The 144,179-nt window shown below is 34.5% G+C and overlaps 3 protein-coding genes and 1 long non-coding RNA gene across 6 annotated transcripts; 1 reads left to right on the top strand and 3 right to left on the bottom strand.

The window, feature by feature from the left end:
- Positions 1 to 44,871: 44,871 nt before the first annotated feature.
- Positions 44,872 to 97,784, bottom strand: LOC109611775 (uncharacterized). Its single transcript, XR_002194097.2, has 2 exons — positions 97,478 to 97,784; positions 44,872 to 45,144 (listed from the first exon to the last, which is right to left on the bottom strand). It is a non-coding gene; the product is annotated as an uncharacterized LOC109611775 (long non-coding RNA).
- Positions 88,091 to 113,926, top strand: LOC101896110 (COMM domain-containing protein 4). The gene is made up of 4 exons (XM_011292159.3): positions 88,091 to 88,225; positions 113,079 to 113,219; positions 113,276 to 113,507; positions 113,590 to 113,926. Exons 1-4 carry the CDS (start codon positions 88,223 to 88,225, stop codon positions 113,811 to 113,813), a joined length of 600 nt encoding a protein of 199 aa, XP_011290461.1. The 5' UTR covers positions 88,091 to 88,222; the 3' UTR covers positions 113,814 to 113,926.
- LOC101894080 (leucokinin) lies at positions 97,921 to 103,301 on the bottom strand. 3 transcript variants are annotated; one of them, XM_011292158.3, is made up of 2 exons: positions 103,148 to 103,301; positions 97,921 to 98,682 (listed from the first exon to the last, which is right to left on the bottom strand). In XM_011292158.3, the coding sequence occupies exon 2, from the start codon at positions 98,658 to 98,660 to the stop codon at positions 98,127 to 98,129; it is 534 nt and encodes a 177-aa protein (XP_011290460.1). In that variant the 5' UTR covers positions 98,661 to 98,682; positions 103,148 to 103,301; the 3' UTR covers positions 97,921 to 98,126. The 3 variants fall into 3 exon arrangements, with proteins under 3 accessions (XP_011290460.1, XP_019890586.1, XP_005178414.1); XM_020035027.2 differs by lacking the exon at positions 103,148 to 103,301 and adding an exon at positions 101,792 to 101,968; XM_005178357.4 differs by lacking the exon at positions 103,148 to 103,301 and adding an exon at positions 101,630 to 101,785.
- A 6,196-nt stretch (positions 113,927 to 120,122) lies between the features above and the next one.
- On the bottom strand, positions 120,123 to 121,745 carry LOC101895943 (uncharacterized). The gene has a single exon (XM_005178367.2). The coding sequence runs from the start codon at positions 121,743 to 121,745 to the stop codon at positions 120,123 to 120,125; it is 1,623 nt and encodes a 540-aa protein (XP_005178424.2).
- Positions 121,746 to 144,179: the final 22,434 nt, after the last annotated feature.

The raw sequence follows: 144,179 nt of genomic DNA, 5'->3' as shown, positions 1-144,179 counted from the left end.
CCGGTATTGCATCAAATTTCGTATATAACGGTACCTCACTACATTCGGAATTATGATGATTGTTTCAAGTTTCGTATTTGAATATCGTAATGACTTATTGCGAAAATTGGATTTACAGGTCTTCGTCTTCGTATAGCCCCAATATAACGTTACCACCCTATTTTTATGATTTTAGCAGTATTTTTCAACTGATTTTTATACCCTACACCACAAGGTGGTCAGGGTATTATGTCTTTGTGCATTTGTTTGTAACAGGCAAAAGGAAACGAGATAGACCCATAGTTACTTTTGATGATCTGCTTAGAATCACATTCTGAGTCGATTTATGCATGTCCGTCCGTCTGTCCATGTATTCTTGTAAACAAAGTACAGTTCGCAATTATTGCCCTATCCAGATGAAATTTTGCACAAATCATTTGTTTGGCCCAAGGACAAACCCTATTGAAATTGGAGATAATCGGTCAAAATTTAGATATGGCTCCCATATATATCCTCGTCCAATTTGCTTTTTATTGTGCACCAAACGTGTAATATCAGCCCGAATAGTATGGAATTTTGCACATACAACCAAATTAGGCCTGAAAATATGTATGCCAAATTTGATAGAAATCGGTTCAGATATAGCTATAGCTCCCATATATATTGTTCATCCGATTTGTTATTTTTGTCCTCCGCAGCCGTAATATGCACCCTGTAACAACAATATTTGAAGAAATATATCAAATACAGCCCAAATTTGGTGAAGATCGGCTCAGATATAGCTATACCGCTCATATACACTGTTCATCCGATTTGTTATATTTGTTACCCACAGCCGTAATATGCACTGTTCATCCGATTTGTTATATTTGTTACCTACAGCCGTAATATGCACTCCGTAACTCCGTATTCAGGGAAATATATCAAATGCAGCTCAGAAATATCTTTCCAAAATTTTATCGAGATCGGTTCCGATTTGGAATTGCTCCCATATATAACTTTATCTGATTTCAAATTAATTGTGCACCAAATGGGCAATACAAGTCCGAATTTAAAAGATACAAATGCTTCGGCATATTTAGTCCTTTGAACTTTAAATTATAATTATATTCATAGCGTGTATGATTGAATTCTCCCATAAAAACTTTTAATTGTTATGCGGAGCTCTACTAAATTAACAAAGTGGTGTAGGGTATCATAAAGTCGGCCCCGCCCGACTTTAAGACATTCTTTACTGGTTATACCCTACAACACTATGTGTTGATTTCCCACATAGGAAAGTATATATGCGTCTTCCTATCTCGCCGAGCTGAGTCGATCTAGATATGTATGTCCGTCCGTCCGTCTGTCCATGTTAATTTGTAATCACTCCACAGGTCGCAATTATGGCCCGATCTTCATGAAATTTAGAATGGAGGTCATTTGCTTTTGAAGATGATCGCATAATATTTAGGGGTTGAAATGGACCAAAAGTTTCATGATTTTCCAGCTGCTCTGTAGGTCTCAATTATAGATCACTCGAAGCGGAAATTAGCATGGGGCTAGAGCTTAGGGCTGGGCAGAAGCCTTCCAATTTTGATGGTCATCGGGTAATATTTAGTGGGTGAAATAGACCATAACATTTGTGTTATATTGAAGTCAAATTTTCTATTAAACCGCGAATATTTTTAATCCCGGTGAAATCACAAATAGAAGAACAGGTCAACTCTGACCGTTACGTAGATGCCGATAGTAAATATATCGGATGTATATAGCGAATATATATACAATGTATATCTAGAAAGGAAGGGGATGTTAGCTAGAATGCTTATATCTCAAGAATGGCTAGATCGACTTCGACAAATTTTGTGAATTCAGAATGCCCTTTGTTTTTTTGTGACATTTTTTTTATTTTTTCATATTTTTTATCGCATGCGATTTTTTTAATTTGACTTATAATATTGAATTGTACATTTTGTAATATTTTTTCTTTTTACAACACAGGTTGGGGTTATTATATACAGATTGCAATTATCCTCACGAAAAAGGGTAGGGTTAGGCTCAGAATGGCTAGGTCTATTTTTTTTAAGACGTCCGCGATATATTTAGGAATTGAAATGGACCAACAACTAAAAATGTTCCTGATTTTGCAGCCGTTATTAAGTTAACAAATTGAATCCAAAGGAAATCTCGCATGAGTTTAGGGCAGCGGGTAGAATGGACCACTACTTTTGTGTGTAAAAATACCAACATTACTTACACGCTATATCCGAAATACATAAAAGGTGAACTTCTAGCTTATTTATGCTGATTTCGTTGATGAATAAAGCCAAATATCGTAGACAAGCAAATCATATAGATGAGTTTAAATGTGGTGATACAGAGGGGCCTTTTGCTTTTGGAGTTGATCGCAAAATATTTAGTTAAACCCTAAATATTTTGCGATCAACTGAAAAAATTTCCTGCTCACACAATTGAAGAGAGTTAAGAACAGGGAAGAATGATGACTTACTATATGTTTTGTAGATGTACAGGGTGAGATGAAGAAACTGCAACCAACTTTAGACTGCTGTCATTTCTACGCCACTCGTCCGACAGCTGTTAAAATTATTCCAGTGACAGCTCATAATATTGTTTACAAGCGTACAAAAGCATTTTGGTGAGAATTTTCCAGAAAAAAAGTTATTAGTTATGGTATCCAATCGTGATAGTGTGATTTCTTTATATTTGGCGGGAAAACCACAAATGGCTATCGTTAGAGCACTACAGCATTTAAAAGCCGATGGTCGCTCTCCGCTCGTATTAATCGACCGAAATCGAAAATATTCTGGAGGGTGTATTAAAGCCTTGGACACCTAAACACTTTGGCCGCAGACCTTGGACATTCCAACAGGACTCAGCACGCGAGTTAACTTCCGTACCGCCGACAAATAAGAAAACAAGAATTATTCTGTTTTAGATGCCAAATACAACTAATGCTTTATTCAAAAAATTCTTATATTTAAGCGATTTTACAATTATTGATTTTTCTTAGAGTTAACAAAGAACAAAGGAACATAAAATCTAGAGCTATCAAGAAAAATACTTAAGCTAAAAATTTGTATTGGGTACAGTAAAAGTAAACATTTCTTTTTGGGTTATTTCCGTCATAGTTTTATTACTAGTGTTGTTATTGTGATGTTGAAGTGGAGAATTATTGCTGACGAAATAATGTCAACAATATTGGTGTTAGCTCTTTGGTGCTTATGACAATGTTGTAACTAATAATGATGTTAATAATAATGATATTAATAATAATGATGTTAATAATAATGATGTTAATAATAATGGTGTTAACAATAATGATGTTTTTAATAAATGAGGTTGTGGTTGAAAATAATGAACTTAATAATAATGTTGTTTATTGGTGGCTGTAGGTAACTCCTCCCTCTCCAGAATGAAGTGAGGGCCAAAGGGGCTTCGGATCATTTGTGGCCAGAACTTCATTATTGTTGTGGGTTATGGAGTAGATTAATTTTATAGGCTTTCTTATTACTAATATTATTGATAATATTATGATTATAGAACTAATTATACCAAATGCGGAATAAGAAATTGTTTTGTAATTGTCAGAGTCTGTTTGAAGAAATTCGATATTTGCTTTATTTTGGAATCTGTATTGATCTAGTTTGGGTAATGTTAGTTCGTCTCTTATGGAGAGTGTTGTAATATTGTTTGAGAAGCTAGTTTGGAAGGTTATTGTGCTAATGTTTTCTTGGTGAATATTCGGTTTATCTGTATACCAGACATTATTAAATAAGATTTTGCATTCATTAAAATTAATAACAGAGGAAGACTTGATTGGTAGACTCTTAGTTACGTTGTTACATACTGTGGTTATGTTTCCTATTGGAGGGTTTATAAGCACTAGGTAATTTGGTTCTGGATATATTATGTCCGTAGTTAATCCTATGTCTCTAAGGTGACATGCCACCGTTTCTTCTCTAAGCAAAATTGATTTTAGGCAATCTCTATTTCTTTCGTATTGAGTTTCATAGTTGCAGTAAAATTTTTGTTCTATTTGTTTGCATCGGTTGTCGAAAAGATAAAGGTTATCATTGTTTATTAAAGCGTATTCACCGGTTATTATTTCTAAGGTGTTATTTATGGGGGTTTTGATTATGTGTAATAATTTAAATAGTTCATTAGAAATTATAGGAATTTGTATGTCAAATATTATGTTTGTGTCGTTATAATATGCTGTCAGTTGTAGTAATTCATATATATGTTCTGGTGATATAATGTCCGTTGCATTGTTAAGTATGTTGTGTATTTCATTCAGTTCGTCAGTAGTTAATATTAATTTTGGGACGGTGTTAAGCCTTGCTAATACTACTGATTCTGCGATATCATTAAGGTGGTCGGTAAGTATATCTATGTTAAAACTGATTTGAAGTAAATTTTGCATTTGGATTATTGCATTAACCGAGGGGTTTATGGCATTTCTTGTCTGGTTTTGAATCATCATTATAGAACGTTCTATTAGGTTTTGTTCTTCATTTATGTGATTGGTAATGTTTTCGAATCTTGTTATCATTTTGTTATTTAACATCATTTGGTTTTTAAGCGTTGTTTTTATTTGGGTATTTCCTCTAGTTAAATTGTCAATGTTTTTATTTAGTTCTTCTGCATCTTTGTAGTCCATATTTCCCGTTATGAATTTGATTGCTGATCCTAAGGCATTTACAAGTCCCCGTTTTTTCCTATAATTTGGGGTTAATATATCCAATTTGGCTGAGAGATTATTCAGTTTCAGTTTCGTAGTTCTAAGTTGTGATGCTGTAAATCTTGCCTCCTCTATTCGATCCAAAGTTTGCTTTATAGTGTTAATATTGTCGTTATATGTTTTAAGGTTAATAACATGGATTAGATGTTGAAAGTCTGTGATTAATTTAGCATCGCCTAGTTGTAGTGGTATAAGTCCCTGAGTCTGCGTTATGTTTGTTATTGTGACGTCGGATTGTACAGGTACGAACCTAAAAGACAAATAGAAGTCAGTTTATGTAAGACGTTTTCTTTTAATTTTGGCTTTATGTAGTTTTTGGTTATTTGACGTTATCAGCGTCACTTTCTTGTTTTCCTTGACTACCCTCTTTGAGAAGCGAGGGGTCATTTTGTTCCTCCCTGATTCCCTTCTGTATATTGTCTGGTTTTCAGTTAAATCTTCTGGTTCTTCCCTATTTGCGTTTAGTTTTTTTATACGTTTGTCAGTGTCCATGGATAATTTATCTTTAATAATTTTGTGTAAGTCATTTTGAAATTCTTGTAGTCTATTTAAGTAGTCATGTTCAGAGTTATAGCTTAATGTCTTTTCGAAGTTATAAGTCCTACCATAGAAGAGTTCAAATGGGGTTAAATTTGTAGCACTATGGATTGCGTTGTTATAGGTAAAAATGACTTCTAATAGTATTTCGTCGTGATTTAGTGGTATTTCTGATGACTTATACTTTTCGTAAACTATTCTGTAGGTCTCGGTAATGGTTGAATGTAATCTTTCTACGGGAGAGTTTCCTGTACTTTGATGAAATGATGTATAATGTAAGGTTATCTGATGCATTTTACAAAAATCTTTTATAATGGATGCATTAAATTCAGCGCCCTGATCACAAACAATTTTCTTGGGTATGCCGTGTAGGCTTATGAAATGTTTGAAACTTTTCAGAATTGATAGGCTATTCCTAGAGTCTAAAGAGTAAGCGGCTGCAAATTTAGAAAATTTGTCTATGATGGTAAGTATATTACGCTTGTTTATACAATAGATATCTGTGTGGATAATATCCAGTGGTTTTTCGGGAATTTCAGGTTTTTGAAATTTGGGTTTTGGTGGTTTCCTGTCATATTTTAAAGTTTGGCATGTATGACAATGATTAATACAATTTTGTATTTTGTTTTTCATGAAAGGGAAGTAGTACTCTCGTTTTAAGTGTGCATATGTCTCTTGAATACCTCTATGGTTATGGTTCATATGGTATTCATTAATTATTTTGTCTTGCTCATCAATGGTTCTTATGTCTTGTAGAATGTCCATGCATCGTACTAACTTAAATAGTTTGCTGTTTGCAAAGTATTTTGAGTAGGTGCTTTGAATTAATTTAAATGTATCGTCATCTGCCATAAGCGCAGAGACTATTTGGTGTTATATAAATTTGGAAAATGTTAGTCAATGTTTGTTCGTCGTACTTTTCTCTACGTATAGTCTTGCGTATTTTATTTTTAAATATTGTTTCTAAGGTTATTGGTGAGCCACCGATTTGAGTTTGAAATATAATTTGAATATTAAATTCGTTAATTGGTCTTTCTGATATCGGTATTCCATCGTCAACATTTTCGTCGGAGGAATGGATTGTTGTTCCTTGTGTACCATGGTTTGAGATGTTATCAACTGAATTAGTGTTTATATCGACATGTTCATTTACAGATAGATTGTCTAATTTAATACGACTTAGTGCGTCTGCGTTAGTATTTAATTTTCCTTTTTTGTAGATAATTTCATAGTCATATTCTTCTAGTTTTAATCTCCAGCGGATTAATTTTGAATTTGGTTCTTTTAGACTCATGATCCATGTAAGGGGCCTATGGTCGGTAATTATTTTAAATTTCCTTCCAAAAAGGTATGGCCTGAAATATTTTGTCGCCCATACGATAGCAAGTAATTCTTTTTCTATCGTCGAGTAATTTATTTCGCTATTCGATAATGTACGACTTGCGTAACATATAGGCTTGTCACTACCTATTGGTCCTTGGGAAAGTATTGCTCCTAAAGCAAAGTCGCTAGCGTCGGTGGTTAAATTAAATGGTTTTGAAAAGTCAGGATATTGGAGCAGTGGGTCGTTCATTAAAAGATTTTTGCAAGTAGCAAATGTGTTCAAATATCTCTCGTTTAATATTATTTTTCTCCCTTTCTTAAGACATTCTGTGAGGGGTTTCGTTAATTTCGAGAAATCTTGAATAAATTTCCTGTAATAACCTAGTAGTCCTAAAAATGATTTTATTTGTTTTTGTGTTTTTGGTACGGGGAAAGCTTTTATGGCATGAATTTTATCAGGGTTGGGTTTAATACCATCAGTGGAAATAACATGTCCGAGAAAAGAACATTCTTTCTTTAGGAATTCTGATTTGTCCAGTTGTATCTTAAGATTGGCTGTACGTAATTTACCGAGTACTTTTTTCAAGTGTTGTATGTGCTCCTCTAAGGAAGTTGAATATATAACTATGTCATCTAAATATACAAGGCAGACTGTCCCGATCAAGTCATTTAATACATTGTCCATTACCCTTTGGAAAGTGGATGGAGCATTTTTTAATCCAAAAGGCATCCTTACGAATTCATAGTGACCTCTATCGACAGAAAATGCTGTTTTACCAATATCTTTTGGGTGCATTTCGATCTGGTGAAAACCGCTAGCTAAATCTAAAGTTGTGAAGTAGAGACTTCTCCCCAATTTATCTAATATGTCAGTTATGTTGGGTATGGGACATTTATCAGAAACAGTTTTCTCGTTTAATTTGCGATAATCTATAACAAGTCTCCATTTTTGTATATTGCTCGAGTCTAATTTTTTTGGTACGATCCATATAGGAGCACTCCATGGTGAAAAACTTCTTCTAATTACACCTTGTTGCAACATTTTATCGATTTGTTTGCGTATTTCCTCTTTGTGTATGTAAGGGTACCTGTATGATTTTGTAAAAATGGGTTTGTCGTCAGTTGTCCTTATTTGGTGTTTGATTTGATTCGAGAATGTCAATTGTTCTCCCTCCTTGAAAAACACATCTTCAAAGCATTTGCAAACCTTCAGCAAAGCTTGTTTTTCCTCTTTATTAAGATGATCGGTCCTTATCGAATCTAAAATGTCATGATTATCATTCATACAGTTGTGTTCTAAACTGAAGTTATTAACTTCGATGTAATTCTGGTCGTTGTATGGTGTCGTCTTTATTGGTTGTTCAATGTATGCAATTTTATCATGTCCAGAAGTATTAACTATTTCCACAAGGCTGTACCACTTTTTAGAATGATACAGTCCCTCTGAAATAAAGAGGTCGGAACCCAAAAAAGTCCTTGGGAGAAAAAAGCTACCATTTTGTGTGTCTACCGGTACATTAATAACAACTCTGGAAGAGCTTGGAATAATGAATTTCTCAGAAGTAAAATTGGGTTTGAGATGAATAGGTATGATGGCTTGACTTGTTACTAGAGTTTTGTTACCTAGGTCTATTTTAGCTTTGAGAAAATCTAATATGTCCAATCCTATTAGTCCATCGAAATAGTTGTGAAATTTGAAGACAAAAAATTCTGTATCTCCTTTTTGTTTGAATTCCGTAAATAAGGGTAGTTTAATTTTTTTGTCCAGTGAGTGTTTAGTTAAAATTGTTGTGATTGTAATTGGTTTGCAAGTCATACACTCTTCGTCATTTACAAATTCTGGGTTTATGAATGATGACGATGCTCCAGTATCTATTAAAAATTTCAGGGGTCTACCAAATGGGGAGGATATGTTAATATAGGGTAATGTGTGTCCATGTTTGTTAATATCTAAGTATCCCGTTGGTGTGGGTAGGCATTCATATGAAAATTTTCATTATCAACTATTACATTTTCGTATTCCGTTCTAATACCATTATTTTGTTGGTCTTTTAGATCGTTCATGTCATTATCATCATTTTGATGATAAGTGTAGTTTTGTTCGAAGTCATTGTCATGTGTTTGTCCGTGGTAATATCCGTCTAGATCATTATGGTAAGCTTGAGACACATTGACGTTGTTTAGGTACGATGTCTGTCTCGTTTGTGTAGTCATAGGTTTTCTTAAATGACTATAACCAGAACTAACATCCATTGGTTCTGGTGGTGGTAAGGGTTTGGTCGTAAGCTGTTGCTGCCTGAAGTTGCTGAATTTGCTCTGTCCGGACCCATTGTGAGAAAAGGTATTTCCATTAGGTGCTTGAGGTCCCTTTTGTGAAAATGCATTAGTTATTGGATTATATTGATTTCTTCCCTGAGTATTAACCGTGTTCTGGAATCTATTTATATTGTTTTGTGCGTAATGGTGAATTTGTCCGTGTGTAAATCTATGTGTGTTATTCATATTTGGTTGGTAATTACGAGCAGGGGCATAATTCCGTGTATTCTGTCTATACCTTGGTTGGTAGAATGGTTGGTTGTAAGTAAGTCTTCTTGAATATTGTATATTTTGTTCCTGAATGCAGAATGTTAATGCTTCATCTAATGAATCGGGTCTCATAGACCTAATCATTGAGCCAAGGGGTTCTCGGAGGCCTATTAAGAATGCATCTAAGCACATTTTAGCGTTAAATTCGCGCCTCGAGTTTATGACATGTTTGTTAGTTTCATGAATTGATATATTATTATTTATTGCTGCCTGTAGCTCTATAACTGAACCATAAAATTCTTGCACAGTCTGATTATTTTGTCGTAAATTGTGGAGTTCACGCACAAGGGAGGTTTCACTCCTTTTATCCGAATATTTAAGTATTAGATTCGCTTTAATTACCTCCCAAACTAACGGAGTACCGGATGAATTAAGTACTTCATTAGCTTCTCCCACTATTTTGTTTCTGATGGCTCTAAGCACTACTGTTGCTTGGTTAGAACCATCGATATTCGCTAATATTCTTAAAATCTCTTCAACGTTTTCTAAAAAATCATTTAGTTGCCTTGGATTTCCATTAAATGTTGGTAAATCTTTTACGGCATCTGGAATTTTTAATGTTTCGTATGCTTGAGAGGATTGTGACGGTTGTTGAGATTGTAGCGCCTGAGGGGCACTAATGTCATTAACGGTAGTCATTTCTTGTTGTTCCGGTATTGCAGTTAAGTATCGAATAGAATATGGTCTTGGTCTTAGTCTTCGCATTTAATATAATTACCCTTTTTATTGATTTGAGATATTTTGATTAGCCTTTTTCTTTATAATTGAAATATTTCTTTGCTTATTTCTGTTTTATATTTTATAAAGTAATATAATAGTGATAAATATTATAATTTTCTTAAAATAATTACCCTAGTATTATCATAATAAATAATTTCATTGTTGATTTCCAAGGTTTTTATCTGCTTCTTTCCTCCGATGAGACCTGTATAAGTTGCTTGTAGATATGGACTGCTTCAGGACTATTTCTTGTTCTTCACTTGTAGTTGTTGTTTGTTGTTTTAATTGTTGCTTGTTTTTTTTTTTTTTTTTTTTTTTTTTTTTTTTTTTTTTTTTTTTTTTTTTTAGTTTTTTTTTCGTTTTTGTTACGGTTGTTGTTATTGTTATATGTTATTAACTTTTTAATTGTTATTTTTAGTTGATTTTCTTTTTTTTTTTTTTGATCTTCACTGTATTGTTATTTGTTTTTGTTAGTTGGTTTTTTCCTTGTTTTATCTGATCTGATCCACTATGACCGTATTATTTGTTGATATTCCTTCAACGATTTTCATTAAATATTTATTCCAACCAAAAAGATATTCATTCTCTCCGGATGGTAATATTTGTTGATATTCCTTCAACAAAATATTATTTATGAATTTATATATATTTTTTATTTAAGATATAATTTGTTGATATTCCTTCAACAATTTTTATTAAATATTTATTCCAACCAAAAAGATATTAATTCTCTCTGGATGGTTATATTTGTTGATATTCCGTCAACAAAATATTATTTTTGATTTTAAATATATATTTTTATTTAAGAGATATTCCTTCTCTTCTTATAGTAAATTGTTGATATTCCTTCAACAAAATACTATATTGTATTGGCACTTGATTTTCTCGGTTGTACGGACGTAGGTTCTTTTTTTTTCCGATTGTTGGCGCACGATTTTTCTCCTTAAGGATTACTTGATATACCGTCAAGCCTAATTAATTTAATATATTTTTTCTTCACCAAATTTTTCTCAAAAAAATTTTTTATGTCCTTTAAAGGATAGTTCACTGTTTTTTCCACAATTAACTTGTCACTGTTTTTTTTTTTTGGTTTTTTTTTCTGTTTTAAGGATACATTTATTTAATTATATTTTTTCACTTGAGAAAGACCGCACCAACAATGGCCGTACGACTGCGCCAGTTAACTTCCGTACCGCCGACAAATAAGAAAACAAGAATTATTCTGTTTTAGATGCCAAATACAACTAATGCTTTATTCAAAAAATTCTTATATTTAAGCGATTTTACAATTATTGATTTTTCTTAGAGTTAACAAAGAACAAAGGAACATAAAATCTAGAGCTATCAAGAAAAATACTTAAGCTAAAAATTTGTATTGGGTACAGTAAAAGTAAACATTTCTTTTTGGGTTATTTCCGTCATAGTTTTATTACTAGTGTTGTTATTGTGATGTTGAAGTGGAGAATTATTGCTGACGAAATAATGTCAACAATATTGGTGTTAGCTCTTTGGTGCTTATGACAATGTTGTAACTAATAATGATGTTAATAATAATGATATTAATAATAATGATGTTAATAATAATGATGTTAATAATAATGGTGTTAACAATAATGATGTTTTTAATAAATGAGGTTGTGGTTGAAAATAATGAACTTAATAATAATGTTGTTTATTGGTGGCTGTAGGTAACTCGCGTCACCCAAGAATGGTTACAAAACGAGGTTCCTCGCTTCATTTCCAGTGCACAATGGCCATGAAAATCTCCGGATACCAATCCATTGGACTATTGGTCTAGAGTATTTTGGAAAGCAAGGTTGGCACTAAAAAATACCAAAGTGTCGATCACCTCAAGCAAGCGCTTCGCCGGGAATGAGCCAAAATACCGCAGAGCAACATTCAGGGAGCGTGTGACGGTTTCATTGGTCGTTTGAAGGCCATAATTCGTGCCAAAGGTGACCAATTCAAACAAATCTAAACTTATTCTAAAATTTTATACTATTTCCGACATTTTCTGCTTTCATTCTATAAAATTTGAAAACAAAAAATGTAAAAATTATGGCGTTTGACTTTGTTGCAGTTTTTTTTTATCTCACCCTGTATATAACATTAGATTTGCTTAAAAAGTCAACCATAAAATATTATAAGTTTTTATAAAATCACAATATAACCAAAGGAAATAAAAAAAACATATGCAAGTGTGTGATAGCAAGAATTATAAGTCAATTTTGACATACATACATAAATATGGTTAATAAAAGTCACGGCACATAGTAAAACCCTTATCGTTCCATAGCAGTTTTACTAAAACCAAAAAAATCTTTTGAAATCTCAAACTTAGGTTATACCAAAATCGACAAAACCGATTGATACTTTCTAACTTGTTGACGTGTTAATTGAACACAGTCATCTGCAGATCCTAGACTTATTAATTGAATATTCAATCGAAAACATACTTTGAAATACAATTTTGAATATTTAATTACAGAGAAAATAGTTTGGTGCTCTCCATTTTGCCACAGCGTCTAGGCTCGGTTGCCATCATTCACTTTTACAACGCTTTCTCAGGTCAACAAATAACAAGAACACTTCCCAGAAATGAACATTCATAAGAGGATGTACCAAAAGAAACTGGCTATGCGTTTTATGCTGCTGTTGTCTGCTTTTCAAACATTTTCAAGTGATCATTGACTGAAGTACTCTCCTAACATTACGATGCATGTAAAAGATGTACCATTTTTCTTTCAAGAGTGATCATGTATTGTAAGCTCTTCATTGGCATATAAGTGAGTGTGTATGTGGTCTGTTATCGTTTACCCATTCAAAATGTTTGACTGTTGCAACGAAAAAGCCGGTTAACTGCCGGTTTAACTCAACAATTGTTTCGATATTGCAGTCGGATTTCGAGAGTCTTATCGAATGAGTGAGAGAGAGCTAGAGAGGGAAATGCGCGCCACTTGATGGGGCACTGATCGCCACAAAGTATTTTTACGATATTTTCTCGGTTTTATTTTGGGCACAACATCGATAGCATCGATGCATTGTTGAGTTGCTGTAGTGGCAACCAGCACAAATTCCATTCATAGCTACTTGCATTCAAGTGGGATTCTGGTATTCCGACTGGTTGTTGGTACACATTTCCACAGCATAAACCTACGTAGATTACATGCCTACTTCTCGAGGCATGTGCATGAACGAGTGTGTAGTCTTACATATGCATTCATGAGACTGGAACAGCAGCAGCACTTCTGTTTTGAATATGATACGAGGTATGAATCTTAAGGATGTTACGAACGCTCCAAATTGTATACTATTGCATTACACTAAATAGTCTACTATTGTCTTCTTACCTTTTGATTAGGATTTACTTACTAAGTTACGGTTGACGGAGACATTTTAATCTTTTATACCAAATAACATTGCTATAGAGTGCCTGATATCGTATCGAAAGGATTAAATAAAAAAATATGTATCGGAGCCGAGTTCCGCCAAATGGAAACGTACGTCCCAAAATTCACTCCAGTTGGACTGATCTTAGACATTATTTGCAGAGTAAACCTGAAATCGGATTAAGGATATATATGTGGGAGCTATATACATTAGTCGATCTCGATAAAATTTGGTAAAGGTATATCCGAGCTCAATAAGATATCGGGTACCAAATATCATTGTTGTCGAATGCATATTTCGGGAGCTGTAGCTATATCTAAACCGATTTTAATCAAATTTGATGTGCTCAGGTCATTTGGTGTACAGTTAACATGAAATCAGTTGAAGATATACAGTATTTTTTGCTTACCTGCACAATCAAAAATTGCACGACATCTTGTGCAGCAATGCCCAAAATGCAGGTAGCTTCATTGCATTTATCTGCACAATGAAGCAGGTATCTTTAATTTTACTTACGTGCACAAAAAGTGCAGGTATCTTTAATTTTCTATTCGTGCACAACAAAGCAGCAATCTTTATTTTACTTACGTACGTATAATAGCCAGCCAAAATCAATGGGGAATCTTTTAACGTTTATAATACATTTATTAAGTGGTTCAATTACACAATTCACAACATATGTATTTGAGCATCAGTGGTGTTTTATCCAGCATAACCATCTTTTAGTGTGGGAGAGGAAGCGAGCATATGTTTTTAATGCATGCTCTTTTCTCGTGTTGTTATTGTTTTTGCGAATACAAAAACAAAAACGAAGTGGTAGTTTTTAGTGTCTTTTTTGAGTTTGCAAAAAATTTTCTTGTGCAGATAAATACAACTTTTGTAACCAAATTAAAGAAAAACAAGTAAAAAAACATTAAGTTCGGCCGGGCCAAACTTTTAATACCCTCCACCTTAGGGTAAAGGAAACATTAGAAGAAATGTGGCAAAAACCATTAAAATGCCGAATATCGGGAGGTACCGTTATATGGGGGCTCTACCAAATCGTGGACCTACACATGCAAGGTTCCGCCAACGGAGCTAGAACCCATTATGACCTACAAATACCAATTTTCAGACAAATACGTGAAAAAAGGGGCAAAAATCATCAAATTACCGAATATCGGGAGGTACCGTTATATGGGGGCTATACCAAAACGTGGACCTATAATTACAATGACTCGCCACACGAACTGGGACCCATTATGATCTACAACTACCAAATTTTCAGTGAAATTCGTGAAAAAATCAGTCAAAAATCATCAAAATACCGAATATTGGGAGCTACCGTTATATGGGGACTATACCAAAACGTGGACCTATACATACAATGTTTCGCCACACGAACTAGGACCCATTATGACTCACAAATACCAATTTTTACACAAATCAGTGAAAAAATGTTGCAAAAACCATCAAAATACCGAATATCGGGAGGTACCGTTATATGGGGGCTATACCAAATTATGGACCCATACATGCAATGTTTCGCCACCGGAGCTGGAACTCATTATGACCAACAAATACCAATTTTTAGACAAATCCGTTAAAAACTGTGGCAAAAATAATCAAAATATCGAATATCGGGAGGCACCATTATATGAAGGCTATACCAAAACGTGGACCTATATATGCTATGTTTTGCCACACATACAGGGACCTGTTATGACCTACAAATACCAATTTTCAGACAAATCCGTTAAATAATGTGGCATAAATCATCAAAATACCGAATATCGGGAGGTACCGTTATATGGGGACTATACCAGAACGTGGACCGATATATCTCATTTTCAATACCAACCATCCTAGACACAATACCAATTGCTCTGCTAAATTTTGGCGCTCTACGTCAAATAATGTGGGCTGTATCGTGATTTCAACAGACAGACAGACGGACAGACAGACAGACGGACATCGTTAAATCGACTTAGAATTTTATGCTGATTATGAATATATATACTTTATGGGGTCTACGACGAATATTTAAGGATGTTACAAACGGAATGACAAAGTTAATATACCCTCCTTTCCAAGGTGGAGGGTATAATTACCAAATTTTCGAGGCAGGAATGTCCAATGTGCAGCTATCGATTGGGCACTTAAATACAATTCAAATAAAGGGATTCAGAAAAAAATGACATAAAAAAAGTTTTTTGGTCTGCAAAGGCCAATGCGCAGCTAATGTTGATGCAGGTAAATAGAAACCACTGTATATGGGAGCTATAACCAAATATGAACCGATCTTGATAAAATTTGCAGAGGTATTTCTGGACTGTGTCTGATGTCTGATACCAACCATCACTTGCAGTGCATATTACGAATGTAGGGACTTCAAATTGTATGAAACATAAATATGGGAGCTATAGCTATAACTGAACCAATTTTCACCAAATTTGTTGTACTTGCTTCTAGACTGAATTCGGTCGGATGTGCCAAAATCCAGGACTTTTGGACAGATATTGGCCATTTGGTGCACAATTAACCCGAAATCGGTTGTATACATGGGAGCTATGCCCATATCTGAACTAATCTTGATAAAATTTGGCAGAGGTATTTCTGGACTGTATCTGTATCTGTCCGGTACCAAATATCATTCTTGTGAAGTGTATATTACTATAGCTATATCAGAACCGATTTTCACCAAATATACATTTTAGACCCCACAAAGTATATATATTCTTGATCAGCATAAGATTTTATGTCGATTTATCAATGTCCGTCTATCCATCTGTCCGTCTGTGGAAATCACTCTAGCTTCCGAACGAAATGAAGTAAGTTGGTAAATATTTACCCAAATGTGTATTATGTTTGCAGGACTTTTGGTATTGAAAATGGGCTATGTCGGTCCACGTCTTCGTATAGCCCCCATATAACGGTACCCCCCATAATCCGGTATTTTGATGATTTTAGCGACATTATTAACCGAAATTGTTTCAAATTTGGTATTTGAAGTTCGTAATGGATACTACAGCATATGACAGGAGATTGTCTGTGCAGATTCACGTCTTCGTTTTAAATTGTTGTTGTTTTAAATTTTGTATTTGAAGTTCGTAATGGATACCACAGCGTAAGACAGAAAATGAGCCATGTAGGTCCACGTCTTCGTATAGCCACCATATAACGGTACCCCCGATCTTCGGTATTTTGATGATTTTAGCGACATTATTTACCGGAATTGTTTCAAATTTTGTATATTAAGTTCGCAATGGATACCACAGCGTAAGACAGAAAATAAGCCATGTAGGTCCACGTCTTCGTATAGCCCCCATAAAACTGTACCCCCCGATATTCGGTATTTTGATGATTTTAGCGACATTATTTTCCGGAATTGTTTCAAATTTGGTATTTGAAGTTCGTAATGGATACTACAGCATATGACGGGAGATTGTCTGTGCAGATTCATGTCTTCGTATAGCCCCATATAACGGTACCCCCGATATTCGGTATTTTGGTGATTTTAGCGACATTATTTTCCAAAATTGTTTCAAATTTGGTATTTGAAGTTCGTAATGGATACTACAGCCTAAGACAGAACATCGGTTATGTAGCCCCCATATAACTGTACCCCCCGATATTCGGTAATTTGATGATTTTAGCGACATCATTTTCCGGAATTGTTTCAAATTTTGTATTTGAAGTTCGTATTGGATACTACAGCCTATGCCAGAAAATTTTCTGTGCAGGGCCACCTATTGTACCTCCCTATATTCGGTATTTTATTTACTTTAGCTACATTATATAAAATATATTTGAATATTATAATAGATTATGACAAAAGTTGCCTAAGCAGGTCCACGTCATCGTATAGGCCCTAATATACGGCTACATTCGGTATTTTTAAGATTTTAACAGAATTTTTAATGGATTTTATTTTTTTGAAAATTGCCAAATTTGTACCAAATGGTGGAGGGTATTCAAAGTTTGGCCCGGCCGAACTTACAACTTTTTTACTTGTATTGTATTAATACTTCCTTAGAGTGTTATTGTGTACACCATTTGACAGACGAACATATCAAGATTGACTTCAAATGTCCTGAAAAGGATTTCGTCCAAAGAGTAAATCCTTTTCAGAACATTTGGAGTCGATCTAGATATACATTTTTTATGTAAATACATTTAGATCGTATCAAATGATATGAAATCTATCTAGCCCTAAGGCCAAGGGTATTAAAAACTTGTTTGTCCTTTCCTAAAACGTTGCAATTTTGGTTACCACAATAGTCCTGCCTGCAAATAACATACAAGTACAATGAATTTCTTTACCTTTGTTTGCATGGTCCACAACCACTTCTAGGAAATTTTGTGTTTGCACCCTCTAGCAGACCATATTATTTAACTATATTTCAACAAAGTTTGGGTCTAGAAATTATAAACTCGAACTATCCAAGCAAGGATAACTTGCGGGTTAATTGGTAAGTTAATGCAATGCATCTGCAGCAACAGCGGAAGTGTACAAGGCAGTGGCTGATAAATACCGTTGTGAAGTCTCCACAGATTTTATAGTTTTAAACTAATTTGGGATGCTAGAGTTTGACATTGTACTGTGACCTTGTATACTTTGATACGCACGTTTCAATCGCAGCTCAATCTGGACTTTTTTGAGTACAACAACATTAATGCAGAGCCCTGAATTCAATATATCAACTCCATCCAAAATCGTTTAACTATGAGTTTCGATCACAAAACTTTTGTATCAACCCACCTTCGTGCCATGTTCACTGTCTTACAGCCAACTGCCGGCCGGTTACAAGTGAACTTCCTTAACTTTTATTTTTCAGGCAGCTGTACTGCGCGATGTGTTTGTTCAGTAGAGTAAATTTGTAAGGTCTAGTGTTGTGTGCCCCAAATGTTGTTTCGACTGGTCTTTTGCCGGTTTCTTCTATTGTGGTGTTAGTGAATGGTTTCTCCTCTATTAAAATTATTAAATTTTATGTAGGAAATTGCACATTGATGTCGATAATTTTCACAAACATTGTGATTATCTTTGTTTGCGTTGTTTTGCCATGAGTTGGGCTTTGCATAAAGCCGATTTAAATCGAATGAAAAAATATAACAAAATTTTTAAAAGAAAATTTCATTTATTTTTGTTTTCATTCTACAACAATAATTTTGCACCAGGATCACCATTACCTAATGCGAAACTTGAATAAAAATAATCGGTGAATAATGTTGCTGAATCATCAAAATACCGAATATCCCGAGGTACCGTTATGTTGGGGCTATGCAAAGACGTGGACCTGCACAGACAATTTTCTGTCATAGGCTGTAGTATCCATTACGAACTTCAAACACCAAATTTCAAACAATTCCGGTGAATAATATCGCTGAAATCGTCAAAATGCCGAATATCGGGAGGTACCGTTATATGGGGGATATACCAAAACGTGGACCTACATGACCCATTTTCAATACCCAAAGTCCTGCAGACATAATACACATTTGAGTAAAATTTTATCAATCTACTTCATTTCGTTCGGAAGCTAGAGTGATTTCCACAGACAGACAGACGGATAGACAGATGGACATCACTAAATCAACATAGAATTTAAAAAAGTATATTTCGAGGTGTCGCTAACGGAATGATAGACTTAATATACCCTCTATACTATGGTGGAGGGTATAAAAATCATTTCGGCCTGGAATTATTCGGTAGCTAATAGCACGTTTTTAAACAAAATCTCTCGATTGTGATTGGTCAATTATGAGAGTTAAACCGGGTAGAGATTTTGTCTGTAAACGCGAGTGTAAAGGTCAAACGTCTTCAGTTTGATCTATAATGTAATCATGTATCGGCTTACAAACGAGGAACGCTGACAAAAGAAAATGGGTGTTCTGTTAAGAAAGTTCGTCGAAAGCTTGTCGTGAGCTAGTGTGAAGATCAGCCAGAAGCATGGCAAAAGCGGCAAATGCATCCAGAAAAAGTTAAAGTTTGGAGCAGTTTATGGGCTAATGGTATCATTAGACCGTATTTCTTCAAAGATATTGCAAACGAAACGTAATTGTGAATGATGAGCGCTAACTGTGAATGATGAGGGCTGATATCCAACTTTTTATACCCTCCACCATACTATGGAGGGTATATTAATTTTGTCATTCATTTTGTAACTCCTCGAAATACTCATGTCAGACCCAACAAAGTATATATATTCTTGAACAGCGTAAAATTCTAAGTCGATTTAGCGATGCCCGTCTGTCTGTCTGTTGTAATCACGCTATCTTTCGAACGAATTGAGATAGAAGGCTAGAATTTTAAGTTCGTAAATGGGCTGAAAACGTGGACCTAGTTTTCATATAGCCCCCATATAAAGGTACCTCACGATATTCGGTATTTTTATGATTTTAGAGACATTATTCACCGGAATTGTTTCAAATTTGATATTTGAAATTCCAAAAGGATAGTACAGCCTAAGACAGAAAAATTACTGTGCAGGTCCACGTCTTCGTATAGCCCCCATATAACGGTACCTCCCGATATTCGGTATTTTGATGATTTTAGCGACATTATTCACCGAAATTGTTTCAAATTTGGTATTTGAAGTTCGTAATGGATACTACAGCCTATGACAGAAAATCGACTGTGCAGGTCCACGTCTTCGTATAGGCCCCATATATCAGTACCTCCCTATATTCGGTATTTTGACAATATTCGGTATTTTGTACAACCGGTATTCGGTATTTTGTACACCGATATTGTTTGAGATGTCGTATTTAAAATTCGTAGTGGATGCTACAGCCTCTGACAGAAAATTGTCCGGCTGGTCCAGGTCTTCACACAGCTCCGATATAACGGTACCTCCCTATATACGATATTTTGATGATTTTAGCTACATTATTCACCGTTTATTTCAAGTTCCGAATTGGAATTTGGTAATGACTTATGACAAACAATGCCTTTGTAGGTCCACGTCGTATAGACCCCAATTAAACGGTTATATTCGGTATTTTTATAATTTAAACAGAATTTTTTAAGGATTTTATTTTTTGAAAATTTCCAAATTCATTCCATATGGTGGAGGGTATTCAAAGTTTAGCAGAACAAAAAAAATTTAGCAGAACAATTTGTATTGTGTCTAGAATGGTTGGTATTGTTAATGAGACATGTCAGTCCACGTTTTGGTATAGCCCTCATATAACGGTATTTTGATGATTTTTGCCACATTTTTTTTTTTGGGATTTGTCTGAAAATTTGTATTTGTTGGTCATAATGGGTTCTAGCTCCGGTGGCGAAACATTGCATGTATAGGTCCAGGTTTTGTATAGCCCCATATAGCGGTACCTCCCGATATTCGGTATTGGTATATGTGACATGAACAGCGACACCAATACTAAATTTCAGATTTAAAGCACTATCTGTTTACTAAATACCAAATTGTTCCAAAAATAGAACTATTCGTCAAATCCAACTCTTAATCAAACCACGTTCCTCAAATTACCAGCTTCCACAACCATCTCTTTACCTCAACCTTATTATTACCAAATTTAGTGTATACTTAGTACATAATTTAGTACTTTTATTAGAATTTCGAAAAACTCTTTAGCTTGTCTCTCCAAATTTCAGATTTCTAGCTCTATTCCTTCCAAACACAAAAGTTAATACAATTTAGTACTTTTCGTACTTTTTTGCACGTATTTCCAAAACCACCTCCAAATCTCAACCCATCAACATTTGAGTAAAATGTTATCAACCTACTTCATTTCGTTCGGAAGCTAGAGTGATTTCCACAGACGGACCGACGGAAACCGAAGTCCGCCCCGCTAAATCGACATAGAATTTTTGTGGGGTCTAAGATGTATATTTTTAGGTGTTGCAAAGGGAATGACAAACTTAATATACCCTCCATACTATGGTTGAGGGTATAAAAATGTGTATGCAGGTCCACGTCTTCGTATAGCCCCCATATAACGATTTTAGCGACATTATTCACCAAAAATGTTTCATATCTCGTATTTGAAGTTCGTAACCGGTACTACAGCCTATGGCAAAAATTTGTCTATGCAGATCCACGTTTTCGTACAGGCTGTAGCTTCCTTTATTCGGGGTTTTTAAGAAATTAGCGACATTATTTGCCGGTATTTTTTCAAAATTTGTATTTGAAGTTCGGAGTACAGCCTATGACAAAATATTACTTATGTAGGTCCTCGTCTCCGTATAGACCCTACATAATTATTTCGTTTAAGCGGTATTTTTCGACGATTTTTTTGCTTGTGAAAATATAGCAGGAATACTAACCAAAAAGTTGAAAGGGCTTACCGCAAATCCTCGAAAGCTGGAGTATGAAAGCGAGACAACGACATTATGTGTGTACGTGTCAATTCGATGAAATGGGACTCAAGAAAACGTGCAATTTACGGTCATTAAAACCACCTTAATGGTATTTGTTTACAATGATAAAATGTCGAAACCATAAAAACGAGGATATCTGCAAGTAAACAAGGAGTTTCACGACATCTTGAGAATTCACAGAATGCATTTCAGAACCGAGTCGGTCAATCAATAATCATATCTAGGAACAATGTGTTGACACAACACTACTCCCAGTTGGTGTCTTTCAAAGAAAGCAATGCCTTGCCGTCACTCTGATCCAACCATTATCGCGCTGTGTCCGTCCATAATCAATAGCGATATGATAAAACAGTTATCGGCGATAACAATATTTAGTTATTATTCGATATGTTTGTTTAGACGCGACCTCAATTTTAAAACATTCAATAAACATTTTTGTTTTATCAATGTAATTATGGTTTGTACTTCTTCGGAGAATGGTATTGTTTAATTGCAGCAGTTTACTTCTTTCATTTCTTTTTTTTTTTTGATTTTTTTTTCATGCGGCTTCAAAGCAACGAAATTGAAAAAGTGACAAGTATTCTCCAGGGAAAAATAGAATTTTCTACAAATATACCTTCTGGCATAATATATATATATATATATAATGTATGCACTTGTTTGCAGTGGCTGGCGTTCTGGAGCGCTGCAAGATGTGCCGCTTAGCATCCTTATCAGTCGACAACACCATCACCACCGCCGCCGCCAACAGCAGCAACAACAACAACGATGCCAAGAATCAGACGACCGAGACTTTAGTGTTTCAGCATTCGAGGTGGTGGCCTGGACACGCATATGTTCATGAGTATATGCCGTGGAAAATGAGCACTTCTACTCTTTCCTCCATTTCCATGGCATGGCATGCCATTCCATTCCACTCGATTTCGATTTGTTTAAAAATAGCCACATAAACACTAATAAAAGATTGTGTCGCGATGCACAGAAATAAAAGTGAAAAAAATTGCTGGCGTTGTCATAGCAAAAACATTACACTTGGTCGAGACGTGATCGATCCATGTTATCGGTAAAAAAAAACACACACAAAAAATATAAATATAATTCCCATCATTGAAATAAGCAAAAGTTCCAATAGACAGTTTTTGCTGTTGTTGTAAATGATCTCTCCACAGTGAATTAGGGAACTACATAAATTCGATAAAAATTGCATCACATAATTCCGATGCCCAAAGGTACTTTTACAATCGCAATACCTTGGATCTATATGAACGGTTTTTTGCTAGGATGTTTCATGCATATGGGGGACGCAAGGTGGCAATTTACAGGAAATTCTTTTCAAAAATATGCCTAAAATAGTCAAAACGTTTTTAATCTGGCGGTACAGGTATATGGGGGCTGTATCAAAATGTGGACCTATATGGCCCAACAAAATTTTCGTTCAATTCATTTCATTCGGACCTTAGAGTGATTTTCACAGACGGAAATTGACATAGAATCTTAAAGCGCGTTCAGATACAACATTTTATTCGGATAAAACCACATTATCACGATTTATAGGTTAATCCGATTTTATTTAGCCAGATAAACTATAAGGAAATAAATCTTCTCCCGACCGGATTTATTTTCAAATGCCGTGCAAAATCCAATTACCAATAGTATGCAACTGTGTTTTTACCCTACACCACATAGTGGTAAGGGTTTTATGTGTTTGTACATTTGTAACATGAAGAAAAAAGCGAGATAGACCCATAGTTACTTTAGAGGACCTTCCTAAAATCTTTTCTTCACATCCGTTCGTCTGACCATGTATTCTTGTGAACAAAAGCAGGTCGCTTTTATTTGACAAATTTGGTGAAAATCGGTTCAGATATAGCTATAGATACCATATATATGTCTCATCCGATTTGGAGTTTTAAGTCTCTCACATGAGTAATATACACTATAAATGATATTTGGTACAACATAACTTGTGGAGCTCAAAAATACCTCTGATCTGATCGAGATCGGATCGGATTAAGTTTGTCTTTCCGTTTATAACACCCGAAATATACATTTTAGACCCCATAAAGTATATATATTCTTTATCGGCATAAAATTCTATGTCGATTTAGCGATGTCCGTCCATCTGTCCGTCTGTGGAAATCAATCTAGTTTCCGAACGAATTGAAGTAGATTGATAAAATTTTACTCAAATGTATATTATGTCTGCAGGACTTTTGGTATTGAAAATGGGCCATGTAGGTCCACGCTTTGGTATAGCCCCCATATTGTCTGTGCAGATCCACGTAATACTTTTAGCGACATTATTCACCGGAATTGTTTCAAATTTGGTATTTGAAGTTCGTAATGGATACTACAGCCCAAGACAGAAAATTGTCTGTGCAGGTCCACGCCTTCATATAGCCCCCATATAACGGTATTTCCCGATTTTCAGTATTTTGGTGATTTAAGCGACATTATTCACCGAAAATATATTTCCAATTTGGTATTTAAAGTTCGTAATGGATACTACATCCTATAACAGAAAATTGTCTATGCAGGTCCACGTCTTCGTATAGCTCCCATATAATGGTACCTCCCGATATGCGGCATTTTGATGATTTTAGTGAGATTATTCACCGGAATTGTTTCATATTTGGTATTTGAAGTTCGTAATGGACACTTCAGCCTAAGATAAGAAATTTTCTGTGCAGGTCCACGTCTTCGTATGGCGTCCATAAACGGTACCTTCCGATATGCGGCATTTTGATGATTTTAGCTGCATTATTCACCGATTTCTTTTAAGTTTCCCATTTGAATATTGTAATGGCTTAGGACAAAAGTTACCTATGCAGGTCGTCGTATAGACACTTATATAATAGCTACATTCGGTACTTTTAAGATTTTAACAGAATTTTTAACGGATTTTATTGTTTTTGAGAATTGCCAAATTCGTTCAAAATAGTGGAGGGTATTTAAATTCGGCCCTGTCGAACTTACAGCTTTTTTCCTTGTTCATATTCAACCAAATTTTTCCACTTAGTGGAACTTGATCCGGAGCAATAGGCATGCTCCAATGAAAATGTGGTAATATAATTCTTATCGAAGTCATATGCACATTGTAGCAATGTTCTTTGGTACTAGAGGTACGAAAGCCTCTGTGTAATTTCTTGAAAACCGATTCAGAGTTGGATATATTTCCCAAATTGTGAATATTCCAAAGCCATGATACGCATTCAAATAAGGTTCATAGTTGGTATGATCTACTTTACATAAATTCCCATTTTATTCTTTTACGGGAACTTTACTAAATACGCTCATACAGTCGTCCCCGCCCGACTTTTTACCTTTCCTTACTGGTTTTGATTTAAAAAACATCACATGTTAAGCACTACCAAAAATATCAACTATACTCCCAAAGCATTTATTTACAACGAAGAACAGAACAAAATGAATTATTAGAGAAAATGGCGAAAGAAATAGGGACAGGTAATAGTTTACTGTTTTCCATTTTCATAGGAAAAGCAACAAATTAAATGAAAACATTGGTCCGCACAAGGAAAGAAATATTGCTGTCATTGTGGGAAAAATATGTTTAAAAAAATAAGAGGCTTCCAAAAAATGCTCATATACTTGCCGAAATGGCCATACAAATGAGTCGTTAGCATAAAATATCAAAACTTTCACGAGTCATGTGGAAGCTTTATTTGAAAAAGGCGGACGTGCATTTGGGAATATCATATTCCCAAAATATTCCTTGTCTTTCCTACTTGACAATGAAATAAATATTTATTTCCACGAAAAATAGAATTCTTTATAATGGTAAACGTTATATGCCCTCCATTGCACGGTGGAGGGTATAAAAAATCAATTTCTTGCATATGTATATAATTGTGTGTGTTTGATAAAGCAATAATAGGTGTGTACTATAACGTTTTCCATAAAAATTACTTAGTAAATTGCACTAAGAGAATTTTATCTCTCAGGGACAAATATTGCAAAAAAAATATAAAAAGAAATTCAGTAAATTCCAGCAAGAAAGTAGTTAAAAAATCAAGCAATTATTGCATATATTTTTAATATTTTCAAATCGGTCATAAAACAGCTAATTTTGACAATTAAATTCCTTCTTGAATTTTTTTTTCTCTAAGTACTGTCATTGGTATGAACTGAATTCTCTGAAGAAAAACTTTAGGAAACAATGAAAATCATAATATTAAATTTAATATCACGTACTACCAACACTGTGCAAACATTTTATGTTTGCCTCCTAGCATAGACCCGACGGTGACCATATGGCCCATGTGGCTATGTTGCAGTTTTTGGCACGGGTGACGAAAGTAATGTCTGAGATTACGACAGAATTAGTGACGACTATGTTTTTGCAGTCAGTCAATTGCAAAGCAAAATAAGAAGAAAAGCCAATGAGTAGGAGGCGGGCGGTGTGCCTTCCATTACTGTTTGTATTTGCTTTTTATGATATGGTTGGAGGATTCCATCGACTATGATGATTATTGTTTATTTTTTGTCGTTTATTTATTTTTTCTTTATAATTATTATTAATTGCACAGAGAATGGAAAATTTTACAAATGAAATGTTATAATTTCTGATGGACGCAATGACGCAAGTTATCTGCCTTTTATTAGAAGTAAACCAAAGGAACTTTTTCATAAATCGATCTTTTGAAGGATTTTAAAATTTTAGCCGAAGGTTTCCGATTATTTTTCGAATAAAAAAAAAACAATTGTGGGATCGATAAAATAATAATTGGATTTATCACAGATGTTTAGATAAGTGTGCATTTCAGAAAACTAATATGAAATCCATAAAAAATGGGAGGTATAATATTAGAGTAGAGTATTTTTACTAAATCTCGTGAAAGTTATTAGTGAACAAGGTGCTGAAAAAAGTAAAACCTCAGGCTTAAATAACGGCGATCCTGATGAACTGAACAAAATGTTCATAAATATTCGAGCAATACATTCAGATCCCACATTTTATGATATTATGCGTCATCCATTTTGGTGAAGGTAATTTTGATTTTCGATGCATTAGTTATGAAGAAGTTATAAACTGTTTTAAACAAATAAAATCTAATGCCATTGGTCCAGATGGAGTGGATCCGAAGTTTATTGGTATAATCTTGCCTCGCCCATTTCCGTACCTCCACCATACATAGTATTGAGGGTATATTAAGTTCGTGATTCCGTCGATGAGTTACATCGAAATAATAATTTTAGATCCAATTTTAAGACGATTTAGACCGGTCTGTCTGTCCGTTGTAATCACTCTACAGTCAAAACGAAGTAAGACAGGAAGCTAAAATTTTGCACAGATCTGTCTTTTGTCTGCAGGCAGGTTAAGTTCGAAGATGGGCTTTATCGGTCCACGATATCGTTAGCCCCCCATATAACGGCACCCCCCGATATTCGATATTTTGAGGATTTTAGCCACATTTTTCAATTGAATGGTCTGAAATTCTACACAAGGAGTTCTTTATGAGTACTTTACCCCCTGATAGAGAATTGTAAATATAGGTTCACGATATCGTATAGCCCTCCTATAACGGTACCCAACGGTATTCGGTATTTTGATGATTTTAGCCACATTTTTTATTGGAATTGTCCGAAAATCCACACAAGAAGTTCCTTGTGAGTACTTTATACCCTGGAAAATAATTATGTATATAGGTCCACGATATCGTATAGCCCCCATATAACGGTACCTCCCGATATTCGGTATTTTGATGATTTTAGCGACATTATTCACCGGAATTGTTTCAAATTTGGCATTTGAGATTCGTAATAGATACTACAGCCTATGACAAAAAATTGTCTGTATAGGTCCAGGTCTTCGCACAGCTCCGATATAACGGTACCTCCTTATATACGGTATTTTGATGATTTTATCTTCATTATTCACCGTTTATTTCAAATTTCGAATTTGAATATGGTAATGGCTTATAACAAACAAGGCCTATGTAGGCCCTCGTCGTATAGACCCCAATATAACGGCTATATTCAGTATTTTTAAAATTTTAACAGTACTTTATTTTTTGAAAATTTCCAAATTCGTTGCAAATGGTGAGGGTATTCAAAGTTCGGCCCGGCCGAACTTACTGCTTTTTAACTTGTTAAGATTTCAACAGAATTTTTAAACGATTTCATTTTTTTGAAAATTTCCGAATTTATCCCAAATGGTGGAGGCCGAACTTACTGCGTTTTTACTTGTTTCAATTCTAATATTACTTCTAGTACATACCCCGCACTCTGGAAGAATGCAAAGATTATTCTTGTGCCCAAGCCGAATGGTGAGTTTCGTCCTATAGAGATATTGTGTTACTTCTCAAAAGTGTTTGAAAAATTTTTGCATAAATAAAAATCGGAGTATCCGCAATGAAAATCGTTACTAAGTGAAGTACAATCAGTGTTTAGAGCTGGACATAACTGTACTTCCGCGCTAATAGAGTTCATAGTGTCGATCTAAAGCATTTAACACTGTTGACCACTATAATATGTCTCTTAAGTTTAGGTGGTTCTTCAAATTGTTTACTACCTCAACAAATAGATCCCAAGGGAATACTAGTGAAGCCATTGCACAATGGGCTGTGGATCTATCCTGTCCAAAACTATTTCAACGTCTCCATAAGTAAATCTTAGAGACTTTTCGTACAATCATAGTATATATTTGAGGATTTCAACCCTATCCCTTCACCCAATACCAAATATTGTACCATTCAGTACTATTCGCATAATTATAGTTATCATTTTCAAAACGCCCCCATATGTCCAGGCTACACATGAACAGCGACACTAATATCAAATTTCAGGTATCAAGCACAATCTGTTCATCCAAAACCAAATTGTACCATATATACAGTTCTAATTACTCCCTTCAACCTAACCATTTAGCTGTACACTGTTCACATTATTCACATTATACCAAATGGTACCGAATTTCCAAGAAATCTACACAATTTACAGTAATACGCCTAAAAAGTTCCAAAAGTATTGAGGCAAATAAAACAATTTCACTATCTAGCCAATCGAAATATGCGAAAACAGAAACAGATTAAGATTTAAACTTTTGAATTATCTTTATTATGCAGTTGAGTAATCTTAACTTTAACGGTATTATCGGTTTTTAAATCGACACTATAATGGTTGAAGGTATGCTATGGACTCCTTTAAAAAGGAACAAGTTAAAATACCTGACAACCTTATACAAGCCTTTGGGCACTTATAAAAGCCCCTGTCTGTAAGATTAAAATTAAATTTAATTGTAAATGTGGTCAAAATAAGCAAAGAAATAAACGAATGGTACCGAAGTATGAAATCAAATTTATTAGGGCGACAAATGGAAGGGTATGATAGTTGGCATCGTATGTCGGTTGCTGTCATTTGTTTAAAAATAAAATCAGTTATGTAATATAGTTCATACAGTATATTGTTATACCCCACAACACTATATGTTGGGGGTATTATAAGTTATAACAGCAAGAAATCGGAATCTATAGTAATACGCTAAATATGTCAAACTGTATTGAAACAAACAAACAAATTAAATTAAAGAGGCCCTTGTCTGCAAAACCAATTGTTAACGCGGTTAAAACATGCCAAAAAAATAAATCGGAGGGTACCGAGGAAAACAAATGGGGGAGGAAAACAATGATTGTTGCATCGCACTGTGGTTGCTGTCATTAGTTTTACTTTTTTCTTTATTCTCTACAAAGTTAAAACTTTCCAGTAAAGAAAGTCTTAAAGCCGGGCGAGGCCGACTTTATGATACCCTACACCACTTTGCTAATTTAGTAGAGCTCCGCATAACAATTAAAAGTTTTTATGGGAGAATTCAATCATACACGCTATGATTTTAATTATAATTTAAAGTTCAAAGGACTAAATATGCCGAAGCATTTGTATCTTTTAAATTCGGAATTGTATTGCCCATTTGGTGCACAATTAATTTAAAATCGGATAAAAATATATATGGATAAAAATAAAAATATATATATACAAATCGGAACCGATCTCGATAAAATTTGGCAAAGATATTTCTGAGCTGTATTTCATATATTTCCCTGAATATCGTTGTTACGGAGTGCATATTACGGCTGTGGTTAACAAATATAACAAATCGGATGAACAGTATATATGGGAGCTATAGCTATATCTAAACCGATCTTCACCAAATTTGACATACCAGCTTCTAGACTCAATTCGGTGTAAGTGCCAAATTTCATCCCATTTGGGCAAATATTAGACGTTTGGTGCACAATAAAAGGTAAATCGGACGAAGTTATATATGGGAACTATATCCAAATCGGAACCGATCTCGAAAAAAATTGGCAAATGTATTTCTGAGCTATATTTGATATATTTCCCCAATTATTGTTGTTACAGAGTGCATATTATGGCTGCGGAGGGCAAAAATAACAAATCGGATGAACAATATATATAGGAGCTATAGCTATATCTGAACCGATTTCGATCAAATTTGGCATACTTATTTTCAGGTCCAATCTGATCGTACGTGCAAAATTCCATACCATTCGGACTGATATTACACGTTTGGTGCATAATAAAAGGCAACTCGGGCGAAGATATATATGGGAGCTATATATAAATTTTGACCGATTATTTCCAATTTCAATAAGGTTCGTCCTTGGGCCAAACTAATGATTTGTGCAAAATTTCATCTGGATAGGGCAATAAATGCGAACTGTACTTTGTTTAAAAAAATACATGGACAGGCGGACAGACGGACAGACAGACAGACAGACAGACGGACGGAAGGACGGACGGACATGCATAAATCGACTCAGAATGTGATTCTATGCAGATCATCAAAAGGAACTATGGGTCTATCTCGTTTCCTTTTGCCTATTACAAACAAATGCACAAAGATGTAATACCCTGGCCACCTTGTGGTGTATGGTATAAAAATATTAATAATATAGTACAATTTAACATATTTATGGCATAAGTTATTGCGTCAAATTGACTTTCAAATATGCAACAGTTGGTTTTGTTTATTTTTATTTTTTTAACAAAATTCTTTAATTGGGAAAAACCCGCGAAACAAGTATGGATTTTCGGAGTTATTCCATAAGATTGAATCTAAATTTGTAGGACAATACAGTTTTATAACAAAATTGTACAATTTGTTGCCCATTTCGACAAAAATTTGCATTTATTTGCAACCAAATTTAAAATAATTTCATAGTATTGTAGTTTTTATTCAAAACAATAGACACACATACACAAAATTTGTATATGTTTTGACAGAATTAGGGCACAGAAAGATAAAAATTGTATTTAGGGGGTAGCTTTGTTCTGTAATGTAATAAGTTTAGTACTATTTAGTACCTCTTGCACAATTAAAGCACACATTTCCAAAACAACCTACATATCTCAATTCCATATACAACAGAGACCTCAATAGTAAGTTTGAGGTTTTCAGCCCTTTTCTCTTCGCCCAATACCAAATTTAGTACCAGTTAGTACTTTTCGTACAAATATACGATACAAATCACGGCCAAAGCTCAAATACAGATAATATTGTACCAGTGAGTACTATTCACACAATTATAGTACACATTTCTGAAACTACCTCCATATGTCCAGGCTACACATGAACAGCGACCCTTACTTTAAATAGCTCTCATTTGTAGTTTTTGTACTTTTTCACTTGTAGTACTAATTTGCAGAATCAACTCTTTATCACAAATTATCCAACAACAGGGACCCCAATACAAAAGTTTATTATTTCAGTATCATCCTGAAATTTTCCAAATATACTACAATATCGCCTAAATTTTTTAAATTCCACTTGGAACTGGAGATATAGCATCACAATCAGAGGTACCTCCAAAAAAATTTAGATTTTATATGCACATATCTATTGATCGATTACAGATACAGTCTCCGAATTTGGAATGTGTAATCAAAAATAAATTTGTAAAATTATATTGAAATCGATTCAGAATTGGGCATAGCTCCCACATTGCAAGTATTTGATGCACCAAACACGCTATGTATCCCTAATTTCAATAAAATTTGGTATGTATAACGGATCAGATTTGGATATAGCTCCCATATATTTTTTTTTCTGACCGATTTCGTTTATTTGATGCACCAAACACGATATATATGTCCTATTTTAATGAAATTTGGAATGAGTGACAGGATTTGATCATGATCAGATTTGAATATATATTTTCGACCGATTTCGTTTATTTGATACCCCAAAAAATGTATGTTCGATTCCAATGTAATTTGTGATGAGTGACGGAATTTGGTACAAAAATAAATTTGTCACATTATATTGAAACCGGTTCAGATTGGAATATGATTTTATTAAGAAGCATTGACCCACAACGCTTTCGCAATCGTATTAGGCTAACATTAAAAAACTATACATCGAATTCTCTAATTGCAACGGAAATTCCACTCAACTTCAGAAGATTGCAGTTTCCTGCACGCTTGCTATGAAATTAATAAATTCGAAGGACAAACCTTTCGTGTATGTGGACTAAATTTGGAATGTTTCTGCTTTTCTCATGGTCATCTGTTCCTGTCATGTTCACACGTTGGTGGACCGAGCTATTTGTTGGCTTACGCATTAAAGTATTACAATAATTACTTTTTTCTTTAAATTTGTTTTATTTTTTAAATCAACAAATATTCGTATATAAAATGTTGAGTGTATATAAAATCAAAGGGTACCGAAGCGCACCGGGTTCAGCTATTGACAATATAGCCATACACGTACGTGCATGCATTAACGTCAAAATATTACAATGAATCATTAATGGAGTCCGAAATAACTGCCGAAAGAAACTCTACATAGGACTATCAGAAAATTTCGTATCAACAGTGAGAAATCAGAGTCCATAAAAATACGCCTAAATAGGTCAGACAGTATTGAAACAAACAGAACAATTTCACTACCCAGCCAATCGCAATATGCGAAAACAAAAAGTGCGATTGAAATCTAAACTTTTGAGATATCTTTATTATGTGTTTTATACACAGCTAAGTAGTCTTAACTTTAACGAAATTATCAGTTTTTAAATCGGCACAATAACGGCTCTTATGTTGAAAGTATGTTTTGGACTGCAATAAAAAGGAATAATTTAAAATACTTAGTAATCTTAAAAAGTCGTTTGGACCATGGTACAATGAAGACAAGGTAGGCTAACTTTGAAAAAATTGCAAGTACAGAGGTCTACCTGTTTGCCTTGTAATGTCGGAATTACTATCAAAACAATAAAAAAGCAAACAACTTGTTGCATTGATTTCGCGACAAAAACTGTAGATTTTGTCGATGCATATGTTGCAATAAGCAATTTGAAAACACCCGAATTTGAATATTTTCTGAACAATTCTTTTATTATTGAAAATAATACACACACATAAACAAATGACATATTAAGCCAGAAAAATAAAAAAATTAAAATCATATGGTAGTTCTGCTCTACCTTGAATTCATTGTACCATGGTTTGGACCTTTATTAAAAAGGCCCTGTCTGCAAAACCAATTGTAAACACAATTATTGTTGCATCACACTGTGGTTACTGCCAGTTGTTAAAAATAAAACGAGTAAAAGTCTGTTTACACACCATGTTAGAGTCAAATTTAATATTCCATTTTTTTCTTTTTCCTCTAGAAAGTTTAAACTATAAAAATAGTAATATTGTACAGTTTAACATATTTATGGTACAAATATTAGCTCTACATTGTAGAGACTCAGGGAACAAGTGTCGACAAGGCTCTCCGGATGGAGTCAGTCGTCAGGCCTACGAAATTTCGAAATTCAAAAACGAAATTTGAAACAGTTTCAGTGAATAATGTCGCTAAAAACATTAAAATATCGAATATCGGAAGCTACCGTTATATGGGCGATACACGAAAACGTGAACCTGCGTACGATTTTTTTTGTCATAGGCTGTAGTACCGGTTTCGAACTTTAAATACGAAATTTGTTGCAATTCCGATGAATAATGTTACAAAAATCATGAAAATACCGACTATCGCGAGGTAGCGTCATATGGGGCCTATATACCTATAGGTTGTAGTACCAATTAAGATCTTCTAATACCAAATTTGAAACGATTCCGGTAAATAATGTTGCTGAAATCATCAAAATACCGACTATCGGGAGGTACCGTTATATGGAGGCTATACGAAGACGTGGACCCGCATACAAAAATGTTTGTCATTACGAACTTCAAATACGAAATTTAAATTATTTCGGTAAATAATGTCGCTAAAATCATGAAAATACCGAATATCGGGAGGTACCATTATATGGGGGCTATACGAAAATGTGGACCGTGTTAACCTTCTATCTAAATTCGTTCGAAAGACAGCGTGATTACAACTAGAATTTTGCGCTGATCCTGAATATATGTACATTGTAGGGTGTGTTATGAATATTTCGAGGAGTTACAAACGGAATGACAAAGTTAATATACCCTCCATAGAATGGTGGAGGGTATAAAAATTACTTATGAAGGAACACGTCTTCGTACAGCTCCCATATAAGGGGTTTTATTTAAGAGGTATTTTTCTACGCAAATTTTTTTGCTGTTTAGGAATTCTATCAAAATATCTAAATATCAGCCAAGGTTTACGACTTTTTTGACGCATGTATGATACGTCTAAAAAGTATGTCATATACGTTATAGTTTCTGACAGGTCATCGATCATTTAGACCTTTAAAATTTATTTTTAGTATAGAAATAAAGCGTTTCCTCCTAGATTAAAAATTCTGGAGAGCGTCGAAATGTGTGCTATAAAAATGCTATAGATAATTGTGAAAAAGTAACTTTGCATAGGACTCCAACATCATGTGTAATCAAGCCTTTATGGAGCTGCATAAAATTTCTAAACCTAAATGCTAAAACCTCGTATTTAAGTCGTAAAACGACTTAAAATGTTATGCTGATTGAGAAAATGTATACTCTATAAGGTCAAAATTATGCAACCTTTGAACAGATAAAGCTTTTTTCATATTTTTTTTTTTCATTGTTGGACTGCATAGTGGTCGCTGCCATTGGCCAAAATTCAAAAAATGAAAATCAGATATTTATTGTCAAATGTGTACACATGAACTCTTAAGAGGTTAAGCTTTTTAGAAAACATAATAATCTTGCCTTCATTCTAACGGGACACTTCGAAAATAGCATCAAAAAAGAGAAAATGTAGTTAGTTGCTTTTTTCAGTGGGATCAGTGAAAAAGTGGAGTAAAAATAGATCTGTGTTACAAAGTACATTTTAAAATGACAAATCTTGGCATTATTATTGAAAAGCAAGGTATTGACTTATTTTTAGTGCAGTAATTTGTGTGTTTGGTAGTTGTGTATAATATAGACGATGTGAGTGTTCTGAGTGGCCTTTAAAATTAATTTTGAAAATGAAATTGGATTTCAGTTAAAGTTTTAATTGTTTTCCCCCCTGAATCCTCCAATGTGATTTTTTTTACGCCATTAGTAATGGTCCTAAGATTCTAGAAGTGCTAATTTAACTTTCAGATTTTGTCAAATTTGTGTGTTATGCCCAATATACTGAAGTGACTTCGCTCCAATTTTGTCAGTTCTATGGTGCTAGTGTTTTTGTTGTTTGGGATTGATAAGGATATAATTGAGGGATGTTTAATAATGTTGCCTGCATTATCCTGCATTTAAGGCCTCTGCACTGGAAACGGCTAAAGAGTTAACAAATAGAAACGGCTAAAGAGTTAAAAAATAGATATCCATGGCACTATCTTCCACCCGCAGCTAATAAAATTTTAATACATGCACCCGACATTATAAATTTGTCATTGTATCGATTGGAGAATTATAGGAGGTGGCCGTGGAGTCTAGAAACAAAGATATAAACAAGTTTCGACTAAATCATACCCTAAAAAATTCTCGTGTTTCAACAAACACAGACCTTATTAACCGCCTTCTTCTGAGCTCCGACCCTTTTATAACGGGACAGCGAACGTTAACAATCATTAAAAAATCTATATTATTAAAATCTGCATTTGATTTACTTGAATAACACTGAAATTTATAAATATCCATTGGTAACTTTGATTTAATTATATATAGAATTGTTTATTTTGTTTTGGATTGGTTTGTATAAAAAATACCTCTATTTTTGGAGGTACCTTTACAGGGGGACTCTACCTGAAGGCGGGCCGTTCTAAATAATTTTCAGTAAGACTATTTTTTAGCTCTTTAGAACGTAAAATGCAAAATAACAGAAAAATTTAGTGTAGAAATGTGACAAAATTGGGCAAATAACCCTTATTTGGGAGGTACGTTGTAAGGCGACCATGCCAAAACATGCATCGACCATATCCATTTTATCACATTTTTTATTTTTATCCCATCAAGGTACCATAACCCAAGAATCATATTGATATCTGCACTGAAAGTATTTTTGGCCGCTGTTCCCATACGACCCCGACCACTGTGGACTGGTAACACCTTAAACAGATGCTTTAACAATTGACTTGTGTGCACTCTCTTACGTTTTACTAGGTTTTCGGATACGGGAACTGTTTTCTAGCAAAAACAAGTAAAAAAACTGTAAGTTCGGCCGGGCCGAACTTTTAATACCCTCCACCATTTGTTACAAATTTGACAAATTTCCAAAAAAAAAAAAATAAACTCCGTTAAAAATTCTGTTAAAATCTTAAAATACCGAATGCCTATACGACGACGTGGACCTGCATAGGCAACTTTTGTCATAAGTTATTACAATATTTTAACGCGAAACTTGAAGAAAAATCTGTTTATAATGTAGCTAAAATCATCAAAACACCGAATATAGGGGGTATCGTTATATGGGGGCTATACGGAGACGTGGACCTGCACAGACAATTTTCTGGCATGGGTTGAAGTATCCATTTCTAACTTCACATGCGAAATTTGAAACAATCCCGGTAAGTAATGTCGCTAAAATCATCAAAATACCGAATATAGGGAGGTACCGTTATATGGGGGCTATACGAAGACGTGGACCTGCACAGACATTTGTCTGTCTTAGGGTGTAGTATCCATTTCGAACTTCAAATACCAAATTTGAAACAATTCCGGTGAATAATGTCGCTAAAATCATCAAAATACCGAATATCGGTGGGTACGGTATATGGGGGCTATACGAAGACGTGGACCTACATGGCCCATTTTCTGTTTTATGCTGCAGTATCTATTACGAACTTCAAATACAAAATTTGGAACGATTCTGTTAAATAATGTCCCTAAAATCATCAAAATACCGAATATCGGGAGGTACCGTTATATGGCGACTATATGATAACTTAGACCTACATGGCCCATTGACGAACTTAACCTGCCTACTGGCAAAATAAACATGTGTGCAAAATTTTAGCCTTCTATCTCAATTTGTTCGAAAGATAGCGTGATTACAACAGACAGACATACAGCGTGATTACAACAGACAGTCAGACAGACGGACATGGCTAAATCGTCTTAGAATTTTACGCTAATCAAGAATATATATACTTTGTTGGGTCTGACATGAGTATTTCGAGGAGTTACAAACGGAAAGACAAAATTAATTTACCCTCCATAGTATGGTGGAGGGTATAAAAAAGTTAAATCAGTACGATATAGTACTATATTGTCGATTGTGGAACACAACTAATATAAGACGACTTTACGGGGTTTCTACATTTTCCTATCAAATATATAACGACTGTAATTTTATGTGGATATTAAATCACCTTACCCAAATAAATCAACATAAGTCCTCCAACATATAACCAATTTAACAAATATTAAACAGACATGTCGAGACAAACGCAGAAGTACATGGGTTATCTTTCTGTGTAAAATTAGCTTCTGTACTTCATTACTTCAAAAATTAAAGTTCTACTCAACTAATCCAAAGTACCCGAGGAAAAATAAAATAGATTATATAGTGTAAACGCTACAATAGCTTTTTGTGCAATTTCTAAAAAAAAAACAAATCTAAAAATTTACCATATATCGGTACTACTGAAACTTTCTCCAGAAACTAAAAAAAAGGCAATTCCACTCTTTGGATATTTAGATTATTTTTCTGGATTTACCTACAGAGAGGATTAAGTAAATCCAGTACAATGTAAACGTACTATTAGCTTTAATATGTTTACTCTAGAAACCGATAAATTGGATTTAGATGAGGAATTCTGAATCACCGTGCTGCTTAGAAATTTAAACTGAAACTATGTATGCTTTATATTATGGAATATATTGGCGAATACTTCTAAATGTTACAAACGTAATTACAATGTTATATGTCCTCTATTTTATGATGGTGGTTTCTAAAAAATTGGCAATGCCTAAATTTGTCAATGAAATTAATTGGGCATCTTAATGATGGCAATGATCTTTCTATACCCTCCACCATAAAGTGTTAGTGTATTTAGGTTGTTATTTCATTTGAAACGCATTAAAATATTTGTCGGGGATGCTACAAAGTAAATATAAATAGCTCTAATTTAATATTTCGAAAACCTATTTGGCAGTTTAGCACCTAGCAAATAATATTTAATAAAGGTTTTGCCCCCATGTAACAGATGTTCCAAAGATAGCCGATAGTGGAGGATATAAAAAATTCGGTCCAGCCGAACTCAAGGTTTTTGTTTATTTCTTATGTCTACATTGGATGCATAGGTATAAGCAAATATATATACAAACATATATATATATATATACATGCGTATAATAACATAAGGTCTGTCTGGTTACCCAAAAATTTGTAACAATTGTTGCAATTTGTTACTGGAAGTCGTTTTCTACACCAAAAGATCTGTAAAAGACAGGGACTAGAGAGAAAATTTTTTTATTACTTAGAGTTTGTAAATTCTTGTCGTACAAAATTCTTCTGGCAATCATTTGTAAATCTCTTTTTCCATTTGAGTATCCGGAGATTTGTCATTGGGCGAATAATTTGTTTTGTATTTTGGAGAACAAATTTTCAAAATCGGATAGGTAGGTCTACGTTTTGGTATAGCCTCCATATAACGGTACCTCCCGATATTCGGTATTTTGGTGATTTTTGCGGCAATATTCATCGGAATTGTTTCAAATTTGGTATCTGAAGTTTGAAATGAATACTACAGCCTATGACAGAAAATGTTCTGTGCAGGTCCACGTCTCCGTATAGCCCCATATAAGGGTACATCCCGATATTCGATATTTTGAGGATTTTAGCTCCATTATTCACCGTTTTTTTTTTGTTAAGTTTCGCATTTGAATATTGTAATTGCGTATGACAAAAGTTACCTATGCAGATCCATGTCGTCGTATAGACCCTACTGTAACAGCTACATTCGGTATTTTTAAAATTTTAACAGAATTTTTAACGGATTTTATTGTTTTTGAGAATTGCCAAATTTGTTCCAAATGGTGGACGGTATTCAAAGTTCTGCCCGGCCGAACTTACAGCTTTTTTACTTGTTTATTTTAAAACAAAAAAAATTGTGTGTTTTGTTTCTTTTTATAGAGGACTTTTTTTGTTCTAACAACTCAGCTGATTCTTTGCAAATTTTTTCAGGAGTTCCGTGTTTTTACTTCTCACAGTTTTGTTGCAATAAATCATTACCCAATTTAACACCAATAATAGACTAGTCACAGTAAACATATCATGTTTTCCATATTCAAATTTTTTGTGATTTGTCAATTATCAGCGATAACCAGGATAAAGATTTCTACTAGAACGCACTTTTAATTTGCGGTGCAATTCCTTCAGGAAAAGACATAAATATTCACAATTTCACCTACACAAAGAATCACATTAGTAGAAACATTTGCATTACAATTTCAAAGTAATGTACCGTTCTGTGTGTTCTCTGCAAATAATCGTAATTTACAATTTAATTTCAAATCAACAACGCAATATTTTTTATTTGGCTCGCGCATCAAAAAAGAGTCTTGTCGTCGTCTGAATTTTGGGAGCAGACACAGCACCCAAACAACTTTTCTTTGTTACATCAGAGCGTACAAATCTCAAAACAAAAATTAATATAGACAGCATAAAACGTCGACTAAATATAAAATTAAAACATTCGATGTGAAATACGCTTGGCTAATTTTAAAAATCAAAAAACAAAAAAAGAAAAAAAAAAACGAAAACGGTTTTTTGTTTGTCAACCAATGCCAAGGACTAGCTAGCTGTATGGCGTGCGCACAGTAGATTCGTTAGTGACGAAATTTTCAAAAGATTTGAGTGATATAGTATTTTAGTGTGTGTGTGTGTGTGTGGAAAATGTATGTTGCAATACTTTTTTCAATATTATTTTTTAAGGAGACTCTTCTATAAATGTAAATACATTTACTATGCATATAGAGGGAATCTCGGACAAAAAAAAAAACGAAAATGTATATTTTTAGCATATTTGGCTTTTTTTTATATAAATTGTAGATTTTACACCGAAAAAACTTTACGCTAGCTTTATTACGAATGAAACCAATTTAATGGTGACAGACTTTCAATAAGTAGGGTAAGTGTACCAGAAGTCGGCACTTTTAGAATTTTCAATGTTTCAATCTTTCAACATTCTGAGTGAAATCTTTCAATTGCAGAAAAATAAAGTTGTTCAGATTCCAAATTTTGTTTACTTTTCGCAATAATAAACAACAATTGGCAAAATTTGCAATTTTACTGAAATAGTAGTTTTTTGCCAGTAGTCGGCACCATTTCCAATGCTCGGCATGTCTATTTGCCAGTAGTCGGCATATAGTATTTCAGTAAAAAAAAGTATTATTTTGTATTTTTTTATTTCTAATAATATAAAACAAGGCTATATTACTAATTCACAGTTCAATTAATTAATTTCGTTTTTAAATAGTGTTTTATTTAATTATCATTCTAAACCAAATATAGGTAACGTATGGATTTTCAATTAAAATAAAAATGAGATTAAATAAAAAAGAAAAAAGTACCTTTCTTATATTTGGAATTTGTGAATTGATCTAATAGCTGATTTAAAAAACCTACTTAATTTAGAAAAGTTGGTCAAAAAGCACAAATAAAAACAACTGCCGACATAAAAATATTTTTTTATTTGTGTAGTTCTTTGATAATTTTTTAATAGTTGTCTCAAGTTTTGGTGAAATTATATTTTTCTAGTAATCGTCACCCCCTGCCGACTACTGGCAAATCTATTTTTTCTGTTCCCAATGTCGGCATTAAATAATATAACAAAAAAATGCTTTATTTGTAAATTTTTTAAGTTATAAAATGATCTTTAGACTGTTATTTACTTTAATAATAAGATATATCTGATTCCAAAAGTATTAAATTCAATTTACTTAAATCGATTATTAAGTTGACACCACCACTAATTTTTTCTTTAGAAACAAGCACTATCGCATGCGTTGGAAGACACTAACTGACAAAAACCGTTTTTCTCTCGTAATAAATGATCGGAGCTCATTGTCTTTTTAAAGAAAGAGAGCAGAGAACACTGTTGACGTTTTTTTGCAATTAATGAAATTCTATTCTTATTAATGGTCAACTCTATTCATATTTATTTAAGTTTAAATTTCAAAACTGCCGACTACTGGGACATGCCGACCTTAGGCGCTCTTACCCTATAAGATAGAGATTTGAACATATTCTTTGTCGCAACGACAATAATATAACAAAATTTGTATAAGTCTGTACGTAACTTAAAAGAAATACAAAAAAAATGTTTTAAGAAGATACCCAGAAGAAATCCAAGGGACTTTTAGTCAGGGATAAAGCAAAGACAAAGAAGTTAATATATCTTATACTACTGAGTCAACATATATAGGCCAGTTCTTATATATTTTCTTTAGTTATCCCTTACTTAAGGAAAAGTTAAGGATAAAGTTAACATTATCAGGTTCTCATTATTACACCTTTCCTTTCATATATATTCATTTTCAGACAAGCTCTTTGGAAAAGTAACTGGTAGTCACAAAACGAATCTGTATTTAATTTTGTGAAATAAATTTATAATTGAGTTCTTCAATATGAAATAAACGACTTGCAATATCCATTTTGTTTGTTTGAATAGGGTAAGTGTACCAGTAGTCGTCACTTTTAGGATTTTCGCGTTTTTAATCCTCACCATTCTGAGTGGAACTTTTCAATTATTACAAAGTTAATTTATTCAGATTCGAAATTTTGTACAGTTTTTGCAATAATAAATAAAGTTTTAATAACTTTTTATTAAATTCCATAAATTTGTAGTTTTATTAAAACAATGCTTTTTTCCAGTAGTCGGCACCACTTGCTAATTGTCGGTATGGCATGTTCCAACAGTCGGCATATAATTTCTTTGTAAGAATAATTAATAATAATAATAAATTAATTCATTAAAATATAATATTTTTGTTTAGTTAAACTGATTCGACGGCTTTATTGTACTTTCCTTAAGAATATGGATTGTTGAGGACCTTCACAGACAAAAATTTAAGTTTTATTAGAATAAATCATATTTTCTTTATAACATATTTTTAATTGCTCCCCAGATTTTTATGCAATGAAAACAACGCTTTATAACAGACCTCCGAAAAACTCGATTGAATTCGAGTCAAGAGTGGAACTGGGCCGCATTAGAGCGGAAGCACTCCTGAGAGTGGAAGAAATTGAGCATTCTTTAATTCTCGATTTCGCTCGTTGTTGTGTTTGTATGTATGTGTGTTTTCTCAACCAAAAGTTACAAACGAAACAAAACCAATCACGTTGAAGAGCATTGTCGCCAATGTGTCATTTGTATACCCTCAGCCATATGGCTGCAGAGGGTATATATCATTTGATACGGCCAAAACGTGCCTCATCGAAATAACGGTTTTAGAGCCTAGGTCTCTTTGAACCAAATCCGTTTCAGAACATTTGGAGTCGATCTAGCGATGTCCGTCCGTATGTCCGTCTGTCTGGCTGGTGTGCACGAAATCTTTCGAAGGGAGTATCCGATTTGATCCATACTTGGAACAACGTAATATTATCGTTAAACTTAGATCGTGTTCGGAGATGGGCAATATCGGTCCACTCCTTCTGGTACCTCCCCCACAAAATGTCAATATTTTCAAACAAAATATAAGAGGAAGGATAATCCGATTTTGATTCAAATTTGCATATTCTAATATTTGTATCAATGCTAGGTCAGGAAAATGGACAATATCAGTCCACTTCATCAAGTACATCCCCCACAAACGGTCAAAGTTGTAAATAATTACAACTCTTATAAAACGTTATGTAAGAGTCCAATTGCCTTCAAAATTCACACATCCCAATATTTTTATTAACCCAAGATCTGGGGTTAAGATGGTATATATCGGTTCACTCCTTCTGATACCTTCCCCCACAAAAGGTCGAAATTTTCAAAAAATATTTTTTGCACAGAAAGAGAAACGATAATCCGATTTTGCTCCAACCTTGTACCAAAATGGATAATATTGGTCCACTCCATCAAGTACCTCCCCCACAAACGGTCAAAAATGTGATGTAAAAGTCCCAAAGCGAATAAACGTGGACCCGAACCGACACCACTACTTAATTCGGATTCTTCGATTAACACTTTCGTGTTGTATTGCAGAAGTTCAGATTCTAGTCAGTCCATTTTGGGAAGTTAGTTGAAACGGCTGATCGAAGCTAATTATAGTGATGCCGAAGTTAGAGGTTACGAAAATGAACACATCATTGGCTTGCTTTTTATTGCGTTCTATTATATATCTCGTTTCAGACATCGATATGACTTCGATACATTTTTCTATGTGATTCGAAATTGTCGGATTTATGTTGCAAGATTTGGATGAATGTTCTGATTTGATGAATTGGAAATGTCACTTTTCTATTGACCATTTTTATACCCTCAGCCATATGGCTATGGTAGATATCATTTTACACGACCAAAACGTGCATCATCAAAATAACGGTCTTAGACCCTTTGGATCAAATCCGTTTTAAGACATTTGGAGTCGATCCAGAAGTGCCCGTCTGTCCGTCCGTCGGTCTGACTGGCTGGTACGCACGTTAACGCTCGAAGGGAGTATCTGATTTGATCCAAACTTGGTGCATACTAATATTTTTATCTAACTTAGATCGATGGGCGAGACATCGCCCATCTCGATGTCGGTCCACTCCTGCTGGTACCTAACCCACAAAACTTCATAAATTTTATTGAACACAATTTAATATTTTTATCAGTGCTAGGACAGGTGCGAAAACTTCAAAATGCGAAATAAACCAGCGATTATCTTAAAATTTCACACATCCCAATATTTTTATCAAAACAAAATCATGCGTGTATATGGAATATATGTGGGACCGCTTATTTCGATACCTCCTCCATAACGGACCAACATTTTGAAGAACCATGTCGCTCATAAAAAGCGATAAAGCTTCCGATCACTTTCAAACTTGGCACATATTTCTTCTAACACAATATCTGCTGTGAAGATGGAGTATATCGGATCATTCTTTTTGGTATTTTCCCCAAAAACGGTGAAATTTTTTAATAATTATAACTCTTATAAAATGCGAAATAAGCATTCGATTCTCATCAATTCTCACACATCTCAATATTTTTACTAACACAAGATTTGGCGTGAAGATGGTATATATTGGTCCACTACTTTTGATACCTCCCCCACAAAGGGTCGCAAGTTTCAATATCTATATTTATCATAACATGGTGATTGTGATTCTTGATTTTTATCTCAATATGAGATTTGATCAGAACTCCATCTGGTTCCTTATTTACAAACAGCTGAAATTTTGATTAACAACTATTCGCATAAAATTATTTGCAATTTTAATAATCTAAAATGTTAGATTTTCATTAAATTTTGCATCCAATATTTTTATGAGTATTAGACGAAGTGGTCGACCGATGTAGACTATATATGGAACCGATTTAGACTACATCTGGAACTTCGATCTGGACCAATTTAGGCTATATCAGGAAACTCACGCATATGTCAACATTTTCCAAAAATTACAACATATCACACATAGAGTGAAGGAAATAGTCGATATAGTTAAAATCTGGCACATTGTAATATTTATAACTGACTTAGGTCAGATACGAAATGAAAAATATTGGTCCACTCCTTCAGTACCATCCGGGGTCAACAGTTAAATAATCATAACACAAGTCAAAATTGATTTTGATAAACGGACATTAGCTGAAGGTATTCATCTGTAGGCAAAACTGATTGATATTTTCTAACTTGTTCTCTCTCTCTCTCTCTAATTTACGAATTGGAAGATAACTAAAAAATTCTTCGCCTTTAACTCAACACAATGTTTCGGTTATTTTGACATAACATTTGCCTTTATTGATTCCCTTATACATACATGCATACATACATACGTACTTACAAACTTACGTAGCCAAACATATCTCAATCACGTTTTTCAAACAAATTCTATTTATGCTTCTTCTTAAAGTCCAAACTTCAAAACTATCAGACATTGTATTTTTCCATTGGCGCCAGGGAATCTTTTGCTCTGCTTTCATTTTTAATATATACATACATATGTATGAGTATTCAACCCCTTGATGTTGAAAATCGTATCACTCACCTGAAATGTGATTTCAGATTATTAAAATCATACCAATCATTCCCCTGTGTTCATTTAAACATATCATTTTTGCTTCGGACAATCTAAATATAGTTGTGCAAAAAAAGAGAGAAAAAATAACTTGTCATATTGTTTATGGCTAAACAAAGTTGTTTGCCATATTTTCTTTGCTATAAAAAAAACAACAACTTTTCAACCAAATATTCAAAACAATGTCTGGAAGATTGTCCAAATAATCTCGATGAACACACTTATCACACATGATTCCATAAGATTCGTCGTCGGAATAGTATCCCACACATTGATCACGCACCGATCAGGTGAACTAGGTCAGTTATGTTTGCAAATATATGCGGGGGATCTAAAAAAAGTAGCCATAAATTGTTCCGACCAAATTATCGTGAATGTTTAGAAAGATCAAATGCTACGCTACGTCAAAATTCTGTATAATCATAGGGTGTAGCATAAATAGACTGTGTGTAGTACGAGTATGTATATGGATGAACATTAGAGTATGGCGAGAGTTGAACGAAATGGGAACAGTAGAGTTATAAAAAGTAGAAGGCACATATATAGAAAAACAAATGTGACGTATGTATGGGTTATTAATTCAAGATTTATCACATGATAATATTTTCGTTGAAAAACAAAATATAAATAGTTTTTTTTTTTTTTTGGCCATTTGTACTCGATTTCTACAAATTGGAAAAATGCAATGAGAAGACATGTCGTGTAAAACTGCTTTTTCCATGAGGCTACAATATCCTTCTTAGCACATCATTGATGCATAACGAAGACTTAATCCGTAGAAATGAGACCACAGCAAAATGATTCAGATTCTTTCCGTTTGCCACCTAAAAGCGTAAACTTGGCTATTATTCTAGGGAGGGAATATTAACTATGTCATTCCGTTTGTAGCTCCTTGAAATACTCATGTTAAACCCTACAATACGTTTTACGTTTTTATATAGATCCCATATAACACTTCTGTATTCCTATGACCCTATCCACAGGTTTCGGGAGAATCGTTTAAAATTCTGTATGTAGAGTTTGTAATGGGTTATGTCTCCTGTGGTAGAAAACATCTGGAATACACCCGTTATTTCTTATATCACTCATAAGGCGATAACTCCGAATATATATTTTGGTGGTTTTTGTTCCATTTTTATACCCACCACCTTGAAATGGAGTGTATATTACTTTGTCATTCCGTTTGTAACATCCGTAAATACTTGTAAAGTATAAATCTTCAGCATCAAATTCTAAGTCGATTTAACAATGTCAGTCAGTCTGTCTGTTTAAAGCACGATATAGCCCACGTTATTGAATTTGTTGAAAATGAGATATACACGGGTTGCCCATATTCGACGGACCCATATGGCAGCGCCATAACTTTTAACAGAGATGTCACATCGCTGAATGACATACCGCGTTTGAAGCGTCAGTCCAAGCAGATTTTTACCATGAACCAATACACGCCACGTGAGTGCTCTGAAATAGTTGAAATTTACATTCAACAGAAGAAGTCAATTGTGAAAACTCAACGTGCTTTTAAAACATTAAAAAATGTGAGAAGTGCGCCTTCTAAGAACACCATTAAGCGTTTATACGAAAAATTTTCGACTGGTGAGGCTCTTTCTAATCCGAAGAGGCCATATAAAAGTCGACCAAGGCGATCGGCCGAGAATATCGCTGCCGTACGAGCCAGTGTTGAGAGGTCCCCAAGAACATCCCAAAAACGTCGTTCTCAGCAGTTGGGCATGGCTCGGTCCACTTTACAACGGATTATTCGCATTGATTTGCATTTGTTCCCGTACAAAATTCAATTGACGCAAAGAATGTCGCCTGCGGACAAGCCTCGTCGATTGGAATGGGCCCAAAAAAAAACATGGGTCCGTCGAATATGGGCAACCCTGTATCAGTCCACGTTTTGGTGTAGCCGCCGTATAACGGTACCTCCCGAGATTCGGTATTTTAATGATATTCGCTACATTTTTTTTACGGATTTGTTTAAAAATTGGTATTTGTAGGTTATAATGGGTTCAGCTCCGGTAGTGAAACATTGTATGTATCGGTCAGCCATATAACGGTACCTCCCGATATTCGGTATTTTGATGATTTTTGCCACATTTTTCCACGGATTTGTATGTAGGTCATAATGGGTTCTAGTTCGTGTGGCGAAACATCAAACAACAAAGTCAAACGCCATCATTTTTACATTGTTTTTTAAATTTTATTGAATCAAAGCAAAAAATCTCGGAAATAGCATCAAATTTTAGAATAAGTTTAGATTTGTTCGAATTGGTCACCTTTGGCACCTTCAAACGTCCAATGACCGTCACACGCTGCCCGAATGTCGTTCTACGGTATATTCCCGGAAAGCGCTGGCTTGAGGTGATCGACACTTTGGTATTTTTTAGTGCCAACCTTACTTTACAAAATACTCTAGACACAATAGTCCAACGGATTGGTATTTGGAGATTTTGGTGGCCATTGTGTGCTGGAAATGAAACGTGCTCATTTTGTAATCATTCTTGGGTGGAGCGTGCTGAGTGCGATGGTGCTGAGTCCTGTTGGAATGTCCAAAATGTTTTTCGTGCCAAAGGCTTTAATACACCCTCAAGAATATTTCGCAATAATATTCGGCATACATTCTGATGCCACGGTCGATTAATACGAGCGGAGAGCGACCATCGGCTGTTATGGCGACCCACACCATCACCATGGCCGGCGCTTGAGTTCTGGTGGCCAACCGAAGGTGTACATTTTCAGCTGACCTCTTTGGCAAGTAAACACGATCATTTTGTTTGTTTACAAACTGCTGGACAACGAATGTTTTCTCATCGGAGAAAACCAAATTTGGCAGTTCAGCACCTTCGGCCAAACAATGCAACTCTTTTGAGTATATTGCTTTTTGTTGCGGTGTAAGTTCTTGCACTTTTTAGAATTTCAATGGCTTTACCCTGAGCTCATTTTTCAATATTTGCCGAATGGAATATTGCGATAAGTTCAGCTCACGAACCATTTTCCGCCACGTGGCTTTCGTTGTACTCGCTTCTTTACATTTCGAACCATTTCTGCTGATGTTGCTGTTTTCTTGCGTTTTGAGGTCAGGCTACGCTACCAGTATCACGGTAATGAGCGATGGTACGAGACATAAAAGATTTATTCACATTTAAATGCTGGAGTGCCACTTGTGGTTTTTTAGACAAATATGAAGAAATTACACTATCACGCTTGAATACCGTCACGAATAACTTTTTTTCTGGAAAATTAAAAAATGCTTTTGAACCCTTGTAAACAATATGATGAACTGTCACTGGAATAATTTTAACAGCTGTCGGCGAGTGGCTTTGAAATGACAGTAGTCTGAAGTTTGTTGCAGTTTTTTTCATATCACCCTGTATATCCTTAATCCGATTTCGAGTTTACTGTGCAAATAATGGCTAAAATCTGTCCAAATGGAGTGAATTTCGGAAGATATGTTTCTATTTGGTCGAACTTGGCTGCGATATATATTTTTTTATAATCCTACTCGAAGTGATATGTATCCGTCAAATTTAGTGAAAATCGATTCAGAATTGGAAATGTCTCCCATACATTAGTTCCCTCTGAAACCAAATTATAACTGCTCTAACGCCAAATGTTGGTAGGTGGTATACATTATATATAAATTATTTTGTTACCGAAGCTCTACTAAATAGGTATAGTGTAGTTGGGTATCATATAGTCGTCCACGTCCGACTTTTGACTTTTATTTACGGTTTTTATATACGAATATGTCTATTGATATAAATACGCTAAAAATGTATTGGACCACTTAATAGGTAAAGGTTAAATTGTATTTTTGCGATAAGCGTTGTTCTCGCGATATATTATTATTTCCTTTAATAGTGTATAAAAGTCGGGAATTTCAAACCGTAGACAATTTGACATTTTTTGTTGTCACCGGACTCATGTAATGCGTTCAATTATAAGGATGACCTTTTCAGTTTGAAAATTGCATGTTTATGAAATATTATGAAAAAATTCTATATCATATGTTAGCATGAGATTGCCTTATATAATTTTGTCCATAGCAACAGTACTGTCAACTTTTGCGTTAATTTTACCGATATTTGACGGTAATCCAAAAAATGAGGTAGATAATCCTACTACTGAAGTAGGTTCTTATAGTTTAAACGAGAACTCACAGATTAAGTACATATCAGACTGGTTAGAATTAGATTCACGCTCATTACTTTCTTTCCGTTAATTAGCAATAGCGAGAGAATCCAGTTCCAAGGTAGACTAATGCAGCACAATTTGTATTATCGTGGGCTTTTAAAACTCATGACAATTTAGTTGTTGTATTTTTATTGAAAAGAGCAAATTCTATTAATTTAACATTTACCTCTCAATTATTTTTATACCCTCCACCATACTATGGAGGGTGTATTAATTTTGTCATTCCGTTTGTAACTCCTCGAAATACTCATGTCAGACCCAACAAAGTATATATATTCTTGATCAGCGTAAAATTCTAAGACGATTTAGCCATGTCCGTCTGTCTGTCTGTGTGTCTGTCCGTCTGTCTGTCTGTCCGTCTGTCTGTCTGTCTGTTGTAATCACGCTATCTTTCGAACAAACTGAGATAGAAGGCTAAAATTTTGCACACATGTATACTTTGCCAGTAGGCAGGTTAAGTTCGTAAATGGGCCATGTAGGTCCAAGTTCTCATATAGCCCCTATATAACGGTACCTCCCGATATTCGGTATTTTGATGATTTTACCGACATTATTCACCGGAATTGTTTCAAATTTGGCATTTGAAGTTCGTAATAGATACTAAAACCTAAGACAGAAAATTATCTGTGCAGGTCCACGCCTTCGTGTAGCCCCCATATAACGGTACCCCCCGATATTCGGTATTTTGATGATTTTAGCGACATTGTTTACTGGAATCGTTTCAAATTTGGTATTTGATGTTCGTAACGGATATTACATCCTAAGTCAAACAAGTAAAAAAGCAGTAAGTTCGGCCGGGCCGAACTTTTAATACCCTCCACCATTTGGTACAAATTTGGCAATTCCCAAAAAAAAAAAAAATAAATAAATAAATAAAATCCGTTAAAAATTCTGCTAAAATTTTAAAAATACCGAATGCTTATTCGACGAATTGGACCTGCATAGGCAACTTTTGTCATAAGTTATTACAATATTTAAATGCGAAACTTGAAAAAAATCAGTTTATAATGTAGCTAAAATCATCAAAATACCGAATATGTGGGGTACCGTTATATGGGGGCTATACGAAGACGTGGACCTGCACAGACAATTTTCTGGCATGGGCTGAAGTATCCAATACGAACTTCACATGCGAAATTTGAAACAATCCCGGTAAATAATGTCGCTAAAATCATCAAAATACCGAATATCGGGGGGTACGGTATATGGGGGCTATACGAAGACGTGGACCTACATGGCCCATTTTCTGTTTTATGCTGCAGTATCTATTACGAACTTCAAATACCAAATTTGGAACGATTCCGTTTAATAATGTCGCTAAAATCATCAAAATACCGAATATCGTGGGGTATTGTTATATGGGGGCTATATGAAGACGTGGACCTACATGGCTCATTTTTTGACTTAGGATGTAATATCCGTTACGAACATCAAATACCAAATTTGAAACGATTCCGGTAAACAATGTCGTAGGTCCACGTCTTCGTATAGCCCCCATATACCGTACCCCCGATATTCGGTATTTTGATGATTTTAGCGACATTATTTACCGGGATTATTTCAAATTTCGCATGTGAAGTTCGTATTGGATACTTCAGCCCATGCCAGAAAATTGTCTGTGCAGGTCCACGTCTTCGTATAGCCCCCATATAACGGTACCCCACATATTCGGTATTTTGATGATTTTAGCTACATTATAAACTGATTTTTCTTCAAGTTTCGCATTTAAATATTGTAATAACTTATGACAAAAGTTGCCTATGCAGGTCCACGTCGTCGTATAAGCATTCGGTATTTTTAAAATTTTAGCAGAATTTTTAACGGATTTTATTTATTTATTTTTTTTTTGGGAATTGCCAAATTTGTACCAAATGGTGGAGGGTATTAAAAGTTCGGCCCGGCCGAACTTACTGCTTTTTTACTTGTTTCGACTCACTTCTTCTTCTTTATACTTCTTCTTCTTATTCTTAATAATTTGTTATAAACTGTTAACATTTACTGTCTTCACAGTGAGGAAGACTATCGGGCATGGTAGAAGAATATAGGTAGACGCATCGACACAGCTGCTGGGACAATGAACTGTCAAACCAATTTTGGAATTGAAAATGTTGAATGAAAAATTATTTAAATTTGTAAAAATTGTTGAAAAATGCGAATTATAATAACCACCGAATGACGTCGTATAAGAAAAAATATAAAAATCTACTTATATTTGAAAAAACAATTAAATTTTTTTTGACATATCAACGCTCCCTAGCGTTGATGCATCTACCTGTAATCTTCTGCCATGCTATCGGGCCAATATGCAATTGGTAACAAAATAAAACTCTGAGTAAACGACAAGTTAGGGTGTAAGTACATAAGAAGGTTGAAATCATTGATAGGAATATTTTATTACATTTCATAAAGGGATTACAGGGCCGCACTAAAATCCTGCCGTCGTTTTTCATTATAATTTGACATTAATATGCCTAGCGATGACTTCAAGCTTTTTATGTACTTGCACCATTAGATTCGATTTCATGACTACCCCAAAAAAAGGTTGCCCAGAACGAAACATCTCACTTACAACAATGCAAACCCAATTTTGTTTTAAAAAATGTTCCGTTAAGTTTGCATTTGTGTTACTTCTGTTTTAATTTCAGCAAAATAAGTTATTTTCTGCTTCCAATAATTATTGGTACATTCGACTGGTGCATGATAAACATGTTATTTTAGCCCACTTCTTTGATATTTTTAAATCGAACTTCTTTAAACGCCACTTGTCCTAATTTGAATTTCAAATTAGGACAACCTAATGTATGCACTTAAAATTAAGTTATTTCTGACAGTTCTCTTTTACAGTTGTGTGAGATTAAATATTAGCAGCGAGTATCTCACTTTTGTAGATGTAGTAAGTTTTCGTCATATTAAGTTTATTAGTCATTGTTTACACAAATTATTTTATGACCGAACATTGAGAGATGTCTAGACAAATACACATGCAAGAACTTATGGGTTTAACAAGCTAGATCGCCTCAATTTTATCAAAAAAAAAAAAAAAAAAAAAAAAAAAAAAAACTAATCGATAACATTATCACAGCTGCTGTTTTGTTTTTCTTAAAAGTCTGGTGTCATAAATTCCCCCCAAAAGAGTTTGTCAAAACTTATCTCCGCCGGTATTGCCGATTAGATTGAGACCTCAATCGTTGCACCATTAAAAAACACGAATGTTCCTTGACATTCTGACTGCCGAAAAAATCATGTCTGTCGGTGGATTTTTTTTCATAACATACGCCCAGAATTTGCTTTTGAGAGGCAGATAAGTTATTTAAAATTAAAAATGCTTTTCATTGGCTGTGCCGAACTTTCTATACCTAACAAAATAAGGGCATAATGATTCCAATATAGCGAAACTTCTGATTGTCTTTAGAAGCGTTGGACAGTTTAATGAACTGACTATTGGTGATCAACTTTTCCTTGGTTAAGAAAAGTGTGATGTTCAGGATTTTGAGACCGGTTGCCTCGGTTTAAATCTGCAGGTTCCTTCTAGATTATTACAAAGAGAGTTACACTACTCTCTGAAAAAATTGCTGGACAATTCCTGGCGCTGGGATAAAATCATGATAGCGGTCAGCGAATATTACTCTTTGAACAACATTACTCTTTTTAATTGTTACAAATTCTATCCAGGTTAACCCTGGTAATTGATCATTTGCACTAAATTTTATGTATTTTTTCTATAGGCAAATTTATTATTATTTGTCAAATATCAGGGTAGATATATCCTATGTTAACGAACTTTTAAGCAATCATTCTTGCAGGCTGGCTTAAGTCATCGGCACGCTTCTTCGGAAATGAACAGAGGAGCATAGGACCAAAATCGAACTAAGTCAACCTAAAACTCTTTTGTTCATCTACGAAAAAGCCAGCTAAATATGCGCTTTATATATTTCCATCCTTATTCCATTTGTCGATGTCGCGATGATAAAAGTTACCCGCATCGCACTTTTTTCTGGATAAACTATCATTGTCAGGATTTATTGCTTAATCCGGATTTATTCAACTAGATTTATCATACAAAAATAGATATTCTCACGCAAATAATCTACATATTAACGGAAAGCATCCATTGTAGAATATAGGTAGATGCATCAACGCTTGGGAAAATTTATATGTCAATATTTTTAAAATGTATTTTTAAAAATAAGTATATTTTATAAGTTTTCTTTTGCGGTACCAAAAGGAGGATGTTATCTTTACAAATTTGAATAAATGAAATAGTTCATTCAAAGTTGGTTTGAAAATTCATTATGCCAGCAACTGTATCGATGCGAATACCTGATTTTTCTACCATGAAAAGCATCACTACTGCCGTACACTCCAAGGTCGCAAATATTTTAGCAAAGGCGTTCTTCACATTTTGCTAACACACTTGTTATACCCTCCACCATACTATGGAGGGTATATTAACTTTGTCATTCCGTTTGTAACTCCTCGAAATACTCATGTCAGACCCAATAAAGTATATATATTCTTGATCAGCGTAAAATTCTAAGTCGATTTAGCGATGTCCGCCTGTCTGTCTGTTGTAATCACGCTATCTTTCGAATGAATTGAGATAGATGGCTAAAATTTTCAACACATGTTTATTTTTCCAGTAGGCAGGTTAAGTTCGTAAATAGGCCATGTAGGTCCCCTTTTTCATATAGCCCCCGTATAACGGTACCTCCCAATATTCGATATTTTGATGATTTTAGCGTCATTATTCACCGGAGTAGTTTCAAGTTACGTATCCAGAGTTCGAACTACAGTCTGTGACAGAAAATTGTCTATGCAGGTCCAGTTCTTCGTATAGGCGCCATATATCAGTACCTCCCTATATTCGGTATTTTGACGATTTTAGGTACAAACTCACCGGATTGTGTGAGATGTCGTATTTGAATTTCGTAATGGAAGCTGCAGCCTGTAACAGAAAATTGTCTATGCAGGTCCAGGTCTTTGCTTACCTCAGATATGACGGTACCACCTTATACAATGTTTTTTGATTTTAGCTACATTATTCACCGTTTATTTTAAGTTTCGAATATGAATATGGTAATGGCTTATGACAAACAAAGCCTATGTAGGTCCACGTCGTAAAGTACCCAAGATAAAAGCTATATTCGGCATTTTTAAGATTTTAACAGAATTTTTAATGGATTTTATTTTTTGAAAATTTCGAAATTTGTTCCAAATGGTAACAAAATGTATTACCTATTTGCACAATTAACTTGAAATCGGATAAAGATATATATGGGAGCTATATCCAAATCGTAACCGATCTCGATAAAATTTGGCAAAGATATTTCTGAGCTGTATTTGATATATTTCCCTGAAAATCGTCGTTACGGAGTGCATATTACAGCTGTGGGTAGCAAATATAACAAATCGGATGAATAATATATATGGAAGCTATAGCTATATCTGAACCGATCTTCACCAAATTTGACATACTAGCTTCTAGACTCAATTCGGTCGTAAGTGCCAAATTCCATCCCATTTGGACAAATATTAGTTTGGTGCACAATAAAAGGTAAATCGGACGAAGTTATATCTGGGAGCTATATCCAAATCTGAACCGATCTCGATAAAATTTAACAAAGGTATTTCTGAGCTGCATTTGATATATTTCCCCAAATATTGTTGTTACAGAGTGCATATTACGGCTGCGGAGGACAAAAATAACAAATCGGATGAACAATATATATGGGAGCTATATCTGAAGCGATTTCGATAAAATTTGGCATACTTATTTTCAGGCCTAAACTGGTTGTATGTGCAAAATTCCATACCATTCGGCCTGATATTGCACGTTTGGTGCACAATAAAAGGAAAATCGGACGAAGATATATATGGGAGCTATATCTAAATTTTGACCGATTATCTCCAATTTCAATAGGGTTCCTTGGGCCAAACAAATGATTTGTGCAAAATTTCATCTGGATAGGACAATAAATGCGAACTGTACCTTGTTTACAAAAATACATGGACAGACGGACGGACGGACGGACATGCATAAATCGACCCAGAATGTGATTCTATGCAGATCATCCAAAAGAACTATAGGTCTATCTCGTTTCCTTTTGCCTGTTACAAACAAATGCACAAAGACATAATACCCTGACCACCCTGTGGTGTAGGGTAAAAAAACCAGTAAAGAAAGTCTTAAAGTCGGGCGGGGCCGACTTAATGATACCCTACACCACTTTGCTAATTAAGTAGAGCTCCACATAACAATTAAAAGTTTTTATGGGAGAATTCAATAATACACGCTTTGTTTATAATTATAATTTAAAGTTCAAAGGACTAAATATGCCGAAGCATTTGTATCTTTTAAATTCGGAATTGTATTGCCCATTTGGTGCACAATTAATTTGAAATCGAATAAAGATATATATGGGAGCAATATACAAATCTGAACCGATCTCGATAAAATTTGGCAAATATATTTCTGAGCTGTATTTGATATATTTCCCCAAATATTGTTGTTGCAGAGTGCATATTACGGAGGCGTTGGACAAAAATAACAAATCGGATGAAAAATATATATGGGAGCTATAGCTATATCTGAACCGATTTCGCAAGTTTGCATACTTATCTTCAGGCCTAATTTGGTTGTATGTACAAAATTCCATATAATTTGGGCTGATATTACACGTTTGGTGCACAATAAAAGGCAAATCGGACGAAGATATATATGGGAGCTATATCTAAATTTTGACCGAATATCTCCAATTTCAATAGGGTTCGTCCTTGGGCTGAACAAAAGATCTTTGCAAAATTTCATCTGGATGCGGCTATAAATGCGACCTGTACTTTGTTCACAAAAATACATGGACAGACGGACGGACGGACATGCATAAATCGGCTCAGAATGTGATTCTATGCAGATCATCAAAAGGAACTATGGGCCTATCTCGTTTCCTTCTGCCTGTTACAAACAAATGCACAAAGACATAATACCCTGACCACCTTGTGGTGTAGGGTATAAAAATAAAAATGGAACCAATATCTGAAAATTTTCATTATGAAATTAATATTTAAAATTTTTAAACTTGTTCACTACAGACACAGCTGGTGAAAAACTTGCTGATCAAGCTTACGAGCATTTACTGAGACATTTTCCCAAGTAAGAACTTGCAAGACTTTCAATAACCGCATCATAACTAAAATTGCACTCCCCATTTGCTCTGGCTTATTAGAAATTTTTCATTTTATTTGACGTCTTTTTACTTTTTTAGTATCCATTTCTCTTAAGCCTTTCTGCTACACATATAGACTTGCCTCAAGAAAACTTGCTCAATATAAATAAGGACCCTATTTTCAACATATTTATTTATCATATCCACATTTGCTATTTTGCCAAACAGTAGTGTTATGCTTGTGTCACGTACACACCGAATACAATTTTGGTTTGTGATAAATGCGTTGATATTCCCAAAAAAAATTCGCTATTAGCAACAAGAAGTCTGTGTTGTCTGTTATGGTCTATTTATTATTCTATGTTGATATGTATATATGAATCAGGAATGCACTAGAAAAGCATTTCGTTTTTCAAGTTCAATGATCTTCAAAAATTGAATGTATAGTATATAATTATAGTGTTGTTGTTGCGCTATTTTTATGAAAAATTTTATTGTTCTTATTTAAAGATTATTGTCGTTTAATAACGGCATTTCAACTAGGTGGTCTGGTGGGTTTTTTTTCATGATTAAATTTTTTTTTTTTTTTTTTGCAGAGATCATAAGCTGATAAGAGAGTAAATAAATTATCATTAGTAGTGAAGGTATTGTGGCAGCATTTCAACGAACGGTGAGAAAACTGATTATTTCATCATTTCAGTAACAGTGGGTTTTATAAATAGATTTTTTAATAGGGTTTAATAATATATAAATATTATCAATCACTTTTATTGATAATAACTACAATAACTTTTTTAATATGTTCACATTTATGGCATAAGGTGAAGAACCATGTCGATCCAGATAATGAATGTCCTAAAAACTATAGCATTCTAAAGACTTATCACTGTTCTGAAGTACACACCTAAAAGTTGATAATGGAAACGTCAATGTTTTGTTCAAAAATTGTTTTGGCAATTAAGGATTTCAATAAAACATTTTATATGCATGCACGTGAATTTAATCAACTTAGTAGTATCAGGGAGTTGTGTCAAGAAACAAAGAAAATAAATGTTTTTCAAAAATATTACAGGGATCACCAAGCAGAAATGTGGATCGTCGGACACTTAATAGCCATGGATTTATATGAAGTTCAGATATATATTTACAGGGTGAGATGAAAAAACTGCAACCAACTTTAGCTGTTAAAATTATTCCAGTGACAGCTCATTATATTGTTTACAAGCGTACAAAAGCATTTTTGTGAGAATTTTACAGAAAAAGTTATTCGTGATGGAATTCAAGTGCGATAGTGTGATTTCTTTATATTTGGTTGGAAAACCACAAGTGGCTATCGTAAGAGCACTCCAGCATTTAAATGTGAATAAATCTTTTGTGTCTCGTGCCGTCCCTCGTTACCGTTATACTGGTAGCGTAGCCCGACGTCAAGGAAGTGGACGGAAGAAAACAGCAACATCAGCAGAAATAGTTCGAAAAGTAAACAAGCGACTTGATTGAAACCCGCCGAAAAATGGCTCGTGAGTTGAACTTTCACAATATTCCATTTCACAAATATTAAAAAATGAGATCGGGCCATTGAAATTCCAAAAAGTGCAAGAATTTACACCGCAACAGAAAGAAAATAGACTCAAAAGAGCTAAAGATTTGCTTCGCTCGGCCGAAAGTGGTGAACTGCCCAATTCGGTTTTCTCCGATGAGAAAACATTCGTTGTCCAGCAGCTTGTAAACAAACAAAATGATCGTGTTTACTTGCCAAAGAGGTCAGCTGAAAATGTGCACCTTCGGTTGGCCACCAGAACTCAAGCGCCGGCCATGATGTGGGCCGCATTAATAGCCGATAGTCGCTCTCCGCTCGTATTAATCGACCGTGGCATCAGAATAAATGCCGAATTTTATCGCGAAAATATTCTGGAGGGTATATTAAAGCAAACATTTTGGCCGCAGACATTGAACATTCCAACAGGACTCAGCACTATCGCACTCAGCACGCGCCACCCAAAAATGGTTACAAAATGAGGTCCCTCGCTTCATTTCCAACGCACAATGGCCACCAAAATCTCCGGATACCAATCCGTTGAACTATTGTGTCTGGAGTATTTTGGAAAGAAAGGTTGGCACTAAAAAATACCAAAGTGCCGATCACCTCGAGCAAGCGCTTCGTCGGGAATGGGCCAAAATATCGCAGAGCAACATTCGGGCAGCGTGTGACGGTTTCATTGGTCGTTTGAAGGCCATAATTCGTGCCAAATGTGACCAATTCGAACAAATCTAAACTTATTCTACAATTTGATGCAATTTCCGACATTTTTTGCTTTCATTCAATAAAATTAAAAAAAAATAAAAAATTATGGCGTCTGACTGTTGCAGTTTTTTTATCTTACCATGTATATCTATAGAATATCGTGGACCTATTGTCTATGCAGTTCCAGATCTTCGCATAGCCCCGATATGAGGGAACCTCCCTATATTCAGTATTTTGATGATTTTAGCTACATTATTCACCGGATTTTTTAAGTTTCGTATTTCAATATTGTAATAGCTTATGACACAGGTCCACGTCTTCGTATAGACCCCGAAATAGAGGCTACATTCGGTATTTTTAAGATTTTAACAGATTTTATTTTTTTGAAAATTTCCAAATTCGTCCCAAATAGTGGAGGGCCCGGTCGAACTTACTGCTTTTTTACTTGTTACAATTTCGTTCATATTCTATTATTTAATTTTCTATCTGAAAAATACTTTGTGATTCCAATTGAAAACATGGCTCGCAATCAACGATCAACTTTTGGTACTTTGTAAATATTTGCGGAATTTCACACAAAACGCGCAAAATAAATTGAGATAATGTATTTTATCTGACAATTTATGATATGTGTATCTAGATAAAACAAATAACCCGTGTTGATGCATATAAACATGGCAAACGCCTAAGTATAATCATGTTCTTAGATAAATATCTATCGAAAGTGAACTTTTGGTAAACACGTTCATGGCCGCAAACATGCAATATAATTTTATTTCAATAAATTTACATAAAATTCCGTTCATATTAAGAAAGCTAGTGTGTATGTACTTTACTATAAAGTGCACTAAACTTGCTCAATGAAAAATAAAAATAAAATACAATTTAAACGCATAAAACTATAAATTGCAAAAAAAGCAGGCATGTCGATTGATGGACGGACGGACAGAAGAGAGCATTGAATGACTGCCAACTAAAAATGCGGGCTAAATGTTTAGTTGCGGTTGCAATTGTCGTTGTAGTCGTCGCAGACGTCCCTGCCGTTATTCAGCTGCTAATGATTTTTTGGCGGTGCAACTATTTTCCTCCAAATGTGAGGTCCGCGTCGTCTAAACGAATTTAATTGTGGCGAATGCATTTTGAATTCTGATGGTGCGCCGTGACGGCTTTTCGCATTTATGCAGTTTCAGTTGTGTTGATGAATCACGACAGACAGATTTCACGGTTACGATGTTGACTTCCGCCCTGCAGTTTATGTTGTAATATCGTAAGCGCAGTGCTGTTTGGTGATAAACGAACCAACAAACATACACACTAATGTGGGGGGAAGGTAGGGTCTTTGTGTGTGTTTGTGTCGGATTTTGTGATACCCCAATAGAATAGTTTTTATTTTCAATTTCTTTTCAATTAAAAATAAAGTGCAATGAACGACCGACCCAATATCGAAATGCTGGTGTAAATGAAACGAACAGCTGTCTATGGCTTTTGTATGGTATTTGTATTGATTGAATGTAGCCAAAGCGGAAACGGAAGAAGGTGCAGGTATACATGATTTGTGTGTGTGTGACAGAAAGAGATTGTTGGAAAAAATTATTGGTTTTCTAAACTCAATTGGAGAAAGTTGTTTTTGGAAGTTTTAAAGATTATATTTTTAGCTTTAAGACTGAGTAACATATAGCGTTTCTCAGCAGTAAGATATAAACATATGATATGTTAACATGTGAATAGTACGTTTATTTCACAATGTATTTAGAAAACCTAGTCGGTTTAAATTTTCCATTCCATAGCATATACCTTAAATAAATCTTCATAACGAAGGTTAATCCGGAAAAAGCTCTAACGTAAACATGCCTTTACTATTTATTAGCTATTAATAATTTTACTACCTATGAACAAGTTTTACAATAAACTCTTTTTTGTTTTGTTTTATTTTTATTTAATAGTAAGATTACCAATAATGCCAATCATTTTTCGTTGAGTGAAACATCTCTAGGTCACTGTATGTCATATTTTGCAGCGTTTGAAAATTTTTACAAAATATTTTGTAATTCAAAACCTGATGTAAATTATATGAAATTATTTAATGTAACTGTACTTTACACAATATAATATGTAATGTTTATTGGGACTGTGTAGTGCAAATGTTAAAATATATAATTTACATGGTGAGATAAAAAACTGCAACAAAGTCAAACGTCATAATTTTTATTTTTTTTTAAATTTTCTTGAATGAAAGCAAAATATCGGAAATAGCATCAAATTTTAGAATAAGTTTAGATTTGTTCGAATTGGTCAAATATGGCACGAATTATGGCCTTCAAACGGACAATAAAGCCGTCACACGCTGCCCGAATATTGCTCTGCGGTATTTTTGCCCATTCCCGGCGAAGCGCTTGCTTGAGGTGATCGACACGTTGGTATTTTTTAGTGCCAACCTTGCTTTCCAAAATACTCCAGACACAATAGTCCAACGGATTGGTATCCGAGATTTTGGTGGCCACGGAGCGCTGGAAATAAAGCGAGGAACCTCATTTTGTAACCATTCTTGGGTGGCGCGTGCGATGGTGCTGAGTCCTGTTGGAATGTCCAAGGTCTGCGGCCAAAATGTTTGTGTGCCGAGGACTTTAATATACCCTCTGGAATATTTTAGCGATAATATTCGAAATTTATTCTGATGCCACGGTCGATTAATACGAGCGGAGAGCGGCCATCGGCTGTTATGGCGGCCCACCCAATCACCATGGCCGGCGCTTGAGTTCTGGTGGTCAACCGAAGATGCACATATTCAGCTGACCTCTTTGGCAAGTAAACACGATAATTTTGTTTGTTTACAAACTGCTGGACAACGAATGTTTTCTCATCGGAGAAAATCAAATTCGGCAGATCACCACTTTCGGCCAAGCAAAGCAACTCTTTAGCTCTTTTGAGTCTATTTTCTTTCTGTTGAGGTGTAAGTTCTTGCACTTTTATACCATCCACCATACTATGGAGGGTATATTAACTTTATCATTCCGTTTGTAACTCCTCGAAATGCTCATGCCAGACCGAACAAAGTATATATATTCTTGATCATCGTAAAATTCTAAGTCGATATAGCGATGTCCGTTTGTCTGTTGTAATCACGCTATCACGAATTGAGATAGACGGCTAACATTTTGCACGCATATTTATTTTGCCAGTAGGCAGGTTAAGTTCGTAAATGAGCCATGTAGGTTTCAAAGCCCGTCCGAACTTACTGTTTTTTAACTTGTTGGAATTTTAATGGCTTTACCCCGAGCTCATTTTTCAATATTTGCCGAGTAGAATATTGCGATTGGTTCAGCTCACGAGCCATTTGTCGGGCACTGCGACGCGGATTTTGGTCAAGTTGCTTTTTTACTTTTCGAACCATTCCTTCTGATGTTGCTGTTTTCTTCCCTCCACTTCCTTGACGTCGGGTTACGCTACCAGTATCACGGTAATAAGCGATGGCACGAGACACATATTATTTATTCACATTTAAATGCTGGAGTCGTCTAACGATAGCCACTTGTGGTTTTCCAGCCAAATATAAAGAAAACACACTGCCACGCTTGAATTCCATCACGAATAACTTTTTTTTCTGGAAAATTCTCACCAAAATGCTTTTGAACTCTTGTAAACAATATAATGAGTTGTGAATGTGTGAAATATTGAAGAGAACCGGATGCTTATTTCGGATTTTATAATCGTTTTAGTTCTTCAAAACTTTGCCCCTTCGTGGGGGAGATACCAGAAGGAATGGTCCATGGTACCTACCATCGTAATAACAGATCTTGCGTTGATGGAAATATTGAGATGTACCAAGTCTGAATGGAATGGGATCTTGATTTCGCGTTTTATTAGCTTCATTGATATACAAAATTTTGATCCTTTGTGGGGGAGGTATCAGAAGGAGTGGACCGATATATCCCATTTTCACAGAAACTCTTGTATTAGTAGAAGTAATTAAATGATTGAATTATGAAGATAACCGGATGATTATTTCAAATTTTATAATCGTTTTGTTTATTCAAAACATTGACCCTTTGTGGGGGAGGTACCCGAAGGAGTGGACCGATTTATTCAATCATCACACCAGACCTAGGGTTAATAAAAATATTTTGATGTGTGTAATTTGAAGAAAATCAGACTCTAACCGCACATAATATAAGAGTTATAATTATTCAAAATGTTGACCCTTTGGTGGGAGGTAGTGGAAGGAGTGAACCCATATTGTTCATTTTCGAATATGACGTAACATTGAGGCAAATATTAGGATTTACAAAATTGGAGCAAAATCGAATCATCATTTATCTTTCTGTACAGTAAACGTTTTTTTTTTTTTTTTTTTTGAAAATCTTGACCTTTTGTGAGAGAGGTACCAGAAGGATTGAAGCGATAGTGATATTATGATGTACCAAGTTTGGACCAAATCGGATAATCTCTCCTAGGATTAACTCTGATAATTGTCCAATCACAATAAATGTGTATGTATGTTTTCTATAGTTAAATTTATTGTGATTATTCAATTGCCACGGTTAATCCAGCAGAGAGACCTCCCATTAGATCAAATGTTGGTAAAACTAAATATCAAATTTGAGACTTACAACATAACTTAAAATAGTTCACAATGAAATTAATATTTTTATTACTGACCGGAACAGTCCACGAATTGTTTCATCAGAATTTTGTATTCAACGTGGTGTGATTTTAATTCATAATAATAAAAAATAATTCATCCATTATTGGTCAGTTGCATTGCAATAAGTTCAAGATTTACAATTTACAATTATCATTTCGGTTATTTATATACACGCACACACATTCAAACAAATGCATTTTTTTATTTTTATAAGTCAATCAATCAATCGTAAGTTGTAAATGCCACCGGCGACCTATTATCACTTTCGTACAGACGGGAAAAAATGTTGACCTAATATTATTTTCCATTAATTACATCGCCATTACCACACACGGATCACACGAGCTGAGCAGATAGCATTTCCAAAAGACAAATATAAATTATGATGTGAATGGTGAAAACATAATTGAAATATTTATTGCACTTGCAATCAGTGCTTTCACTTGTGGATTTTCATATCAATGCAAATAATAACATAAATGTCATTCTTCTTTACAGGAAAATAATGAAAAAGTAAAAGTATGTGGTCTTAAAGTACGTTTACATAAAAATCTTTATCCGGGTTAACCCTGACAATTGACCAATCACAATAAATTTGACTTTGGTAAACATGGGCGATCTATTAGGTCATCTGATAAAAAAAACTGATTTCAGCTTTGCCAAAATGCATGCAATTATGAATTAATCAAATGGAACCTAAAAAAACATTAAGACACTATATAAAATTATATCTGTAGTGAATACACTAACTCATTTTTTGAGCTACCGACAAAAGTCGGTAAAATTAAAATGCTTATAATTTCGGTAATTAACAAAATGTATCGGTAAGTTAGCGACGAAATCAAAGTAGTCGCTAAGACCTACCGATAGATACCAGTGTTTTCAACCTTAACTTATTTTTTATATCAAAATTTTGGGTTTCAAAATTACCGATTTTTTCGGTAACTCAAAAAATGAGTTAGAGAATCGTACTACTGGCTTAACTGATATCAGGATTTATTATTTAATTCAGATTTATTCAATCAGCAGCTAAGTTCCATTACGAACTTGAAATACGAAATTTAAAAAAATTCTTGTGAATGTTGTCGCTAAAATCATCAAAATATCGAATAAAGTGAGAAAGCGTTATATGGGGGCTACAGGCATAATCTGTACTAGCCATTACAAAAATCGAATACGAAATTTGAAACAATTCGGGGGAATAAAGCCGATAAAATCATCAAAATACCGAATAGCGGGAAGTACCGATATATAGAGGATATACGAAAACGTGGACCGACATGTCCCATTTATGAACTTAACCTGCCTACTGCCAAAATAAACATGTGTGCAAAATTTCAGCCTTCTATCTCAATTCGTTCGAAAGATAGTGTGATTACAACAGAAGGAAGATAGACAGACGGAGAGACATAGGGACATCGCTCATCCATATTAGAATTATTCGTTGATCCAGAATTTATATACAGGGTGAGATAAAAAAAACTGTAACAAAGTCAAACGCCATAATTTTACATTTTTTAATCGAATTGAATGAAAGCAAAAAAATTTCGGAAACAGCATCAAATTTTAGAATAAGTTTAGATTTGTTTGAATTGGTCACCTTTGGCACGAATTATGGCCTTCAAACGGCCAATGAAACCGTCACACGCTGCCCTAATGTTGCTCTGCGGTATTTTGACCCATTCCCGGCGAAGCGCTTGCTTGAGGTGATCGACACTTTGGCATTTTTTACTGCCAACCTTGCTTTTCAAAATACTCCAGACACAATAGTCCAACGGATTGATATGCGGAGATTTTGGTGACCACTGTGTGCTGGAAATTAAGCGGAGAACCTCATTTTGTAACCGTGGTGGCGCTTGCTGAGTTTGATGGTGCTGAGTCCTGTTGGAATGTCCAATGTCTGTGGCCAAAATGTTTGTCTCTCCCAGACTTTAATACACCTTCCAGAATATTTTCGGGATAATATTCGGCATTTATTCTCGATTAATACGAGCGGAGAGCGACCATCGGCTGTTATGGCGGCGCACACCATCACCACGGCCGGCATTTGAGTTCTGGTGGCCAACCGAAGGTGCACATTTTCAGCTGATCTCTTTGGCAAGTAAACACGATCATTTTGTTTATTTACAAACTGCTGGACAACGAATGTTTTCTCATCGGAGAAAACCAAATTCGGCAGTTCACCACTTTCGGCCAAGCAAAGCAACTCTTTAGCTCTTTTGAGTCTATTTTCTTTCTGCGGCGGTGTAAGTTCTTTCATTTTTTGGAATTTCAATGGCTTTACCCGAGCTCATTTTTCAATATTTGCCGAATGGAAAAGTTGCGATACGTTCAGATCACGATCATTTTTTTAGCCACTGGGATGCGGGTTTCGATCAAGTCGCGAGTTTACTTTTCGAACTATTTCTTCTGATGTTGCTGTTTTCTTCCGTCCACTCCCTTGACGTCGGGTTACGCTACCAGTATCTCGGTAACGAGCCATGGTACGAGGCACAAAAGATTTATTCACATTTAAAAGCTGGAGTGCTCTAACGATAGCCACTTGTGGTTTTCCAGCCAAATATAAAGAAATCATACTATCACGCAGGAATTCCATCACGAATAACTTATTTTCTGGAAAATTCTGACCAAAATGTTTTTGTACGCTTGTAAACAATGTAATGAGCTGTCACTGGAATAATTTTAACAGCTGTCGGATGAGTGGCTTAGAAATGACAGCAATCTGAAGTTGGTTGCAGTTTTCTCATCTCACCCTGTACTTGCACATGATTTATTATACTTTATTCCTTTGATTGCCATTTTATTTTTAAATTTTATTGGATTTTTTTTATTTTAGTGAATTTGAATTGAATTTGTACCACAAATTTTGTGTTTTTTTATATTTTCTCAAAAAAAAAAAATAATAATAAAATCTTTTGATAACATTCTACTTTTCAGACGAAAGGCTGACACGATCTGATCGAAAAATTTAAGTGTGTATTTTACACATGTATTTCACCATTGAAATGGCTTTTATTTATGTATCACACGATATGTGTAACTTCTACTGGGGGAAAATTTTACATTACATGTGTAAAACATGTGCCGTCTAATAGTGCTTCTAATGTCATTTAATTCTCCACAACTTGGATTCCAGATGTGCAAATTAATTAATTGTCACATATATCCATTAAAACAGAATGCATATTTTGTTATTGTTTATCTCTTATCATATAAAATTATTTATTTTTTCGCTGTATTTATATATAAAACATCACCTGAGCACAATGCAATGTTACGCTAATTAATGGTCGATCATTTCAAAATAGACTGCAGTTTTCAGCTGTTATCAAAAATCCAAATAATTTTGTTCGCCTTCATTAAATCGTCATGGTGTTCGTCGGGTGGCATTTCTACAATGGCGACATTTTCAACTTTCTAAGCAAATTTGAATGTCAAATATTTGTCTATTTTTAAATAAACAACCACAATATTGAGAAAAAAAAACGAAAGGCCATTTATTGGCGTTTGTGGAATGAAAAAAAAAAAAAATCAAGAAACATGGGTCAATAAACATAAAAATGCATAACATTATTTCATTGATTAGATGTTTGTGACAATTATTGCGACTGGAAGTAATCTGCTTTTAATGGTCTACATGACATTGATTCAAGCGTATTTGCTTGAATTAAATGCTATTTAAACGTTACAATGACCGCTAAATAGGAATGCTAAAATTATGGGTTTAAATGGACCAACAATTCTCGAGTATGTGAATGTGCAAAACAAGATTAGGCATTTTAATTGGCGTTGTAATTTCATTAGGACATTATTGGCAAATGAGTTGTTAATACAAAGTATTTTTTTTTTCATGCTAAACATGTTCTTTAATGAGCTAGAAGTAATGTAATTGATGAAAATCATATGTAATGTGACCTTTCCTCATTTTATAGCATACATTAAGGCGCTTCACACAATTTATAGGATTAGTATAGTTTTTATACCCTACAGCTCACTGTGGCCAGGGTATTGTATCTCTGCACATTTGATAGAAGGAAGCGAGATAGACCCATAGTTCTGTTTTGATGATTTGCATAGAATCACATTCTGAGTCGATTTATGCATGTCCGTCCGTCTGTCCATGCACAAATCTTTTTTTTGGCCCAGGGACGAAACCCTACTGAAATTTGTTATGCACCAAATATAAAATATTAGTCCAATTTGGATAAAATTGACTCACACAACCAAATTCAACCTAGAAACAATTATGTCAAATTTGGTGGAAATCGGTTCAGATATAGCTATAGCAATCATGCATATGTTTCAACCGATTTTTTAAATTTGTAATATTCACTCGAATACAAGGATATTTGGAGAAATATATCAACTATAGCTCAGAAATACCTTTGCCAAATTTTATTGACATCGGTTCAGATTTGAATATAGCTCCCATATTTCATGTATTTGATGCACGTTTATTGTGTACCAAATGGTGAATATAAGCCCGAATTGAATAGATTTTGGCACATACGAACGAAGAAAGGTCCCATATATATGTTTCATCCGATTTTGTATTTTACTCCCTCACACCCGTAAAAAACTCTCCACAACAACGATATTTGGCGCCAAATATCAGAAACAGCATAGTAATACCTCTGCTAATTTTTATAAAGGTCGTTTCAGATTTGGATATAGATTCTGAATATAGCTATTTCGGCTTTAAATTATAACTGCTTTGACCATGAACATTACAGTTGGTATGTTTTGATTCCGCATATTGGCATTTTCACTGGTTTTAATATCTTATGCCGCATTAAAACCAGCCAAAAATTTCTACATTATAGATCAAGAACAAAGATAAGGACAACAAGTAAGCAAAGGCTACAGTCGAGCGGGGCCGACCGTTGAATACCCTACAACACTATAATAAACGATACAGTTTATATAGGCAAGATACTCGAAAGAATTCCACAAGATATTGTGACAAATAATAAAAGAAAACCATCAGGTTTCGTTCTCTAATTTTCGAATAATAGCAACTTAAACTAATTTGCTCATTTCCAATTTAATGGTAGATGTTCCACTTAAATGGTCTTCCTAGATCTGGAACCAATATTTCCCAAAGAGTAATAATCTCTCAGAAGTGGCAAAAGATTAACATTTATTATTAGTTTTTGACTGAAACGCATCAATATGAGATACAGACTTTTGACTATATTCTTCAACGAAATCAGCGTTAACGAAATAGTCAGAAGTGCGTCTTTCCTGCATTTATGAATTCTCCAAAAAGTCGCTGGAATAGACATTTTAGTATTTAGTCTACAAAAGTTGGTAAACTATTTCACACATTGAATATTTTTGGATGGTCATTCAAAACTGCTTGGCTTTTGCAATGTCCGGTAACCCCCATTCAAATGTGTGTGAGGATCGGGCGATAATTACGTTAGTTTTTGACTGAAACGCATCAATATGAGATACAGACTTTTGACTATATTCTTCAACGAAATCAGCGTTAACGAAATAGTCAGAAGTGCGTCTTTCCTGCATTTATGAATTCTCCAAAAAGTCGCTGGAATAGAATGACAATTTTGCAGTTTTTTGGTCCATTTCAACCCCTAAATATATGGCGATCATCTCCAAAAAGAGTAGGCTTCTATTCTGAACCTCATCTTATCCCCATGCAAAATTTCGTAAGGATCGGGCTATAAATGCGATCTGTATATGATATCCTGATATCCTAACTACTTAGTTTTGTTAGCTGTAGAAATATTACCAAATGTTTAATTCAAAATAAAAATATGCCAAAAATATGACAAAATTGAAAAAATATGAGAAAATTTTACAAAATCTATATTTTCATCTTTAGAGAGATATTTTTATGTGATTTTTTTAGACGTTTTTTCTTTCCTGCCAAGAGGCCATTCTGAATTAATGGGAACTGTCGAAATCAGTTCAGCCGTTCTCGACATATAAGAGATCTTTCAAGCATATCTTCTTTGTTAGAAATATATATCGCACATATTTCGCTATATATCCGATTTGTTGGATGTTAACATCAATGTAAAGGTCAGAAGTAACCTTGTCATGGCTTTGTGATTTCGCCGGTATTTAAAATATTCGCGGTTTAATGAAAAATTTTGAATTTGTTCAACAAAAAAGATATGGCCTATTTTACTCGCTAAATATTATCCGATGACCACCCAAATTGGTAGGCTTCTTCCCCGCCCAAAACTCTAGCTACATGAGAAATTCCGCGTCAATTGGTCTATAATTGCGATCTGTATAGCTACTGCAAAATCCGACATTTTTTCAGTATTTGGTCCAATTCAACCCCTAAATATTATGCGATCATCTCCAAAAGAAATAGGGTTCTATTCTGACCCTAGCCCCACCTCCATTCTAAATTTGGTGAAGATCGGGCCATAATTGCGACCTGTAGAGTGATTACAAATTAACATGGACAGACGGACAGACGGACGGACGGACGGACATACATAGCTAGATCGACTCAGCTTGACGAGATAGGAAGATCCATATATACTTTCCTATGTGGGAAATCAATATTTCGTGGTGTTACATAATTTTTGGCCCAATCAAACTTATAATACCCCCAACACATAGTGTTGTAGGGTATAAAAATCGTGCGGTCCGATTCGGTAAATCTATGTGATGTAGAATTTATATAAAGTCAAATATACCAATTTAATTCATAATTACGGCACATGCGCTTGAGATATATCTAAATCTCATTCGATTTCTATTAATTTTAACAAGGAATTTTTATTCTGTATGTGACTTCTTGTATCAAATATCGTTGCTAAAGGATAGTATATATGCAATGTTTGAATCATATGTAAAGCTACATTTTCTACTTTTATATTAAACATTTTTATAACATGCTTTGAGGCGCTTATAACAATTTGCCACCTGAAAGAAAAACTATAATAATTTCACACTATAATTGGAATATAAATATAGTATATGTATATTGTGTAGCATCCCTGCGGGACTTTTTTCAACCAGTTGAAGAAATCGTTAGTTATAAATGCATTATTCCACAACTAACTACAAATTGGTTGAAAAGTCATCTGGAGATCAGAAGGTAAGTAATCACAACTGGTTGATATTCAGATGACTTTTCAATCAATTTGAAGTTAGTTGTAGAATAATGCATTTACTAACTAACTTACCAGCGGGGCATTTTTCAACCAGTTGAGAAAATCGTTGCTTATAAATGCATTACTACAACTAACTTCAAATTGGTTGAAAAGTCATCTGGATATCAACCACTTCAAACACCAAAACGAAAATAAATTGCAAAAATAAAACACATATAAGTTCTCTAGAGAAAAAACAGCCATAAAAAACAAAGATGATTAGTTATATCAAACTGCTTTGCAATAATTCGCATAATACATTTCCAAAAATACTTCGATATAAATGCAACGTACAATAATACAAGCTAGTGCTGCTAACCTTAATACACAAGTACATATGCTTAGAAAAACAGTGCAGCCAGGGTATCTGAAAATAGCACTCCTCCTTCAAATAGAAAATAAAGAATTTGATTAACAAAAAAAAAAAAAAAAAAAAATAATAATAATAATAATAAATAAATAAATAAATACAAAATAAAAAAAGAACTTTTTTAACATATTTTTTAACTGACTAAAAATTGACTTAAAAGTAATTGGTTTATAGTTAGTTTAAAAGTAACTAGTTTATATTTAGTTTCAAAGTAATACAGGAATGGACAATTGTCCACTGCCTAGCTCATCCCCATGTTAAAATAGTTAGTTGGCGTAAAGGGAATAAGTCAAAAAATAGCTAGTTGTGTTTTTTTTAAACTAATTTTAAATTAGTTTTAAACCAATTTATTTCCCCGCAGGGATTGTACTGCATTTATAAAATATAGCGTTTCGTTAAGTTATTTATTTTTTTTTTTTGGGCGAGCTTGAAAGTCTGCTACAAAACTGTTTATTATAAAATGTGAAAAAAAAACACTTTGCATATGACCCTAACACGATGTGGAATCTGGTCTTAAAGAGTGCTATGAAAATCAAAAATATAGGACCTATAGCAGAATCGATCGCATAATCTAAATGTAACTTAATTAAATAAACGTAGCATTGTTGATGCATATGTTATATCAAATCCGAGTGAAATATATATGGGAGCTATACCTAAATCTGAACCGATTTGCAATTGCATACAAAAATACATGGATAGCTGCACAAGGAAACTATATTTTTTCGTTTCTTTTGTGTATTCCATGGAAAAAGTGTGCTATAAATATGCTAAATATCAAATATGAAGATAAAACATGACTCTAATTTGATGTGCTTCCTCTATTTTCTTTCTTCCTTTCCAGATTATATTTCGGTCCTGACCATAGAAGATCTGTCAAAAAATTTGACCTATATGTCGAAAAAATCATAAACCTAGGCAAGTAATTAAGTTTATTATAATTTTTAAAGACTAGATTCCATATCGTGTTAGTGTCATAGGTAAAGTGATTTTTTAAATATTTTAAGCGCAGCCAACAACGTTTAAACTTAAACCAAACGCTATACTTTTTGAAATATACACTGAACAATGTCATATAATGTACATATATTATATTGCACATATACTATGAATATATCAATACTTACTTCTCTATACAGCGGTTCATTTCAATAAACAAATTATTTGAATCGCCTTAAAGCATGTTATAACAAGTTAAAAAATTAGGGCCGAACTTTGAATACCCTCCACCATTCGGAACGAATTAGGACATTTTCAAAAAATAAAATCCTTTAAAAATTCTGTTAAAATCTCGGAAGGTGCCGATATATGAGGGGATAAACGATATTGTGGACCTATATAGACAAATCTATGTCTAGGGATAAAGTACTTACAAATAACACCTTGCATAGAATTTAAGACAATTCCGTTTAAAAATGTGGCTAAAATCATCAAAATACCGAATATCGGAGGGTACCATTATATGGGGGATATACGATATCATGGACCTATGTAGGGAACTCCCTGTCAGGGGGTAAAGTGTTCACAAAGAACCCCTTGTGTAGACTTTCAGACAATTCCATTGAAAAATGTGGCTAAAATCGTCAAAATACCGAATATCGGGGGGCACTGTCATATATGGACTATATGATATCGTGGACCTATGTAGATAATTCTCTTTCAAAGAATTAATTACTCACAAGCAACTCGTTGTGCGGATTTTCAGACCATTCCATTGGAAAATGTGGCTAAAATAAATCAAAACCCCGAATATCGGTGGATACCGTTATATGGGGTTTATACGATATTATGGACCTATATAGACAATTCCCTTTCAGGGGGTAAAGTGCCCACAAAGAACTCCTCGTGTGGATTTTCAGACTATTCTATTATAAAATGTGGCTAAAATCATCAAAATACAGAATATCGGGGGGTACCGTTATATTGGGGCTATACGCTGATTAAGAATATATATAATTTGTTGGGTCTAAAATGATTATTTCGATGAGTTACAAACGGAATGACGAACTTAATATACCCTCCACACTATGTATGGTGTAGGGTATAAAAATGGTTAACAGAAATGTAGAAAAAGTAGCTTTACATAGGGTTGTAACATTATGTGCATACTAGCCTTCATGTCCATCATTTGAGATATCGTTCTACTTTCATAAACAGCAGCCTACTAGCGCTGAAACGGCGGGGCCGCATTAGTTTGGTTCCAGGGATTAAATCTAGGGAGACAGACAATAAATACCCTTATTTTTATAAAAAGAAAAACAGTCTCAAACTCGGCTATTTTGCAAGAACAAAACACATAAAATCTTTAATAAAGGTTACAAATGCCAAGTTATAAATGATTTAATAAAGTAAATATTTTTTTATTGTTTCATATTTTTAAAGAACAAAAATCGGGTCACAGGTTTTAAGCTCTCTTATATAACTTTGCTAGATTTGGAATTTTTTTAGCAACCTAGTAAGAACGATTTATGTGGGATATTATACTTTTTCTACGTTTTATACAGGTATTAGACGTGTGTAACTTATCGACAGTCGAAAACCTAAAAAAACGAACCACCGATGTTCCTGACATCGCTGGATAGAAGTCAACTTTTGCTTGTGAAAAAGTCGACTTATTCCAAATATGTGCTTTTGTTTGAATTATACTTTCAAAGTAATAGAGCGTTTAGATAAAAAAATTTGATCCGGATTTACTCACATTTACTTACTCCGGATTTTTTCAACCAGATTTACGATACAAAAATAGATTTTCTCAGAATTTTAAATCTGGTGTGGAATCTACATACCAACGGAAAGCATCACTGCGTACAGAATTAGTGCAGCAAAAGTATTGCGGTACACTCCAAATTAGCAAATGTTTCTGCAAAGGCGTTATTTACATTATTTACATCACTTATATTTTATAACATCAATCGTCTCTATATTACACTTTTTGATACACCATTACTTGGATATTTTTTACAGTATCTGTTGATTGTGTATGTATACGTAACAAACATCAGCGGCATTTATAACGCCCAAGGAGGTCTCTATTTCTCCACATGTACATGCTTTGTCATGATAAGACACACTGTAGCAATTTGACAAGTAAATGCTTACCTATTACTCTCGTGATCCTAATTTGATCTTTGGGGGAGAGAGTTCATATGGCGAACAATGTACTTCAGCTGATTGAAAAACAACTGTTCTGTAACTGCTTCAGAAATGTTTAAAATTTCAGGAAATAATTTGAAAATTGTAATTATTAGTACAACTTTTAGATGGGTGATTTTTTTGACGTTCATTATACAGTATTTCTTTAAAAAATCAACATCTCAAATCTCGAAATCAACTTCTGTTTCAGGTAAACAAATTCTATTTTGATATGTAAATTCGTTTTAATTGAAAATTTTAAACAAACAAGTGCTTCAATCCTCGACTCTGTGGCATTTATTTTGATTCGATTTGTGATCGTTAACGATTTCATTTCTTTATTTCACTCTTATCAATTCCAATATTCAATTGACCAGTGCAAAGCAACTTTGACTGGTTTTTTATTAATTATTTTTACGACAATAAATTCAAATTTAATAGCTTCATTAGTGCCACTGTTTGTTATTATTTAATTTTTGTTATTTTGTTAAACATTCACTTCACAAACCAAACGTATAAATATGATTTATTTCAAAAAACGTTAAAAAACGGGAGACAGAAATTATTAATCAAATAGAAAGATATAATCTTCTATATCTATAAAAGAGGAAAATGTTTGTATGTTTGTTTGTTTGTAATTTATGGACTCGAAAACCGCTGAATAGATTTTCCTGAAAAATTATATATATACTGCAACATCGCCTGAAAGTAACATAGGCTATATACATTTTTGAATTTCCACTTGGAACTGGAGATATAGCATCAGAATCGGAGGTACCTCCCAAAAATTTAGATTTTATATGCACATATCTATTGATCGGTTAAAGATACAGTCTCCAAATTTGGAATGCGTAACGGAATTTGGAACAAAAATAAGTTTGCCAAATTATATTGTAATCGGTACAGATTTGGATATAGCTCCCATATATATTTTCGACGGAATTTAATGTATTTGATGCACCAAACACGCTATGTATCTCTAATTTCAATGAAATTTGGAATGTATAGCGGAAATTAAAACAAATATACATTTGTCAAAATATATTAAAATCGGTTCAGATTTGGATATAGCTCTCATATATATTTTCGACCGATTTCATGTATTTTATGCACCATACACGATATTTATGTTCGATTCAAAAGAAATTTGGAATATGTAACGGGGCTTTGATTAGAAAATAAATTAGTTAAATTATACTAAAATCGGTTCAGATTTGGATATAGCTCCCATATATATTTTCCGCCGATTTCACATATTTGATGCACAAAACACAATACGTATTTCCGATTCCAATGAATTTCGGCATGAGTGGCTAAATTTGGTAAAAAAAATAAATTTGACAAATTATATTCAAATACGCTCAGATTTGATTATAGCTCCCATATATATACTCAGCCGATTTGACAACTTGATGCACCTAAAGCGAGAGAGACGAAATCTGGCACCAGAAAAAAATTGGCAAATTATATTGAAATCAGTTGAGGTTTAGGTACAGCTAACATATATATTTCGGCCGATTTCATACATGTTATGCACCAAACATAATATGTATGACCGATACCAATGAAATTCAGAATGTGTGGCGGAATTTGGTTACAATAATAAATATGACAAATTAATTGGAAATTAGTTAAGATTTGGATATAGCTCCCATATATATATTCTCGGCCGATTTCACATATTTGACGCACCAATTTCAATGAAATATGAAAGGTTTGGCGGAATTTGGTGTAAAAGTAATTTTTTTTTTAAATTATATTTAAATCAGATTTTGATTTTAATAAGAACCATTGACCCACAACGCCTTAGGCTAACACTAAAAAACAACACAACAATTAATTTGAAATACGCTTATTACGGCGAAGTATGTTGCTATCTCGAATTCACTAATTGCAATAGAAATGCCACTCAGCTTCAAAAGATTGCAGTTTACTGCACGCTTGGTATTTGCTATTTAAAGTAGTGCAATAATTTTTTTTAATTTTTAAATTTGTTTTCTTAACCAACATATATTCGTAAATAAAATTTTGAATGCATATAAAATAAAAAGGGGTAGCGAAGCGCACCGGGTTCAGCTAGTAATTTTATAAAATCACACTGCAGCTAAGTCGATCTAAAGTGCCTGCAGAATCTGTAAAATCCTGAAATTCGGGAATAACAATAGGGGTTATACTTAACGTAGACTGAGTCATATTAAAGTAATACACGTATGTATAACAAATTTTCTAATTTTTACAGCACATTTTTAAGCAAAGAACTATAACCGTTAAAAATAAACTATATACTATACTATAGTATACTTATACTATAAATACATAAATTTATACTTTACTATAAAGCTTTACCACACATCACATAGTGGTAAGGATATTATTTCTTTGTGCATTTGTTTGTAACAGGGAGAAGGAAGCGAGATGACCCATAGCTACTTTTGAGGCTCGTCATAGAATCAATTTCTGAGACGATTTATGCATGTCTGTCTATGTATTTTTGTGAACAAACTGCAGGTCGCATTTATCATCCGATTGAGATGAAATCAGTTCAAATTTAGATTTAGCTCTCATATATATCTTCAAAACATTTCAGTTTAATTGTGCACTAAACGGCCAATATCAGTACAAATGACCTGAATTTTGGCACATCCGACCGAATTCAGTCTAGAAGCAAATACATCAAATTTTGTTCAGATAAAGCTATAGCTCCTTTATTTATGTTTCATCCGATTTGGTGTTTAAGTAATATACACTCCACAAGAAAGATATTTAGTACCACATATCTGATACAACCCAGAAATACCTTTGTCAAATGTTATCGAGTTCGGGTAAAATTATATAGCTCCCATATATACCTTTATCCGATATATGGTTTATAAATGGTCCAATAAATGGCTAATATTTGTCCCATTGAACTGAGTCCATTCAATTCCGACTAAATTTATTCTAGAAAAAAGTACTTCAAATTTGGTTAAAATCGGTTCAAATATGCTACAGCTCTCATATATATGTTTTATACGATTTGGTGTTAAGGTCCCTCACATGCGTAATATATATTTATATTTATATATTTATATTTGATATCGGGCATCAGATATAAAAAGTATTGAAAATTGTGTCAAGAAGCGGTTCGCCGATATATATCAACTTCACAACAGATCTTGTGTTAGCAAAAATGTTTGAAATTTGAAGAGATTTGGATTATTATTCCGCTTTCTTGAAGCGTTTTGTTTTTCAAAATCTTCAACCCTATGTGGGGGGTACCAGAAAAAATGATCCGATCTCTACCATCTTTATAACATATCTTGTACTAATGGAAATATTGAGATTTGCCAAGTCTGATGTTAATTTCGCATTTTATGGGCTTCATGGCTATTCCAAATTCTGACCCTTTGTGGGGGAGGTACTGGAAGGATTGGACCGATATATCCCATCTTCCCAGCAGATCGTTCGTTAGTAGAAATAATGGGATTTGAGAAATATGAAGAGAACCGGATGCTTATCTCGGACTTTATTATCGTTATTATTCAAAATGTTGAACATTTGTAGGGGAGGTACCAGAAGGAGTGGACCGACAGACCTTGGGATAATAAAAATATTGTGATGTGTGTAGTTTGAAGACAATCGGACAAAGACCTAAAATGGTAAAGACTAGACAAAATGCATTTTGAGCAAATGGTTTGTGTCTATACTATCCAGAATAACAGCTCATGGCAGGACCATTTTAATGTAAAAAACACATTTATAGAAAAAATGACAAATAAAATTTTGAAAAATACAAAGTTGGGTTTCAAAATTATATTTCATAGAACTTCCCAATTAATTGCACATTGCCTAAGCGATTTAAATCGCTTAACATTGCTAACTATGTTGTTATGATACCATAACAACAAACGTATTTTCACAGGGTTGCCATATCTTGACTCTGTTTTGTCCCATCTTTACACTTCTATGTCTTTGAATCGGACTCTTATGTCATATTTTATAAGAATTATAATTATTCAAAATTTCGACCCTTTATGGGAGAGGTACTTGATTGTGGGGACCGATATTGTCCATTTTCGAACCTAACCCAGCACTGATGCAAATATTAGGATTTGCGAAGTTGGAGCTGATTCGGATTACCCTTTCTCTCTTTCTGTGAGGTAAAATATTACCATTTGTGGGAGAGGTAGCAGAAGAAATGGACCGATATTGCCCATATCCGAACTCGATTTAAATTTGATAATAATATTACGATGCACCAAGCTTGGGCCAAAACGGATACTCCCTTCGAAAGTTATCGTGCGCACTAGCCAGGCACACGTCGACACAGCTGCTGGGACAATGAACTGTCAAAATAATTTTGGAATTGAAAATGTTGAATAAAAAATGATTTAAATTTGCAAAAATTGTTGGAAAATGCGAATTATAATAATATCCGACATACCAATGTTCCCAAGCGTTAATGCATCTACCTGTATTCTTCTACCATGGTAAACACGGTCTATAATAGCGCATTTATACCCATTGGTTTAATGTAGTTGGTTAGTCTTTAAAGACTCGAATGTGAATAAAATTTTTAAAAAAATGCTAACTGGCATAATGCATCTTTCAATGTATTGTCAAGAGCAAATAAAATTCAAAATAAAACCGGCCGTCCATTTGTTTGGTTTGGTTTTCTGGATTAAGCAGTAAATTCTGATAATGTGGGTTAATCCGATAAAATTTCGTATCTAAACGCGTTTTAAGTCTGCGTAAAAATGTTGTATGTAAACGCGCTGTAAGATTAAATGTCAAAACGCATTATTGCGATTTTAATCTTAATATGAACGGTTAGCATTGGGATGAAATAACAAATTCTTGATGGAAGAAGAAAGTAAAATAAATCATCAATTGAAAACAATTCACGTATAAAAATTTCCACATCTCCACGTCAGTGTAAACAAAAAAGATTTAAATGACAGTCAGTGTGAAAAATTCAATCAAAACAGTTTCAAATCTTAATCGAATATTAGCACCATTTGCGATTATTATGAGATAATATGGGATTGTTTTGATTTTGTTCAAAACAAATCATAGTTCAGTGATAGGGTGAGAATATAAGTGTTTCACAACACATACGAATAGAATAATAAAACAAATTTTTTTCTCTTCCTATTACACCATAACGAATAGTGCAATGTTCAAGTATTAAAGATTTTTACAGTATAAACAAGTTAAAAATCTGTAAGTTCGGCAGGGCCGAACTTTGAATACCCACCCAAAATTGGGAAATAACATCCTTAAAAAATTCTGTTAAAATTTTAAAAATACCGAATATAGCCGTTATATTGGTGTCTATACGACGTGGACCTACATAGGCATTGCTTGTGCGAAGACATGGACCCGCATAGACAATTTTCTGTCACAGGCTGTAGCAACCATTACGAACTTCAAATACCACATCTCAAACAATTTCGGTGGGTATTGTACCTAAAATCGTCAAAATACCGCATATAGGGGGGTACTGATATATGGGGCCATTACGAACTCTAAATTTGAAACAAATACGGTGAATAATGACATTAAAATCACCAAAATACGGCATATAGGGAGGTACCGTTATATGGGGGCTATACGAAGACGTGGACCTGCCCAGATAATTTTCTGTCTTAGGCTGTAGTATGCATTTCGAACTTCAAATACCAAATTTGAAACAATTGTGGTGAATAATGTCGCTGAAATCGTCAAATTACCGAATATCGGGAGGTAACGTTATATGGGGGCTATATGAAAACGTGGACCTACATGGTCCATTTACGAACTTAACCTGCCTACTGGAAAAATAAACATGTGTGCAAAATTTTAGACTTTTATCTCAATTTGTTCGAAAGATTACAACAGACAGACAGAAGGACAGACAGACAGACGGACATCGCTAAATCGACTTATAATTTTACGCTGATCAAGAATATATATACTTTGTTGGGTCTGGCATGAGTATTTCGAGGAGGGTATAATAAAGGGACATTTTTTGAGAATGGTTTGACGAAACATAAGGATTTATTATTAGTCCCCTTCTTAAAAAGTTGGGTCCAACCAAATGAAAAACAGATAAAAATGCATGTCATGCGAAAAAGAGAATGCATTAGTGCATTGGTTTTACTAAAATATTTGTTCACTTTGCTTTACTGGCCGTTTGCATAGGAGTATAATAGCAGCAATAGTTCGACAAATACGTCAACTATCATAAAAGCAAGTTCCATTTATATGAAAAATGTCCGTGTTTAAACTCCAACATTTAAAAATATATTAAACTAAAATGATACTCCTTTTCCTAACATTCGTCTAGACCATGCCCATAATAAAGGTAATTGGAAAATTACACGCTAAACAGATAATAGTTTGAAAAACAATATATTCACTATCATCAATGGGGGACACGCGTTTGCCACGCTGCATGCAAATCTGGTTCCTAGGCTCAAAATGCAGATTATAATTACCATGTTATTGTTTCACATCAAATCAAAACAAACTGAACTGAACTGTAATGTTTTGGTCAATACTAACGAAATTACAAATTCCAATTGCTATTTTCAAATAAAGTCAAAGGTTTTAAATAGTAATAAAATGTTTGTGTTGTTATGCTAAGATTATAGTGTTGGATTAAATGTCTTCGTGTCCTCCGCCGTTACATTTAAAGGGAGGAAATATAAAACAGTAGGAAGGCACACAGACTTATAGTGTGTTTACACACAATATTTTTTTCCCGGGTCAAACGAAAATTATGTTTTCCATAGTCAAAAAAAAAAAAAAAAATAAATAAATAATATATATATATATATATATATATATATATATATATATATATATATATATATATATATATATATATATATATATATATATATATATATATATATATATATATATATATATATGTATGTATATATATATATATATATATATATATATATATATATATATATATATATATATATATATATATATATGTGTGTATATATATATATATATATATATATATATATATATATATATATATATATATATAGTCAAAAAAAATATATATATATATATATTTATTTTTTTTATATTATATTTTTTTTTTTTTGACTATGGAAAACATAATTTTCGTTTGACCCGGGAAAAAATATTGTGTGTAAACACACTATAAGTCTGTGTGCCTTCCTACTGTTTTATATTTCAATATTATAATAATATTATAATAACTTGCGAATGACGTCGTATAAGAAAACATATAAAAATCTACTTATATTTGAAAAGACATTTAAAATTTTTTGACATATCAATGTTCCCAAGTGTTGATGCATCTACCTGTATTCTTCTATCATGCAAGAAATAGTAAATCCCGAATAAAATAACAGCAGCGATGTAAATCTAATCTTTAAAATAATTACCTTTGTACCAAAATAAGAAAGCACTTAAGTTCGGCCAGTTGGAAAATAACTCACGTAAAAATATATCGAAATTCCATTATTCACGGGGTCATTAAGAACATACAATTAAAATTTCAAACAATTCTATAAACAAGTTAAAAAGTATCAGTCGATTTTATGACTTAAGCCTGATATAATTATTGTGATCCTTTATTTAAGGAGTTTTACATACTTTTTGGAAAATGTTGAGTTTTTTGAGATTTGCAATAATTGCTTATTTCCAGTTTGTGGGATTAATTGGTAATCAATATATTTTATATTTTGTGGGGTTGGTACCAGGAGAAGTGGACCGACCATACTTATCAGACCATGGCTTATTAAAAATATTATGATTTTACCCTTTGTGTGGAAGTACCTGAAAGAATGGGCCGATGAGTTCCATATTCACACTAGAACTAATGTAGATGAAGAGGGCTATACGATCTCGTAAACCTATATATATATATTTCTCTTCCGGCGGTAAAGTACTCACAAGGAACTTCTTTGTGTGGAATTTCCATTGAAAACTGTGACTAAAATCATCAAAATACCGAATATAGAGGGTACCGTTATATGGGGGCTATACGAAAACGTGGACCTGCACAGACAATTATCCGGCATGGGCTGAAGTATCCATTACGAACTTCACATGCGATTGAAACAATTCCGGTAAATAATGTCGCTAAAATCATCAAAATACCGAATATCGGGGTGTACGGTATATGGGAGCTATACGAAGACGTGGATCTACATGGCCTATTTTCTATATTATGCTGCAGTATCTATTACGAACTTCAAATACCAAATTTGGAACGATTCCGTTAAATAATGTCGCTAAAATCATCAAAATACCAAATATCGTTAGGTACCGTTATATGGGGGCTATACGAAGACGTGGACCTGCACAGATAATTTTCTGTCTTAATCTGTAGTATCCATTACGAACTTTAAATGCTAAATTTGTCGGTAAAAAATGTCGCTAAAATCATCAAAATACCGAATATTGGGAGGTACCGTTATATGGGGGCTATATGATAACTTGGACCTACATGGCCCATATACGAACTTAACCTACCTACTGGCAAAATATACATATGTGCAAAATTTTAGCCTACTATCTCAATTTGTTCGAAAGATAGCGTGATTACAACAGACAGGCAGACAGACGGACAGACAGACAGGCGGACATGGCTAAATCGTCTTAGAATTTTACGCTGATCAAGAATATATATACTTTGTTGGGTCTGACATGAGTATTTCGAGGAGTTACAAACGGAATGACACAATTAATATACCCTCCATAGTATGGTGGAGGGTATAAAAATTTGACCATTTTTGTCGGAGGTACCAGAGGGATGTATTCCGTCTTTACACCAGATCATGTGTTGGTAAAAATATTGGGATATGCGAAATTTGAAGTCAATCGGACTCTTATTTTATAGTAGGTATAAATAATTCAAAATTGTTACCCTTTGTGTCGGAGGTACTTGACGGACTGGGTCTATATTATCCATCCATTTTCGCACTGACATAAATATTATGACTTGCAAAGTTTGAACACAATTGGACGATCCATTCTTGTTCTATAATGTAAATTATTTTCAATGGAAAAAAATTGTGTGGAGGTACCAGAAGGAGTTGATCGATATTGCCCATCTCCGAATTCGACCTAAGTTTGAAAAATATTACGATGTACCAAGTTTGGACCAAATCGGACACTCCCTCAGCCAGGCGGACGGACATCGCTCGATCGACTCCAAATGTCCTGAAACGGATTTTATTCAAATTTGTAAAAATAAAAAATGCATATCATAATAGCCTCTGATTGGCGTCGTATAGGAAAACATATAAAAAATCTACATTTTTTAAAAAATATTCAAAAATTGTTGACATATCCATTCATATGTGTCCAAGCGTTGATGCATCTACCTGTATTCTTCTACCATGCATGTACCCAATCATGACAGAGTTAATAGGCAATCTCATTTGTCAAATCGGTAATGGTAACCCTTTATCATATTGAAATCCATCTATCATTGTACCCTCCACCATATTATGGAGGGTATATTAAGTTTGTCATTCCGTTTGTAATACCATTTTAGACCCCACAAAATATATATATTCTTGATCAGCATAAAATTCTATGTCGATTTAGCAATGTCCGTCTGACTGTCAGTCTGTGGAAATCACTCTAGCTCCCGAACGAAATGAAGTAGGTTGATAACATTTTACTCAAATGTGTATTATGTCTTCAGGATTTTTGGTATTGAAAATGGGTGATGTAGATGCACGTTTTGGTATAGCCCCCATATAATGGTATCTCCTTTTTTTGGTATTTTGTTGGTAATGTCGCTTAACATTATTTACCGGAAATCTTTCAAATTTGGTATTTCAAGTTCTAATGGGTACTACAGCCTATAACATAAAATTGTCTGTGCAGGTCCAGGTCTTCATATAGCCCCCATATAATCTTACATTCGGTATTTTTAAGATTTTAACAGCATTTTTTTGGGAAATTGCTAAAATCGTTTGGAGGTTATTCAAAGATCGGCCCGACCAAAATTACAGCTTTTTTACTTGTTTTTAAATAATTTTAACTTATTTTCTTCTGGTTTTTCGTTTGGCTCGAGGTCAGAATTTAAAAAAAACAGACGAATTTGTTTTTTTATATATTAATTTATTTATCCGATATTTCGACTATCTTCGATAGTCATCATCAGGGATTTGAATTGGATTTTTAACTCTTCTGCTTTTAAGTTCTCTGATGCAGCTTTTCCATCCTTTCCTTTTTACTCGAATTTTCCAACTTTTATTCCATAATTATTTACGCAAGATGAATGGAACATTTCTTGGTAAAATTAAAAAATAAAGCCATCTGACGTTTGCCAATGAAATATTCTGAACACGTTAGCATCTATCAATATTGGGTTGATTAAACCTTTAATGTAAAATGTACACTTCATCTTTAGGTGGGAACTATGCCAACTATAGTTGATATATATATGTATATATATATATATATATATAGCACATTTATTACAAAACATACACGAAATTCCGTGCATATACTTTATAATAACACCAAATATATTTGAAATCAGTCACTGTGTTCAATAGTAAGGACTTATTATCACAAATCGTGTAAAGCGGATCTTAAAGAAATTGTTTACTATATCTCATTGCTAGAAAATCGTTGGAACTGCTTTGGTTGATAATACTTGGTTCACAATGCAGTAAAAACTAGAGATTAAAAATAAATAGATCCATAAATTAGCGATTGTTTTAAAAATGTTTTTTTTTTAGTCTTGTTCAAATTTGCGAACAAAGAACTTGGGAATTTCGGTATATTTTCTGTTTTTCTTATGATAAGAAGCGCCTACTTGAAGATGCCATGCCATTATTGCGACCATGGTTAGAGGGTATCAAACAGAATTTGCATGTCAAAGTAATATATTAAGGTGTTGATATTGAAAAATTTACAGTGTTCTCGAAATAATAATTTAACACAATTTGCTTTACAGTAGAATTGGTCACTTTATATCTCAGATTTTGTAACTATTGATAATTTATTTATCTTCATATGTTTGATTTACAATTTCTATGAGACAAATTTTACAATTACGATAATTTGTGGCGCAGTCGTAACAACGGCAAATATATCGGCACTCTTTTGCAAAACGTGCCTCATCGAAATAATGGTTTTAGACCCTAGATCTCTTTGGACCAAATCTGTTTCAGAGCATTTGGAGTCGATCTAGCAATGTCCGTCCTTCCGCCTGTCTGTCTGACTGGCTGGTATGCAACAAAATCTTAACATTTTGAAAGAAAATGATTTACTGCACAGAAAGAGAAAGGATAATCCGATCTTGCTCCAACTTTGCAAATCCAAATATTTGGATTAGAGTTAGATCAGGTGCCTAGGATCAAGTGCCTAGGATCAAAATTTGGAATAATTATAACTCTTGTAAAATGTTATGTAACATCACAATACTTTTATTAACCCAAGGTCTGGAGTGAAGATGGAAAATATCTGTCAACTCCTTCTGGTACGTCCCCAACAAAGGATCAAAATTTTGAATATTAATGAAGCTCATAAAACACGAAATTAAGATTCGATTCCATTCAGACTTGGTACATCTCAATGTTTCTTCAATGCAAGATCTGTTTCAAAGATGGCAGAGATCGGACCATTCCTTCTTGTACCTCCCCCACAAAAAGTCGAAACTTTGAATAACCAAAACGATCATAAAATCCGAAAAAAGCATCCGGTTCTCTTCATTGACACACAGCAATATTTATTAACCTAAGGTCTGGTGTGAAGATGGGATATATAGATATACTCCATCAAGTACCTCCTCCACAAAGGGTCCAAATTTTGAGTATCCATGGAGTTCATAAAACGAAAATAACGCCCGATTCCATTCTGACTTGATACTTCTAAATATTTCCATCAACACAATATCTGCTTTAAAGATGGTAAAGATCGCACCATTTCTTCTGGTTGCTAAATGAGGGAAGTACATTTAGCGTTCAAGATGTTGAAAAACAAAACGCTCAATGAAAGCGAAATAAGCATCCAACTCTCTTCAAATTTCACACATCCAAACATTTCTGCTGGCGCAAGGTCTGTTGTGAAGATGATATACATCTGCCAACTCTTTCTGGTACACCACCCACAAAGGGTCACAATTTATTTCTCTTAACTACAAATCTGATATGAATATGTAATTTATCGGAATTTATGATTTCGGATAAAAGTGGATATAAATGGTCAATTTCCTTCAAATTTTGCACATACATGAAATATTTCGATGGAATATATCGGTCCGCTATATGTGGTACCTCACGTATATTTCCACTTTTTCCAAAAATTTGCACACATCACATATAAAGCATAGGAAGTTGTCGATATAGTCCAAATCTGGCACGTTTTTTATATTTTTACCAGTCTTAGGTCCGATACGAATTGGTCAATATTGTGCAACTGCTTGAGAACCGTCAACATAATAGTTCAAGAATTAAATTTAAATATTGAAAATTTAAGACAAGTAAAAAAGGAGCTAAGTCCCACCATTTAGAAGAAGATTTTTCTATGTTTTCTTTTACGCAATGATATGTATTTTTCAACAATTTTTACAAATTTCAATAATATTTCATTCATTATTGTTTTGTCAGTTCATTGTCCCAGCAGCTATGTCGATGCGACTACCAGTATTCTTCTACCGTGATACAAACATACAAAAATGCAAAAAAATGTTCTGACAAGGAATTTATTCCACAACAGCTGGTCATTTGCTTCCCTTCTCCAAATAAATTATACCCGAAACTCCATTTTCTTTATGTCTCTCTTTCACTCTCTCTGTCTATTTCTCTCGGCCAAATATATTTATGTTTCCTCACAGTTTGATCAAACAATTTATTGGGAAAATATATTTTACGAATGTGAACATGTGTCAAACATGTTTCCCCATAGCACTATTTGACGCTATTTGGTGACTGTTTGAACAAACAAAATCTGTCAAATATTTGACTGTAATGTGAACATCGAATCAACTCTGTATGAATTTCACATTTGTTCAGTCAAATATGGGAAAACAAATTTCGATCAAATATTTGCCCAGTGTGACCGTACCTTAAGGCTTGAATATGGAATGGTTCAATTGTGTTTCACAATACCATATTGTGGCAGCGTTGTGTTATTTGGTATACGAAGATTCGAAATATGCTAGTAAACCTAATGGCAAAGCGCTCTACGCTTTTTCCTGACAGGTGTTGAGCACAAAGTTAAAATGTATTTAGGTCATGCAACATCGAACATGGTTCAGCATTGATGGAACAGTTTTCTTGTAGTTGTTTTATAGACGGATTACTGATGGAGGTCATGTGTCCATTGTATAATAACAATTTCAAAGTGGATCTCAAGAAAAACTGAATACGTAGTGTCGCAGACAAAAATCAAATTTTTTACAATAAATATCAGAAATTTGGAATAAAAGAAAAAAATGGGCAATTATTCTGGCCAAAATACCGAAACAAACTACAGACTACACAATCTTCTTAAAAGGTATCGCTGGAAATATTTCTAACCAAAAACAAAGGTTACACAACTCTGTACTGTTTTTTTCACAAAATTGAATCCAAGATTGAGGGACGAAATGGTTTTATTCCAAAATGTTACATTTCATTGTCCGCTAACGGGGAAATTAAGAATTTCTGTTGTTGTTGTTGTTGTGTATATGTTTTCACAGATTAGGGGCATCACAAGAAAAAATGTATTTAAAAGGTAGCTTTATTCTATCTTCTGTAATTGAGTCATGTTTCTAACAAATTAATTTCCCAATCACCAGTTTTGATTCACGATTATAAGAAAAATTATTCTTTTGATATTCTTGCCTAGTAGATATGACTTGGTTGTTCTACGCATTTTATATAATTTGGTATTTTCGTTGTTTTCAAATTTAATCTGTGTGATTCATGTGTGTAACGGATATTATGTCGATAAATCGATTTTAAAACGTTATCGATAAAACATCGATTAATCAAATATCGATTTGTTTGTTGCTATCCTCGTCAGCTGATGGTACCCACTTTTCATTCCATTTCTTTTTCTCCAAATTCGTAAACAAACTACAAAGTTGTCAAGTCGCTCATTCTGTTTCCTCTCCTTATTCGTAACATTTGGAACGGTTTTAATTCTATATTTGTTATCAATTGGTTCAACTTTACCAACCAGAATAAACATAATTAATAAAAAATGGTAAGTTTGTTAATAAAACTTCCCTTTTTGGTAGATTACATTATGTTTTCGTATCCCATGGGTTCTAATGGTTCGACTATGTACAAATGCGTGGAAAAGCTATTACTTCAAGAGAATCTTTAAGTTGTGAGAAGAATCTCGGTAAGAATAAATGAATGGAATTGCTAGAGTAATTGTCAAGTAGCTCAAAGCTAACCCCGGACATGGCGTTTAACAATGGACAGCGCTTAAATCTTGTTCATATATGAACCGAATACACCAGACCTATCTTCGTATTAGTAATTTCCATAGAACCTACATTGGCTACATTGGGAACAAAGCTTTTGAGTTTTTGTTGGGTACGAAATTCCAACTATACAGGAAATGTAATAAAAGCTAGACTAAAGTCATCGAAATAATAATTTAAAACTCTATAAAGTATATATCTATATATATGCATATTCTTGATCAGCATATAGTTCTAAGGCGATTTACAAATGTCGGTCTTGTGTTAATCACTCGTAAGTTTTGAAGGGATCTACCTAGATTATGGGATTGAATATGTAATACCTTGGTACACGTTTTGCTATAGCCATCATATTACGGTTCATCCTTTTATTTACTTCACCATAGTACATTGATTTTGTCATTCCCTTTGTAACTCCTCGAAATACTCATGGTAGACCCTACAAAGTATATATATATATTCCGGATCAGCGTAAAATTCTTAGTCGATTTACTGATGTCCGTCTATTTATCTGTTGTAATCAGGATATCTTTCGATCGAATTGGGATAGATGTGTATTTTGCTAGTAGACAGGTTAAGTTCGTAAATGGGTCATGTAGGTTCACGTTTTCAAATAGCCATCATATAATGGTACCTCCCGATATTTGTGATACAAAATTTTTATGCAGGCCCCATATGTAGTATAGGTCCCATATATCAGTTTTGACGATTTTAGGTACAATACCCATCGAAATTGTTTGAGATGTGGTATTTGAAGTTCGTAATGGATGCTACAGCCTGTGACAGATAATTGTCTATGCAGGTGCAGGTCTTCGCACAGTTCCGATATAACGGTACCTCCCTATATGCTATATTTTGACGATTTTAGCTTCATTATTCACTTTTTATTTCAATTTTCGAGTTTGAATATGGTAATGGCTTATGACAAACAATTCCTATGTAGGTCCACGTCGTATAGACACCAATAAACGGCTATATTTTATAATTTTAAAATTTTAATAGAATTTTTTTTAAGAATTTTATTCTTTGAAAATTTTAAAATTCGTTTCAAAAGGTGGAGGGTATTCAAAGTTCGGCCCGGCCGAACTTACTGCTTTTTAACTTGTTTTTTCTTTTTAATACCCTCCACCATACTATGGAGGGTATATTCATTTTGTCATTCCGTTTGTAACTCATCGAAATAACGATCTTAGACCCAACAAAGTATATATATTCTTGATCAGCGTAAAAAACGAACGAATTGAGATAGAAGGCTAAAATTTTGCACACATGTTTATTTTGCTAGTAGGCAGGTAAAATTCGTAAATGGGCCACGTTTTCATATAGCCCCCATATAACGGTACCTCCCGATATTCGGTATTTTGATGATTTTAGCGACATTATTCACCGTAACTGTTTCACATTTGGTATTTGAAGTTTGTAATGGATACTACAGCCTATGGGAAAATTTTTTGTATGCAGGTTCTCGTCTTCGTATAGCCCCCATATAACAGTGCCTCTCAATATTATGTATTTTGATGATTTAGCGACATTATAGACCGAAATTGTTTTGAATTTCGTGTTGGATCTTTCAATGGATACTTCTACGTTTGAGAGAAAAATTTTTATGCATGTTCACGTCTTTGTATGCCCAACAAATACCTTCTTGAATGTCTGTTCGAACGAAACGGGCTGCAAATTGGTGTTTTTGTTCTCAACCAAAAATGTTAATTCGAATTATTATTATCAATGTCTGCTAATTGAAAAATGCAAAAATCACTGCATGCATTAAAAAAAGTCAACAAAGATTTGGGACAAAGTACTCCTAGACATTGTTGGATAGCACCCATGGACAAATCCTAATATTCCTTTTTGAGTAATTTTCTTATAGACGATTTTAATTTGGAGAATGGATTGACAGACATTTGTTCATTTGTCATGAACAAATCTTCTTTCCGAAGAGTAGTACAAAAGTGTTTGATATGTGGTGAAAATTTCAAAATTAATTTTCTTCCAAATGGAGGAGGGTATAAAAAGTTCGGCTCAGCCTTAGCTGTTTTTTACTTGTTAAAGAGTCTTCCGGATTGTAAGTAGTTTAAAGGGTTCACTTCGTCGTAAACCTCTTATGTATAAATTACTATTTCGATTTCAAAATGATAATTTATTCATTATGAAGTCGAAATAGTAAATTGTGTATATGTGTTTAAAATGTAATTGTATCAAAATATGGTAAAACCTGATATTCGGTTTAAGCACATAATAAAGATTGTTAACAACGAAAGAATCTCTTGTAAATATTTGGAAAGAGTGGTTTTGAATTGTTGAATTAATTTCAAGCTTAGCCGAACTTAATGCCCCTCTTACCTGTCTTTGTTTCAAATGGTATAACTAGCTTGCAGAATATCAAAAGAATCTTTTTTTTTAATCGAACGCACCCAACGCCACTCATTTCACACCCGTGCCGACCGAGGGACGACCATTAATCAATTAAGCCATTAACTCATATTCCTACAGCAAAACAATAACAGATTATGTATTGAAAGCAATGTAATTCTTGTGGGAAAAATGTCCATGTTTTGAATAAAACTTGCTAATAGAACTTGGACTATCTGGTCCTTATTTTGCATATGCTTCATCCCAATAGCAGCTCAGCATGGCATGAGTACGCTCCTGGCAATTCTTTGATTAAATGTTTTCCCTGTTCAAGTGGACAAAATCATACGGATCTCTTACAAAAATAATATGTGGAAAGGATGGATAAGGCAAGTCGAATATGAATTAAGGAAATTTATGCTTGCTGCATACCATCAAATTGTCATATTATTGTTGACATTCCAATACTAGGCGAGAAATTTTTGAAAAGCGGATTAAGATGGATTCAGATTGCACATAGTTGCAAACGGGTCACTCCCCGGCACATAAAAAGATCAATACCAAATGGATTACTGATCCACTATTTTAACAAGGCTTTGTAACAAGAAAAAATTAGTTATTTTTGGCCACCTATAAATAGTTAGTCTTTGTAGTAGACCTGTTTACAATTCATTGTCAAAATGTGTATACGTAAATCCATGGTAGAAATAATGACAAATTGTTTTATGGCAAAGACATACCTACTTAATGTCCTTCCAATATTGATGGTATTTCAATTTTTAATGAGTAGTTTTGTAGATGTTCAAGGACATAATGCATTTTTTATAAATACTGTTAAGAAGAGTCGTCATGGAATATCAATCACAACGTATGTTCGTATGTGGCTGAAATAAGACCATTTTCCAATTGGCATTTTTGATACTTGTTAAAGCAATGTTCCAAACTCCAGAAAAATTATATACATCTGCAGACTTTTATATAGAGAAATGTAAACCCAATTTTTTGTTGGAAAATATTAAATTTTGTGTTTTATATTTTGTGTTTTATATTAGTTAGATAATTACTGCGTATCGCGAGAACTTTGGGCAGTATTCTTTACCCTAATATTGCTTTAGACGACATTGGATGGACGTTCAATGCAATACGTTTGTTTATCACCTACCTAATTATACCTAGTGAAGGCTACAATTATTTTAGCCCTTTATAATAGTGTTTAGTAAAGCATACAAAAACAGATTTGAACTAGAAAAATATATGATAGATAAGGATAAAATTTGTCATTTGTTTAGCTCAGAGGGGCTCCGCCGATGGGAGTAAAACGCCGAATGCGTCGAGCAGTGGACCGTAGGGGGGAAATATAAAAAGAAATAAAACAACAGAGGTTTTCCTTAATATAATATAGATCTATTTATTCTTAGTTTGGTAAGAGGTAACGATATTACCTTTGGCAACAATATGCCTCTCTATGCACAACGATATGTGCTTGCAAACGATATTGCGGGTGTTGTCTGTCCGAATGACAGCCAAATACTCCTTGATGTCTAAAGGAGGCGGCAAAACAAGTGACAAATAATTAGTAGTTAAAATGTCAAAGGCGCTAGCACAAGGTTGCAATAAACCGTAGCGCGTACATTTTAACGACTAATTAATGACCAAACCAGGGGTCAATAAATAGCAATATTTTATGCAATTCTAAATTAAACATGCCGACCCCCTTGAAACATCAAAGCATGTTTCAACACAATTAACTTAATCTATATTAGTTCCAGTAGTAGGTACGGGTTGTATAGTGCAGTGTGAGCTTTTTTTTCGAACTAAATGTAGGGAATGGAAACGCAGATGAATCGGCAGTAACAGATTCGGGATCCATCTCCGCTACAACGATAATATGAAGCCGCAGATGAATCTGCAGTAACACATTCGGACTTCAATCAAGCATATTATTACACGAAATGTAATATTTTGAAGCCGCAGATGAACCTGCAGTTACAGATTCGGACTTCAATCGAGCTACGTGTTTCCCGAAACGATATTCGAGGGGGGTTCCAATTGAGACCCTGTGCCAATGTCGGTATATACATTGCCAGTTGTCGCGAGACCGATTTTATGTGAAGGTCGCTTTACAACATTGCTTACAAATTTACGTTTTGTTGACTGATTACCTTCCGATAAATTCACTTTTATAAACTTAATAAGGTTCCTTTTGGACATTTTGTACAACGATTTCGAACGAACAAAATTAGATTTAGGATTTTCGACTCCAACCGATGTGGAGGATGTATATTTTGAGGGACGAAAAACTGGGGCTGCAGCTGACAACAACGATTTTGACGAGCTTGCCTGAGCTTTTGGAGTCAGAACCGGAAAAGAACTATTCGGTTTTAATGACTCGCGATGTAGTAACGTGTGATGACGTTGACCACATTTCCAACAACTATTTTTACTAGTACAATTTACTAGTTTATGTCCCTTTACCAAACAATTTATACAATGTTCGTGGCGCTTGACGAATGCAAACCTTTTTGCGGGAGATAATTCCTTAAATGTTGGACACAAATGAAGGCGATGGGTATACTTATGACAAAGACGACACGATTTTCCAATAGAAGGGGGAGACGAACATTTAGATTTGCACTTTCTAGCGGTGTCAAGCGAATTTGAATCCTGCAAAGGAATGGATTTCTCTCTATAATTTTCCAAACACACAAGCGTGTTTATCCGCTCTGAAAGAAATGTGTCTAAATCTTTCCACGAAGAAAGAGCCGATTTGTTTTTGATACCTTGTTCCCACAGCAGTGTCGTTTCTTCCGGTAAGCGTTGCAGGCAAAGAAAGACAAGTATCGGATCCCATTGATCCGTGGGAACGTTATAAGTCGACATGGAGGAGATACAACGATTAATTCCAACTCTAATCTCTTTCAAACCAAAGATTGTTTCCTTATCTAGAATTGGAAGACTAAATAACGAAGACAACTGACGATGTACCAACATACGAGTATTGTCATACTCATCATTTAATGCTTTCCAAGCGAAAGCGAAACCACGATTTGTTAAAGGAAATTGGGAAACTATTTCCCTTGCATCACCAGTAGTCTTTTGCAGCAAGTAATACAAGCGCTGCACATCACTCAAGCGAGAGTTATTTATAAAAATTGCACTAAACAAATCCCGAAAGGAAGGCCAAGAAGAAAAATCTCCCTCAAAAATATCAATATCAATAGGGGGCAGTGTCATATTGTGAACGATATCACAACCAGAAGAAATACTTGCGGCAATATTTTCCTGCGATTCAGGAACCAAAAGAGATTGAGCCGATTGCTCTTGATTTTTATCCTCAATTTTATTTGAATTTCTTGTTAGGCAACTATATTTTATAATTTTTCTATTAATTGTTGCCATCATACTAGAGTAAATGTTAATAGAAACGTTATATTTACTTTCTGCCAAATGGAGATATTCTTTGGTTACATTTTCCGAATTTTCTAAGCGGCGCAACGATTTATTTACCGCTTGCCATAATTTTTCTAACTTGCTCTTCCTTTCCTCTAAAAAACTAATATCTAAATTAGTATCTTCTATTGCACCGATTTGTGCACTAAATTCTGTCAGAGCGTCCAATGCTCTAAAGAAGGTTTGTAGAGGAGCGAAGGCCATAATTAAATGAAGAAATACCGAACAATTTTGGGGGAAAATGCAAAAATAAATAAAATAACTATTTTATTTTTATTTGTTTAATTTGCCAGAATTACCGTCTATAGGTTGTATTAATTTTAAAGTTTCCAAAACAACAACAAAAAATAAAATTAACTATATTATTTTATTTTAGTTTTAACTTTCCAATGTCCTATAACAAACAATGTAACTAACAAAAGTGACCGACCCACGTAGTGTAGCTACTCAACTTAAACGGACACGACAGAAAGAGGAATCAACAAAAATGTTCTTCCTTCGTTTGTTATGTTCGTTCACTGATCTAACAAAGCACAAACAACAAGTGCTGATCAGAGAACGACGACAAAGCAAGCAAGCAGCGGTGGTGGTTCAAACAGTGTTGTTGTTGTTTTGCGACAAACAAAACAGAAAATGAATTTGACTGTTGTTGCAATGAGAAAAAGAGAATAAATGTAACAACAACAATATGCAATATTAAAACGGACAGACCAAACCAAAAGAATTATATTGCAATCTTTGCTTTATGTAGTAAAGCACGCCAAACTAAGAACTAGCAACGACGATAATATTGTTGGTATCAACGAAATATTTAATGTTTTGTTGTTTTACATGAACCAAACAACAAAGCAACAATTTTATTTTTGAGTTTTGCTTTATTAATTTATTATTTTTGATTTTTGTTTTGATTATGATGCTGCCGAATGCAAGAATCCAAAATAGAAGCCAACGATTGGCGGGAAACAAAACAAAAGAAAGATGTGACGTTGTAAAACTACCTTTGGACCTGAACAAAACCGAATGTTTTGTTATTGTCGCGGCAATTTACTAACGCGAGCTCACTTTAAAACACTGCACTATACGTACCTTGCAATGCAGGATTAATGGACTGTAAATTTTGGATTCCAAATGCGTTCAAGAGGGCAATAATATCCGGTTCGATTGGACCAATGTTTAGCTCAGAGGGGCTCCGCCGATGGGAGTAAAACGCCGAATGCGTCGAGCAGTGGACCGTAGGGGGGAAATATAAAAAGAAATAAAACAACAGAGGTTTTCCTTAATATAATATAGATCTATTTATTCTTAGTTTGGTAAGAGGTAACGATATTACCTTTGGCAACAATATGCCTCTCTATGCACAACGATATGTGCTTGCAAACGATATTGCGGGTGTTGTCTGTCCGAATGACAGCCAAATACTCCTTGATGTCTAAAGGAGGCGGCAAAACAAGTGACAAATAATTAGTAGTTAAAATGTCAAAGGCGCTAGCACAAGGTTGCAATAAACCGTAGCGCGTACATTTTAACGACTAATTAATGACCAAACCAGGGGTCAATAAATAGCAATATTTTATGCAATTCTAAATTAAACATCATTAAAGAATATAGAGCTGACAATTGTGGGTGCTGCGAAAGTTCTAGTTGATATACTAATATTCTCAACCAAAAATGCAAATAACTTTTGCTTCGAATTATTATTTTCAATGCCCGTCTGTCCACGTATTCTTGTGAGCAAAATTCAGGTCGCGTTTATTATCCGATTGAAATGAAATTTTCCAAACAAACCATATTAAAATTGGTGATAATCGGATCAGATTTAGATATTGCTCCCATATATAATCAACCGGTTTCGTGTTAATTATGCAGAAAATAGCCAATATAAGTCCTAATGACCTGAATGTTGGTACATTCCACCAAATTCCGTCTAGAAGCAAGTACATCAAATTTGGTTCAGAAATAGGTATAGTTCCCATATATATGTTTAATCCGATTTGCGTAATATGCACTGCACGATTTGGTGTTTCAGTCTCTCACATTTGAATATACATTCGACTAAAATTATATTAGATGCCAGATATCATGTACAGCACAGAAATACCTCTGCAAAATTTTATCAAGATCGGTTCAAATTCGTATATTTATCCCACATATATCTTCAACCGATTTCGGGTTTATTGTGCACCAATTGGCCAATATACGACAATAATTCCTAAATGTTGGTACATCCGACCAAATTTAGTCTAAAAGCAAGTATATCAAATTTGGTGAAAATCGGTTCAGATATAGCTAAAACTTCCATATATTTATATGTTTCATCCGATTTGGCGTTTAAGTCCCTCACATTCGTAATATGCATCCGACAGCTCTTATAGAGCTCAGAAATACATTTACCAAATTTTATCGAGAACGGCAAAGATTTGGATATAGCTCCCATATATATCCTTAATCTGATTTTCTATAAATTCTTATAATATAAATAGCTAGAATCATTAGTCTAATATAATATATATCTGGATCATACATAATAATTTGTATCCCAATCTCTGTGTAAAGTTTAAAGCCTTGGGGCACATTCATAGGTTATGACTTCAATAAAAGCATTGTAGGGTTCTGATTCGAAGATAATTTTTCTATGTTTTTAGTATGTTTAATGAACCATTTGCAAAAAGTTGGGAATTTGCTGTATGTATGCATGTGCTGATGTCCTGGTTGTTTTCAACCAGGGCATGAAAGAAGAACGGTAAACTAGTGCAGCGAGTAAAATCGAGAAGAGCTGTCATATATTGACAACAGCTTGCCATATATTCGTGGTGTAAAGTGGTAAAGCCATAAAGGCAAGTCACGAATGTTTATTGGTTGCTTAGGGCTCTGTAAAGATGAAGAGGAAATAGAAGCGATCGAGCAGCGCTTATGTGGGTGTCCTAGACTCTTGGGTAGAAGGCTCTTACTTCCTGGTGTCTACGAGTTGCAATAATTGGAAATTGTTACCGGACTAGTATGAAATTTCTATTTTTGTTGGAAATTTGAGTCTGCAGATGGGTGATAGTCTTAAGCTATGATCACTGATAGATGAAATCCTCTTGAATTTTAGTTTAAATACAAAAACTTAAAAGACAAGGACAATTTGCGGCTCATTGTATTTTCTTAGATTTAATGATGAATAATCACCTGGTTTACCACCAGAAGATCTTTAAATGTTAATATTTTTATCGACAGATACTTACAATTTGTCTATTGTGCGATTGCCTTCTGCTCAGCGGATGATATAGGCCCGGAAACTTCAATGAAAATTCTAGTATATAAATATGCGTATGGATTGAGTTTGTGTTTCCGTTATCATCGATTAAATTCTCTTCTGATTCTTGAGACATTGATCATTTTGATGAAGATTTTCTAACATCGCAGAATAAATTTTAATATTACAAAGCTTTCCAAATTTACAATTGAATTGATTCATTTTTCAATACTTCTCAAATTCCAAGCCTTGTACTCGTAGTTGTCAAAATTTTATTTGAAAATTAAAATGTTCAAATATGCCGTAGTTCAAAAATCAAAGAATAGATGTCCTTACATGAGTGCCCTCAAGTAAATAAAATATGGGCGGTGCCTACTTGACTTTCTCAGTTCCCCCAAAAATAATTACATTAAATATATTTATATTGCTGCTTAATTTATATATTTATTAAAAATATTCATATAAAACAACACACAGACTTATAAGTAAAATCTATAACATTCTTTGCATTTGTACACATTATGGTAGGAATTTGAGTTTTAAGTTGTTTTTTTTTTCTTCTTCAGTGATTCAAAACCAGCCATTTTTATTCTTCGTTAGGTCACGCATATATGCAAATTGTAAATCCAGGAAACAGTTTAATATGCCATGGTAACATCATCGACATTATGTTCCATGTCCAAATCATTGGTTACAAGACCACCACTTCGTTTGCCACCCCAGGAATGGAAACGTTGCTTTTTACCCAAAACCACGGTGTTACGTTTTTCATCGCGCTGCTGTTGTTGCTGAATCAATTGCTGCTGCTGTTGTTGCTGGAACTTCAAATGGCATCTATCGATTATTGCATCACGTAAAATATTACCAAAGTCCATGTCATTGAATTGAGCCATTAACAATTTCAAGAATGTCCAAGTTTCTGCCTTCTGTTCGGTGGGTTGGTAATGACCAAGGAATGCCATTTGTGGTGGTAGGCCATTATCTGCAGCAAGAACTACACGGGGATTATAGGCATCGCAGATATCTTCGAAATTCAAAATAGCCTGAAGTAAAAATCTGCGATATTTATTCAGATGTGATTCGCATGTTTGAAGATCCCTAATCTCCGCCCGTGCGTGGCAATAGTAGAAGCATAGAAACACTACGAGAATACTGACGCGTACAAAATACATGTTTGGTCGAATTCTAGATGATCTAAAAATAGAAGACAATGAGAAAATATTTAAAAAATTATAAAGAATTATTTAAACTTGCGGATGCAATTATATATAATCCTAACCAATTTAGCAATGACAAGTAAAAAAACATTAAGTTCGGCCGGGCCAAACTTTTAATACCCTCCACCCTAGGGTAAAAGAACACTAGAAGAAATGTGGCAAAAAACATTAAAATGCCGAATATCGGGAGGTACCGTTATATAGGGGCTACACCAACACGTGCACCTATAATTACAATGTTTCGCCACACGAACTAGGACCCATTATGACCCACAAATACCAACTTTTACACAAATCAGTGAAAAAATGTGGCATAAATCATCAAAATACCGAATATCGGCAGGTACCGTTATATGGGGACTATACCAGAACGTGGACCTATACATGCAATGTTTTGCCACACGCTCAGGGACCCGTTGTGACCTACAAATACCAATTTTCAGACAAATCCGTGAAAAAATGTGGCATAAATCATCAAAATACCGAATATCGGTAGGTACCGTTATATGGGGGCTATACCAAAACGTGGACCTATACATGCAATGTTTTGCCACACGCTCAGGGACCCGTCATGACCTACAAATACCAATTTTCAGATAAATCCGTGAAAAAATGTGTTATAAATCATCAAAATACCGAATATCGGGAGGTACCGTTATATGGGGACTATACCAGAACGTGGACCGATATATCTCATTTTCAATACCAACCATCCTAGGGACAATACACACACTTGTGCCAAATTTCAAAGGTCTACGTCAAATAATGTGGGCTCTATCGTGATTTCAACAGACAGACAGACAGACGGACAGACAGACAGACAGACGGACAGACAGACAGACAGACGGACAGACAGACAGACGGACATCGCTAAATCGTCTTAGAATTTTATGCTGATTATGAATATATATACTTTATGGGGTCTACGACGAATATTTAGAGGTGTTACAAACGGAATGACAAAGTCAATATACCCTCCTACCCATGGTGGAGGGTATAAAAATGAATTAAGAAACGATTTCGGTCATATTTCTGAAAGAAAATCTAGGTTATTCTTCAATTTTTCAAGATTTTAATTTAATTTCACTGTCTAACATCTTCAATTTGGTCTATAATTTAACCATGAATTGTCTTACAAACAAACGAACCTTGAAAATCACTGAATATTATCGTCAAAATCCGAAATAAAGTTATTTCCAGAAATAAAGTTATTCGTGATGGAATTCAAGCGTGACAGTGTGATTTCTTTTTATTTGGCTGGAAAACCACAAGTGACTATCGTTAGAGCAGTCCATTATTTAAATGTGAATAAATCTTTTGGGTTTCGTGCCACCGCTCGTTACCGTGATACTGGTAGCGAAGCCCGACGTCAAGGAAGTGGACAGAAGAAAACAGCAACATCAGCAGAAATGGTTCGAAAAGTAAAGAAGCGACTTGATCGAAACCCTCGTCGCTGAGGCCGAAAAATGGCTCGTGAGCTGAACCTATCGCAATATTCCATTCGGCAAATATTGAAAAATGAGCTCGGGGTAAAACGATTGTAATTCGAAAATTCGAAAACTTACACCGCAACCTAAAGAAAATATACTCTAAAGAGCTAAAGAGTTGCTTTGCTTGGCCGAAAGTGTTGAACTGCAGAATTTGGTTTTCTCCGATAAGAAAACATTTGTTGTCCAGCAGTTTGTTCGTTGTCCAGCAAACAAAATGATCGTGTTTACTTGCCAAAGAGATCAGCTGATGGTCGCTCTCCGCCTGTATTAATCTACCGTGCCATCAAAATAAATGCCGAATGTTATCGCGGACATTCCAACAGGACTCAGCATCATCGCACTCAGCACGCGCCACCCAATACAAAACGTTTAAAAAACGCAAGCGAGTTAAATGTATTAAAATGTCTACATAATCTGGACGATGCAATATCTCTTCGGAGAAATCCGTATCCGGACATTTGGAGTCGATTTCGATGTATCTGTCCGCCTGGTACAAACAATAATTCTCGAGGGGAGAGACTGACATGGAACATCGCAATATTTCTGTCAAACGTTGATGGAGTTGAGAGGTGGGCGGTATTGACTATTTCTTCTGCTATCACAAAAATTAACATTTTGCCAAATAAAAATTTTCACGGTTAAAGCCTCCCACAATTTAATATCTAGTCAGACTTAGGTCAGGTGCGACAATGGACAATATTGCCCACTCATCACTGTACATACATTTGAAATAATAACTCCCGGAAAGTGTGAAATCAATAGACGATGTTCCTAAAACTCCGCACATCCAAAATTTTCTATCAACAAATCTTCTCCGAATGTCGTAATTCGGGTCATATGCTGATTTATCGGCAGTATCGAAAATGTAAATCTGCATAGACAATATTCTACCAGAACTCCAAACCTATTTGAACCTATTTGAACCCGAAATATAATTTTTCAAACAATTCCATTTGAAATCTTAAAAATACCGATTCCAGTAAGGAACCGTTAAGGAAAGTTCTTTGCAAGAATGTGTTTCCCCAATTTCAAGACACAAAACGTCCAGTTAACATTAAATTCCGTTGAAAAATATAAGAATGAAATATGTTACCGAACAGTACCGCATTCTGATGCTAGAGTGATATCAGCAGAATTACGGACGGACATAGCTTAGAATTTTATATTGATCTAGGACGTTTAATTCCATGAGTTACAAACGGAATGATAAACGTAATAAAAACCCCTGATGTAGGAGAGTATAAAAAACAGGACCGTTCTTCACAGAAATATGGTGGGTTTTCACGCTTTACAGTCAACACAACAGCAATAACATCAGGCAAGAAGTCCTCAAGTTCCGGCTGGTCGGCGTCAGCAGTGGCAACGTCAATGCGTGGAAAAGCCTTTGGCCGATGTTAATTTAGACACTATTACCGCCACCAAACATCATCTCACCAAATTCCTTTTCTCCAACATAGGTTTCAATTTCTCACAAGAACTCCAAATCAGCCTCCGAAATTCAGAAAAACATTGTTTAAAAAAACAACATTTCAAATTTAAATAACATAAACAAAAATCAAACAAAAATCACAAACAAAAATCAAAAAAGTTTAAAACCTTGATTTGGTCAGACAAGAAGCCTGCTTTTGACAACAATTTGACAATAAACTTAGTAGTCGGACTTTCTTTGCATTTTAAATCACACTTATGTATTGTAACAACGAACTTAGTTGTCAGATTGTTAGCCTTGTAATGTCATAACATATTCCGTAATTTTGAAAATTTTCAAATGTAATTTAAATTTATTAGTCTGTTCCAGAACTGCAGGAATATAAAAAAAAAAAAAAACAAATAGAAAAACATTAAGTTCTGCCGGGCCGAACTTTTAATACCATCCACCATTGGGCAAAAAACATTTTTATATAAAAGTAACTGAAATCAAACGTGTACTACAAATATCAGTAAGATCGTTTGGAAAATGCTGTTAAACTTTTCAAAAAACCATAAAACCATACCAAAAAATATTAAACTTCAAGGATTGTCATCTACCGAATATTCTTAAATATCAAATTTGAAATAATTTCGTAGGAGTATCAAAATACCGAATATCGGACCTTAATATTCAATGTTCTGTCACCGGACCTAGAACCCATTATGAACTACAAATACCAATTTTTAGACAAATTTGCGGAAAAATATGGCAAAAATCATCAAACTACCGAATATCGTGGACCTATAAATACAATGTTCCGTCAAATACAAATTTTTAGACAAATTCGTGAAAAATGTGGCAAAAATCATTGAAATACTACAACCCATTACGACGTACATAAATCAATTTTTAGATAAATGCGTGGAAAAATGTGGCGAAAATTATCAAAATACCGAATATCGGGAGGCACCGTTATATGGCGGCTATACCAAAACGTGGACTGATATAATATCTAATTTTTAATACCATTTTTAAGCTCTACGTCAAATAATGTGGGCTGTATTGTGATTGCAACAGAAAGACAGAAAGACGGACATCGTTAAATCGGCTTCGAATTTTATATTGATCATGAATATATATACTTTATGGGCTCTACGACGAATACTTAGGGATGTTACAAACGGAATGATAAAGTTAATATACCCTCTTTCCAAGTTGGAGGTTATAAAAACTGTAAATCTAGTAGATTCTTACAGGTTCTGGAACAGAGCATTTATATATTACATATTTCACTTATATTCTGCAATTTCAATTGCTCAATAAGAAATATAAAATCAAATCACAAATATGCAATTTTTAATTCCACTTTTTAATTTACAATAACTATTTTACGTTACAAAACACAAGTCAATTTTATATGTATCCGGATATTTTTCCTTTCACACAACGACACTACCAGCTTACACAACTTACAAATTGGGTAATTTTTTATGAAAATGCTAACACTTTTACGTAAAGAATAATTAACAATTTTAATTTACCTTTTTCGGACAAAAATAATTGAATTAACACTTAACCGAAAAAAGTTACAAAACAAATTTAAAATTGAATTTGTTGGCGGTTCTATGCAGCTGACCGTTATCTGCGAGCGACTTGTAAAACGTGTGAAATGTTGAAGTTGCAAATGAATACTGTGCTCTGAAACTTGAACATTTTCTTGTTTTATACAATTTTGAGGAGCCAAGACGGCAAATAGCCCTTCCCCCCTTCCCTCCTGCCCCCCATCCTCTCAGCTAGCACTGCTGCTGTTGGGCGTAATATTCATAAAGGATAAAGACCATTTCATATTAATCGTCAGTTTTATCCCGAACGAAGTACACTTTTAAGGCAGTTAATAAAATAATTACCAACTTTGAATGGACAGACACACAGAGAATAGACAAACGGAAATGGCACGAGTTGGGTTTCCTCCACAGGTCTTCCCCTCATTGAAACGAAAACATTTCGTCATAATAACGACTATAATTTTCACACTTCGTTAACAATTAAAAAAAAATGCGCACACATCCTATTGAGAGTTGTTGCTTGTCGCGTTTTTTTCCTCTTTGCCTTTTGATAGACTAACGTTTTGACAAATTAAAAAAATAAATAAAATTAAACGATGGAACGGATGAGTTGTATATTATTGTCCTTTTCCCCCTCCCCTATTTATGGTGTCTTTGAAGCAACAAGTTGCTTTACTAAGTGGCTTAGTTGTTGCTTTTGTTTTCGAGTGAAAATGGAGAATATAAATGCAAACATGTTTTTGCATGCAATTATTTATTTGTATGTGTATGACAAATCGCTGGCATTTAAGTAAAAATACACTTGTTAAAATAACAGATCCCATTTCGACTATTATGGAGAAATTGTAAAATATCCATAATTCGATTTAAAACAAGTCAATCAGATAGTAGATCTGGGTGCCGTAGTCTTCAAAATAACTAAAATCAGGGGGTGTCGTTATGAAGGGGCCATATCTTATAGTGGACTTACATTGAAGATTGGGAACATAACTAAAAGTGTTATGCATTCCATTTTCAATCGCGCATATAAGCTTTTCTTTATCAGTGAGGATATGGCTAAGTCGTCATGGGGGTATCCGAAGATTATTTCGGATTATTTTGTGGTTTAGGGTATAAAACAATCTAATTATTCCATTATTCGACTATTCTAAATACTGCATTCATATAAAACTATTCGGCAGAGACGGCTAATATTACCCATTAACCTGAAACGTAAAATTACAGTAATCATGGCTCAACAAGAATGGTTGCTCTACTTCAAGAAACTAGGAAAATGGAACTCTGTACTGGAGTCTTATCATGCTGAAAAGACTTTTAAATATGCAACAATCGGTTTTATTTATTTTACATTTTTTCAAAAATTCAAAATTCTTATATTGAGGAAAAGTCGCAAAACATGAATGGAATGTTGGGGTAAATGGGGTGTATAGTAAGACTATACAGTTTTATCTGAAAATTTGCAATTTGTTGTCCGTTAACGTCGAAAGTATGCATTTCTGATGCACTCGAATTAAAAATAATTTCAAATTATTTTCTTTTTTGTTCAAAACAATACACATATATACAAACTGTGTATATGACATTAAAGAATAGAGGCACCAAAAGAAAAAAATTGTATTTGGGATGTAGCTTTGTCCTATCTTTTGTAATTATGGCAAGCAGTTACTTTGGTTAAAAAATGCATCTGACACCCCTACAGAATTTGAATTCGAGAGGTATCGTTATATGGATTCAATGTCAATGTCTAGAACATACATTACGAGGTATGAGGGAGGCATTTCGAGATGTTCTAAACGGAATGATTGTAACCTGTATCGATGTTAAATACCAATTGAAAATACTTGTGGTATCAAACGAAGCGTTAGAGTTAAATTCATATATCAAAACTAATTTTCTACAAATAACTCAATGGGACCTGAAGTATAGTCCACTATGTCCACTATACTTTATGTCTTCGTCAAATTAACACACAAACAAATGGAATTCTGGAAAAATTATTTTTGTTTAAAGAACCTGCAACATAGTACTATAGGGTGAATTTTTTACGTGCTGCAGGAAACTTTTTCCAATTAAACAACGTTCCTCAAATGGTCCATCTGCTTAGGCATACTCATTCCAACATTTCAAGCGGTAACTCACGAATAAATACTTCAATCTTGTTTTCCAATGTATCAATGGAAGCGGATTCCTCTGTATAGACATTACCTCCAACACGGCTTCATAAAAACTAGTCTCGAACGTGAAAAAAATGTTCACCTCTCAACAAGCAGATTGTAATGCGTGTTGTGTGGTGTCTGTCATCATCTTGTTGAAACCACATGTTATGCAAGTCAAGCCCGAAAATTTTGGCCAAAAAAAGTTGGATATCATCTGACGGTAGCGCCTACCATTCAAAGTTACGATACGATTCGCTTCCAATAAACCGCACCAAACTGTGACCCTTTCTGGATGCATTGACAAGTGATCTAATACGTACCAAAGGCCGAAAATGAGCTTTATACCCTACAACACTATGTGTTGGGAGGATTATAAGTTCGATTGGGCCAAAAATTATGCAACACCTTGAAATATTGGTTTCCTACATAGGAAAGTATATATTGATCTTCCTATCTCACCGAGCTGAGTCGATCTAGCTATGTCCGTCCGTCCGTCCGTCTGTCCATGTTAATTTGTAATCACTCTACAGGTCGCAATTACGGCTCTATCTCAATTACGAAATTTAGAATGGAGGTGGGGTTATGGTAAGAATAGAAGCCTATTGCTTTTGGTTTTTACGGTTGAAATGGACCAAAAGCTGAACAATTTCCTGATTTGGCAGTTGCTCTAAAGGTCGCAGCCCAGTTATAGACCAATCGAGTTAGCATAGGGCTGGGCAGAAATCTTCCAATTTTGATGGTCATCGGGTAATATTTAGTGGAATAGGCCATAACATTTGTGTTAAATAAAAGTCAAATTTTAGATTAGACCGCAAATATTTTAATCCCGGCGAAATCACAAATAGACGAACAGGTAAATTCTTACGTAACTGCCGATAGTAAATATATCGGATTTATATAGCGAAATATATACAATGCGTATATGCAAAGGAAGGGGATGTTAGCTTGAATGTTTATATCTCAAAAATGGCTGGACCGATTTTGACAAATTTTGTCAATTCAGAATGCCCTCTTGGCATAAAAGTATGAGGTAATGATGCTAATATAGATTTTGTAGTATTTTGTGACCTTTGTTATTGTTTCTTATATTTTATCGCATGCGATTTTTTCAATTTGACTTATAATATTATTCTTCACATTACAACACAGTTTGATTGCAAATATCGTCCGATCCTCACGAAAATTTTCACAAGCTAGGCCTATTGTTTTCAAAGATATCCGCAATTTATTTGTTGTTGAAATGGACCAACAACTAAAAATGTTCTTGATTTTGCAGCCGTTATAATGGTCACAAATATAAATCAAAGGACACGAAATCTCGCATGATGTAAGAGTTTAGGACAGCGATTAGAATGGACCACTACTTTTGTGTGAAAAAATACCAACATTACTTACAGGCGAAATCAAAATGCACAAAAGGCGAACTTTTGGCTTTTTTATGCTGATATCGTTGACGAATATAACCAAATATCGTAGACAAGCAAATCATATAGATGAGTCCAAATTTGAAGATAAACAGGACCCTCTTGCTTTTGGAGATGGTCGCAAAATATTTAGGGGCATAATTGAACCAAAAACAGAAAAAAATTCCTGATCACACCATTGATGCCAATCGATACGCCTGAGAAGAGGGTTAAGGACAGGGAAGAATTCTAGCATTATGGGTGGCCATTGGATTGTATTTAGCTGTAAAATGGACCGCAACAACTAACAGCACGACGGAGTGCAAATGTCCCTGGTCAAAATGCTAAGGGTAATATCTGGGCAGTTCTTCATAATTTCAAAAGCGAAATATTCCAAAATGGGTTTGAGCATAACGGGGCTTCTAACATTTAATATTTCTGTTTTTGAATACATATTAAATACACAGTCTGGTAAATGTTTAAATATTTTGTCTGAAAAAACAAAATGTTTGTCTTTTAGGTTTGCCGAAATATTTGGCTACGTCGGTGAGCCAGTGAGACACTATTGACGAAAAGGCTTTCCCAAATCGAAATAATAGAGTTTATTCGGTCGGTAGTGTAATTATTTGAGGGCTATACCTAAACGGGGACTGATATACCTCTCTCAATATCAATCATTGTAAGAATAATGTATACGTCTGTGCAAAGTTTCGAACATCTATCTTAAATAATGTCAGGGATTATTAAATTCATTTCATTCATTTTTGGGATTCCCAAAGAATACTTTGATTACAACTGATGACAAAATAATTTACCCCCATCTAATGATTGTGGGCAGTCGGAAAATGTTGTTAGTTCCTTCCAAACACATAAAATATGCCGTTGTCAGAAATTAGGTGTTTATTTGTATTTAAAAAGTACTACTCATTCGGTGATCGAAACCTTAAAATTATAGAATATAGAATAAAGAAAAGGCTCATAGATCATGCATAGTGAGCCTCTTAGAGGTTCAATAGACTACATCAATTCGATATACTGCATTATTTTGTTTTTACACAGAAATGACATTAAGTTACAGCTTATACGGTTCAGACAATTGGTAATATTTGACATAAATACTTGAAATACCAGTTTGAAACATCCGTGAGGGAAAGTTTGTTCAATACTTAAATAGCCTAGAAACAATTTACTTCACTAGGAAAGGATGTATTTGTTTTCTCTTCCACAACAGGAGTTGTTAAGAATTTCTAAAGAAATGATCTTTAGACTGTTATTTACCATTATAAAATATTTCTGCTTCCAAAAGTATTAAATTTTATTTACTTAAATCGATTATTAAGTTGACGCCACCACTATTTATACCCTACACCACAAGGTGGTCAGGGTATTATGTCTTTGTGCATTTGTTTGGAACAGGCAAAAGGAAACGAGATAGACCCATAGTTCCTTTTGATGATCTGCATAGAATCACTTTCTGAGTTGATTTATGCATGTCAGTCCGTCTGTCCGTCCGTCCGTCCGTCTGTCCATGTATTCTTGTGAACAAAATGCAGGTCGCATTTATTATCCGATTGAGATGAAATTTTCCGAACAACATTTGTTTGGCCCAAGGACGAACCCTATTGAAATTGGAGTTAATCGGTAAACATTTAGATATAGCTCCCATATATATCTTCGTCCGATTTGCTTTTTATTGTGCATGTCATATCAGCCCGAATAGTATGGAATTTTGCACAACCAAACCAAATTAGGCCTGAAAATAAGTATGCCAAATATGATCGAAATCGGTTCAGATATAGCTATAGCTCCCATATATATTGTTAATCCGATTTGTTGTTTTTGTCCTCCGCAACCGTAATATGCACTCTGTAACAAAAATATTTGGGGAAATATATCAAATACAGCTCAGAAATACCTTTGCTAAATTTTATCGAGATCGGTTCAGATTTGGATATAGCGTCCATATATAACTTCGTCAGATTTATCTTTTATTGTGCACCAAACGTCTAATATTTGTCCAAATGGGATGGAATTTGGCACTTATGACGAATTGAGTCTAGAAGCTAGTATATCAAATTTGGTGAAGATCGGTTCAGATATATCTATAGCTCCGTATATACTCTTCATCCGATTTGTTGTATTTGTTACCCACAGCTGTAATATGCACTCCGTAACAACGATATTCAGGGAAATATATCAAATACAGCTCAGAAATATCTTTACTAAATTTTATCGAGATCGGTTCACATTTGGATATATCTCCCATATATATCTTTATCTGATTTCAAATTAATTTTGCACCAAATGGGCAATACAAGTCCGAATTTAAAAGATACAAATGCTTCGGCATATTTAGTCCTTTGAACTTTAAATAATAATTATAATCATAGCGTGTATGATTGAATTCTCCCATAAAAACTTTTTATTGTTATGTTGAGCTCAACTAAATTAGCAAAGTGGTGTAGGGTATCATAAAATCGGCCCCGCCCGACTTTAGGACTTTCTATACTTGTTTTTAACTTATATTTTACAATATATTCGTTTGAATGTTACAGATTTTGGCTTAACTCTAGTTTAGTAAAAACTCTTCACTTTTTACCAGTGGTAGGTATTTTTACCCTGATCCCGGGAAACTATTTTTTTCTTGGGGGTCGAACCCGGGACCCCAGATTTTTAACCCCAAAGTCCGGGTTCAACTAGTCAAATTTAGAAAATTTTTGTAATTCCAAATTTTACTGAAAACATAATTTTAATGAACTGGTTAGAATCGGGTTATGCGGATTGAAAGACCCATATTCTGGACCCGAAAAAGGTATTCGCACAAATTGTAGCATTTTGGAAAGGTAAGAGTGTCAGCTATAACTTGGCACTAATTTTGTTTACCCTCATAATGAGCCCGTTTTGAACTTTTTGGAGGTTTTATAAAAAATTCGGTTGCAAAAAATCGATAATTTGACTATAATTTCAGGGTTCCCGGGTCCGTCCCCCAAGAAAAAAATAGTTTTCAGGAATCAGGGTAAAAATGCCAACCTCTGGAAAAGATTTCGAAAAAATCGAAGAGTTTTTACTAAACTAGAGTTGTACCCGGATTTTTTTTAACGAAGTTTAAGACTTCCAGTCATATTTAATTTACAGTCATTATACATTGCCTCTCTTTTCCCTGCTAATAAAGTTGCAAAGAAATAATAAATCGACCATCTACTGTTGGTTAGTTATTTAGAATTTATTTGTTTGTTTTTTGTTCTGTATCCTTGCTATAAAACTTTTCACATTTATATATATCTCGAAGGATTTGCTCATTTGTTTACTGCAAACATTTGAGTTATTTGTTTTGTGAATGTGAGCAACATATTTCGCTGCATATTATAGGGAAAAAAAGACAAACTAAAGAAAAAGTGAATAAACAAGCATTTATTAAGTTATCGTTTGGAGAACACAAGCACTTTCATAAGAATTTTCCCACGCATTTTATATTTCAAAATGTCTGAAATGCGTTGCAGTTAATCAAATATTCTTGAGATGTGCAATTCGTTTTTTAGCTCACTATTTATTAAGTTGTAATTAATATTGGTCTCCAACATAGGAAACTAAATATGGATCTTCCTATCTCGCTTAGCTGTGTCGATCTATCTATGTATGTCCGCTCCTCCGTCTGTCCATGTTAATTTGTAACCACGCTAAAAGTCGCAATTATGGCCCGATCCTCTTGAAATTGAAAATGGAGGTGGGGAAAGGGTCGAAATATTAGCATATTGTTTTTGGAGATGATCGCAAAATATGTAGGCGTTGAAATTAAACAAAAACAGAAAATTTCCCTGAATTTGTTGTTGCTCTACAGGCCACAATTATAAACCAATCGACGCCGAATTTTGATGGATTTAGAGCGGGTAAAATAAAGTAAAGTAGCGGGTAAAATAAAGTACAACTTTTATGTCAAAAATAGGAAAATTTCCACTTAACCGCGAATATTTTTATCCCGGCGAAATGAGAAGAACACGAAGAGGACAGCTCTGATGATGTTCCAATGGGCGAAACAATTAAAATGTTCCTGATTTTGCTGTCGCTCTACAGGTGATAATTGAAAACCAATCGACACGGAATTTCGTATGAGAAGAAATTTAAGAACAGGGAAGAAGTTTAGCTGTAATATGGACTACAACCATCCTGTGAAATTGTTTTGAATGCCTAACAAGACGAGGGAGTGCGTAAATTTGGACAAATGTCCCGATCAAAAAGCTAAGTGTAACATCTGGACAGGACTCTATGACATGATATTAAAAGCGAATTTTTCCAAATTAGATTTTGACATAATGGAGCTTTCAATATATTGTACTGTTGTAGGGTATCACATGGTCGCCACGCGCTACTATAGCTTTTGCGTACTTGATTTAAAGAGTGTTTTCGTTTAAATAAAACTCATTTGGAATTTGTTCCCCATAATATTGGGGACAGATTATGGCCCAGTACAGAGTGCAGTTAAGCTATATATGGGGTTGTAAATCAACCAACATAGAGTGAAGTAACGGACGTGCTAAGATGATGAAAAAATAAATAAAAAAGATATATATTCGGCCGGGCCGAACTTTGAATACCCTCCACCATTTGGTACAAATTTGGCAATTTTCAAAAAAAGTAAAATTCGTTAAAAATTCTGTTAAAATCTTAAAAGCACCGAATGTAGCCGTATATTAGGGTCCATACGACGACGTGGCCCGGCATAAAGAACTTTGTCAAAAGCTATTACAATATTCGAAACTTGAAAAAAATCTATTTATAATGTAGCTAAAATCTTCAAAATATAGGGAGGTACCATGGGAGTTATAAAACGTGGACCTGCACAGACGATTTTCTGGCATAGGCTGTAGTATCAATTACGAACTTTAAATGCGAAATTTGAAACAATTCCGATAAATAATGTCGCTAGAAATATCAAGATACAGAATATCGGGGGTACCGTTATATGGGGGCTATTCGAAGACGTAGACCTACACTGACAATTTTCTGGCATAGACTGTAGTATCTATTACGAACTTCAAATACAAAATTTGAAATAATTCCGGCAAATTCGTTAAAAATTCTGTTAAAATCTTAAAAGCACCGAATGTAGCCGTATATTAGGGTCCATACGACGACGTGGCCCGGCATAAAGAACTTTGTCAAAAGCTATTACAATATTCGAAACTTGAAAAAAATCTATTTATAATGTAGCTAAAATCTTCAAAATATAGGGAGGTACCATGGGGGTTATAAAACGTGGACCTGCACAGACGATTTTCTGGCATAGGCTGTAGTATCAATTACGAACTTTAAATGCGAAATTTGAAACAATTCCGATAAATAATGTCGCTAGAAATATCAAGATACAGAATATCGGGGGTACCGTTATATGGGGGCTATACGAAGACGTAGACCTACACTGACAATTTTCTGGCATAGACTGTAGTATCTATTACGAACTTCAAATACAAAATTTGAAATAATTCCGGCAAATAATGTCGCTAAAATCATCAAAATACCGAATATAGGGGGGGGGGGGGTACCGTTATATGGGGCGTGGCGAAGACGTGGACCTGCACAGACAATTTTCTGTCAGAGGCTGTAGTATCCACTACGAACTTCAAATACCAAATTTGAAACAATTCCGGTAAATAATGCCGCTAAAATCATCACAATACCGAATATCGGGAGGTACCGTTATATGGGGGCTATACGAAGAAATTAATCTACACGGCCCATTTTCTGTTTTATGATGTAGTATCTATTACGAACTTCAAATACCAAATTTGAAAGAATTCCGATAAATAATGTCGCTAAAATCATCAAAATACCGAATATCGGGAGGTACCGTTATATGGGGGCTATACGGGGACGGGGCATGGCCCATTTTCAATACCAAAAGTCCTGCAGACATGATACACATTTGAGTATAATTTTATCAACCTATTTCATTTCGTTCGGAAGCTAGAGTGATTTCCACAGACGGATAGACGGACGGACATCGATAAATCGCCATAACATTTTATGCTTTTATATATACTTTGTGAGGTCTAAAATGTATATTTCGAGGTGTTACAAACGGAATGACAAACTTAATATACCCTCCATATTATGGTGGAGGGTATAAAAACACATTGCAAAAGGTCACATAAAAGTGGTTTAACTTAATGCCTAAAATTTGTCTTAAAATTATGTTAGTCATCTTTAATCATGTCCAACGCCCTCGCTCAATAATTTGTACACCAATTAAACAAAATAAACAATCTGTGCCATTTTTTAATTATAATTACGATTTCACGCACAATTAACACCAATTTCACGTTCAATATTGTTCTTTATTCTCTATTGCAGAAATTTCGCTTCTGTGGTGATGGCGATTGTCCCGACTGGGTGTTGGGAGAAATTATATCTACGCTCTCTGTATTGGAAGCGAGCAAATTGAAAACTCTGGCTGATATGGTGGCGAAAAAGATATTGGGGCAGAATTTTGATGTAACGTTAATTATCATTTGTCATTTTTCATAAATTACCGATTAAAAAATTTGCAGGAAGACGAAGTAAAGGCATTGACGTCATCCGTCTCTGCTGATGGAAAGACAGCAGTAGCCTGTATACATTTCTTGCTGAATAATGCTGCCCGTCACAACGCCAGCGAACTGGTGTTCAATGAAGAAATCCAACAATTGGGTCTGCCTAAGGAACATGCAGCCGCAATGTGTTCCGTACTAACCGAACATGCCACAGCAATACGTCAACGTTTGATTGATAAGTCTTTTAAAAGTAAGCTACTAATAGTTGTCCTATGCTTTAATAAGAAATATTTACGTTTTTTTTCTTAATAACTTTAAAATGTTATTTTCAGTTAACGAGTTGGAATCGTTACGTTTTTTGCCACCCTCTCCGGATAGCATAAATTGTAGTCGTTTTGAGCTGAAAATCTCACAGGAATTGGTCAATGGCTTGCCTCAGAATACCACACATGTGCTGAACATAGACAATGCCCAGTTACGTGTTTTGTTGGAAGAATTGAAATATGCCCGTGATGTTATGGACAAGTATGATAGTGCCAATATCAATAAAGAATAATTGTGATTTAAATAAAAATTAAGAAATAAAATGTGTTTTATTATTTGTATGAAAAAATATAGCAGTTATGTCGCTTATGTTTGGAAATGGAACTGAAGTCGGGCTAAACTGAATATCAAGTATTTTTCTATCAAAAATATGACTAATTGAAATGTCGGGTTAAAACTTCTAGTTTCTTATGGACGTACACGTAAACCGGCCTGTTGTGCGCTATAAGGATAGAATACAGTTTTAACAAGTAAAAAAGCCATAAGTTCGACCGGACCGATCTTTGAATACCCTCCATCACTTAGAACGATTTTGGCAATTTCCAAAATAAAAAATAAAAAAATAAATAAATAAATAAAATCCGATAAAAATTCTGTTAAAATCTTAAAAATATATTAGGGTGGACCTGCATGGACAACTTATGTCATAAACGTTACAATACTCAAATGCGAAACATGAATAAAAAAATTCGGTGAATAATGTAGCTAAAATCGTCAAAATGCCGAATATAGGCGGGTACCGTTATATTGGGGCTATACGAAGACGTGGACCTGCACGGACAATTTTCTGTCATAGGCTGTAGTATCCATTACGAACTTCAAACACCAAGTTTGAAACAATTCCGGCAAATAATGTCGCTTAAATCACCAAAATACTTTGAATACTCTCCACCATTTGGTACAAATTTAACAATTTTCAAAACAATAAAATCTGTTAAAAATTCTGTTAAAATCTTAAAAATACCGAATGTAGCCGTATATTAGGGTCTATACGACGACTTGAACCTGCATAGGCAACTTTTGTCACAAGCTATTACAATATTCAAAAGCGAAACTTGAAAAAAATCTGTTTATAATGTAGCTAAAATCATCAAAATACCGAATATAGGAAGGTGTACCATGGGGATTATAATTGAAACTGCCCTGACAATTTTCTGTCATAGGCTGTAGCATCCATTACGAACTTCAAATACAAAATTTGAAATAATTCCGGTAAATAATGTCGCTAAAATCATCAAAATACCGAATATTGGGGGTTCCGTTATATGGGGGATATACGAAGACGTAGACCTACATGGCTCATTTTTAGTCTTAGGATGTAGTATCCATTACGAACTTCAAATACCAAAATTGAAACAATTCCGGTAAATAATGTCGCTAAAATCATTGAAATACCGAATATCGGGAGGCACCGTTATATGGGGGCTATACGAAGACGTGGACCTACATGGTCCATTTTCAATACCAAAAGTCCTGCAGGCATAATAGACATTTAAGTAAAATGTTATCAACCTACTTCATTTCGTTCGGAAGCTAGAGTGATTTCCACAGACCGACGGACGGACATTGATAAATCGACATAGAATGTTATGCTGATCAAGAATATATATACTTTATGGGGTCTAAAATGTATATTTCGAGGTGTTACAAACGGAATGACAAACTTAATATACCCTCCATACTATGGTGGAGGGTATAAAAAAGGGAAGTACCATTATATGGGGGCTGTACCAAAACGTGGTATATACTTTGTGGGCTCTAAAATGTATATTTCGAGGTGTTACAAACGAAATGACAAACTTAATTGTAGGGTATAAAACTTATGGTGGAGTGTATAAAAAAGATGTTTTAATTCATGTTGGAAATAGTAAAATATTCAATATTATATTAGGAATTTAATTTTTATTACGTTCCCCCTAACGTTGGTAGGGTCTATACAAACTATCCTGCGTAAGTTTGCTTGCAACCCAGCTGTCCCGTGATTTCACCTGGTAGTCTGCTGATTTCAGCTTTACTTAATTATATTAAGTCATTTGTCTTATCCTCATTTGGTCCCCCCACAGGATCTTCGTATATTTTAATATGTTTTCGTCATACCACGGGGATGTGGGGATATTTTTCCTAAAACTATAAAATCTAGTTGTACTAACTCTAATGGCTTTATACATTCTATATTTAAGAATCTTCAACTTCAGACATTTTTCGCAAGCGAATTTTCCTGTTCGATACCTCTAAACCGTTTATGATTTGATGTCTACATGATCCGTACTGATCCTTGTTGGGAGTAGTTGTTGATCGTCGTTATGCTGTTATTGCCCTGATGGCGAATTTACTGCACATTAGGATATTCATGGTAGTTGGTTATGCGTTAGTACCAAAGCAGTTCAGAAGTTCTGTGATTGCTTGGATTTCCGCAGAACCGCAGTGTGATTCGATAGGTGGCGAGAGACTTCCGTTTCCAGGTTCCCTATAAAGAGGCCAAGCTCCGTTCTCTCCCCTAACTTTGAGCCGTCCGTGAAGCAGCAGCTTGCGGATGGCATACTCGCTAGGTTTTCCTTGTTCCACGAGTCTTTGATATAGGGCAACTAATTTCATTTAAGGAATTCTATAAGAAATCGTTTCCTTCATTGAGTCTCCCATAGTGACCTGTATAATTGTTTGCTGGTATGTCGCTTGTTTGTTGATCCACTCTTCCATCGTGTTCAGCCTCATTGCTTTGCAGAGTTTATATAAAGAAGTGGCTTTAGGGCAGGCCTCTTTGCTTCGCTTATACCTAGGCACTGCACTTTTTATCCTTTGGTGTTTACCAGACTACTGATAGTGGGTCATTTTTTGATTTAGTGCCCATGTTAAAATGTTGACCAGCTTCTGTGAACTTTGTGGTCTTTTTAGATAATGTTTTTATCCAGCATTGCTTCTAGGTCCTTGACGTTACTAGAGTTATTAGATATCTCTTGCCGGAAGACTGGTTTGTCAAGGTCTCCCTGTTAAAATATCATAGTTCCGTTTCTCGGGTTTATATTTAGACCTCTTGTCCTGCTCCAATTGTAAGCTATCTTCAGGACCGTTTCGGCCCTTTTGCACAGTAAATTAGGATTCATTCACCTCAGAAGTGTTATAACATCGTCTGCGTACTAGACAAGTGCAAATCCCTTCTTTGTTAGGTTCCTTAAAAAACTGTTTATGGTAGCTACACCCAGAAGTGGTGAAAAGATTCTCCCTTAAGCCGCGTAGCTTGTAGCTTATTCATTTATTCCTTAGCATGTGGCTTTTTCAGTTCCGAAGAATCAGTTAACTTAGGATTGGATAAGCGAATCGACGCTGACGTTGTTGAGGTCACCTTCAATATCTATGCACCTAACAAGTGTGTGCATTTTCTTTTCGAAAGTACTCTCAATGTGGTGTACAGCCTCGGCTTCCACTGATCTCCTTTTATACATCCCTGATATGCATGATGTTTGAAATTTAACGATTCGTTTGGGATTTTGTTCGTAATCGTGGTATTAACTGCCCGTATTGTGGTGTTGCGTAACTGGTTTGCGGGTTTGACAACAACCCTTGCTTTCTGCCAGGCATTCGGTGTGTTCGCAAATTGAAGGCGAGAGTGGTAAATTCCGGTTAGCTTGAAACTACTACTTGTTCCTCTGTTTCCCTATATGTCGGTGGAGTTGGGTGTTCATTAGAAACCACAGCATTTCTTCAGAAGTTTTCTCTCTGTTGTCGGTTTTGTCAGCCATTATGTCAGTTTGTGAATGACATTTTGATAGGAATTATTCTACTCCTCATAAATTCCTTAGATAAACGTTTATTTATACTGAGGGTAGAGCTACTTAATAAGAGCTACTTAAGTAGAGCTACTTAATAAGCATAGTGGTGTAGTTATCATAAAGTCAACAAAATCTGAACAGATCGCGATAAAATGACTGAGATATTTCTTAGCTGAATCTGATATCTGGTACGAAATATCATTTTTGTGGAGTGCATATTGCGAATTCGTGGGACTTAAACCCCAAATCGGATGAAACAAATATACAACTTGAACTTCAAACAACTTTGAAGTATTCGATTCTATGCTGAATTCGGTTGTATGTGCAAACGTCCAAATGGGCTGATATTAACCATTTGGGGCGCAATTAATGCCAGGTATATCTGATATCTGGTTCGAGATATCATTGTTGTGGAGTACATATTACGAATGTGAGGGACTGAAGCTCCAAATCGATTGAAACATATATAACAAGTAAGCAAAGGCTATAGTCGTGCGGGGCCGAACATGTGATACACTACAATATGTTAGGAGCCTTCTTATGTCCAAATCCATTTTGGAAGATTTCATTTTTGAATGTATGTCACGGAGTGCTGCCCAGATATTACCCTTAGCATTTTGACCAAGGACATTTGCCCAATATTTACGTGCTGTTAGTTGTTGTGGTCCATTTTACAGCTATATATAATCCAATGGTCGTCCAAAATGCTCGGATATAGTCTGTAATGTAGGTATTTTTTTCACACAAAAGTAGTGGTCCATTCTATCCGCTGTCCTAAACTTCTTGCGAGATTTCGTGTCCTTTGGTTTCTATTTGTGAACTTTATAACGGCTGCAAAATCGGAAACATTTGTAGTTGTTGGTCCACTTCAACCCCTAAATATATTGCGGACATCTTTGAAAAAATAGGCATAGCCCTTCTGAGCCTAACCCTACCCTTATGAACATTTTCGTGAGGATCGGACGATAATTGCAATCTGTATAATAACCTCAACCTGTGTTGTAAGGCAAAAAAATATTACAAAATGTGCACTTCAATATTATAAGTCAAATTGAAAAAATCGCATGCGATAAAAATATGAAGAAAAAATAAAAAAATGTCACAAAATACTTCAAAATCAATATTAACATCATTATTGGCATCTATTTATGCATTTTTTTTTAGATTTTATACCTTTATGTCAAGAGGGCATTCTGAATTGACAAAATTTGTCAAAATCGGAGCACCCATTCTTGAGATATAAGCATTCTAGCTAACATCCCCTTCCTTTGTATATACACATTGTATATATTTCGCTATATATATCCGATATATTTAGTATAGGCATCTACGTAATGGTCAGAATTGACCTTTTCGTCCATTCCTGATTTAGCCGGGATTAAAAATATTCGCGGTTTAAGGAAAATTTGACTTTTATTTAACACAAACGTTAAATATTACCCGATGATCATCATCAATTGAAAGGTTTCTGCCCAGTTCAAAGCTCTAGTCCTATGCAAACTTCGCGTCGATTGGTCCATAATTGCGACCTGTAGAGCAACTGCAAATTCAAGATCGGGACATAATTGCGACGTGAAAAGTGATTACAAATTAACATGGACAGATTAACGGACGGACATACATACATAGTTAGATCAACTCAGCTCGGCGATATAGGAAGATCTATATATACTTTCCTATGTGGGAAACCAATATTTCGAGGTGTTACATAATTTTTGGCCCAATCAAACTTATAACACATAGTGTTGTAGGGTATAAAAATACACATCAATATTATAGGACAAATTGAAAAAATAGCATGAGATAAAAAATATGGAAAAATAAAAAATATCACAAAATACTACAAAATCTATATTAACATCACTATTGGCATCTTTTTATGCAATTTTTTTTAGATTTTATACTTTTAGGCCAAGATGGCATTCTGAATTGACAAAATTTGTCAAAATCGGTCCAGCCATTCTTGAGATATAAGCATTCTAGCTAACATCTCCTTCCTTTGTACATTTGTATTTGTATTTATTTCGGTATATATCCGATATATTTACTATCGGGGTCTACGTCTATTTGTGATTTCGCCGGGATTAAAAATATTCGCGGTCTAATGGAAAATTTGACTTTCATTTAACACAAAAGTTATGGTCCTTTTCACCAACTAAATATTACCCGATGATCATCAATATTGGAAGGCTTTTGTCCAGCCCTAAGCTCTAGTCCCGCTTCGATTGGTCAATAATTGCGACCTGTAGAGCAACTACAAAATCAGGAAAAAATTCTATTCTGCCTCTTGCTCCAGCTCCATTCTAAATTTCGTGAAGATCGGGCCATAATTGCGACTTGTAGAGTGATTACAAATTAACATGGACAGACGGACATGCGGATGGAGGGCCATACATACCTAGATCGACTCAGCTCGGCGAGATAGGAAGATCCATATATACTTTCCTATGTGGGAAACCAATATGGCTTAAAAAGACTCACATTTTTCATAGTTTCTTTTGCAATGTGATACCCTACACTACTTAAATGTATGTCAAAGTTTCTGGCTACTTAAAAAGATTATCCAAATATCAAGTTTCGCTCTCTTATTTTCAATTTTAGTTGTTATAACGCGACCGACACTGCTCGTAAAGATATGGTCTTTTAGATATGATCAACATAGTGTTGAAGGGTGATATAAAATGCGTGGTAGTGGCTCAATTGCCAAATAAAACACTTTTTTGGCTTTCGGAAATAAAACAAATTTTATTTGTCAAACGATTTTAATATCGCATCTATGGTAAAACATTATTTCGTTTACGTCCTCTGGACATATTAAGCATAATTTTAATTCCCCACAAAAATTCAACAACGAATACAATAACAGCCATTCCCAAACCACATCCCAGCATTATGAAAGCAAATTGAAAATATGACATTGTGAGGGCTTCATTAGTACTTCGGTCATCCTTTAGTAGTTTATATTTACCACTTGTCAAACCATCCCACTGGGCGTCTAACATGAATTTATTAAAGATTCCACTTTCGAATAAACGCGAAAAGTAGCGATTGAATTGTTGTAGGAACGGTGTTCTCAGTTGCATCGAAATGAAAAAAGATCTGTGATAAGTTGGCTCTGCCAGTTTTATGGCCTTTGGTCTACGCAAATACATTTGCTGCAGAAGTAAGTAATCGGCCAAGTCCTCTATGGCCGGATATATGTAGGACATATTCAGGTTTTGGCGGTACGACGTAAATTGGTCATCGTCTCCGGTGTATAAACGTTGTCTAATTATCGGTGGTAAATTATTTGCTATGACATCGAAATAGCCTTTATCTAAGCTGTAGATGAATAATTTCAGATTGGTGTTTCCAATGTCGGTGAGAAGTTTCATTTCGCTTTCATAAACTTTGGATGTATACAAACTCCAGAGACTTGATGTATAGAAATTGGTAATAAAGAGACCGGTAAAGAGGAAAAGTAAACACAGCATGAAATGTTGTATGTTCCGTCTTTTGGGGGTTGCCAATGCCACAAAAATTATAGTTTTAAAGGCCTCCATCAGGATCATACCAATATCGATGTTTGATTTCCAACGTCTCGCTACACCAAACATAAGTAGAAAATAGATGAATCCTGTGATTAAAACAATAGCCCAGACAATGCCATCAAACGGTATCAGCAAATATAAACTTTCCGATATTTCTTTAGCAGCTGGAACTAGTAACACTATTTTCGCTAAAAATGGCGCCCAACTAGCCACAAATAAATTGTGAGCATCCAACATTATGGGCAAGAAGGCACATCCCACCGGTTTACATTTCGTCAAACCCCACTCCATGGAGAAATTTTTCGACCACATATCCGCAAAAAAGTATTCAGTTGTACCATTGTGATGAGCAAAGAAAACCGATATAAGTTTGTAAATATAACCGGCGTATATCAGTTGTCCTTGGCGATTTGTGTAGTTGAAGCAACGTGGTGGAAAATCGACTGTGGGTATTTTAATGTTATATCCGTGGAAGTTTTCCAAATAACTTCTATTGGTGAATTCGTAAATATTTTCTAATCTCTTCACAGTTATACTCGGATACGGATGATAGATGTAGAGTCCATGATTAGTCCACACCATGACAGAGGATATACCTAATTGCCAGCATTTTTCATAAATACTCATCAATTGTGAATTCAGTTGTTGGGGATCCATTGTTTCATAAACGATTAGCAAGTCGGTAAAATATAAAGCTTTCAGTAATTTATCTACCGCCAGCAAAGTACTATTAAGATTCTTCCAGTTCATCCAAGCCACAGTTAGACAATTTTCCGAAAATATCCCCTTTAAGTTTTGTATGGCAGTGTAGTTGGAATATAATAATCTTGGAAGTGGTTTTTGATTCTTAACCAAAATATTATCCATGAATATTGCATAGCTTCCACTTGCAGTTTGTTGAAGACTTAAAAAAATATTGATTTCTATTCCACGTTGTTCATTCAATTGATATATGACATCTTCAATGTTCATGTCCAAACTTCCAGCGACATGTGCTTGATGTAGCAATAACCACACGGTAAAGGAACAAATTGTAACTATCATTTTCCAGCGGAGGCTCTCTAACAACTGTTAATTCATTTCAGCTGGCTAGACATATTTCTTTCATTGTAAATGTCAATGTCATTCCAGGAGGAGTTGTTCATCAGATAAAAAGCAATTTGACAGTTCATCATTAGCGCCTGTCCTTGTGTAATGAATATGTTTTATATATTTCATCAGAGTGCGAAAGGTATATTTAGTTTGTCACACATTTTGTACAGTACTTAGTATTTTTATACCCTACAACACATAGTGGTAAGGGTATTATGCCTTGGTGAGGACTAACCCCATTGAAATTGATGAGAATCGGTTCAAATATAGCTCTCATATACATATATCTTTAACCGATTTCGGGTTAATTATGCACCAAATGGGCAATATCAGTTCAAATGACCTGAATCAAATTTCGTGAAAATCGGTCCAAAAATTTACCTATATGCATATGTTCATCCGGTATGGGGTTTTACATCCCTTACATTCGTAATATGCACTACACAAGAATAATATTTGATCTGGTATCAACTGGTACTGCTCGAAAATACCTCTATCAAATTTCATCGAGATTTATTGTGCACCAAATGGCCAATATCAGTCCAAATAAACTGAATTTTGGCAATTCCGACTGAATTTATCCCAAAAACAAGTAAAAAAGTATCGGTCGATTTTGCCGACAGATGTATACCCTCAGCCCTCTTCACCCTCTATGGAGTGGGTTTTGAAAGGACGGGTCAATATTGTTCATTTCGTATCTGACCTAAATAAATATGATATAAATATTATAATAGCAGATGGATAAATCAATTGTAAACAATCGCTGAGTTGTTTCGCAATTTATGACAAATAAAAATATTGACAATTGTGTCCCTTTGTGGGTGAGGTACCAGCAGGTGTTCGCAGATATATAGCATCTTCACAACAGATCTGGTGTTAGCAAAAATGCTTGTATGTGTGAAATTTGAAGAGAGTTGGATCCTTATTTTGCATTCTTTGGGCGTTATGTTTTTCAAAATTAGATTATCGCTTCCCTTTATGTGCAGAAAATATATATTTTTAAAATTTCGACCATTTGTGGGGGAGGCACCAGAAGAAGTGGACCGATATGCTCCATCTTTACACCAGACCTTGGGCTAATAAAATGATTGGGATGTGTGAAATTTGAAGATAATCGGACTCTTACATCACATTTTATGAGAGTTGTAATTATTCAAAATTTTGACCATTTGTGGGGGAGGTACCAGAAGGAGTGGACGGATATATTCCATTTTTACACCTAACGTAGAACTGATGCAAATATTAGGATTTGCAAAGTTGGAGCAAAATCGGATTATCCTTTCTCTTTCTGTCCAAAAAATATTTTTTTGCAAATTTCGGGCTTTGTGGGGGAGGTACCAGAAGGAGTGGACCGATATTGCTCATCTTAACACCAGATCTTGGGTTAATATAAATATTGGGATGTGTGAAATTTGAAGACAATCGGACTCGTACATCACATTTTATGAGAGTTGTAATTATTCAAAATTTTGACCATTTGTGGGGGAGGTACTTGATGAAGTAGGCCGATATTGTCCATTTTCACACCTGACCGAGTACTGACGCAAATATTAGGATTTGCAAAGTTGGAGCAAAATCGGATTATCCTTTCTCTTTCTGTGCAAAGAAAATTTTTTTTGCAAATTCCAACCTTTTTGTGGGGGAGGTACCAGAAGGAGTGGACCGATATTGCCCATCTCCGAACTCGATCTAAGTTTGACAAAGATATTACGAAGTACCAAGTTTGGACCAAATTGGATACTCCCTTCGATAGTTATCGTGCGCACCAGCCAGCCAGACAGACAGGCGGGCGGACGGACGGACATCGCTAGATCGACTCCAAATGTTCTGAAACGGATTTGGTCCAAAGAGACCTAGGGTCTAAAACCGTTTTTTCGATTAGGCACGTTTTTACCGTATCAAATGATATACCCTCTGTAGCCATATGGCTGAGGGTATAACAAGTACATTAAATTTGGTGAAAATCGCTTCAGATATATCTATAATTCCCATGTATATGTTTTATGCGATTTGGTGTTAAAGTCCCTCACATGCGTAACATGCCCTCCACAAGAATGATTTTTAGTACCGAACATCAGACACTGCTCGAAAATACCTCTGTCAAATTTTATTGAGATTCGTTCAGATTCTTATGTGGCTTCGATATACATCTTCATCCGATTTTACAGTTATTGTTCACCATATAGGGTAAGTGTACCAGTAGTCGGCACTTTTAGGATTTTCGCGTTTTTAATCGCTAACCATTCTGAGTGGAACTTTTCAATTATTACAAAGTTAATTTATTCAGATTCGAAATTTTGTATAGTTTTTGCAATAATAAATAAAGTTTTAATGACTTTTTATTAAATTTCATAAATTTGTAGTTTTATTAAAACAATGCTTTTTGCCAGTAGCCGGCCAATTGTCGGTATGGCATGTTTCAACAGTCGGCATACCAATTTTTTTGTAAGAATAATTAATAATAATAATAATAAATTAATTCATTAAAATATAATATTTTTGCTTAGGTAAACTGATTGTACTTTTCTTAAGAATATGAATTGTTGAGGACCTCCACAGAAATGTAATTTTTATTAGAATAAATCATCTTTTCTTAGCGAAATTGTGCGCAAAGATAGCTGGCAATATATTTGAAGTAAACAAAATACATTTAGTTATAATAGTTTCATTTATTTGGGCTTAAAAATAAAAAGTGCCGACTACTGGGACATGCCGAACTTAGGCACACTTACCCTATGTAATATAAGCCCAATTTGAATAGATTTTTTCATATTCAACTGATTTTTACAATTTAGTGAAACTTGGTCCAGTATATTTATTGCTCCAATAAGTATTTATACTTTACAACACTATGGGTTGGGGGTATTTTAATTTTGATTGGGCCAAAAATTATGTAACATCTCGAAATATTGGTTTCCCACGTGGGAAACTATATGTGGCTCTTCCTATCTCAGCGAACTGATTCGATCTAGCTATGTATATCCGTCCGTCCATATATCCATGTTAATTTTTAATTACGCTACAGGTCGCAATTGTGGCCCGATCCTCACAATATTTTGCAGGGAGGTGGGGTTATGGTCAGAATAGAAGCCTATTGCTTTTGGAGAAGACCGCATAATATTTGGGCCGACCATGTGATACCCTACAACACTACAATATGTCAAAAGCCCCCGTATGGCCAAATCCATTTCGGAAGATTTCGCTTGTGAAATTATGTCATGGAGCACTGCCCAGATATTACAGTTAACATTTTGACCAGGGACATTTGCCCAATTTTTACGCACTCCGTCGTGCTATTAGTTGTTGTGGTCTATTTCAAATGAAATCCAATTGTCACCAAAAATGCTAGACTTCTTCTTTTTTCTTTTTCACACAAAAGAAGTGGTCCATATTACCCGCTATCCTAAACTTTAATTAATGCGAGATTTCGTGTCCTTTGGTTTCTTTATAACGGGTGCAAAACCAGGATCATTTTTGGTTGTTGGTCCATTTCAACCACTAAATATATTGCAGTCATCTTTAAAAACAATAGGGGTAGCCCTTCTGAGCGTAACCTTATGAAAATTTTCATGAGGATCGGACGGTAATTGCAATCTTTATATAATATCCCCAACCTGTGTTATAAGGTGAAAAAATATTACAAAATTACTTTTCAATATTATTAGTCAAATTGAAAAAATTGCATGCTATAAAAAATATGAAAAAATAAATATTTTCAAAAATACTACAAAATCTGTATTAACATCATTATTGGCATCTTTTTTATTCTTTTGCGCCAAGAGAACATTCTGAATTAACAAAATTTGTCAAAATTGGTCCAGCCATTTTTGAGATATAAGTCTTCTAGCTTTCATCCCCTTCTTTGTATATACACATTGTTTATATTTCGCTATATATATATCCGATATGTAATTACTTTCGGCGTCTACGTAACGGTCAGATGACCATCCAAATTGAAAGGCATCTGCCCAGCCCAAAGATCTAGTCCCGTGCTAAGTTCCACGTCGATTGCGTGTGTAATTGCGATCTGTAGATCAAATGCAAAAGCAGGTTTTTGGTCCATTTCACCCCTAAATATTATGATATCATCTCCAAAAGCAAAAGGCTTATATTCTGACCATAACCCCACCACCATGTTTCGTGAGGATCGGGCCATAATTGAGACCTGTAGCGTGACAGACGGGCGGACGGACATACATATCAAACATCCTATGTGCGAAACCAATATTTCGAGGTGTTACATAATTTTTGGCCCAATCAAACTTATAATGTCCCCAACATATAGTGTTGTAGGGTATAAAAAGGGAGTGAATAGTTTTACGTTTAAGTGTGACCAAATGATTTTAAGCGCTTGAAATGTAAGATGTGTATTATTACCGGCTTTTACTTATTTTTGAGCTAGTAAACTAAAAAACGATTTGATTTTGATTGCGATAAGTTCATACGGAAAATTAGCTAAATTTCATTTTTTATCAAGTACTTGCAGAAAACCTTGACATTTCCGCTATTAAGTATTTAGGTATTGTCCTCTCAATCTATACCAGAAATATGTACAGTGACAATTGTTTTTTTTTTCGATTTCGTATTGTGAAATGCATTGTATTGAATTACAAAGACAAATTTCAATTACCTCAAAGATTGTATTATTGATTGTTCGTGGTTTGATATTTTTCCCGATGACCGTTCCAGTATTTTCGGAAAAAAGTAGTTTTATCGAATTGATTTTTATAATTCACATTTTTATTAGTTTTAGCAACAATACAAAAGTACTTGACCAGGGAATTTTTGTTCCATGTTTGTAAAGGTTAAGGTTAATGCAACGCAAATAATAGGGCAATTGATACAATATACTACAGCACCATCTGTTGATGGTCATATGTAACAGACTGCTAGAATAGCAAAGACAAAATCCACGTGGCGAATATTTGTGTAATTAGAAAATTCAATCCTCCTCAAACTGTAAGCATTTTTTTAACGTAAACGGGCAAAATGTAATAGAGTATATTTAAACAAATTTATTTGCAATGAAATTATAGTTAGAAAATATATTTTAGTGTCATTATACCTTTGGCCCTATAGCTACATAGGACATGTATCAGAGGGCTGCAACGAGTATGATTAAAGGTGCAAATACATAGAAGACTTCTTTTTAAATAACTTTTTTTACTGATTTAACTAACGAGTTGGTGAAAAATGTTACCCCCTCTTTACATTTTGTTAAAAGTACTTGTTTCTTTAAATGAAACTAATCTGTTTTTTTAATTATTACTCATTTTTTACCCATCACTATTATAATACAAATAATTATAAAGAAATATTTTAAATAAATTTTTTGGAAAATTAGGAGGGGTAAAATTTACCACCACGTCATAAAAACGTCCCAAAATTTCACCTCGACCTGGTTAAAGATTAAGTCGTCGTCTAGCTCACCCTACGCTCCTTTGTTCTTTTACGAAGAAACCAGCCAACGATTTAAGCCAGCTAAATACTTGTTCTATGTGTTCTGACCTCAATTGATCGTCTTTAGTAGAAATCCAATAAAACTCAATCAACCGCTTAGATGTAAGGTCGTATGATTTTTCTTTATAGAGCGAGTTTTTTGATTCAATTAAAATCCAAAATATTGAATCTGATCGGAATCATAAATCAAGTAATAAAAAATGGTATGCTTTACAACATTATGTGATGGAGGAATTATTAGTTTGATTGGGCCAAAAATTATATAACTCATCAAAATATTGGTTCCAGATATAGGAAACTATATATGGATCTTCTTATCTCGCCGACCTGAGTCGGTCTAGCTATGTATGTCCGCCTGTCCATGTTAATTTGTAATCACGCTACAGGTCACAATTATGGCACGATTCTTACTAAACTTTGCATTGAGGTGGGGTTACGATCAAAATAGAAGTTTATTGTTGGTGAAGATGATCGCAAAACATTTAGTTGAAGATGTTTGCAAAATATGTATGGGTTGAAATGGACCATAATCTGAAAAATTTTCTGATTTTGTAGTCGCTATACAAGGCAGAATTAAAAACCATTCGCATGCAGTTAGAATGTATAAAAGGACCACAGCCTTGCATTTTCATAGTCATATAATAACATATAATAACATTTACAGGGTAAATGTACTACATTTTTTTGAATTAGATGTGTTTTTTTTTTTTAATGAAGGTGATCTTTTTTTAATGCCGTCACAGGACGTAAATGTAGCAAATTTCACCGGTCAAAGAACAAAGGTAACATTATTGCAGGACTGTATCGGAATATTTAATGGTTTTGAACTATGGGGTCTTTCAATTTCATTATAGTTTTGTAGGGTATATATATATATTTATGAGAATATATATTTATGATCTACTTCACATAAATGTAAACGATCCTATGCGACTATATGATACCCTACACCATTATGCATATTTAGTACATCTCCCGTAACAAATGAATTTATTTGAAGTATATCATACCACCTATCAACATTTGGCTTTAGAGCAGTTATAGTTTGGTTTCAGAGGGAATTAATACATGGGAGGCATATTCAACTCTGAATCGATGTTCACGGAGACATTTTAATCTTTTATGCCAAAAAACATTGCTATAGAGTGCATGATATCACTTCGGCCGAGTTAGAGTGAAATGGAAATATACATCCCGAAATCCACTCCATTTGGGCTGATATAACCCATAATTTGTACAATAAACCTGAAATCGGATTAAGGATATATGGGAGATATATCCAAATCTTAGCCGATCTCCATTAAATTTGGCGAAGGTATAATTAGACAACTCGAATGCATATTACGAATGTGAAGGACTTAAAAACACCAAATCGGATGAAACCTATATATGGGAGCTATAGCTACATATCCTAATTCGATGTACTTGCTTCTTGACTAAATTCGGTCGAATGTACCAAAATTCAGGACGTTTGGACTGATATTGGCCATTTGGCGCACATTAACCCGAAATAGGTTGAAGATATTATGGGAGCTGTATCCAAATCTGAGCCGATCTTGATACAGTGTTGCAGAGGTATTTCTGATATCTGCTACCAAGCATCATTCTTGTGGGGTGCCTATTACGAATGTGGGGGACTTAAACACCAAATCGGATGAAACATATATATGGGAGCTATAGCTATATCTGAATCGAGTTTCTCCGAGTTCAATGTACTTGCTTTTTGACAAAATTCGGTCGGATTTACCAAAATTCAGGACGTTTGGACTGATATTGCCCATTTGGTGAACAATTATCCCAATTTATCCCAAAATCGGTTGAAGATATATATGAGAGCTATATCCAAATTTGATCCTTTTCTCACCAATTTCAATAGAGTTTGTCCTTGGGCTAAACAAATATTGTTGGAAAATTTCATTTCAAATAATAAATGCGACTTGCATTTTGTTCAAAAAAATATATAGACAGACGGACGGACTGACATGCATATATCGACTCAGAAAATGATTCTAAAAAGATCCTTCTCCATGTTACAAACAAATGCATGAAGACATAATACTCTTACAACTTTGTGGTGTATGGTATAAAAATTTGCACTATATTACTTCCCACAACTCCAATTTCTCTTTCAAATTTCCTATTAATATTCTCGCAAATTTTGTCTACTTCCTTGTTAAGGTCGGCTAAATTTCAGACTTTCTTTCGACCCTTCGATCCAACAACACGCCAACCACTTCACATAACTTTTGGTTTTATCCTACACTAGCTGGCCCGGTCCGCGTTGCCGGCCCGTAGTTTTTGTCTATTATGCATATTTGTCAAAGCATAATTATTCACAGATATGAGTGATATAAGAGTTCACGTACTGGTCGATTAAAAGTGTTTTAAAATACTTGTACCCATATCTAAGCTGCGGGCTTCAATATTTTAACCGTGAGCTTCAAATGTGTGGATGTGCTATACAAATCTATATATCAATCGTATCCCCATGTAAGGGATCAAATTAATTTTTAGTATGGTAAAAATCGTAGCAAAATTTTCCAGTCATAATTGAGGGCTGAATGATTTAAGAATAGCCAAATTTAATTACCTTTTTAAACCCATTAATACCTTAGATTGTGTATTAGAGTTATCGCAGGTCCCCATAATCATGTCGGTCTGTTTTTCCGCCAAAAGGTGGACTTGAGGGGTTACTATTACATGGAAAAATTCTAAAATTTGTAGATATGTTGAAGTTTTTGTGTAAGATTTTCACCCCCCAAATACACATTTTTAACCAAATCCTTTGAAATATGGTAAACTCAGGAGGTACCTTTGTATGGGCACTACTCCGAAACATCGTTGCATAGCATAGCATGTCAAACTGAAAAAAATTCTCGTGATTTAAATAAGTAAAAATAGTTTTATTCACCTCATGGTTGAGAGCAGAATGATTTCAGAATAGTCAAATATAATTACTATTTTACACCCATGGGATGGGGATGGGAATTAATTTTATTTGCCATTTAAATTGTAAGTTGGAGACCCCATAAAGTCCATATTTTCCATCAAAGTATAATTCAAAGACGATTGAACAAATATTGGGTCCCATGCTACTTTTTTATATTTATAATTTGTTCATGTTTTTACAATTTATTTCACATAGATGTACATCCCAAATCAACGTTCCCAACCAATATTCTCTTGGGGGTTACAAATTCTGACCACACATTAGATGTGAAAGTGGAATTGGGGATACTCCAATGTGGGGACTTTACTTAAATAAATTCCTATGTGGCAATTATCTGTATGATGGTTTCCTACCCCAGGGTAGCATAAACATAATTTTTTAGCCAAATTAATTGATGAATGTGGTCAAGACCAATATTGGCCCTACTCTGAAAATTTCAAATTTTATGCGAGGAGGTTCTCTGCCCCCTTAGAAACAATGATTCCAAATAAGGGCCAAAAAAAGAAAAAGGTGACGAAGATCCCAAAAATAGCTTAAATCATACGATGGTTATATAAATATGAAATCGGGAGTTATGATCTGTATCATGACCTGCAAAAGCGATTTAAGGTATCTTGAATGTTTGGAAAGAATTTCTGGAAGGATAGAAATCCTTTTCCTACTAAAAGTCCCATTCGCTCTACTATTTTGCACCCTTTATATTTGGTATTTTACTGATTGTACTCCCAAAGAATTTTGCATTTTGAGCTCTCATTGGACGGATTATTGTCACATGAAATTAGCCCTATTTGGCTTCTTCGGCCATTTTTGTTTGTTTAAATGTGTGCGCATCTTCCAGTTGAAGCACGATGTAGGCCCTGGAGTTGGTAGGTAGATGTCAGTTAACATCGTATTTCACACTTATTTCATTTCTTTGGTGAAAAATTGTATATAGTGAAAAATTATTGTTTATTTTGTTCACAAAAAATCCACTAAATTCAATATGATAATACAAATTAAAAAAAATTGACAAAAAAAGAATAACAAATTGAAAAAAATGTCAACTTGTTCGCTGATTTTTTACAGCAAATGTTTAAAAATCCTTACAAAGTTTGTCAATAGAATGTACTATTCTTTTAAAATGCGATTCCATTGAAAACTTTTTTCGATTTTTTCCCGTTTTAAGAATTTTTGCAATGAGATCTCTTTTTCGTGATTTTTTAGCGATTTTGAAAAAGTAATTATCTTTTAACTGTGGTGTGACCGCGTTAAATTATTTCGATATCATCTATTCCGTTTCGCCACCACATAATTCGGTACTTCCATCAATTTCAGTTCTCAAGAAATCAGGTCAATTAAATAAATTGGTATTAATATTCGAATTCAAAAATAAAATATAAAAAACACTACAAATGTACATTAGGAAAAAATATGTCAAAATGGAAAAAAAATCATGCAAAATAAAACAATACTATTGTACATTTCAAAAGTCAAAATAAAAGTGTTAATATATCACATTTTTATGCGATTTTTTGAATATTGTCCTTTTCGGACAGGAGACAATTCCGAATTTGTATAAATCGTTAAAATCAGTCCCGCGGTTCTTAAGTTATAAGCGTAGTAACTAACACAACTTTCTTTTATATATATAGATTTAGTCCAAAGTATAACATCACATTCAAATTGTAATTAAATAAATTCGTTCCTTACATTCCCATTGAAACTCGAATTATTTCGTTCCTTGTTCGAAATGTTTCAGTTTTAATTCGAATTATTCCATTTGTGATTACTTATTTTATTCATTTGCTTTCGTTCGAAATATCAAAAAATGGAACTAAAATGTTTTGTATTGAATTTGAAAAATGTGTATATTATGAACATTATTTAACCATACGTTCAAGTTTGATACAATAGCAGCAAATAAATGACGTAAAAGTTTCTGTAACAATCAAATAACACAATTTTAAAATCCACCCTTTGGTATTCCATCTGGTTTTACTATACCCCCTTATTACCAACAACTCTCAAAGCAGAAAACAGAAAAATGTTGAAATCTTTTTATTTTGGCTGGCACACAAACAATGTCCTGATGTCGACTGGAGTTACGGTTTTTTTTGCATTATTGTTGGTTGCTGGCTGTGGGTTTTGTGTTGGTGGTTGTCTAAGGATTATCAAATAATGATTGGTATGATGTGGGTTCATTCATGTTTTTTTTGTACTATTTCACTGTTGTTGTTTTTGTCGTCATCTGAATGATTTTGAATTTTGAATCTATTTCGATTATTGTTGTGTGTGTCCAATGCCACACACTGACGGCACCATCCAGCTAAGGGGGCGGGAAAAAGCTTGCTATCGTTGTTAGAATGATGACGGCGTTGTAGGCAAGAGGCGTAAAACCTCATCCGGTTTAGTACAAACAAATGTAAACATTAAAGGGATGATAATGTTCGGATAGAAGTGTTATGTTCATACATCCTTACATCCTTCCTGCCAGTCTTCCTTTCGTTTTCACTTGTTTTACACAATTTCCTAAGTGATATTCAGTGCTAAACGTTACAACCAAATACATTTTTTGGGGGGTGGTTTCGTTGTCTACTTTGACTTTTCGACTTGAATTGTCTTTGTCATTGTTTTCCCTCTTCCAGGCCGGTGAATCGTTTAAGTTTTTAGCGGCTCATTTAATTTATGGCATGGGTAGAGAAGAGAAATGTTGAGCTGTGAAAGGATATGTGGGGGAAATTGTTCGTTCATTATGCTGATGGGTAATAATGAAAAAAGCATTTAACTAAATAGTTTCTAATTTATGATGTCAAAAGTTTTCCATTGCCATGGCAAAGAGATGGAACTTTGGTAATAAAATTTCATTAGAATTTAGTTAAAGGGAGTATATTGTCTCTTAATTTATGTATTTATATTCGGCAGCGGGATATGAGAAGAAAATATTAATAAAGAAGTAAATAAAAAAATATTTCGGCGGAGCCGAGCTTTTGTTAATCTCCATAATTAGGGAAAGATTTGGTAGTCGGACCATTAAAATACCAATATGGAGAAGTTCCGGAATGATTAAAATAATGAAATACGTGGGCCTGTATACACACTTTCCTACCATATTCACATATTGAACTCCAGACAATTCCAATAGAAATGTTGCTAAAATAATTCATATCCGAGATATCGGTGGCACTGATATATCGAAATAACCATTTCCACAAGAATGATATTTGGTACCAGATATCAGATACAGCCCAGAAATGCCTCTGCCAAATCGGTTCAGATTTGGATATAGCTTCCATATATACTTTTATTCAATTTCAAATTTACTGTGCTCCAAATGACTAATATCAGCCCAAATGAAATGAAGTGAATTGTGGCACTTTCGACCGAATTCAGCCTAGAAGCATGTACTTCAAATTTGGTGAAAATAGGTTCAGATATAGCTATAGCTCCCATATATATGTTTCATCTGATTTTATGCTAAAGTCCCTCATATGCGTAATATACACACCACAGCAATGATATTTGATACCAGACATCAGTTACAGCTTGAAAATAATTCCGCCAAATTCTATTGAGATCGGTTCAGATTTTTATATACCTTCGATATACATCTTCATCCGATATTACGTTTATTGTCCACCATATACATATATAATATCAGTCTAAATTGGATATAGTTCTCAAATTGTGACCACTCTAAAGCTATGATGCGCATTCAAATAAAGCGCATTCAAAATAAAGTTAATAGTTTTTGTTACTACCGACTTTTGATCTTTCCTTACTGGTTTTACACAGAAGTTGTGATTTTTTTCCATGTCCTAAACTTTAATCCTATGGAAAACTCGGATTGTCGATTGGTCTATAACTTGTGGCCTGTTTTTGATCCATTTTATTCCCCAAATCTAAAAAAAACATTCTTCTATTCTGATCTAAACCCCTTCTCCATGTAAAATTTCGTGAGGATCGGACCATACTGGCGGCCTTTAGAGTGAATGAAATATAACATGAGCATATGGACGAACGGACACACATAGCTAGTTCGGCTCAGCTCGACGACATAGGACGATCCACATATAACGATATTTCGAGGCGTTAAAAACTTTTTACCCAATTAAAATTGCAATACCCCCAAGACCTAGTGTATTTAGGGAATTAAAATACTTACAAAATTTCTGTTTATTCAATTTGTTGAAAAAATAATTTGAAATTTTAAAATAGAAGCTTTGATAGCCGTTTCGTGGTTAATTTGTTCGGGTTATTCCTTATTATTGCATCCGCTTTGGAAAAAACCGTTCTGGATAGTCAGTATTTTAAAAAGTCCCAGTCCCGCTCTCTCCCCTAGCACTGAGCCGTCTGTATAACAACAGTTTCCAGTCGGCATTTGTGGTAGGAATCCGTCGATCCACGAGTCTCTGGTAGGGATTAATGTTTCACACGAGGCAGCTACAAAAGTTTCAGATATCCGGTTCCAAAACGGGAACATATTTCTACTACAAGAATTGTTATCTATTGCGAGTCTTAAATACTAAATTCAAAACCCCTTGAAAAATATGGCTAGAATCCTCAAAATACCGACTATCCAGAACGGTTTTTTCCAAAGCGGATGCAATAATAAGGAATAACCCGAAAAAATTAACCACGAAACGGCTATCAAAGCTTCTATTTTAAAATTTCAAATTATTTTTTCAACAAATTGAATAAAAAGATAATTTTGTAAGTATTTTAATTCTCTAAATACACTAGGTCTTGGGGGTATTGCAATTTTAATTGGGTAAAAAGTTTTTAACGCCTCGAAATATCGTTATATTTGGATCGTCCTATCTCGTCGAGCTGAGTCGAACTAGCTATGTGTGTCCGTTCGTCCATATGCTCATGTTATATTTCATTCACTCTAAAGGCCGCCAGTATGGTCCGATCCTCACGAAATTTTACATGGAGAAGGGGTTTAGATCAGAATAGAAGAATGTTTTTTTAGATTTGGGGAATAAAATGGATCAAAAACAGGCCACAAGTTATAGACCAATCGACAATCCGAGTTTTCCATAGTATTAAATTTTAGGACATGGAAAAAAGATCACAACTTTTGTGTAAAACCAGTAAGGAAAGGTCAAAAGTCGGTAGTAACAAAAACTATTAACTTTATTTGAATGCGCATCATAGCTTTAGAGTGGTCACAATTTGAGAACTATATCCAATTTAGACTGATATTACATATGTATATGGTGGACAATAAACGTAATATCGGATGAAGATGTATATCGAAGGTATATAAAAATCTGAACCGATCTCAATAGAATTTGGCAGAATTATTTTCAAGCTGTAACTGATGTCTGGTATCAAATATAATTGCTGTGGAGTGTATATTACGCATATGAGGGACTTTAGCATAAAATCAGATGAAACATATATATGGGAGCTATAGCTTTATCTGAACCTATGTTCACCAAATTTGAAGTACATGCTTCTAGGCTGAATTCGGTCGAAAGTGCCACAGTTCACTTCATTTCATTTGGGCTGATATTAGTCAATTGGGAGCACAGTAAACTTGAAATTGAATAAAAGTATATATGGAAGCTATATCCAAATCTGAACCGATTTGGCAGAGGCATTTCTGGGCTGTATCTGATATCTGGTACCAAATATCATTCTTGTGGAGTGAGTATTAAGAATGTGAGGGACTTTTGCATCAAATCGGATAAAACATATATACAGAAGCTATAGCTATATCTGAACCGATTGGAAGTAGTTGTTTCTAAGAAGAATTCAGTCGGAAGTGCCAAAAAATTCAGACAATTTGGTCTGATATTATCCATTTTAAACCTAATATCGGATCTATATCCAAATCTGATCTGAGCTCGATAAAATTTGACAGAGATATTTCTGGGCTGTATCTGATATCTGGTACCAAAGATCAATGTTGTGGAGTGCATATTACGCATGTGAGGACTATAGCTATATGAGGATGAATTCCCTCGGACGTGCCAAAATTCCAATCATTTGGGTTGATACTGGCCATTTAGTACACAATTAACCCGAAATCAATTGTCAGCAATCGTCCTTGGGCCAAACAAATATTGTTTGGAAAATTTCATAGCAATCGGATAATGCGACCATTTGTTCACCGACCTTTTGTTTACAAGAATACATGCTCAGGCAGGCGGACGGATTGACATGCATAAATCGACTCAAAAAGCGATTCTATGAAGATCCTCAAAAATAACTGTGGGTTTATCTAGCTTCTTTCTCCATGTTACAAACAAATGTGAATGACATAATACCCTTACCACTATGTGGTGTAGGGTATAAAAATACCACTTCTGACCTTTACATTGCTGCATATGCAATTATCATGACACAGGGCGTAAATGTAGGGCAAATGTCATGAAAACTTGTGGTGTGTCCTAGCTCCCGTCGGAAATAAAAGGTAACATTTTGGCACTATTTCGAAAACCAAACGACGGAATTTTTTAATGACAAACACCGACCTATAAATTGCCAATTAAAACAGTATATTTAACCCCTTTCCATCGAAAATTAGGGAACAAATCTTGATATGTGGGATGATTTTTTAAAGATAGTGTTGTTGGGTATCACAGACGGATGGACATCGTTAAACCGACTTAGAATTGTATGCTGATTATGAATATATAATTTATAATGGAATGGCAAAGTTTCGGTCGGGGCGAATTTCAAAAAAAAAAAAAAAAAAAAACCGTCGAAAAATAAATGGTAGCGTAACCCGACGTCTAGCAAGTTGACGGAAGAAAACAGCAACATCAGCTGAAATGGTTCGGGGAATAAAGAACCGACTTGATCGCAACCCGCGCCGCAGTGGCCGAAAAATGGCTTGTTAGTTAAACATATCGCAATATTCCATTCGGCAAATATTGAAAATTGAGCTCGGGTTAAAACCATTCAAATTCCAAAAAGTGGTGAACTGACGAATATGGTTTGGCCAGCACGTGTCACCCAAGAATGGTTACAAAATGAGGTTCCTCGCTTCATTGCCAGAGCACAATGGCCACAAAAATTTCCGGATACCTATCCGTTGGCCTATTGTGTCTGGAGTATTTTGGGAAGCAAGGTTGGCACTAAAAAATACCCAAGTGTCGATCACCTCAAGCAAGCGCTTCGCCGGGAATGTGCCAAAATACCGCAGAGCAACATTCGGCAGCGTGTAATGGTTTCATTGGCCATCGTGCCAAAGGTGACCAACTTGAACAGATCTAAACTTATTCTAAAATTTGATGCTATTTCCGACATATTTTGGTTTCATTCCATAAAATTAAAAAAATGTAAAAATTATGGCGTTTTACTTTGTTGCAGATTTTTTGTCGCACCCTGTATGTGGGCTATAGGAGAACGTGAACCATGGCCCCGAACTTAACTTGCCTAATTTTTGGCTCAATTCGTTCATTATATGGCGTGATTGCAACAGATAGACAGACGGACATCGCTAAATCGTTTAATATACCCCCGATAGTGTGGTGGAGGGTATAGAAATACAGACAAGAAATCGAATGAAAAGGAATCGAATGAAGCCTTTCGATTGCCTTAGAACGCAGGCCATCCAAAAAATGTTTAAAATATATATATATATACATATATAACCTTTTCTGAATATAACCTTCTCTGAATTTAATTGTTTGGTTTTTATTGGTATTGTATTTCGCAGAGTATATTTGGCAGATTAACTGCTTTAAGTTCAGAAATTGTTAGTCAATTCAATAAAATCCTTATATCGAATTCGTTATTGCCCATACAAATTCTAAGGCAACCAAAAAAAAAAAAATGGAGGATTTCAACCCGATTTCAATCATTTGATATACCATGAGATTTACACATTGAATATCCGTATGCATATGACCAGTCACACAAAATACATACCTGTGTCCATATGCACAATAAATATTCCCTAAGCAATTTGGAATTTATGATTTACGCCCATTCCTATGCATAGGATTTCGCGGTATTCCAAACTGGCAAACGCCATAAGAATAGAAATAAATTTCATAGTGAATATGACAGGCTATGCACTTCAGAGTGGGGACTGCTACTAGCTTTTCCACCAACTGCTGCTGCTGCCGTTTTCCAACCAACAAACCACTAGAATCACTTAAAAGCCGTGAGTGTGGCTACGGCCAGTAGCAGTTCTCAATGGTGGATGGCATTGATTTATGACACTATTTAGATTTGTGATATTTCTCTATTCCCATGCCTACTACATATGTACCTATGCCGGAATATCAGAAAGCTTCGGTTGTGAGTAACATACACGAGGATGTGGAAGGGTACAATCTGTAAGTGATGGAGGTTTGCTTACGGAAACTAACTAACTTTGTGAAACTGAATAAATATTCAAACCCCATTTTTGGTTTAAGATATTAACTGGCTAGGATGTTTGGAAATCTCTAATGGCGAGGAAGAGATATTTAGGGATTGTTTCGGTAACTACTTCTTGTTTTGCTATTGCCAATTGTGTGGTAATTTATTCCAATGGGACAGCTGGCACTGTGGTCTGCGTTATATTGGTAAAATTGTAATATATGAACAAATTGTAATATATAGGACTGTTTTTCTTGAATATTTGAATATTCTTAAGTAGGAATAAATGTATACTTTAAAAATGTATCAATACGAATATAGCAATATCCTGAACGAAGATGGAAGACGTTTCAGCCAAAGTTCTATAGTTGCAATAGACTTCTTATTCGAGATAATGTAGATTCTGATGCTACGAAGCTATGTGAAAATGCTGGCGGAACAATAATCCTTATGAAAATATACTTCTGAATAATGAGGGACCTCTTTTGGATCTGTTTTGAAAAAATTTTTCTCACGTAAACATCTCTATACGTTACGAATTGCGTTAAATGCCGGAAAGGGAGGACACCAACGCTATTTTATACCACGGAATTTTATGTGCTGGACATGGATACATTGTACAAAGCTGCTTTTGTGATTGGAGAGCGCGGCGTTCAAGATGGCACCCAACGCTTTTGACGGATGACATTAGCAACATCGATGTGGCACATCGCCATAATTGTAATTTTCTCAGGTCATGTGCAAATGAGAAATATTAAAACACTTTTTTGGCACCTTTGCCGCAAAGGCACAAAATCAAGACAATTATAATTATAAAATACCCTCAGCCATATGGCTAGAGAGGGTATATATCATTTGATACGGTCAAAACGTGCCTATTCGAAATTACGGTTTTAGACACTAGGTCTCTTTGGACCAAATCCATTTCAGGACATTTGTAGTCGATCTAGCGATGTCCGTGTGTCTGGCTGGACGGTGCGCACGATAACTCTCGAAGGGAATATCCGATTTGGTCCAAACTTGGTACATCGTAATATTTTTGTCAAAATTAGATCGAGTTCGGAGATGGGCAACATTGGTCCACTCTTTCTGGTACCTTTCCCACAAAAGGTCGAAATTTTCAAAAAATATATTTTTTGCACAGAAAGAGAAACGATAATCCGAATATTTGCGTCAGTTTTACGTCGGGTGCAAAAATGGACAATATCGGTCCACTCCATCACGTACCTCCCTCACAAAGGGTCAAAATTTTGAATAATAACAACTCTTATAAAATGTGATATAATAGTCCGATTGTTATAAAATTTAAGATGGAACATATCGGTCCACTCCTCCTGGTACCTTCCCCACAGAAAGGTCGAACTTTTGAATATCAATTAAGAACATAAAACGTAAAATTAACATCCGATTTCATTCAGACTTGGCATATCTGAATATTTCTGTCAACACAGGATCTGTTATAAAAACGGTAGAGATCGGATCATTTCTTCTGGTACCTCCCCACAAAGGGTGGAGGTTTTGAATAACCAAAACGTTTATAAAATCCGAAATAAGCATCAGGTTCTGTTTATAAATTTACACATCCCATTATTTCCACTAACAAAAGATTTGTTGTAAAGATGGAATATATCGATCCACTCATTCTGGTACCACCCGCATAAAGGCTGAAATGTTTGAATATCCATGAAACACTTAAAAAGCGAAATTAACATCCGATTCCTTTCAAGACTTTGTACATCTCAATATTTCCATCAACACAAGGTCTGTTATAAAGATGGTACCTACCTGCCCCATATAAGGTTCAAGATTTTGAAAAACGAAACGCTCATAGAAAGCGAAATAAGCATTCAACACCCTTCAACCCCATTTTTACATTTTTTCTAATACAATATCTGTTGTACAGATGATATATATCTGTGAGCCCGTTCTGGTACCTCACTCACAAATGCTCACAATTGTCAATAATTTTATCTGCCATAACTTGTGAAACAAGTCAGCGATTCTTTACAACTTGCTATATCCAAATATATCTCTTTTTTCCAGAGACCTGAGATGAATATGGAATTTATGATTTTCCATAAATGATTTCCCATACCAATCTATATATATAAAAGAAAGTTGTGTTAGTTACTACGCTTATAACTTAAGGACCGCTGGACTGATTTTAACAATTCATACAAATTCGGAATTGTCTCCTGTCCGAAAAGGATAATATCCAAAAAAATCGCGTAAAAATATGATATATTAACATTTTTATTTTGACTTTTGAAATGTACAATAGTAATGTTTTATTTTGCATGATTTTTTTTTTTTTTTCATTTTGACTTACTTTTTTCTAATGTACATTTGTAGTGTTTTTTATATTTTATTTTTGAATTCGAATATTAATACCAATTTATTTAATTGACTTGATTTCTTGAGAACTGAAATTGATGGCGGGTTACATGGAAGTGTAGTACCGAATTATGTGATGGAGAAACCGAATTGATGATATCGAAATAATTTAACGCGGTCACACCAAAGTTAAAAGATTAAGATTACTTTTTCAAAATCGCTAAAAAATCACGAAAAAGGAGATTACAAAAATTCTCAAAACGGGAAAATATCGAAAAAAAATTTTCAATGGAATTGAATTTTAAAATAATAGTACATTCTATTGACAAACTTTGTAAGGATCTTTAAACAGTTGTTGTTATTGTTATTCCTTTTTTTCAATTTGTATTATCATATTGAAATCAGTGAATTTTTTGTGAACCAAATAAAGAACAATTTTTCACTATATTTAATTTGTTAACTGACATCTACCTTTCAACTCCAGGACCTACATCGTGCTTCAGCTGGCAGATGCGCACACACATATATAATCAAAAATGACCGAATAAGCCTAATGAGGCTCATTTCAAAGCGTGGACCTACTTCTTTCATGTGACAATAATCCGTCTAATGAGAGCTCAAAATGCAAATTTTTTTGGGAGTAGAATCAGTAAAATACCAAATATAAAGGGTGGAAAATAGTAGAGCGAATGGGACTTTTGTAAGAAAAGGATTTCTATCCTTCCAGAAATTCTTTCCAAATATTCAAGATACCTTAAATCGCTTTTGCAGGTCATAATATCGATCATAACTCACGGATAAGAGTACAACCCGATTTCATATTTATATAACCATCGTATGATTTAAGCTATTTTTGGGGTCTTCGCCACTTTCTTCTATTTTTTGGCCCTTATTTGGCATCTTTGTTTCTAAGGGGGTAGAGAACCTCTTCGCATAAAATTTTCGGAATAGGGCCCATATAGGTCTTGATCACATTCATCAATTGATTTGGTTAAAAAATTGTATTTATGCTACCCTGGGGTAAGGAACCGTCATACAGATAATTGCCACATCGGAATTTCTTAGATTTGGGATGTACATCTGTATGAAATAAATTGTGAAAACATGAACAAATTACAAATATAAGAAAGTAACACGGGACCGAATATTTGTTGAATCGTCTTTGAATTGTACTATGATGAAAGATTTGGACTTTATGTGGTCTCCAACTTATAATTTAAATGACAAATAAAATTAATTCCCATCTTACGGTAATGGGTATAAAATAGTAACTATATGTGACTATTCTGAAATCAGTCTGCCCTCAATTATGAGGTGGATAAAACTATTTTTACTTATTTAAATCACGTGATTTTTTTTCCAGTTTGACATGCTATGTTGTTCTGCTTTATTTTTGATTTGGCCTCTATTTGCCATCTTGGATTATAAGGGGTGAAGAAAGTTTTCAATATAGGTCGATGTTTCGGAGTAGTGCCCATATGAAGGTACCTCCTGATTTTACCATATTTCAACTAAAAATGCATAAAAATTTCAACATACCTACAAATTTAGAATTTTCTCCATGTAATAGTACCCCCTCAAATTCACATTTTGAAAGATAAACAGACCGACATGGTTAGGAGGACTTATGAGGACTCTGATGCACAATCTGAGGTGCTAATTGGTTTAAAAAAGAAATTAACTTTGGCTATTCTTAAATCATTCAGCCCTCAATTATGAGGTGTATGAAATACAGTAAATTCCAAATTACTGCTCATTTGACTAAAAATTAAAAATTAATCGACCAGTACGTGAACACCTATAACAGTTATATCTGTGAATATCTGAAAAACTACGGGGCGGCAACGCGGTCCGGGCCAGCTCTGTTATAAAGATGGTAGAGATCGGACCATTTCTTTTCCTACCAGCCCCATATAAGGTTCAAGATTTTGAAAAACGAAACGCTCATAGAAAGCGAAATAAGCATTCAACACCCTTCAACCCCATTTTCACTATATACAATTTTTCACCAAAAAAAATGAAATAAGTGCGAAATACGATGGTAACTGACATCTACCTTTCAACTCCAGGGCCTACATCGTGCTTCAGCTGGAAGATGCGCAGACATTTAAACAAACAAAAATGACCGAAAAAGACTAATGGGGCTTATTTCAAAGCGTGGACCTACTTCTTTCATGTGAAAATAATCCGTCCAATGAGAGCTCAAAATGCAAAAATTTTTGGGAGTACAATCAGTAAAATACCAAATATAAAGGGTGCAAAATAGTAGAGCGAATGGGACTTTTAGTAAGAAAAGGATTTCTATCCTTCCAAAAATTCTTCCTGAACATTTAAGATACCTTAAATCGCTTTTGCAGGTCATGATATCGATCATAAATAACCATCGTATGATTTAAGCTATTTTTGGAGTCTTCGCCACTTTCTTCTATTTTTGGCCCTTATTTGGCATCTTTGTTTCTAAGGGGGTAGAGAACCTCTCCGCATAAAATTTTCGGAGTAGGGCCCATATTGGTCTTGACCACCAAAAAATTTTATTTATGCTACCCTGGGGTAAGGAACCATCGTACAAATAATTGCCACGTAGAAATTTATTCATGTAAAGTCCCCACATTGGAGTATCCCCAAGTCCACTTTCACATCTAATGTGCGGTCAGAAAAGAAAAATTTGTATTCTTTTGAATTTGTAACCCCCAAGAGAATATTGGTTGGGAACGTAGATTTGGGATATACATCTATATGAAATAAATTGTGAAAACATGAACAAATTACAAATATAAGAAAGTAGCACCGGACCGAATATTTGTTGAATCGTCATTGAATTATACTATGATGAAAAATATGGACTTTATGGGGTCTTCAATTTACAATTTAAATGGCAAATAAAATTAGTTCCCATATTACGGTAATGGGTGTAAAATAGTAATTATATTTGACTATTCTGAAATCAGTCTGACCTCAATTATGAAGTGGATAAAACTATTTTTACTTTTTTAAATCACGTGATTTTTTTTTTCAGTTTGACATGCTATGTTGTTCTGCTTTATTTTTGATTTGGCCTCTATTTGCCATCTTGGATTATAAGGGGTGAAGAAAGTTTTCAATATAGGTCGATGTTTCGGAGTAGTGCCCATATGAAGGTACCTCCTGATTTTACCATATTTCAA

Source organism: Musca domestica, unplaced genomic scaffold, assembly GCF_030504385.1.
Source record: "Musca domestica strain aabys unplaced genomic scaffold, Musca_domestica.polishedcontigs.V.1.1 6, whole genome shotgun sequence".
Classification (NCBI taxonomy): domain Eukaryota; kingdom Metazoa; phylum Arthropoda; class Insecta; order Diptera; family Muscidae; genus Musca; species Musca domestica.
The sequence above is the reverse complement of the archived record's forward strand: the minus strand, read 5'-3'. Positions and strand labels throughout refer to the sequence as shown.

Coding starts and splice junctions, on each gene's coding strand:
- LOC101894080 (XM_011292158.3), bottom strand. CDS start 98,660: ATGTATTTTGTACGCGTCAGTATTCTCGTAGTGTTTCTATGCTTCTAC.
- LOC101896110 (XM_011292159.3), top strand. Junction 113,220..113,275: donor TATTGGGGCAGAATTTTGAT/GTAACGTTAATT, acceptor AAAAATTTGCAG/GAAGACGAAGTAAAGGCATT. Junction 113,508..113,589: donor GATTGATAAGTCTTTTAAAA/GTAAGCTACTAA, acceptor TGTTATTTTCAG/TTAACGAGTTGGAATCGTTA.
- LOC101895943 (XM_005178367.2), bottom strand. CDS start 121,745: ATGGATAATATTTTGGTTAAGAATCAAAAACCACTTCCAAGATTATTA.